This window comes from Equus asinus, chromosome 9 (genome assembly GCF_041296235.1).
Source record: "Equus asinus isolate D_3611 breed Donkey chromosome 9, EquAss-T2T_v2, whole genome shotgun sequence".
NCBI lineage: Eukaryota > Metazoa > Chordata > Mammalia > Perissodactyla > Equidae > Equus > Equus asinus.
Window position 1 is genome coordinate 3,526,098 of NC_091798.1, and position 144,179 is coordinate 3,670,276.

General features: G+C 41.2%; 1 protein-coding gene and 2 pseudogenes across 3 annotated transcripts; 2 read left to right on the top strand and 1 right to left on the bottom strand.

Moving 5' to 3' along the window:
• Positions 1–1,762: 1,762 nt before the first annotated feature.
• On the top strand, positions 1,763–120,328 carry EFCAB2 (EF-hand calcium binding domain 2). 3 transcript variants are annotated; one of them, XM_044777493.2, is made up of 7 exons: positions 1,829–2,054; positions 57,030–57,114; positions 92,732–92,804; positions 114,332–114,411; positions 115,019–115,061; positions 115,168–115,234; positions 119,887–120,328. In XM_044777493.2, exons 1-7 carry the CDS (start codon positions 2,024–2,026, stop codon positions 120,000–120,002), a joined length of 495 nt encoding a protein of 164 aa, XP_044633428.1. In that variant the 5' UTR covers positions 1,829–2,023; the 3' UTR covers positions 120,003–120,328. The 3 variants fall into 3 exon arrangements, with proteins under 3 accessions (XP_044633427.2, XP_044633428.1, XP_044633430.1); XM_044777495.2 differs by having other exon boundaries at positions 1,850–2,054; positions 57,030–57,109; XM_044777492.2 differs by lacking the exons at positions 57,030–57,114; positions 92,732–92,804 and having other exon boundaries at positions 1,763–2,054.
• LOC106825810 (serine/threonine-protein phosphatase 2A 55 kDa regulatory subunit B alpha isoform pseudogene) lies at positions 42,202–43,213 on the bottom strand (annotated as a pseudogene).
• On the top strand, positions 81,512–81,631 carry LOC123289093 (U6 spliceosomal RNA; annotated as a pseudogene).
• Positions 120,329–144,179: the final 23,851 nt, after the last annotated feature.

Genomic DNA, 144,179 nt, shown 5'->3' on the forward strand with positions numbered 1-144,179 from the left:
GCGTGCTCCTTCCTCCGTGGAAGTGCGGTTTATTTCTCTTAAAGAGAGTGGATTTCTTGCACGTTCTTTCAACTTTTCAAAACTCTCAGTTACATCCACTGAGTCTCATGAAAACTCTAAGGTAGGGAGTTTGGACACTGCTATTGCTATTTTTTTGAGTTATCTAAGTTTTGAAGAGATTACATGACTTGCCTAGGATCATGAGGTCTGCATGTGGCAATGGCAAAGGAAAAGCTAGGTTTTGTTTTTCTAATTTTTCCTAGTCCAAGAAGATTTCGATGATCTCCACACTAGGAAAGTAAACATGGTGTGAACATTGTTTTGACTATCATTTTGCATTATTCACACCACTTACCCTTTCCTCTTCACCCACATATTACGTAACTGAATAAATTGCATGCAGAAGAAACAGAAGTTCTGTGTCTCTCATGGGCACGGAACTGATGCCTGTCTCAACAGATTCAACTCACTGTAAATCAAACATGCAAAAGGACATAATGTGCACATATCCACCCGGACCCATTAAATAGTCAAGCATTACGTGTCATTGTCTAAAACGATGCCCTTCTTTTCTGAGTTAGTCCTAAGGTTGTATAATATCCATGAATGGGATCAAAAATTAATTTTCCAATTCTGAATTTCTGAAAAAGTCACTGAAATTCTTAAGTGAAAGAATGATTTAGCAGCATATAATATTACAAAGTTAATCTATAGTTCAGAAACTAAATATCTTCTAAGGAAAAAGAAGTAGTTTGTTTAGTTTGCCATTGTCCAAAGTAAGCTAATAATAGTTTTAAAAGAGTTAAAAGTGTAATATAACCAGAGGTCAGGTTTCCACAACCAAAGAAAAGTGGCAAGTTGGTGAAATACCAGTATAATGCAGATAACCACTCATTGGCATTGTGGTCCCTTATTTTGTCACTTGGGTGACCATTTTTTTCACTTTGTGGAAAGTTTTCCAGAATACCTATACACGTTTATGTCTAATCAGCTAATTAGTCAATTGAAAAGTATGTATTCAGCTTCTAATATGCGTCCCAAATTAGGTTAGGTACTGTAGGTATTTACAGGTAGAAGATTAGGCTCCAGTCAATGCAAATAATCTATAACCAATCTACAAATCAAAATTGGGGTGAGTTGATTATGAGCCAGATTTGAGGACCATATAGTCTGGGAGTGTCCTTCCACAAAGGAACAGAGCTCTCCAAAGAAGTGGGGTGTACAGAGTAGGTATATACCATCAAAGAGTATGTATCACAGGTGATTGAAATGTCCCTTTTACAATAGTCATGAGATCGCCCTGTCGGCACAGCGATTGGCAGACACAGCAGGTAGCTCATCTGTTATCTCCAGCTGGGTGGTCACAGGGTGCACACAGCAATCAATTCCTAGCCTAGGGAGAGACGCTGATCCTTAACGAAATGCCAAGGTGGGGGAAGTTGCACCTTTGTCTTAAGGGCATTTGTTCTTATCTTTGGGACACAGATGCTTACAGCGTATATACAACCATGCTCAACACCCAGTCAGGCCATTTGGAAAAAACAAGGTCAGGCCAAATTAGTTTTACACCAAATGGCTTCCTCATATACTATTTTATATTTATATTTATATATATCTCCTATTGCCTGCCATTTTTATTTGTCAAAGCATATTATTTAAAAACTTTTAAAACAAAACTTTTAAAAACAAAATATTCTAGTATAGTGAATTTTTTTTAATGATTAAAAGTTAACATCGTGTTACAGCTCCAAAGCTTCAGAACAGCGGGATTTAAAGCTCTTCCAGGATAACTCAAACTACAGTTCACGTCGCACGTCCCAGCTAAGAACAATCTGCGGTGCGTAACCATGAGCACAACGCGGGCGCGTCCTGCCGGCCGGACCCTCCGCTCCGCATCAGAGGCCGCTCCGCCGCCCGCACGCGTCTCCGCGGGCGCCGATTCTCCCGGTTCGCGGACTGCAGGGGGCGGGGCGCCGCGACCTTGCCGAACCGCACGGTTGCCAGGCGACGGGCTCCGCGCAAGATGGCGGACGACAGAGAAAGGGAAGGCACAGGTGAGATGCCCGCAGAGGAGGGGCCGCCCTGGGCCTGCAACCTCGCCGCCCGCTCCCCGTGCCCTCCTCGTCCCCGCTCCCCGTCCGCTCCCCCTCCCCCCCCCGTCCCCTCCTCCCCGTCCCCTCCTCATGCCCCTCCCCCCTCCTCCCCGTCCCCTCCTCATCCCCCTGCCCCCTCCTCCCCGTCCCTCCTCATCCCCCTCGCCCCTCCTCCCCGTCCCCTCCTCATGCCCCTCCCCCCTCCTCCCCGTCCTCCTCATCCCCCTCCCCCCTCCTCCCCGTCCCTCCTCATCCCCCTCCCCCCTCCTCCCCGTCCTCCTCATCCCCCTCCCCCCTCCTCCCCGTCCCTCCTCATCCCCCTCCCCCCTCCTCCCCGTCCCCTCCTCATGCCCCTGCCCCCTCCTCCCCGTCCCCTCCTCATCCCCCTCCCCCCTCCTCCCCGTCCCCTCCTCATGCCCCTGCCCCCTCCTCCCCGTCCCCTCCTCATGCCCCTGCCCCCTCCTCCCCGTCCCCTCCTCATCCCCCTCCCCCCTCCTCCCCGTCCCCTCCTCATGCCCCTGCCCCCTCCTCCCCGTCCCCTCCTCATCCCCCTCCCCCCTCCTCCCCGTCCCCTCCTCATGCCCCTGCCCCCTCCTCCCCGTCCCCTCCTCATGCCCCTGCCCCCTCCTCCCCGTCCCCTCCTCATCCCCCTCCCCCCTCCTCCCCGTCCCCTCCTCATGCCCCTGCCCCCTCCTCCCCGTCCCCTCCTCATGCCCCTGCCCCCTCCTCCCCGTCCCTCCTCATCCCCCTCCCCCCTCCTCCCCGTCCCTCCTCATCCCCCTCCCCCCTCCTCCCCGTCCCCTCCTCATCCCCCTCCCCCCTCCTCCCCGTCCCCTCCTCATGCCCCTCCCCCCTCCTCCCCGTCCCCTCCTCATGCCCCTGCCCCCTCCTCCCCGTCCCCTCCTCATCCCCCTCCCCCCTCCTCCCCGTCCCCTCCTCATGCCCCTCCCCCCTCCTCCCCGTCCCCTCCTCATGCCCCTCCCCCCTCCTCCCCGTCCCCTCCTCATGCCCCTGCCCCCTCCTCCCAGTCCCCTCCTCATCCCCCTCCCCCCTCCTCCCCGTCCCCTCCTCATGCCCCTGCCCCCTCCTCCCCGTCCCTCCTCATCCCCCTCCCCCCTCCTCCCCGTCCCCTCCTCATCCCCCTCCCCCCTCCTCCCGTCCTTTCCCTATCCCCCTCCCCCTCCCTTCCCCCTCCCCCTCCCCCTCCCTGTTCCTCTGTCCGTGGACCAAGCCGGGTGTCCGCGCGGCGGCCGAGGCGCCAGCAAGGAGGCAGGGATGGCGTCCTTGTTCTTGGTCGCGGGGACTTGGGGCCGCTGGCGCCGCGCGCGTAGCTGCCAGGCTGTGGGCCAGGGCGGCAGGACGAGCGGGGCGCTGGCCGCCGGAGCCCGGGGGAGCTCGCCGTCCGGCCGCGCCGAAGCCTCGCCCACTTTATAAGATACATCCTAAGATGATTGCTTTTTTAAGATGAATTTTAAAACTTCCCCAGAAAACCAAATGACTAAGTTATTTTTGTTTTATTATATTTTGTTTTGTAAGTTCTTATTTACAAAAAAATGGAAAAATAATTAGGATATAAATTCAGTTAATTATGGATATGTGCATTTTTTTTAAAAAATTTGATTCGGTCAGCGTGAGAAAACGCACTGGATTACGCCGCAAATACAATTTTTTTCTTTTTGAAAAATAGGTTGAGAGCTTTCCTGAGTTTTCAGTTTTCAAAAATACTTTTCTATCTAAAATAAATTCAGAGGAAGAAACGATTGTGTGTGTAACTATAGAAGTAGTGATGGCTGTTAAAAACTGGATGTCATTCATTCAGTTGGCATATATTTAATGTCTATCCATATGAAAGGCATGCTGATTAGGTTAGAACTTTGGAGGATACAAAGATGAAAAAAGCCGTCGTAATTTCTGCCAAAAAAGGCGAGATCATTAAGGGAGATAAGACGTCCACAGAGGAGAGCAAACAGTTCAGTGGGCTGAGCAGCCTGCGCGCCAGGCCTGGGCCCTGCGTTGCGTCCCGTCCTGCTCTGTGGACGCAGCCCGGCGTCACCATCACCGGGAGCTTATCAGAGAGTCTCCGTCCCTGCCGCGGCCGCCTGACTCAGTCTGCGTTTTAACAGATGTGCGGGTGACCCACATGCACGTTAACGTTTGACAGGCGCTGTTATGTGGTATATCTCAGTTATTAACAGTTTTATGCGTTAACTGTAATTGCAGTTTGAAGGGCATGATGAAGTAAAGGTATGTTCTCTGAGGATAAACCAGAGTCATTTGGTGACAGCATCTTTGTCTGGACACACTCAACTCCTGTATCCGATTCTCAGCTCTGACGGTTCAGAAATTACATCTAACCAGTTAATCAGAAGTGAAAGACTTTGGGGATTCACTCAAGCTAACTAAACTCATGAGAGTGATGTGCAAATCTGAAGAATATTTTATTAATTTAAGTAGAAATATGTTGATACATTGACCAGAAAGCTGATCTCTATAGTGTAAGGCATTGTTTTAAGGGTATTAAGCGTTTGGGGACAGCGAATTTATATTTCAAAAGTCAGTTGATGAGCATCGAACCACACAAAAGAAAGGATCATTTTGGAGGATATGTCCATTACCGTATAAGCTCCGAGAGGGTCCGGACCATTTTCTGGTCCGTTATATTCAGCTTCCTGCAGAGCATCCAGTACATGGTAGGATCTCAATATTTTTTTAATTCAGATCATTTGAATTAAAGATGTTTATTTTTACCAAAAGCATTACTTGGTGTTTTCTGAAATTTATTTTACACCTAAAAGTACATAAAACTACTTTTAGGGTTTCCCCTCTCTTCCTTAGAGGTATATTACATGCTTCTATTTCATCTGGCTCAACAGACGTTTTTTTGAGAGCCAGGGGATTCGCTGGCCTGTCTATAGGATAACAACTACAGAAATCCTTGTAGAAACATACATGTGTTTTAAATAGGTCATCTTTTATCTTGAGGTTTTTGAAGTTGCAAAGGAAGATTAAGTTTCTGGTTATCCATCATATCCAGCTCTTCTTCAACATTTAGGGATTAATCTTGATACAAGTATTGAAAATATTGGTAAGAAAAATTAACTAAATCTCTTATAGGGGCTATTATCTTCTATTTATAAAATTTTTCTATAAGATTATGTACATTGAAGTTGTTATGCTTATTTATAGCATTTTTGTGCCTTAACATAGTATAATTTATTTTTTTCCTAGATTAAAAAATGTACATACTTATGTTAGCTAAAACAGAAAGGAATTTATATTTTAGAATTGTTACCAAGCAAGGGCTCGATCTGCTGGCTGTAAGACAAAAGCCAATAGTGCCACTTGAGAGGGCTCGTAGATTGCCTCTGATATTTGTAATATCTGTGGAGCATGTTTAATTCCCTGTCAGCGGCTGGAAGCCCCCTTTCCTTCCAGATAGCTTCGTGGGCATGGACCACCAAAAATGCATTTCGGAAGTCCAAATAGACATCCACCCTTTTCCCTCGCAGTGGGAGTAAGGCTTTCATGAGGGCAATGATCTCAGCCTTCTGGGCTGAAGACCCTGGGGGTAATGCCTTAGCTTCTAGAGTCTTCTCCAAGGTCACAACTGCATACCCAGCCCGCCTCTTACCTTGATCTGTGAAGCTACTACTGTCCATGAAAAGCTCCAGTTTGGGTTCTTCTAATAGCTCGTCTTTTAGATATGGCCAGCTAGAATAAACCATTTCTATGATCTGCAAGCAGTCATACTCTAAAGCTTGAGAGGCCTCATTGGGAAGCAAGGTAGCCGGGTTCAGGTTTAAAGTGACTTGTCACCTGACATTTGGATTGTCCAAAGGGATAGCTTGGTTCTTGCCCATCCTTCCCGAGATGAACTAGTACCTCCCTTTCTGTTCCAATAACTGTGAGGATATGGTAGGGCAAATATACCATGGTAGGTTGGCCTGCAGTAAATTCTTCAGCTTCTTGAAGAATGTCACATGTGGCCGCTACTACCTGAAGGCATGAGGGCCAGCCTTCACCATTTGACCCAGTTACTTAGAGAAATAGACCCCAGGTCTAGAGATTGTTCCCAACTTTGAGACGGTACTTCCAGACTTATGCCTTGTCTCTCAAGTACGTAGAGACTGAAGGATTTGCCCAGGTTCGGCAATCCTAAGGCTGGAGCTGAAGTCAGCTTGGTTTTTTTTAAAGATTGGCACCTAAACTAACATCTGTTGCCAGTCTTCTTTTTTTAATTTTTCCTTCTCCCCAAAGCACCCCAGTACATGGTTGTGTATTCTAGTTGTAGGTCCTTCTAGTTGTGCTATATGGGGGACACTGCCACAGCATGGCTTGCTGAGTGATGCTAGGTCTGCACCCAGGATCTGAACCGGCAAAACGCTGGGCCGCCAAATCGGAGCACACAAACTTAACCCCTCAACCATGGGGCTGGCCCCCATCGTCTTAGTTTTTATCGTATCAAATGCTAACTGGCATTCTTTAGTCCACTCTAGAGGTTCTGAGTTTAAACCCTTTAGGGTCTCATATAGGTGCTTTACTTTGAACCTATAATTAGGAATCCAGATTTGACAGAAGCCTGCCATCCCCAAAAAACCTCATTTGCCAACGAGTTTCGGGAGGACTTAAGCAGTCTATTGCCTTTTCCTAATTGGGCAACAATTCTCTTTGTCCCTTGGATATGGCAAATCCCAAGTATGTGACCTTTTTTTCACAAATCTGAGCTGGCTTTTGAGAGAGCTTATCCACATCCTGCCAAGTAATTTAAAGGCTCAATTGTGCTCATAAGTGGGGCTTGCTATCAGTAGGTCATCTGTATACCACAGTAACAGCTATTCTTTCAGTTTTAGTTGACTCACATCTGTGGCCAGCGCTTCCCCAAATAAAGTGAGAGAGTTCGTAAACCCCTGGGAAGGACAGTCCAACAATATTGTTGTGTCATCTGAGTGCCTGGATCCCTCCATTCAAAGGCAAACAGCTGTTGGGCCTCCTTGCCTAACAGTATGCAGAAAACTGTGTCCTTCAAGTCCCATACTGAGAACCGACCATATTCTCCCAGTATATTTGTTAAGATGGTGTAGGATCTTGAACCATCTTGTTTATGGCACACAGATCTTGAACAAAGTGATATTCATTAGAATTTGGCTTCTTTACCAGGGGTGTTGTATGGAGACTGACAGGATCTTATTAATCCTGCCAGAAGAATTTTTTGAAAATAGGCTGTATGGCCCTCTGAGCGTCCTTTTTGTTTCAGATTAGGCTTTATTTTCTTCTAAGGATATTCATACTGGTAGGGCATTCTTTGCTTTCCCTGGGGTCCCATTTGCCCATACGTTGGGCCTTACCTTCTTGTAGTCTCAGGCAGTAACCATTCTGGTTCTGACCCGAGGATCCCCAGCAAGGCCATCTGCAAACTTGGGGACTGTTCCACGGGAACTCCTATATGGAACTGTCTGGAGTCAAGGTTCCTTGTGCATTTAATTTGCAGAGAAGGTCTCGACTCAGAAGTGGGATGGGGGCATCCTGGTATGTATAGGAAACTGTTTCAGAGTCGGGTCCCCCACCTGACAATCCAGTGGCTGTAGAAATAAACAACTTGGATTTCGCCAGAGGCTCCAGTAACTGGGGTCCACCTTGACGTTTTCTTTGTTAATTTGGCATTTAAGACAGAATAAGTGGCACTGGTATCAACTAAAAAGTTCATTAGTCTGTTCCCCACTGTCAGTTGTACTTGGGGCTCCTGTAGGAGAAATTTGAATGGGGTGCCTCAAATCCAAAGGAGCCCCTGGGCCCCTTCAGTCTTCATCAGAACATTTATCTCTTTCTGCCGTTTGGGAGGTACCCCTCTTTCTCTCATCTGCATTTCCCTTTTCTTTTTTAGGGCATTCTGTCTTCCAGTGTCCTTCCTCCTTGCATTAGGCACATTGATATTCCTCCAGGGGGTGCTTACCTCCTTTCTGTTGACTTGTTTTTCCTTTCCAATGGTCTGGTTTTTGTCTGCCTAGAGCAGCAGCCAGGAAGGCAGCATTTGTTTTAGTGTCCTCCTATCTCATTCCGTGTTCTCTTGTTGTAAACCTTAATGGTGGTGTCTGCAAGCTGAGAGGGATTCATTTCTAAAGCCCCATCCAGTTTTTGTAATTTCTAACATCTGGGGCACTTTATCCTATAAAAGTTATGTTAACCACCCTGAGGTTCTCACAGGCCTCCAGATTTGCATCCTTGTAGCACCTATAGGCTTGGGAAATTCTTTCTAGGAATTCAGAAGGGTCATCATCAGATTTTTGTTGGATTCCCTGAGTTTTATTTAGGCCTTTCAGTTTGGGGACTCCAGTTCTTAGACCTGCTAAGGTGCATCTCTTTAATGTTCTAACCTGAGTTTTCCTCCAGCAGCGTTGGGGTTCCAAGCTGGTTCAGCTATTGGGATGGCCGTATTTGCCGCAGGTGTACACAGGCTCCACCAGATGGAGCCAGTGAGCTTCCTCTTTGGCTTTGTCTATTACCCTTCTTTTATCATCTCCCATTAGGAGCATGTTCATTAAAATATGAACAGCTCTGTCATCTGCAGGGGATCCTCCTGGTAGGGTGGATTATTATTCATCCAATTAAATAAATCGGAGGTAGAGAAGAGATTATGCATCCATATGAATCCAGCAGGCTGTCCTTGAGCATTAACCCCCACAGGATATTGTAGTAATGGGAATTGCTCTGCTCCGAGGGGAGCTCCCTGACCCAATTGGGTTCCCTGTCTAGTGTGGGAGGGTGAAACCCAGCCCACTGTTCCTGGATCCATTTCAGCCTCTCTCTCATAGAGGGCAGAGTGCCTGCCTCAATTAGGGAGGGCACCTCTGGAGGTGGTGGCACCAGGGGCGAGCCACAAGGACTGGTGCCAGTGCAACCAGGGAGGACTAAGGGTTTGTATTAACATTACATCATCATCATTAAAGAGAATGATAAAACAGATCCCTTTTATTCCTTCTCTGCTCTCTGTACCATAAGGAAATCTTTCCTTCCTTTTTCTCATGTTGGTACAACAACATAAAAGCCCATACATAAGGGACTTCATCATCTTTTCCAGCTCTTTTACAACACAATTCTAACTGTAAGATGGTATAGTAATTCAGTGAGCTGGTAAATGGGCAGTGTTTGCTGGATTCCAAGAATATTGTGGCCATGTGACATTATAAGAGAAAATCATCTTCATAGACATTGGCTCATCACTGTAATCAGACAGTCTACTCAGAATCAGCCCCAGTGGGCTCTGCTTGGGGACAGATGGTGTGTTCCCCATTCCGATATACAGAGATGGACAGACACAGATACAGACACAAAAAAACCTGACACCAGTGAGCCAGTTCCCAGATTCTGGGTAAAAGTCCTACAACTATTCCCACTCTGGCAGGGTGCCCTGTCAGCCTGACGGTCCTCCCTCTAAGGGAGGACCCCGGATGGAGGGGAAGGGCGTTCTCAGTTGTGCACACTGAGGGCTTACCCTACTCCAGATTGAGTCTGTTGATTCACCAAAAACAGTTGTTTGTCTTGCCACTGCAGATAGTGTTGAGAGGTAGCTGGTGTTGGTGCGGAACACTGAGAAGGACAAGTCCCCAAGGTGCAGAAGGCCCCGGCAGCTGCTAGGGATTTACCCAAGAGCTTGCCTGCTCAAGGTTAGCTAGCCAGGGGCAGAACTTAATCGTCCCTCCTTGGTCACCAGTTTTGTTACTGAGCAAGGGCTCCATCTGTTCACCGTAGACAAAAGAAAGAACTTTATTAAGCGATGAGCTAGCTCATTGGAAGATGGCAGACTTAAAAAACCATCTTAAGAGGGAACTAACTTAAACACAACTTAGAGAGTGCAAATGGGGTTAAAGAGGGGTTCCAGGAATGTCAGGTGATGGATGGCGCCAGACTGTTGGGTGCCTCCCTGAGTACGAAGAGTTTTCACATCTCCTGACTGATGATGAACGTTTGGTTGTAATCACCTGGTTGTGACTTTCCTGAGGAATCTAAAGAAACATTTGTTATTCTCTTATCAGGGACAGAAGGAAAGGGACAGAAGGTTTCGGGATAGGGGCTATAAATTTTCCACTAACAAGTCATTCTTTCTACTGGTTGTCGATTAGCTTGCCTACGTGCAGTTCTGAGCATTTCTGAAAGGTGTCCTGTGAGAGTAGGCCTGACGTCAGGTAAAGTTCAAACATGGAGCCCCTCATGCTGACTCGGCTTCAGAATCAAGCTAATTTTAAAAATCACTTAATTTTATTTGTTTTACTGAAAAGAGAATGAAATGAGATAGCAAAAATTGTTTTTGAAGTTCTATCATTTCTAAAGTTTCCTCAGCCAGATCATTTTTCTCTTTCTTGTCCTCCTGTTCTCCACTGATTCTCCATTTAATGTTTAATTTAATTGTTGACTTCTAGAGAATTTTATATAGGACTGGAGGGATTTTTTGTTTGTAATTAGAATCATGTCCAGGAAACAAACTGCTTAGGAATAAAATTCTAACTTTTGGCCAGCCAGCTTTGGAAGGTATGTCAGTTTTTTTGGTAAGCCTCAGATACTCAAAGCTTGCTCTGGGATTTACTTTTTTTTTCACTCCAGCCACCCTGAATATACAGCCCTTTCTTTCTTTTTTTTTTTTTTTAAATTGAGGTATCACTGGTTTATAACATTATATAAATTTCAGATGTACATCATTATATTTTGACTTCTGTAGGGACTACATCGTGTTTACCACCAAAAGTCTAGTTTCCATCCATCACAGTAGCAAATGTCCCCCTTTACCCGTTTAGTCCTCCCCTCCCCCCTTCCCACCTGGTAGCCACCAGTCTATTCTCTGTGACTGTGTGTTTGTTGTTGTCTGTCTTCCACTTAGGCATTCCTCTTCACGGAGATTCTCCCAGGTCACCTCTGGTTAAATCTTTAGCAATGGACTGTGTAGGGAGGAGGACATTTCCTCTACCCGCTCTGGGTCCTTCTGGCTGGACAATGAATTGAATTCACATGAGACAGAATAACAGAAGATTAAACAAAGCTTTATAGCATACATACATGGGAGAGGCTCACGCAAACTGAGCAACTCAGCCAAAGCCAACTGGCTGAGGCTGCCTGTTTAAGTATCTTCAGCTACAGACAAGGAGGACATTTGGGGTAGTGGTTTGGGTCTTCGAAAGGGAGGAAGGCAACTCACATGGAAAAGCAAATGTTTGGTAAATAGAACTTTGATAAGAGTGAGCTTAGCAAGGATCCTCCCAGTCTACCAGAACCCAAAGTTATCTATGGTGATGGCCTGTCCTGGGGACAGGCTTTTATTTTAAATTTGTTTTAGGCAGTTAGGGGGGAAAGGTCGAATGTTCTTGCTGAGTCTGAGCCTTTATTGTCTTCAGCTCGAAATAATCCAGAAATAATCAGAAATAATCCGCATACCACAGTGGCACTTGCGACCTTGGGGCAACCTGCCCTGAACCCCATCAACTGCCAGAGAGTATCTGTGTATACCTTTTAGTGTTGAGATAATTGGGTGTTACATTAGCTTCACGTACTTGTATATCCAGTTTCTTCTCCAGGTTTGGGAAGTTCTCAACTATTAGTTCTTTAAATAAGCTTTCTGCTCCTTTCTCTCTGTCTTCTTCTAGAATACCCATTATCTTTATGTTGCCCTTTCTAATGGACTTCTGAAATTCTCATAGAATTGCCACATTTAAAAAAATCTTTGTTCTCTCTCTCCTTCTACCTGCATCATTTCTAGGTTTCTATCTTCGAGCTCACTACTTTTTTCTTACATGGTGCTCTGTTTCCAGTGCTTTCTAATGCATTCTTCATCTCATTTATTGTGTTGTTGTTCTTCAGGATTTCTGTTTGATTTTTTTTTTAGAGTTTCAATCTCTTTGGTAAAGTATTCCTTCTGTTTATTGATTTTATTCCTAAGCTCATTGAACTGCTTTTCTGAGTTTTCTTGTAGCTCATTGAGTTTCTTCGTGACAGCTGTTTTGAATGTTTTATCAGTTAGATCACAATCTCCCATGACTTTTTGTTTGGCTTCTGGAGAACTGTTATTTCCTTTTTGTGATGCTGTGTTACCATGGCTTTTCATGACGCTTCCTGAGTTATGCATCTGCTGGTGCATTTTTCATAGCAAACACTTTTCTGTTTAGGTGTAGCTTTTTTGTTTTGATTCAAACTTTTTAACCAGTTGGAGATTAGAAGGCTTTCTTTTGTTTTTCAGTAGGTGGCACTATAGCACTAGTTTTTGGTTTCTCTTACCTGAGCTGCCTCTGGTTATATTTGAGGATCTGCACATTCCACCCTCCACCTCCTCTCTTCCTGCTGTCAATACTCCTGTTGTCACCACCTGTGTCTCTCAGGGTCACTGATGTGTTGCTGTTGCTGGTGTCGTTGTGGTCAGTTGCTGGCTTTGCTGCTAGGGGTACTAGGATGGCTAACACCTCTGCTGATCCAGGATCACCTGGGTCAGAAGCTTTGCTGCCATGGTGAGGGGCGGCTGTGGGAGAGGAGGGAGCTGGGTTTGTGGGGCACTGCCTCTGCTGTTGTCTGCTACCTTGTGGCCACAGGTGTCACTGTGGTTGGGATGTTTGAGTCGTGTGCCTCTGCTGCTGCTGTCAGGCTCTCAACTATGGCTGGGGGTCCAGGATCACAGCTTTGTCTCTCCCAGTGGCCATAGGTGCCACCGGTGGTTGGCTGGCCGGGGTCACATGTCTGACTCCACTGCTACCTTCCATGTTCTTTGGGGCTGTGGCCAGAGGCCCAGGGTTCTGGGCACCACCTCTGCTCTTTCTCTGTTTCGCCTCCTTTATGTGCTCCAATCCACCCACCTTCATATGTTCCGATATGTGGATCGCTCTGTCATCCTGTAGCTTTTGTTGGGTTATGGAAGTTTTACTCCGTGTAGTTGAAGGAGAGAGACCAAGTGATCTTCTCATGCCACCATGATGATGATGTCTCCCTAGGATTCACTATTGTTGTTTGTACTAAAATATTCTTTGTTACTTTGTGTGCTTTGATAACATTACTTGGTAAAGTGCTTCCAATTCAATTATCAACTCCTAGATGGAAGAGGTTTTACAAGATTTTTGGGTTTTTTTGTTGTTGTTGTTTTGCTGTATTGTGCTATTTCTCTCAAAACCTAACTTTTGGAAATCCAAACTAAAAAACAGAAATTAGAAGTTTAAATTAGTCTTGAAAAAGGAAACTGTTGACAGTCCAGAGTATTGTGTGGAGTAGTGGAAATGGTGAGCTTGGAGTCGGATTTGAATTTGAATTCCAGCTTCTCCCAGCTCTGTCTGATCTTAGCTGAGTCGCTAAACCTAAGGAGGCTCAGGTCCCTCAAATGTGAAATGGGAATAATTATATCCATCACATAATGTTGTTATAATGGGGACAGTGTCTTCTTATTCGTCTTTGTATCTCCAGCATGTATCACAATGCCTGGCATTAGAGGAATGCTGAATAAATAGGAAGGAAAGTGCTTGGTGCATTCTAGGAAATAAATGACTATTAGTATATGGGTGACATGGAACCCAGGATTAAGAAAAACTTAAATCTACGTCTTACAATTGTTGATCACGCATGATGCAATCATGCTTATTTTTGGGGTCATTTAATAAGTTTTCTCCCTGTTTTAGACTGATAAACATCTAGGTAGAAACTAACTGAAGAAGAAAACTAACTTCTTGAAACTGAATTTACTACTTCAAATTCAGAATTAATAAAATTTGGAGAAAAATGGGACTGAAATTTATCTTTGTACAAATCTATAAAAATTTGTCCAGAAAACTTATAATTATTTATTTATTTATTTATTTTAAGGAAGGTTAGCCCTGAGCTAACATCTGCTGCCAATCTTCCTCTTTTTGCTGAGGAAGACCGGCCCTGAGCTAACATCCGTGCCCATCTTCTTCTACTTTATACGTGGGACACCTGCCACAGCATGTTGTGCTAAGCAGTGTCTAAATCCGCATCCGGGATCCGAACCAGCAAACCCCGGGCCTGCAAAGCAGAACATGCACACTTAACTGCTACGCCATGAGGCCGGCCTCAAGAAAACTTACAATTTAAAAAATCTAATGGACAGTGAGATAGCACTTCACACCCATTAGAATGGCTACTATAAAAATAAAACAAAACAAAATAATATGTTGATGAGGATGTGCATGAACTGGAACCCTTATGTACTGTTGATGAGAATGTAAAATGATGCAGCTGCTGTGGAAAATAGTATGGTGGTTCCTCAGAAAATTAAATATTGAATTACAGTGTGATCCAGCAATTCCTTGTCTGAGTTTATACTCCAAATAATTGAAAGCAGGAACTTGAAGAGATATCTGTACACCCATGGTCCTAGCACATTAGCCAAAAGGTAGAAGCAACTCAAGTGTTCATCAACAAGCGAATGGATTAACAAAATGGAGTGTATACTTACAATGGAATCGTACTCAGCTTTAAAAAGGGAGGACATTCTAACGTATGTAACCACAAGGATGAACCTTGAAGACATGATGCTAAGTGAATTTAGCCAGTCACAAAAAGACAAATATTGTATAATTCTAGTTAGATGAGGTCCCTGGAGGAGTGAAATTCATAGGAAAAGAAAGTAGAGTGGTGGTAGCCAGGAGAAGGGGAAAAGGGAAGTTGTTATTTAATGGCTGTTGAGTTTCAGTTTTGCAAGGTGCAAAGAGTTCTGGAGATTGGTTGCACAACAATGTGAATATAGTTAACATTACTAAAATGTACACTTAAAAATAGTTGGGATGGTTAATTTTTATCTGTTTAACCACAATTTAAAAAAAAAAAAGACAAATGGGAATGTTGAGTCTACCCAAAATGAAAAAAAAGGTACATTATTTTTAGGAGGCAATGTGGAAATTCACATTAAAGAAAAAATGATGTCCACATGCTTTGATTCTTTCATATGCCCCTGCGTATTTTTCCCTAGAAGTATATTCTGAAAAAAAGAAAAAAGTGATAAGCACAAAAATGATTATGTTAAAGGTATTTATAAATTTGAAGATATGGGTAAAATCTACTTGGCCAACAAATGGAGATGCAGAGTAATTGTTGTGTATTGACTTGTTGGATTGCAGCCATTTAAAACAATATATAAAAATTGTGTGTGTAAATGGGTAAGGATCATAGGGAAACACAGGAGAAGAGGTATCAGGATTGTCACATTTTCAGGGGCATTGACTTTTAAAAGTCTCATTATTTTAATGTCATTTCTGATGCGGGGTCGGTGAGCCGAGGAGTCGAAAGAAAGATTTCTTGGACTCTCAACGTCTGGCAGTAGTGCTCTTTTATTTAGAGAATAGTATGGAATAGCATGGCAACAGGACCCATGGGCACTCAGAGCCGCTGCGTGGGGACAGGACCCACGGGCAGGAGGAGCTGCTGCCGCTGCTGCCGGCATGGGGACAGGACCCATGGACAGTCAGAGCTGCTGTGTGGGGACAGGACCCATGGGCAGTCAGAGTCTCTGCGTGGGGACAGGACCCACGGGCAAGAGGAGCTGCTGCTGCTGCAAACATGGGTGGACAGTAAGGCTAAATTTAAGGCATAGGTATGTGAGTTATCTCTTTACAAGGCAAAGGAAAGAATATGTAAAAAGAGTTGTTAAAATGGTGTCAGTGCCAGTAGGGTCTGGTTGTTGGGTGGTCCTATAACTTTTAGATAAGAATCAAACCAGATTGAGTAAATGGCAGAAGCCACCACTTAAATATTACCTTCAGCTAAAGACAAAGGAGGATGTTGGGGTGGGGGGGTCAGTTACATGAGGTTGCCAGACACTAAACAACTTAAGCCCTTGCCTTCCCCATTAAGAGTTTCCAGAGATAAGGCCGTCAGGCCTTCCTCCTGGTGCAGAGAGGAAGACACCCCCCACAGATGGAGACTTCCTCCACAAATGCAAATGTCTTTCATCAAAGGGCAAGCAAATTCCAGTCCTCAGAGCCCCCTTTTCATCTGCAGTTTTAAAAGTAACCAGCCTAAAAATCCTCATCAATTTGTACAAAAGTTTTAAAACCTACTTAGTCAACAGCTATTTTTATATTTTAAAATCTGTATGTTAATTATAAATTATTCTTGCCCATTTGTGAAACAAGTTTACCACCTCCTATACTTGACAATGCTTTGTAAACTTCAAGTATGGATTTTATAGATATTAAGAGTGAAATAAAATGATTTATTTTTTAAATGCAGCAATAAATTTGGAGTCTAAAGACCTAGGCGTGAATTTGGATACTGCTGTTTTTTTTCAGATTTTACTTGGACATGTCACTTAATTTCTCTGAACTTCAGATCAGAGGTTTCCAGTCTAATAGTACTTACTCTGACGTTGGCACTGGGCTACATGTTTTACATGAATTATGTCATTTAATCCTTCTAATAAACCTATGTGCTAGAGACCTGTATTACTCTCCTTTCTACAAATGAAGAAACAGGAGCTTACATGGGTAAACAGACTTCTAGATTCAGCTCTAATGGGTAAGAACTTGGAAGTTATCAGTTCTGTCACTATAAAGTGGAAGGAGCACCTGGTAATTCTTGGAAATTGCTGGAGGAAACTTCCTGGGAGCCTGTGGAATTAAGAGGTCCTCACATTTTCTTGGGTTTCTCTTGCAGGAAACCCACCAGGTTATCTAACAGGGGGTTGGGGAAAGTAACTATTTTGAAGTCCCAGAGCATTCTGCATAACAAAGACCTACTCTCCAGGAGGAAAAAACTCCATCAGAGCCTTATTCCACCTATCTATGTTTAGCCAACTTCAGTTCCTTGTAGCATTCCTGTCTCATCTAAGGGGGTGAGAAGCTAAAAAACACTTGTGAAGGTCACAGCCTAGAGACACAGGTCTATTAAAAGGCTGAAATTTAATCATGAGATTATAGAATGCTTCTCTTCAACCACACGTTACCACCACATTACGGAGCTACAATGACAATGACAGTGGATCCAGCTGAAAGATGTGCAAGGTGCAGACTCTATTTAAGGAGGAGTTTTTAGAGGATTCTGGCACCTATAGCTACAGCAAACATTAAACACAGCCCTACTCCTGGCCAAACTGACATTAAAGCCTCACACTAATGACCTTCTATCTCAGTTCCTATTACCTGATTCATCATGTCTGGCTTTCAAGAAAAAGTACAAGACATGCTAAAAGGCAAGAGAAACACATTCTGAAGATAAAGCAGGCATCATAAGTGGACTCAGATAATATATGATTCATGTTTTAGAATTACCAGAGAATTTAAAAGAACCGTGATTAATATGTTAAGGGCTCTAATGAAAAAGTAGACAACATGCAAAAACAGATGGGTAGTGTAAGCAGAGAGATGGAAACTCTAAGAATCAAAAAGAAATGTTAGAAATCAAAGGTACTGTGATGGAGGTGAAGAGTGCGTTCAATGGGACCAATCAGTAGACAGAACATGACTGAGGAAAGAACCATTGAACTTGAAGGTGGTGTCAGTAGAAACTTCCCAAATTGAAATGCAAACAGAAAAAAGAATGAAACGAAAAAGAGCATCTAAGAACTGTGGGACAATTTTAAAAGGTGTAAAATACCCATAGTTGGAATACCCGAAGGTAAAGAATGAAAGAATGGAGCAGAAGAAATATCTGAAGTAATAATGGCGAAGAATTTTCCAAAATTAATGACAGATGCCAAAGCAGATCCAGGAAGCTAAGGAAACGCCAAGCAGGGTAAATACCAAAAAGTCTACCTCCGGGTGTATCATATTCAAACCAACAGCAGCAAGAAAATTTGGAAAGAAGCCAGAGGGAAAAATTACCTTACCTAGATTTCTTGTTAGAAACCATGTAAACCAGGAGAGAGTGGAGTAAAATATTTAGTGTTGAAAGATGGGTAAATCACTTCAACCAAAATTACACAGCTAAGTGGTGAGGCATTCAATCTGTCTGACCCCGAAGCCGGTGTTCTTAGCCTCTGTGGCTCACATGTAGAAGGCAAGTGGAAATATATGTAAGGAAGAAAATATAATTCGCCCATGATCTCGTTATCTAGAGCAGTAGTTCTCAAACTTTAGTGTGTGCATCAGAATCTTCTGGAGGGCTTGTTAAAACATAGGTTGCTGGGTCCCATGCCGAGTTTCTGAACCAGTAAGTCTAGGGAGGGGATCTGAGAATTTGCATTTCTAACAAATTACCATAGGATGAGGATGCTGTTAAAAACCATTGATCTAGACTCTAGAGTAATATTTGCTATTTTAATGCCTTTCCTTCCAAATTTTTTCTAGGCAGATTGGTATTTGTTTTGTTTTGTATACTTCGTATTCTATTGTATATAGTTTTATATCCAGCTTTTTCACTATTATAAGCTTTTTTTGTGTTATAAGTATTTCTCAAAAACATCATTTATAATAGTTGCATTCATTATATTTATGGAATATATTTAAACTTTCCCAGACTGTTGGATGTTCAGATTGTTTCCAAATTTTCTGTGTTATAAATAATGCTGCAATAAATGTTCTTATACAAGGATCTTTTGACCCAGCTTTGATCCCCACCCTCTACCCACTTTGGAAAAATAATTTCATTTAATCTCATCTCTGTTGGTTCTTACTGGTTACTAACAGGATCATCTAGTTTCTAAATTCTGTGAGTACCTTGTTGTGATCCTTTTGTGCTAATTACATTAATTCCTCCCCATTTTTTTTTAAATTAAAGACACGTAATTGCCAATCAGAGTTTATGATCAGTTTAAGATGCATGTGTGCCTACTGTTTGACTGTCCTCTTATTGTGGGAACTCCATGAAGTCAGACTTTGTTTAATTTCCTATGAAATCTCTGGAATTTAGAACAATATGTAGAGTATAGTAGTTTCTCTGTAAATGTTGAATGAATGAATGAACCAGGAGCAACACATTGAGTAAAGAAATTTAATACCCCGCTGCACGGTCTTATTATGGTAATGTATTTTTCTGTTAACCTTTTAAAAATATTGAAAAAGCTCAGAGCTACTCCCGTCACATTTGCAGAGGCACTCAGATTGGAAGTCGCATGTTTAATCCAACCTCATCATTTAAAAAACTAGAATGGCACTTCCACTTCAACGTGGTAATTGAGCACACATGTTTAATTTTACCCTTCTTGAAACCTCACTAAAATGAGAGTAAAAGAATAAAAGAAGGCATGGACCTACAAAGATAAAGAGAATAGAAGAGGAGAGAATAGTGGTTTGTAAAAAGACACTGGGAAAGGAGATAAATTATTAAATGGATGGACGAGTGGCAACTAGCTCAGCATAACCAAAGAATATAAACATAAGCCTGTAGAGGAGGGAGCCAAAAGGAAACAAACCAAGCGGGGCTGTGAAACCCTGGAAAGGCTCAGGATTGGTGGCAGCGGCCATCTCTGAAGGCCTAAGTGTGGAGTGAGGCTAAATATAGGGGGTTGGGATGAAAGTCCAAGGCAAGAGGTTGGATCTCTCATCCCCTGGAGTAGCCAGGCATCACTTCCCTTCCATCCATACAGGAGGCTGGAGGGTTACTTTCTGAAGACTTTAAATCAGAGAGACTTAGGGTTTAGGGATGCTAAGGGAGTGATGTGCCATAATTACCTTTTTTGATATAGTAGCTGAAATATTTAAATTTGTATGAAATTCAATATTATAGACTAGATATTCTGAGTAGGACCCAAGATAATAAACCTGAAAAGTGGTAGTATGTCTAATCTAAGAAATGGGGGTTTGAAATATCCTTATTTAAGATCTTCATTAGTAATGAGGAAGAGGAGCTATGTGCCTCTTTAACTGGTTAGTAGATTCACATGGTAACTAATTATACAATAGTATAAGCACTAAAAGCTACAAAACAAAAGTGAAACTGAATTCAGAGATTAAAAAACATCAAGTGAAATCAGTAAATAAAATGAGATTTCAGGGGCCAGCCCCATAGCCAAGTGGTTACGTTCCCACGCTGTGCTTTGGCAGCCCAGGTTTTCGGATCCTGTTCGAATCCTGGGCGCGGACATGGCACTGCTCATCAGGCCACGTTGAGGCAGCGTCCCACATGCCACAACTAGAGGGACCCACAACTAGAATATACAACTATGTACTGGGGGGATTGGGGGAGAAAAAAGCAGAAAAAGACAAAAAAGAGATTGGCAACGGTTGTTAACTCAGGTGCCAATCTTTAAAAAAAAAATGAGATCTGATATGAAACTATGCAATATAATGAAATAAGAGGGAAACTCCCTCAAATGTGACCTCAATGTCAGTGACTCTCTGATACATTTCAGCCACCCACTTCCATGGCCAAAGTAAATGTTGCCATCATCTAGAGCTGTGCCACCTCTGAAATCTTAAATTCAGATATTTCATGCTTGGGCTATACCTTATTCAACACTGATTATTTAAAAAATAATTTTGTTAAATAATTCAAACTTTGTGAAAAATTTCTAATTTACAGAAAAATTGTAAGAATAGTACAGAGAATTCCCACACTTCCTTTACCCAAATTCTCTAATTTCAACATTTTGCCACATTTTAATCATTTTTTCTCTCTCATATGTAAATACATATTGTATTATATAATATATATCTCATATATCATATAATTTTAACATTTTATATATATACGTGTTTCACTTGAAACATTAGAGAGTATGTTATATGCAATTGTGCCACTTTATCCCTTAACACTTTGGTGTATATTTCGTAGGAACAAAGATAGTCTTATGTAAAATCTCGGGGAAGTTTATCTAATATTGTTATCTAATTCTACAGTCTGTCTTCCGGTTTGGCCGGTTGTCCCAGCAATAATGCCTATATAGCATTTGCCACCTCGCACAGGTTTCAGTCCAGGGTCACATGCTGCATTTAGTTGTCATGTCTCTTTAGTGTCCTTTAATCTAGAGCAGTACCTTAGTCTTTCTGTGTCTATCATGGCGTTGCTAAACATGGATTCAAAAAGGATCTGGGTCATCTGCACAAATTCTCTAATCGTCTCACCTCCCTATTCACTCTGCAAACTTTTTTACTTCTTATATGGCAGAGAAAATAAAACCATAAAATAGAAACCCCTTCAATTTCTGGTCACATACACATTTATCTGTATCTACTGGGCTATTGTACAAGCTTCTTAAGTGGTTTACTAGTTTGCATTTACCACGCTGAAAATCTGGTTATCTGGTCATGAATTCTCTACCTAAAAGCCTTTAATGTTTTCCCGTTGCCTTAGGACAGTCTAAACTCTCTAACGGAGCAGACTAGCATGTTTTGTTTCTCCAGGCTTTTTCTGATCACACGGCTGGTACCAGGCTCCGTGCATTCTACACTTCATCATAATGACAATTTATTCTTTGTTCCCGTGATGAAAGTGCTAGGCCTGTGCACGTAGTTTCCTCATCACGGGTTTCATTTAATAAATTGTGTTGCTTAGTGGTTAAGAACATGAAATCTGTAGTAGATCCTTATGGACTCACATTCCAGCTCTGCCACTTAAGAGCTGGGTAGATTTAGGCTAGGTACCTAATTATTCTAGTTTCTCCAAGTGTCAGGAGTAGAGTGGAATCTACCTCCTGTGGTGGTGGAGCATGTAGCAGAGAGCTTCATCTGTGGCAAGAGCTCGAGAAATGTCTCAGCCATTGCTTATGGTGGCAGGCACTGTGGCAGACGTTGAAGACAAACCAGGTTGGGCCTTGCCCTCTTAGAGATTATATTAGTGCAGAGGAGAGAACCACAATTACCTAAGTGTTTAACTGCATTGGGGAAAAGTAGTACAAAAAAGTTCAGTGTTCCAGAGAAGGGACACCTGATTTCATTTTTTCTCTCTTCAGAGTCTTTGAATGTGGCATTTCCTCTGCTGAGAACTGCAGTTCAAAAGCCTGAAGCAGTGGTGGGGGGCTCCTGAGAGGCTGAAGGAGGCTGCGTGGCTGCAGGGGAGGTGGGGGGAAGAGTGGTGTGGAATGGGGTTTATAAAGTGGGTAGGTGATCAGGTCGGGGGGCTGACCTGCTATCCAAGAGCAAGAGGAAGCCCTTGAAGCTTTCTACTCAGAGAGACAATACAATTCAGTTGTTTTTAGAGGGTCACTTGCCTGCACTGTGGCAGATTGGAGCAGGGCAGGAGCCTGTAGCAGTGGTGACACTAGGCATTATTGGATGACGTGGCAGCAGAGGATGTGGCTGCGAAGGTTTTAGAGTCCAGAGATTTAAATTTGTACTAGATGTTTGGATTTGGAGGAGAGGGTTAATTTCTCCATTTCAGCTTCTGCCTCTTCCTCCTGGTCTCTACCTAAGTCCCACCCTACGCTGAGGTGGATGCTGCTCCCGTGCTTCCATAGTGCTGTCTGCACACCGTGCTGAGGTCTAGCACAGGTCCTGTTAGGGTCTACTGTAGCTGGTTTGTTTTCCTTTTAAATTAGAATATATTTGTAGCACATGATGATAAAGGAAAGCACATATTAACATAAAGCTAGATGAGGAGTGGATACAGTATTGCAGTGTTAAGCCAGGTACTTTGGTGGCACATTGTCTTTGGATCAAGTTGTTTATAAAATAAAGATTCATTAAGAACAGCTCCCTCCCTCTCTCACCCCCCAAAAAAGACCAGAATTGGGTTCTTGACTGTTTGTTTTTTTTATTCTTCTTTTTTCTCCCCAAAGCCCCCTGTACATAGTTGTATATTCTTCGTTGTGGGTCCTTCCAGTTGTGGCATGTGGGATGCCGCCTCAGCGAGGTTTGATGAGCAGTGCCATGTCCGCGCCCAGGATTCAAACCAACGAAACACTGGGCTGCCTGCAGCGGAGCACGAGAACTTAACCACTCGGCCACGGGGCCAGCCCCTCTTGACTGTTTTTTTAACAGCATATCTCTAGATTAGGTATTGCTATTACTTGGGGCAAACAGAACAATAGCATTATTTGCTCTTCCAATTAATTAACCTGGAGGGCGTTTCTTTACCTTTTTCTATGTTTTAAACAGTTCTCATGGTAAAGATTCCTCCTGGGGCTTATTATTTTATTTTAATTTCTGTAGGTGGGATTTTAGCAGCTAGTTAAATATTTAAATATGTATATGGACATTTTAGCTTTAGAAAAAACTCAGCTGCACTATTTGTTTAAAAACCTCTCTATAACCTTAGGTGATCTGGCTTTATTTTGGTTGTGACAGCTCCCTCTGTATTTATTATCATTAATTCCTTCTTTTGAAATTAAATGTACCCTTTTTTTTTGTTTTTTTCTTTCTATGGTTTGATTTTAACTTGGTATAACAGCTAGCTTTTGGCCTTAGCATTTCCATTGCCAAAAAAAACAAGTATAATGTTGAACTGTTGAAAAACAAATATAACGTCAAATTGTTGGCTTTGGTAGTGACTAATATGGAATCAAAGAGAAAAAGGAATTACTATATAATGATATAACTTGCCTCTAACTGAGATTTCACCAATTAAAAGGTATTTTATTATTATAGTGATATATTAATTTAGTTATATTTATTTTATAATTGTCGACGAAAATAATCCATAACCAATCTATAAATGAAAATTTGGGTGAGTTTATTCTGAGCTTAAATCTGAGGATTATAACCCGGGAGAGTCTTTCCACAAAGGAACAGAGCACTCCAAAGAAGTCGGGGTATAAGGGTGGTTATATACCCTCAAAGAGGATGTTTCACATAGGATTGAAATGTCCCTTTTACAATAGTCGAGAGACTGCTCTGTTGGCACAGCGATTGATGGAAATAGCAGGTAGGTCTGCTGTCTCGGTGAACACAGCAGGGTGGCAGTCTGTTGTCTCCAGCTGGGTGGTCACAGGTGAGCTGGGAGGTGAGTGCAGCAATCAGTTCCTAGCCTAAGGAAAAATGCTTATCCCTAAGGAAATGCTAATGTGGGGGAAAGTTGCACCTTTATCTCAAGGGCCTTTGTTCTGGCCATAGGAAATGTCTAAGTAGATATGCAATGCGTGCTCAATAGCCACAGTCAGGCCCTTTTGAAAAAAAAGTCAGGCCGAATTAGGTTTATACCAAATGGCTTCCTCATATACTCCAATATATCCTATTGCTTGCCATTTTTATTTGTCATAATAAACTCTGCTGTATGTTTTTATAGCCTAATAGAGTAGGAACAACTAAAAATAATGTAAAGAATATATTTTAAAAGGAGTATGAAATATAAAGTTTTATTTAATATTTTAAGAAAGATGATTTATATATCTAACCAGTGTAAGAATTATAGTTATTACCAGTTCTAAAAATATTATTAGTGAAATAGCAACAGATTGCAGTAAGTTTTGTGACTTCATGAAAACTAATGCTAATAATCCTGAGTGTAAAATTAGATTTTTGCCTATTTTCTTTATATATGTTTCATATGATTGAGTAATAGAAATTTAATTACTCTCAATTGAATTTATATAACTTCCTTTTCTGGTATACTAAGCAACTTTCCCAAATCAGCAAAACTTATGAATGATACGGAGTTACTTTTATTGAATATTATTACAGTTCAGGTAGTACCTTTCAAAACAACCTGGTGAGATAGATATTCTTGATATTGATATTGTCCGGAAGGTCACCGAGCTGCTAGTGGTGCGGCTGACCCGCAGCCAAGGTGGTCTGGCCTAGAGCCTCTGGTTTGAACCATGACACTGTGCCGCAGCCTAGAGATGCTGGCAAAATTTGTGCAAAGTAAGAGGTTAACAAAGTAATTTTTTTTTTTTGCTAACGAAAGCCCATACCTTATTCAGATTTCCTTAGTTTTTACCTAATGTCCTTTTCTGTCCCGGGACCCATCCAGGACCCCACATGACATTCAGCCATAGCATCTCTTAGGCTCCTGCTGGCCGCGCAAGTTCTCAGACTTGCCTCGTTTTTGATGACCACCGTGACGGTTTTGAGGACTACTGTCAGCTATTTGGTAGAATGCTCCTCTATTGGAATTTGTAGGATGTTTTTCTCATGATTAGACTGGGGTTATGGGATGTGGGAAGAAGACCACAGAGGGAAAGTGCCGCTTCATCACATCATCTCGAGGTACCTACTATCAGTATAACCCATGTTACTGTTGACGTGCACCTCGCTCACCTGGCGGAGGCAGTGTTTGTCAACTTTCTCCGCTGTAAAGTTACTCTTTTTCACCCCCTTTCCCTACTATACTCTTTGGAAGGAAGTCCCGATGCGGAGGAAGCAGTTGTGCTTTGCCTCCTTGAGGGCAGAGAATCTACATAAATTATTTAGAATTCTTCTGCACAAGAAATTTCTCTTCTATTTTTTTGCTTCCTCATTCACTGATGTGAGTATGGACTCCTGGATATTTATTTTATACTTTGGGTTATAATCCAATCTACTGTATTAATGTTGTTGCTCAAATTGCTCCAGCTTTGGCCACTGGGAGCTCTTTTACTTGGCTCCTGTGTCCCTTTGATACAGCCCCACCAATGTCAGTACTTTTTTTTCCTTTTTTTTTTAAAGCAATTCCTTACTTTCTGGCAACAAGATACTCTGGGCACATCCTTTATATTTCTTGCCCCAGTCCTAGAACCATCCATTTCTCCAAAGAGCCCTGGTTCCTTTTATTGGAGAATGGTATTACAAACCAAGGTCTATGCTCACTGCTACCGGGGTGTTGTTGCTCCTGGGCGCTCCCAGCCGACAGAGCAAGGGGATATGTGAGTTCACACTAACCTCTGTATATGCACATGTCTATAAAGATTTATATATGTAAACATCAGAATCTATTAAGCTGAGCATGAGTTCATATTGATATCTCCAACTCTAATCGTTATTACATGGATCATTCTAACCCGCTACCATTGCTTATCAGTAAATTTCCACTCTGACAGTGAGAAACCTGGCCCCCACCATACACTGCCCATTTACTTTATTGTTCAGTCCACTGTACACATACAGAATGTCAGAACTGTTCACTCGTACCCCTGTGGGAAACAACTTTATCAACTAGATCACAGTGCTTACGTGCAGTGCCTTTTGTCTTCAGTCTTACAGATCTCTTATTTCTAAAGTTACTTAGGTCAGCATCTTTCCTCCTGCATTTCCTTCAGTGAGATTGTTTCATACATTTGTAATACAGTTTCTTTTGTCACAATCTGTATCCCATCCTGGGATTGCCTCAACCTCCTAAATGATTTTCTTTTTATTTGGCATTTATTAAGGTTCACTCTTTGTGTTATGTAAAGTTTTATGGGTTTTGACAAGTGCAGTGTCATGTATCCATTGTTATAGTATCATACAGAATGGTTTCACCACCCTAAAAAATCCCATCACATGTTCAACCATCTCCCCTCCCTTTAAACCCCTGACAACTACTGATCTTTTCCCTGCCTTTATAGTTTTGATTTTCCGGAATGTCATATTATGAGAATCATATGGTATATAGCCTTTTCAGATTGGCTTCTTAGCAATATGCAGGTCCTACATGTCTTTTTGTGGTTTGATAGCTCATTTCTTTTTTATCACTGAATAATAGTCCAGTGTATGGATGTACCACAGTTTATCTATCTGTTCACCTGTTGAAAGACATTTTGCTTGCTTCCAGGTTTTGGCAGTTATGAGTAAAGCTTCTCTAAACATTCAAGTGCAGGTTTTCATGAGGACATAAGTTTTCAGCTCATTTGGGTAAATATCAAGGATGTGATTGATGGATCATGTATAGTAAGACTGTTTACCTTTTTAAGAAACTGCCAAACTGTCTTCCAAATTGGCTGTGCCGTTTTGCTTTCTCACTAGCAGTGAATGAGATTTCCTATTGCTCCAAATCTTCACTAGCATTTGGTGTTGTCAGTTTTTTGGACTTTAGCCATTCTAATAGATGAGTAGTGGTATCTCATTATTTTTAATTTTCAATTCTCTAATAACATGATGTTTAGCGTCTTTCCTTATGCTTATTTGCCATCAGTATATCCTCTTTGGTGAAGTTTCTGTTCAGAATTTTTGCCTGCTTTCTTCTCAGCTTTATTGAAGTATAATTGACAAATAAAATTATGATATTTAAAGTATACACTGGGATGATTTGATATATGTATACATTGTGAAAGGATTTCTCCTCTCTAGTCAATTAACATATCTATCACCTGACATATTTTATATATTTTTTATATATATTATATGTGTGTGTGTGTCAGAATGCCCATTTTTAAACTTGGGTTGTTCTTGTTGAGTTAATAAAATAATCTTTTATGGACAATTTTTTTGGATATTAGTCTTTCTGATCATTATTCCAATTACATTTACTGAGAGCTTGTTTACTATGAGCCAACTTTATGCTAATCTCTTTATATATGTTATTATATTTAATCTTGATAACAACTCGTTGAGGTATTATTCTCACTTAAAGATGAAGAAATAGGCTAGTAGGAGGCAGGGTCTGTTTCATCAAGTATAGGGTTAGTCATAGGCAGGGCGTGTTACACTATTACCTGCGATTTTAAATTTTTATATGAATGCTTCAAATTTCTGGAAAATCATGCAAACACCTTAACATTTATTTAAAATCAGTAAATAAGTATCCATAAGGGAACTTATTCTTGTCATTCAATACCTTCAAATCATTTTCATGTAGTTTGAGAAGAAAAGGAGCTTTTTTTCAGTTTTTCATAGTGCAGACAGTAAAGAAAGCTGTTAAAATTGACTTTGTGGACTGATTAATTCAAGAAAAGATCAGTTAGTTTTTGTAAACAGCCGTTTACATTTCGTGACTATGTGTGTTTTAGACCAGACCAAACAACAGAGACAGGAGTAGCTGGTGGGGAGCTGAAAACTGCAAGAAGCTTTCTTCTAAACCATAAAATACAGTTGACAGACATCTTTTTATAGACATGTCTGTGATTGAACAATGCTTTTGGGCTAGAAAATTTTTTCATCAAGGAAAACCTTTCCTTAAAATTTATGAAAGCTGTTTACAGTAAAATAGCAAACTATGACAAGACAGAAACCTACCCAGCTTATTTTAAAGCTAAGTTGGACCATATTTCCCTTAAAGTGTAGACAACAGCTGGAGTGGAACACATTAAGTATATGTTTAGTGAGGAAAAGTTTTTTTTGAGGAAGATTAGCCCTGAGCTAACTGCTGCCAATCCTCCTCTTTTCGCTGAGGAAGACTGGCCCGGAGCTAACATCCATGCCCATCTCTCTCTACTTTATATGTGGGATGCCTACCACAGCATGGCTTGCCAAGTGGTGCCATGTCCGCACCTGGGATCCAAACCAGCAAACCCCGGGCCGCCGAAGCGGAACGTGCGCTCTTAACCACTGTGCCGCCAGGCCGGCCCCAAGGAAAAACTTTTTTAATACTGCTTCCAAATAATTTTTCAGTTCATGAATTCCTTATAAAATTGAGAAAGTGACAAATCCAGATAAGAGAGGGAAGGGAAAGGAAAACTAATCTGATTTAGCAAAATTTGTTAAGCAACTGGGATTACAGAAATGAAGGAATGAAACTGACATAGTTCCTGTATTAGTTAACTATTGCTATGCAACCAATTAGCCCCAAACCTAGCAGCTTAAAGCAACCAACACCTATTGTCTCACACAATTTCCAGATGTAGCTTTACTGTGTGATTTTGGCTCAGAGTCTCTCACAAGTCCGTGGCTCACTTACATGGCTGTTGGCAGGAGGCCAGAGGCCTCTGTTTCTTGATACATGGGACTCTCCATAGGCCATTTGAATGTCCTTACAATGTGGCATCTGGCATCCCCCACAGTGAGTCATTGAAGAATCAGAGAGACAAAGATCAAGACAGAAGCCACAATATCTCATATAACCTAATCTCAGAAGTGACATACTGTTATTTTTGCCATATTCTATTGGTGACGTAAACTAACACTGGTATAATATTGGAGGCAACTACACCATGGTGTGAGTACCAAGAGGTGGGGATCATTGGGGATCATCTTGGAGGCTGGCTGCCATATTCTTCCCTTGGGCCCTCGATGATTCACATCCCTCCCATGTAGAGAATTTATGCACCCTCTTCCAAGGCCCACCAAAGTCTCATCCCATTATGGCATCACCTAAAAGTTCAGAATGTCACAGCTAAATCAAGCCTAAGTATGAATGATGTTCCTTGACTGTAGTTATGGACAGCTCCTTGAGTACAGCTTCTCTTGATCCGTAGACCTATAAACTAAAGAGACAAGTTTTTTGCCACTCACTGTCCAACATGCAATGGTGGAATAGGTAAAGGATAACCTCCAGAGACATATCTGTTCAAAGAGAGTAAAAAGTAGGAGACACACAGGATCAGTGGTCCATAAAATCCAGCTGGGGAAATGTTGGAAGGTTCTTGATTAGGACTTGGTCCTACTGTTAAGAAATGATTCCAGGTGGCTTTTTGCTCAGCTGTCTGGGCTCTTGGTTCTACCCTCTGTGTCATCCTCCCTTTTATGAGAGAGAGTAAATGTTTTCAGCAAGCACTTTTCTGAAGCTGTTCCCTGCCAACAGAAGTTTTGGTCTTTCAGAGGTCTTAACGAAGGGTTTTACAGCCATGTACTTGGTTTCATGTTTAGACTGTTTTCCTGGCAGTGCCCCAAATTTAATCTTTTCCCAGAAGCCATTTTTTATCTTAGCATCTGTTGCCATTTGGAGAGGCAGGGAATTTTCACAACTGGCAATTCCTGGCTCCTTTTTAATTAACCGTCTTTTCTTTAGTTTATCTTTTTCCTCTTACATTTTGTATATACACTCAAAGGGGGCCAGGGAGCACCTTCAGTACTTTTCCTAGAATGCCCTTTATCAAGACCACCTGGTTCATTAGGCATGTGTTCTGCTTTTCATGTTGATAGCAATTTTTCTGCTATTCGTAAAAAGGATCTGCTTTTGCAGTTTCCAGTGTCATTTTCCTCACTTTGCTTTAAGCTCTAACCTACAGCCTACTCAAAGGCTAGCACTGCCTGACTCAAAATCCTCTCCCACATTTTTAGACATTTTTGATGGCAGCATCTCACTTTCAGGCACCAAAATTCTGTATAATCTATTACTGTTATCTACTAGTTATCTATTTTATGGTAACAAATTACCCCAAAACTTAATGGCTTAAAGCAACATTTATTCTCTCATACAATTTCTGAGAAACAAGCATCTGGAAGCAGTTTAGCCAGGTGGTTCTGGTTCCGAGTCTCTTATTAGGTTGTAGTCAAGATGTTGTCTTGGGCTGGAGGATCTGCTTCCAAGCCCATCCACTTGGCCATTGGTCATTCAGTTCCTCACTGGCTGTAGGCCTCACTTGCTTACTACATGGGGCTCTCCAGAGGCTGCTTGAGTACCTCACAACGTCCAGCTGGCTTCCCCGAGAACTAGTGATGAAAGGGAAGGAAGGAGGAGGGAGGGAGAGCGAGAGAGAGAGAGAGAGGGAGAAAGAGAAAGAGAGACACTAAGATAAAAGCCTAATGTTGGAAGTGACATACCATTACTTCTGCCATATTCTATTGGTCACACCCTCAGCCCGGGTATACTGTGAAAGGAGACTGTACATATGTGTGAAAACCAAGAGGCAGGAATCATTGGGAGCCATCTGGAGGTTGTTTGCCATGTTTCTGCCTTTAAGAATTTCGTACTCTAGTGAACATTTATTAGTGCCTACAGGTTCTAAGCACTGAGTTAGATAGCCACATGCTCATTTGGTATTCACAATCCTGAAAGGAAATGCTACCCCCAATTGAAGCTTAAAGAGATCAAGTATCTTCTTCAAGAACTCACCAGAGAACATAGGTTTGAACCTAAGTCTGGGAAGAAAGACTTGGGAGCCTAGGCCTTAGGAAAAAAAGAGAGGACAAATATTCCATGGAATTATTGTCTTTGCATTTAAATATGAATTTTCTTCAATGTACTTATGTTCAGCAGTATCTGTTTGACTTCTGTTTCATATGTGGACATCTCTGGTCAATTGTCTTTTCTTGTATCCCCCTCTTTATATAGCTCTGACCTTCTTTATCCTTTCTCATCTTCCTGCTGACTTTCTTCTCACGACTTTCCGTGGAGTCCTTTGGAATGTCAGACTTAATGTAATGTAAATAAACTTGTTTACAAATACTCTTTTGGTAGAACATCCCTCTCCTCTCTTTTTCTTAACTTAATCATGGATTTCCTTCTGGAATACCATTTCTTTTGGGGCCATCTTGAGTAAGTGCTATTCATTCTCTCATGTCTTTTTGTGTTCAAGTAGTAAGTGAGTCAGCCCACTTCTAACTCCAGAGTATTGCTTTTTCATTCTTATATAAAAATATAAAAATTCTTCTACCTTTGAAATTTGTCACATCTTATTCACCTTCTCTCTTTGTCACTGTCATTTATCAGTCTCCCTGTAGCTTTACTCTTTTTTTTTAATTTATGAAGTATGAAGTTTTGTTGTTGTTGTTGTTTTTTGAGGAAGATTAGCCCTGAGCTAACATCTGCCACTAATCCTCCTCTTTTTGCTGAGGAAGACTGGCCCTCAGCTAACATTCATGCCCATTCTTCCCCTACTTTATATGTGGGACGCGTGCCACAGCATGGCTTGACAAGTGGTGCGTAGGTCAGCACCCAGGATCTGAACCTGGAACCCCAGGCACCTAAGCGAAACGTGCGACTTAACCACTGCAACACCTGGCCAGCCCTAGCTACCTCTTTGTTGACTGAAGCCTTTGGAACTCCTTTATCAGTTTTCTGTCCATCCCAAATTTCACCATCATTCTAGGTGACCATTCAGTGACCATGTGGACCACCCATCCAACAGACTAGTTTTGTAATTTCTTGCTCTTTTCAATTTCAGTGACCTTCACTTCCATTCCTTTTCAACATCCTACTCGCGTGGCTAGACCCTGTGAGACATGTTGAAATCTTTACTCTTTCATTCTGTCGTCTACCCACAATCTCCTAGACTTCCAGTGGTGCTCTGCTTCCTTACATATATATAAAATACTCGCTATTGGATCTCATCTAGACCTCTAGTTTCCTTGATCCTTCTCTCCCCTCCTCCTTCCCAGTTTATCAGTCAAACAAAACCAATTCTGGCTAATGTAAGTAGAAAGGGACTTTATTAGAAGATAGCAGGGAGCGCAGAAAATCAACGGGGAAGTTGGGGAACCAGCTTGGACAACAGGCAAGAAAACCAAGGAGGTTCAGCAGCCTGTACCACAGCTAAGGTAATGCCGCAAGGACAATCTGGTTAACATGCCACTGCTGATACCACTGCCCCTGGACCGCTGCCACTAAATTCTTGCTGTTACTGCTTCCACCATCCCCATAGGTAATTTAAAAATTGTCCCTACATTTTTGTATTACCTCCTTAAGATTCGAAATCTGTACAAGACCATCTGATTGACTGAGTTTAGGTCACATGCCTGTTTCTTTGCCACCAGAAGACTGGGGGAGGGAAGGTCTGTCCTCTTTGGCTCACTTAATGAGAGAGAGGACACTGTGTTCTGCTAATATACACAACAGGGCTTCCCTCCAAATAGGAAGAGTATTTGGATCTTGGGTGCCAGAAAACAAAGGAGAGGAAGAAGAGGAGAAAAGAGGAGGAGGAGGAGGAGGTGAAAGTGGAGGAGGAGGAGGTGAAAGTGGAGGTGGAGGAGGAAGAGGCATCCATGAATATCTTGCTAACTCTGCTGGCTTGGGTGGTGATGGGGGAAGTCTGCCTAAAGCCGCCTGATCCAACTCCCACCTCCTCATTCTCGGTAGATCTGCTTTGTAGCTCAGAAATGGTAGCCATCAGGCCTGAACTCCCTCAACTTGTCTCTACCTGTAAACGTATCTTCATCGATACTCTCCTTTCCTACATTCCTTTAGTTATTTTAGTAGAAGAGCTGTCCCTTCTCTTGTTCAAGGTTAATTTTCTCTTAACCTTCTTAATTAATTCTTAATTAGTTCTTAATTAATATTCATGATCTCATCCACTCTTGTCTTCTCCAGGACTTTCCTTCATTAAATAGCCTTCCTTCTCTTTAGTTAAGTTTTTTTTATTAATAGCTCTTTTATGCCAAACATTGTTGAATGCTGGAGATACAGAGATGAATTTGACATAGCTTTGAAGGACTTAGTATTTAGTGGGAAAAGACAGACACAAATCATTTATTGCAGTGTAATGATTTAATCACAATCATGATTATTTGTGTAATTTGTTTAATATCTGATTTTCCATTAGAATGTCAGCACATCTGTTTGGTTCTCCAATATGTCTTCAGTGTTTGGTATATAGTAGGTGCTTAATAAGTATTACTGCATTCATGAGGAGAGGTGAGCAGAGGGTTCTGTGGAATCACAGAGGACAGGTTCTTGGCCCAGCCTGGAGAACGAGAGAAGGCAGATTGGGGGTGTGGGTGGAGGCTTGGTGGGGGAGATTGAGGAACAACATCTTCCAGGTTTAGAAGTCAGCAGGAAGAAAATGAGGGGAGAGTACCAGGCAGAGGGAGGAGCATGAGCCAAGGTAGGGAATGGGGAGGAGCTGGATGGTGCAGAGGGAGGAGCATGAGCCAAGGTAGGGAATGGGGAGGAGCTGGATGGTGCAGAGGGAGGAGCATGAGCCAAGGTAGGGAATGGGGAGGAGCTGGATGGTACAGAGGGAGGAGCATAAGCAAAGGTAGGGAATGGGGAGGAGCTGAATGGTGCAGAGGGAGGAGCATGAGCCAAGGTAGGGAATGGGGAGGAGCTGGATGGTGCAGAGGGAGGAGCATGAGCAAAGGTAGGGAATGGGGAGGAGCTCAATGGTTTAAATAGAGTTATTAGCATCTATTAAGTGTTTACATACATACTTAGCTTATATTTATATACATATTCTAAGTATTTTGTATACATTTTCTTATTTAATACTTAATAATGTCCTGTGAGTAAGGTATTATTCCCATTTTAGCAAAGAAAAATATCTTCAGTCCTTAGGGAAACTAAATAACTTGCCCAAGGCCACTTAGCCCATAAAGGTTAGATCAGGGATTTGTTTGGGATTCTTTCTGGTGCAAAGCCTGGTGTTCTTTAAAACTACCCTCTTATACTAAGGTCGTTGTTCCCAAACCACTGCTCATCAAATCCCCTGGGGTACTTTGTGAAAATACAGATTCCTGGCCCTCCCCAGGATACTGAATCAGAGTTTCCAGGGGCAGAGCTCATAGACACATATTTTTAACAAGCTCTTGGGTGATTCTCATACAACTGGCCTAGTATTGGTGCGCTCACCCTTGAGAATCACTGCACATGATTTCAAGAGCAAGGCAGAAGTAGCTGACCAGATCAGGGAGATTTTCCTCTGGACTGCTAAGGATCTTTGACTTTATCCTGCAGATGATGGGGAGTTTCTGGAGGGTTGGAAGCTGGAAAGTGATGTGATCAGATATGGGTTTTATGCACTCTGCTTTGACAACAATGTGAAGAGTGAAGTTGAAGGTGCGAGACTGCAGGCAATAAGAACTTCTATCTTCAGATTTCTGTCTGGGCTGATTTCTTCCCTTTTGCCCACAGACATTCTCAAATCTCTAAACACTTTTTCTCGTAGTCCTACCAACCTTTCAATTGTATTAGTCTCCTCTTTCTCCTTGCTAAATTCTTAAAAGAAAGCTATACATAATGCCAGGTTTCAATCAGTTCAAAATATTACTTCTCATTTTCTTCATTACTGTCTCACCCTTAACAATCCAGCTTTCCTACCCCATTACTGTGTCTTTGCCGGGGTCATCTTTCATTCAATAAGTATTTATTTAATGTTATTTGCAAGGATGGTCCTTCCCAAGATTTTGGTTTGAAATAATAATACCTGCAATGTAAGAAATAGATCTAAAGGCATCGAGAGAATTGGCCAGTGGAGAAAATGGTCAACAAAGTATTAATGGACTAGCCTGTTTAGAGCTGGTGGCATGAGCGGAGGACTTACAGGCAATTAGACTTCAGAGGCCCCTCCATCTGAAGCTGGATGAAGGGTCTGATGGAAAATTAGTTTGATTTGGGATAAGTTGAGTTTGAGAAGGTGAGATACGCAGTAGAAATATAGGACTGTCACTTGGGCGAGGAAGGGCGTAAAGCTAGACAAATAGACTTGGTAGTCCACAACGTGAAGTGTAAGACTCTGGGAGTGCATAATTAATGCATTAAATTCATGAAATGTTTTTGGAATAATTTGTGTATTTGTAGTTGTTTATATCTTGAAAACAAATTTTTCTGCTAAAGGAATCACAAGTATGTCATGAGAAGTTTAGCTTATCATGACCTATTAGAATTCAAAATCACACGAGGATTCAATCTGACCTTTGGGTTTCGGTCATAATCATATGAGAGCCTCTCCTATGGTTGCATGTTACTAAAATAAAAAAGCACTCAGTCTTTTTTATGTATTTTATGTACTCCCTTCCTCCATTTTCTGTATGTGTTCTATTCAAGCTATGCTTTCCTCATTTTAGTTTGTCTGTTCATTCTATTTTTCTCACTATTGCTTTATCCCCCACTAAGTTGTCTCTATAAAGAATGAAAGTCAACCTAATTCTGTTCTTAATGTTTTGGGTCACGTTTCTACTGTTTTTTGTTTGTTTGTTTTCTTTTTGTTGTTGTTATGAAATGTTCCCTGAAGCAAGATAAGCAGAAATATAATAAAATAAGACTCACTTGCAAACCGTCATGTCTGGTTAGAACCCCTACTATAGTATCATTGCTTGACCTCTAATTTTTAAGACCCTGTGGTGGGAACATATTAAAAATAGGCTATAAAACTGGCCATAATTGGAGCAGTTATCTTCAATAGGAAACAAAAACTTAGGACCCCTGAGTCCTACTTCATTGTGTGCCATATATTTATTAAAATTATACAATTCTTTGTGTCTTTTTTACAACTATATACAAGTATTATAAAATTCGTAAATTCAAAGCTTATTATGAAGAATTATAGATATATCATCAATCTTAAGTGCCAACTCTATTATATGATAATATTTATTTATCTAAGCAGCTTTTTGTTTTGGTGAGGAAGATTGTGAGCTAACATCAGTGCCAATCTTTTTCTATTTTATATGTGGGATGCCACCACAGCATGGCTAGATGAGCAGTGTGTAGGTCTGTGCCCAGGATCCGAACCTGCAAACCCTTGACCACCAAAGTGGAGCACACAAACTTAACTACTATGCAACCAGGCCAGCCCTAAGCAACTTTCCAAAAGCATTGAGAAGCAGAGTAATGTAGCTAAAAGAATAGAATCTTTGGAGCAATACAGTCTTGGGCTTGAATCTTTAATTTTCCAATTTTACTAGATATTTGTCCTCAAATCACTCATTTAACTTTTTAAGCCTCAATAACCTCGTCTGTTAGATAAGGATATTAGTGCCTACTCCAGATGACCTTGTGGGAGATAATAGCAGCTCACGTCTGATGAGCACTGCTGTGAGCCAGGGTCTCTACAGACACTGCTGCCTTTAATCCTCACAGCAACCTTGCAAGGCAGCTGTTATTATCGTTATCATTATTATCGTCATCCATCATCATCATGCCCCCTTTATAGATGAGGAAACTGAGCCTTGGGGAGATTTGGCAATTTGATGAAGCTGGTCAGAGCTTGGGGATTCAAGCCAGTTTTGTTTGACTCCAGAACTCTATCTTCTAAATAAAATCATGTATGTAAAACACTTAATCTTGTGTCTGGCATATAGTACATGTGTAAAATTTGTTTGTTCAAACCTCTTCCCCACACCCATCCTAGGAATGAGGCTAATATGCCTGTCCTTCACATTTTAGGATACAAAGTAAAGGTAATCCCCAAGTTACAAATTCCCCATTTAGCACAGTAAAAATAGCTTATGTTTTTGAGTGTTCACTATGTGCCAAGCACTTTACATATAGCATTTAATGCCCACAACGGCCCTATGGGATAGGTACTATCATTAGCTCCATTTTACAGACTGAGGACGAGGGCACAGAGTCCCGAAGTAACTTGCACAAGATCACACACCGCCTGGCAAAGCTGGGCTCTGAACAGTGAGTCCAGAGCATAGGGACCACGTTGTTTACAGAGGTTTGAGGAACACAGTGCCTAATGTATAGTGGGTGCTCAACCAATGTTTGTTAGTCGAGTAAATGAATGAATGAACTAATGAATGAAACAAACCTGGCCTCTCCTCCACCCTTCACATTCCAAGCCTCCAGTTAGTAACTAACTCATTCTGGTAACACCATCTGAAATTATCTGAACTACTATTTCTTACGCATCATCTTCTTCATTTTTTCCACTCCAGAATTATGTAATTGCTGTATTTACGTTCCCAAATGTGGCTGAATATGGTGGTGTGTGTCCGCAGTTGCAGGTGCTTGGGAGAGCAAGGCTGGGAGCTTGCCTGAGCTATAGAGTGCGATGCTTATTGGGTATTTGCATTAAGTTTAGCATCTGTGTGGTTTATTCATTTATTTTCTTATCATTTAATCATTCATATAATAAATTGTATTGAGCTAGTGCTGTGTATCATTTTGTGATACAACAGTGATGGGAACACATGAGGCCTCTCACTTTACTGGATGTACAGTCTAATGCAGGTGGGGAGGCTAACAGCCAAGCAATCACAGTGCCATAGGGAAGCATAGGGTGCAGGGGGATCATTAACCACCTCTTGTCTGGGTCACTCTGTGAACCCCCTAATGGCCTCTGCGCCTCCAGTTGAGTTATCCTCAGAGCCACAAGAGTGACCTTCCTTGATTGTAAATTTGGCCACACACTCCCTGCATTGTAAATCTTCTCTTGATATCTATTGCCCTTAGGATAAAATCCACAGTCCTTTAATGTGTCTTACAAAAAAGACCCTGAATGGCATGGAGCCTATTCCCACCTGGCACGCTCTCTTCCAGGTACGTTTCATCATAAGGAAGTTAAGGAGCAAAAACTTGAACTTTTCCACATACTTTTTGGTTTCTTTTCTGAAACTACATTGTAGTACAATTTTGCTTTTTATTATTTTGAATTATTTTTTAAGGAAGAGAAAAAAATTGACCAAGTTAATATAAATATAATTTTAAAAGCACACTTGAGAAACAGTAGCTAGTAAACACTCATAAGAACATGCAGGGAATGGCGGGCACACAATGATTGAAGAGTTCCTGTTTGTTAACCCTCTTAAAAGATTACTTCGAAGATTCTTATTCTATCAAAATAAGTCAGTATACAATATATTTTAGTATACTTTAAATATATATTCTAAATATTTAATATTAATATTTTTCAACATTTAAAATGTATATTACAATTTAAAATATACATTTTTAAATGTACAAGATAGTCTGAAATGAGGCATATATTATAGTGTTTCTGTTCTAAAAATGTATTTCTGGTATTACTTCACCATCTGACCATCTTGTAAAAGTTCTTATTTCCACATGTGGTCATTCCATTTTTTACTAAATGGGCACACTATAAAAAGTAACATTTTCTATAACACCTGCTGTATATGACATTTCTGTGAAATTAAATATATTGTTGCTAATATTTTCCCCAAAGCTTGGCAAAATTGCTTATACCTTAGTGAAAATTTACATATTCATTTTAGCTTCATTTAATTTTTGAGATAACATTTCTGATGTTGAGTTAGATGTAACCATGAAATAAATAGAGTTATTTTGATTATCAACCATCAAAATGTGTTTGATTAACAAACACATTTTCTCTCATGTGTTAAGGTTATAGTTTAGACATGTTCTGTAGCAAGAAATTGATTATTTTGGGAGCACATTTATGAATTATGACTATTTAAATTTGTATTGGCATGACTAATAACGAGTTAAGTTTAAATAAGACTGTACCTTGTGAAGGGGGACCAAGTATGGATCTTTGCTCTTTGTGAGACCCCAGGAAGCACATTTTTCATTAGTGATGGCCACAGTCAATGCAGTGCTTCTTAAAAACAAACACAAAACAAAGCCAGTGATTAGTCTTTGCATAGAGAACAATAAACCAGACCCTGATCCATGACACATGAGCGTGTTTCAGAGGGGGTCCTTCTGTTAGGCGAGAGGGCTAACTGACGTCACATTCGTTTTCCACTCTAGATTCTGTGGTTTTAATTATTTTTCTTTCTTTACTGACTTAAATATGTCATCACCCAAACACTACATGGAAGTTTCTCAAAATTTATATAAATTCTTAATCTGTGGTATCTTAATAACTAATGAAGACATAATGGACTACAGTTAGTACCAACTTACAGTAATATTACATATACACAATTATATAAAGAGAAGCAGTTTGATTACCAAAATACTTTTAAAACTTAGTGATAACACATTCAATCACATTCCATTTCATTCTAACAAACGTATAGATAAAAAATTTATTTCTTCTTTTCTTTTTTTGCTGAGGAAGATTCACCCTGAGCTAACATTGCCAGTCTTGTTGCCAGTCTTCCTCTATTTTGTATGTGGGTCGCCACCCCAGCATGGCTGCCACTCATGAGTGGTGTAGGTCCACACCCAGGAACTGAACCTGGGACGCTGAAGCATGGAGTATGCCTAACTTAACCACTAGGCCACAGGTCAAACCCCAAAATATGTTTCTTAAAATATCATTTCCTCAAGTATCTCATTTGTTATGTTCTAATAATCCTCAAGATTTTTTTCTAGATAATTTTTAATGAAATATTGTAAAATCAGAGGCGTTATTGTTTAGAAATGTTGATTTGAGCAGTGTAAGTTGCCAAATATGTTTTGCAAACATTTACAACCATTATTGCAAACACATTGTTACACTTTCATTTAATTTGAATAGCTTACTTTTTCCTTACAATGGTAAAACTTTCTAAAGCTTTCATTAAGCTGTTAACAGGTTACAATAGCAGTCAGACATGTTACCATGGTATTTTAGCCAAAAATGATGACACCACGTCTTATATTTTGGCAAGAATATACACAGCCAGTCTGGCTTTTTTATTTTTAAGATGAAAAATCTAGTTAAATGAAAGAAGTCAGGGAAATTAAAAGAAATCACCAAACAGAAAAGGACAAGAAGGGGAAAGCGGTGCTTCGGTTTGGGTGGCCTGCTGTCAGCTTAAGCAGCCAGGCCATGGGTCATCGTGCCCAGGAGGAGAGTTAGGATCCTGTCGGCTTAAGCAGCCAGGCCGTGGGTCATCGTGCTCAGCAAGAGTGTTAGGATCATTCAGCCTGTTTTATTGTCTGAGATGCCTGTGCCCTTTAATTCTGTGACCAACAATACATCTGAATTAGGATGAAGTGCATTTATTTACTGTGGTGTCTTCTCTCTTCAAGATCTTCTGTTCTTTCTGCTTCTGGTAGGTGACAGGCCAGCCTGTCCTGTAGGTGCAAACTATCGTCTTGAGCTGGGTCTTACTCTCAGGTGGCATTGTCAGCTACGAGATGACCTGGAGTCTGTCAGAGCGATGGCATTTTTAGAAAAAGTCAACCTTGTCTTCTTTTAATCTATTTAAACAATAGGTTATTTGAAGATTTTAAATAAATTGTTTTTATCCATAAGAGTTCATTCGAGTCTAGGCTCATGTGTTTGAGCAGCCTTGATCCTGTGAAACAGAACCTCCTTTATGCCCAGATTCAGCCATAATAATTAGTATCTAATACTTTAATATGGATCAAACATTAATCTAAATTCTTTACATATTTTAACTAACATAATCATTAATCAAACTTATGAGCAAGATACTATTTATGTTTTTATTGTGGTAAAATATGCATAGTATGAAATTTTCCATTTTATCCTTTTTTCTTTTTTGTGAGGAGAGATTGGCCCTGAGCTGACATCTGTTGCCAATCTTCCTCTTTTTTTTTTTTCTCCCCAAAGCCCCGGGACATAGTTGTGTATCCTAGTTGAATTCATTCTAGTTGTTTATTGTGGGATGCCACCACAGCATGACTTGATGGGCACCTGAAGTGGAGCTTGCGAACCCAACCACTCAGCCACAGGGCCAGACCCTATTTTAACCATTTTTTAGTGTATAGTTCAGTGATAGGAAATACATTCATATTGTTGTGCAACCATCACCACCACGCATCTCCAGAACTTTTTTATCATCCCAAACAGAAACTTAGTACACATTAGACAATATTCCACTGTATGTATATATCACATTTTGTTTATCCATTCATCCATCAATGGACATTTGGGTTGTTTCCACCTTTTGGCTGTTGTGAATAATGCTGCTGTGAACACTGGTGTGCAAATATCTGCTCGAGTCCCTGCTTTGGGTTCTTTTGGGTATATACGTGGAAGTGGAATTGCTGGGTCCTGTGATAATTCTATCTTGAGCTTTTAGAGAAATCCCCATACTGTTTGCTAAGGAAAATACTGTCATTATCACCATTTTGCAGATGAAGAAACTTGGGCACAGAGAGGCCACGTAACTTGCCCACGGTCTCAGCTAGTATGTAGAAGAGTCAAGGTTTGAACCCAGAGGGTCTGGCTCAGGGTCAGTGCTCTTACCCAGTGCATTATTCTTATTGTCTCTATTCTATCAGTCTTAGCCATAATGGAACAGTTTGTTTCCTAACTTGGGAAGACTGACATCATTTGGAGTTTTGGGAATTGGGCTATATAAACCAATATTTTTATTCTTAAGAATATTTGTTTTCTTGGGTTGATTTTTTTTTACATGACTAAGTTTTTCTTTCCCATTCTTTGTCACTTTTATTCAGTAGTAGGTTTCCCCCCCTTATTTTCAGTGCCAGACACAGCAAGGAGTGATTACAGCCAACTGTTATTAAAACATTTGTTTGCAACATATATTGCCTTTACTGCTGACCCTAAACTGACTCAGTTTTGTGTGCCTTCATTCTTTCTTTTTTAAATATGCCACTACCAAGTCTGAGTGGAGGGGGCAAGGGTAAGATAAAGACAGACAAAAGGGAAGGAGTCCAGGAGGCCCAAAGAGGAGGAATGCTACAGGCCACAGTAAAAATGAGCTGTATGTAATTTAAAAAGGGGGGATGATACACAAATGATACAGTAATGAGGATACACAACTAAATCCCATAGGCATGACTGAAGGCTTTCACTGTGTCTGATGTCATCCCAAAGGAAGGCATAAGAAGTGGAGTAAATCAGTGTTGATACAGACCAAGCTAGTCCATTAGGGAAGATGGTGCAAGAAGTCATTTAACTTAAAAGTGCCCTAGCCTTCCCTAAATGGCTGGCAGACATGGAGAACACCACAGTGATGAAGCTCAGAGCTTTCTCCATGTGGCTATAAAAACGTGTTGTCAAATGGCACATTGTCAGACACTGGACGGGGCGCCACAGTGCACCTTCTCTTTTTTAGGTGTGAATGCTAGATTCAACTATCTCACCTAAGCAGGAAGTGGGCTCCTCTGTAAGAACGCCAACCCTAATTCACCTTGTCTTGAAATATATCCAGATCGTTTGTAGTAGCTACAGCAGTGATATTTTCCTTGGGCTGCCAGGCCGTATGAAGTATTTTCTTGCTGAAGTCTAGGCTGTCGACACTTATTTCATCCTTCCTTCCCTTGCCACTTGCACAGACTTTGTGTGGCTTCAGAACCGTGCGGGGTTTGTTGTTTTTCCGTGATGCCTCTAGGGTTATGTCTCGCTTTGTGTTCCTGTCGAACATTCTGACAAAATTATTGCAAGACCCAGTCATGACAACACTGTCAGATCCATTCCAACAACATTCAAATTTGTCAAATAGGCAGTCATTTTCATACAGTGAACAAAGTTTACTTCTGACGTATTCGTGCACCTTGTAAGCGCCCAACGGCCTGTTTTCCATATTTAAGTCCCAAGTTTTGACTGAGAAATAGTCTCTAGTCATCACATATTGACCACAATGGCTGAATTTTACATCAGAAATAGAGGAGATGATTTCAGGAAAAAAAGACCTGTTACTGGGATCTTCAGGTTCTTCAAACAGTTTAGACTGCCTGTCACAGAGGGCAGATGCCCTCATGTCACATAACCGAATAGTTCCTTCACTGCTGCTGTGTACTGATGTGTTACAGCTGTTTGCGTGGAATTCTGCTGCTGCAGTCACCTCTCTTAGCTCTTCCATATTGGCAGGCTCCATGTCCACAACATTAGAACTCCTGCCTGTAATTTCCAGATGCCAAAAATTAATCCGCAAATCATCTGCAGATAAATAGATTTCGTAATCACTATTAATAGAAGTTGAGTTGATATGATATGTGTGAGCATTGGCAAGTATTATTCATGCACTGGCCTCAGCCATTAGATCCATGGGCCTCAAGACTGGCGTTCATAGTACAGTGACTGTGGTAGGGTCTCTATCTTCTGCCTTCCTCTTTCAACTTACGCACTTCTGGTCTTTTGTCCCTTTCACTGATTTTCCATACTTTGATTGTTTTATCATTGGTAAAAACGGAACAGCATTTTTCTGGAGTAACCACTTAATTTTGTTGATCTTTTCTTCTATTTCTGTACTTTTCAAGTAGTCAGACTCTGGCTCATGGCTCTGAAAGGGGCTGTAAACATCATATTCTCCTCTGCTATAAGACTGGACTGTTCTCCTGCTCCTCTTGAAAGATGACGACGACTCTACCTCCTTTGTCTCCTGTTGCTAGTAATTCTCCAGAATGATCGAATTCTGCTGTAGAAATTGTATCTGCTGCTTCTACATCATCATCTACTGCTCCTTTCACCTGAGGAAAACACCGCTGAATAGCCCCGTCTTCCAGCTCTGGCCATGTTGTGCTGCAAGCAGTGGCTCTGCAGGGCTCCCTGGGGCCCCTGCTTCCTCTCAGTTGTTTTCATTCCTGATCTTAAATCTATTTCAGAACAGTCGTAGATGATTATACAGGAAACTCTTCAGCATCATTCTACAAAACCAAAACAACAATAAAAAAAGGACACTCACACAGTAGCAATAACAATAAGCCTGACTTGAAGTACTCTCATTGCAAAACTTAGAAACATACCCTTTAAAACGAGAGTCTATACATGGGCTGTTTCTCTAGTATTCTCCGATGCTGCATACTTTCGGCATCTATGTAAAAGTTCCTCTGATGCTATAAACTTAGACCAAAATAGCCTTAGAAATATAGTAGAAGAGCCCTTAGTATCTCCCCTTAACTTTTGCGCCACGTTAACGTGAAATAGCCATTTCCTTTCTAAAACATACTGATTCTCATGGCATGCAGAATACCTTTCCCCATTAAGTATGATGTTAGTTGTGGGTTCTTCATAAATGCCCTTGATCATGTTGAGGAAGTTCCCTTCCCTTTCCAGTTTTCTGAGTGTTTTTATCATGAAAGGACGTTGAGTTTTGTCAGACTTTTTCTGTGTCGATTGTTATGATCCTGTGGTTTTTTTCCCTTCATTCTATTAATGTAGTATATTACATTGATTTATTTTCATATGTTGAACCGACCTTGCATTCCTGAGGTTAATCCCATTTGGTCATAATGTATAATCCCTTTTATATGTGACTGGATTTGGTTTGCTAGTTTTGTTGAGGACTTTTGTGTTTATATTTGTAAGGCATATTGGTCTGTAGTTTTCTTTTCTTCTGATGTCTTTGTTTTTTGTGTAAGGGTAATGCTGGCCTCATAAAATGGATTGAGAAGTGTTTCTTCCATTTAGATTTTTTGTAAGAGTTTGTAAAAGAGTCATGTTAATTCTTCTCTAATCTGTGCACTTTAGATGTGGCACCATATATATGTTTGCATCTTATATTTATGATTTGGAGCATATGGCACAAAAATATATTCTACATGATGAGTAGCACAATAGAGACATGGTCTAAAATATGGTAAGGAACTTTCTCTTTCAATATTGGAAAGGTAGAATAATAGGCATTTAAAGAATTCTGATAAGACTACTTCTCTCAATTTACTGATTAATTACAGAGGTAAGAACTTCTTGTTAAGCCATTTTATAGCAATTTTTACTCAGAGTTAATACTCTTTGGCTGCAGGTATATTAACAAATGATGGAACAGCATGAAATAAGGGCAACATATTTATCAGGTAGCATTTTGGAAATTTTTACTCTCTCTCTCCTATACTGAGGCTTTTGACAATGTTTCTACCACTAAATTACTGTAATCCACACAAATATTCTGGTCAATAGTTAAATCGCCTGGTTTTGGAAAGGTAAGATTGGGAAATAAAATTATCATAGATAAGGTCAAGAAACTTTTGGCTACTAATACTTTAAAACAAACATTTTCCTACAAAATTTTCAGCAAACATTTTCCTATTGGATCATTTGGCAGGGAAATGAATGTCTGGAAATGTGCCCTCGAGCTGTGAGATGCTGCCAAATGAAGTGTTATTTTACAGGGATGCACCTGATTTCATGCCAGTGCGTATAGTGCTGTAATTACATGATCGCCTTGGCCACTGGGTTCTAACAACAAGTGAAAAGCTAAACAGACTGGAAAACCAGCAGCTCTTCTTGGATCTGTAAGAGACAGGAGGACAGGGAGCAAACTCCTGCCCCCAAGAGACATTCGAGTGAACGCGGGGAGTCAGCATTTAGCAGAGCCGAGACTCACAAGCACAAACCACCATGGGAACCGGTGCCTCGGTAGGAAAACCTGAACTACAATTGATGGATTCCTGGAGGCTCGATGTGGACAAGTCTGAGAGTTAAAAACTCCAGGGGACCCAGTCATAGCCCCTCCCCATTTTGTGAGTTTTACCTCCAGGAGCTTGACTAGGTTCCCATAGTAAATATTGGAGAAAAATCCCCGTGTGCTTCCAGTAAGAGGAGGGGGAAAGGAACCATTTTGAACTACTCCAGAGCTTTCTGTTCTTAGCGGGGCTTACCCTCAGGAGAAACTAGTTAATCAGAACCTAACCTACTGGGGTGTTATCAGAGCTTTACTGACCTGGGGGAAGGGAAATGTCCAGCTCCATTCACCTCTAGCCTTCCGTGTGGGAGAAGGGATATACCCAACTTCAGCCCATTCTAGCCATCCTGTCCCACTTAATGGGAGAGAAAAAAAAAGGAGAAACACTTGTGATGTTCATAGTCTAGAGTCATGTGTTCATCCAGATACTGAGACCTAATCCTAGGACTGTAGAACACCTCCCTGCCACCATCCCCACACCTCACCACCACATTACGAAAGGCCCATTTACAGCAGTTCCGTTTATCTGGTATGTCATGTCTGGTTATCAAGAGTAAAGTATAAGGCATACCAAAAGGTCAAAAACAATTTGAAGATATGGAGCAGACATCAGAACCAGACGTAGCAGGGATGTTGAAATTATCAGGGAATTTAGAAAGCTATGATTAATATGCTAAGGGCTCTAATGGATAAAGTAGAGAGCATGCAAGAACAGATGGGCAATGTAAACCAAGGCATGTAATTCTAGGAAAGAATTAAAAAGAAATGCTAGAGACCAAAAACACTGTAACAGAAATGAAGAATAATTTTAATGGGCTTACTAGAAGACAGGGTACAGCTGAGGAAAGAATCTCTGAGCTTGAGGATGTATCAATAAGAACTTTGAAAACTGAAAAGCAGAGAGAACAATGACTGAAAAAAAAAAAAGCAGAACAAACTATCCAAGGATTGTGGGAAAATTACAAAAGGTGTAGCTTACATGTAATGGGAATACCAAAAGGAAAAGAGAGAAAGGAACAGAAGAAATATGTGAAACAGTATGACTAAGAACTTCGCTAAATTAATGTCAGCCATCAAACCACAGATCCTGGGGGGTTGGCCCTGTGGCCAAGTGGTTAAGTTCCCACGCTCTGCTGCAGGTGGCCCAGTGTTTTGTTGGTTTGAATCCTGGGCACGGACATGGCACTGCTCATCAAACCACGCTGAGGCAGCGTCCCACATGCCACAACTAGAAGGACCCACAATGAAGAATATACAACTATGTACCGGGGGCTTTGGGGAGAAAAAGGAAAAAATAAAAAATAAAAAAAACTTTAAAAAACAAAAACAAAAAATACCCCACAGATCCTGGAAGCTCAAAGAACACCAAGCAGGATAAATTCCAAAAAAACTACATGTAGGAATATGATTTTCAAACTATGAAAAATCAAAGATAAAAAAAAAATCCTAAAAGAAGCCAGAGAGGAAAAACACCTCACCTATAGAGGAACAAAGATAATTACATCTGGCTTCTCCTCAGAAACCATGCAAGCAAGAAGAGGATGGGCTGTAGTGTTTAAAGTGTTCAGAGAAAAAAACGCACCAACCTAGAATTTTTTATCCTGGGAAATTATCCTTCAAATAAATGAAGGAGAAATAAAGGCTTTCTCAGACAAAAAGTTGAAAGAATTTGTTTCCAGCAGAGATCTGCCCTGCAAAAAATGTTAAAAGAAGTTCTTTAGAGGCAAGGAAAATGGTGTAGGTCAGAAACTAGGATCTACTTAAAGAAAGAAAGAGCATCAAAGAAAGAACAAGTGAAGGCAAAATAAAAATTTTATTTATTTATTTATTTATTTTGGTGAGGAAGATTCTCCCTGAGCTAACATCTGTGCCAATCTTCCTCTTTTTTTTCTTTTCTGTATGTGGGTCACCACCACAGCATGGCTAATGAGTGGAGTAGGTCTAGACCCAGGATCCGAACCTGCAAACCTGGACCACTGACATGGAATATGCGGAACTCCAACCACTCAGCCACAGGGCCAGCCCCCAAAATTTTATTTTATTTTATTTATTCTTAACTGATCTAACAGATACAGTTTGTTCAAACCGATAATAGCAACAATGTATTCAATTATGTATGCTTATTATATATCTTATGTGTATATATATGTATGCTTATATGTAAATGAAATGAATGATAGCAGTGATACAGGGATGGGAGGGAGGAATTAGGGTTATTTTGTTATTATAAGGTATTTATAGTACTTGTGAAATGGTATAGTATTATTTGAAAGTGAACTTAGATTAGTTGTAAATGTATATTGCAAACTCTGAGGCAACTAGTGAAAAAAGAAGTATAACCAACTGGTAAGAAAGGAGAGAACATGGAATCATACAAAATGCTCAACTGAAACAACAAAAGGCAGAAAAAGAGTGGAAGACAAAAATAAGAACAAAGAACAAGGGCAACTAATAGAAAATAGTAACCAATATGGTAGATATTAATCCAGCCATATGAATAATCACTTGAAGCAATGGTCTAAATTCACCAGTTAAAAGACAGAGATTGTCAGAGTGGATCAAAAAACAAGACCAAAGTATATGTTGTCTCTAAGAGACCCACTTTAAATATAAAGACACATATAGATTAAAAGTAAATGGATGGAGAAAAAATGTACATTTGGTAACACTAATCAAAAGAAATTGAGAGTAGCCATGTTAATGTCAGACAGAGCAGACTTCAGAACAATGAAAGTTATCAGGAATAAAGAAGGCCAGTACATTAATTATAAAGGGATCGGTTCTCCAAGAAGACATAACCATGCTTAACAGGTATGTGCCTAAAAACAGAGCATCAAACTACATGAGGTAAAAACTAGTAGAACTGCAAGGAGAAATAGATGAATCCACTATTCATCACCCCTAAACACCAATCTATCAGAAATGAACAGATCCAGTAGGCAGATAATTGGTAAGGATATATTTGAACGCACAACACCATTAATCAACTGGGTGCAGTCAACATCTGTAAACTATATCATTCAACAACAGCAGAATACACACTCGTCTCAAGCTCACACTGAACATACACCAAGATAGACCATTCTGGGCTATAAAACACACCTTAAATTTAAAAGAACAGAAATCAAAAAATGTCTGCTCAGACCACGATGGAATTAAACTAGAAGTCAATAACAGAAACGTAAGTGGGAAATCCCTAAATACTTGGAGATTGAACAACACACTTTTAAATAACACATGGATCAAAAAAGGAATCTCAAGACAAATTTAAAATTATTTTGAACTAAATGAAAATAAATACACAGTTTATCAAAATTTGTGAGATGCAGTGAAAACAGTACTTAGAGGAAAACATACAGCATTGAATGCATATATTAGAAAAGAAGGAAGATCTAAAAATCAATCATCTAAGTTTCTACGTTAGGAAACTAGAAAAAGAAGAGCAAATTAAATCCAAAGTAAGAAGAGGAGAAGAAATAGTAAGAATTAAAGCAGAAATCAATGAAATAAAAAACAGGAAATCAATAGAGAAAATCAGTGAAACCAAATACTATTTCTTTGAAAAGATCAATAAAATAAATAAGCCTCTAGTCAGGCTAATTTTTTTAAAAAGAGAGGACACAAATTACTAATATCAGAAATGAAAGAGGAGACATCACTACAGATCCCATGGAAATTAAAAAGATCATAAAGGAATACTGTGAACAAATTTATGCCTACAAATTTGATAACTTAGATGAAATGGACCAATTCCTTGAAAGACCCAAGCTGCCAAAACTCACACAAGAAGAAATAGACATTCTGAATGAGCCTATCTCTATTAAAGAAATAGAATCAATAATAACCTTCCAAAACAGAAAACACCAGGCCTAGATGGGTTCACTGGTGAATTCTACCAAACATTTAAGTAAGAAATACCAATTCTTTACAATCTCTTTTAAAGAATAGAAGCAAAGGGAATACTTCCTAACTCATTTTAGAAGGCCAGCATTACCCTAATACAAAAACTAGACAAGAACAGAAGAGAAGAAAATTACAGACCAATAATCTCTCATGAACATAAACGCAGAAATCCTCAACAAAATATTAGAAAATTGAATCCAGCAGTGTATAAAAAGAATTATATACCACAATCAAGTGGGATTTATCCCAGGTATGCAAGACTGGTTGAACATTTGGAAATCAATTAGTGTAATTCATCACATCAATAGGATAAAAATAAAAATGAAATGATTATATCAATAGATGCAGAAAAGACATTGGACAAAATCCAACACATATTTGTGATAAAAACTCTCAGTAAACTAGGAATAGAAGGGAACTTCCTCCACTTGATAAAAAATATCTACAAAATCCTACCACTAATGTCATACTTAATGGTGAGAAACTCAAAGCTTTCCCATGAAGATCAGGAACAAGGCAAGGATGTCCCCTCTTACCACTTCTTTTCAACAAGGTACAGTAAGTACTGATTGCTATGGTCTGAATGTTTGTGTCCCCCCAACATTCATATGTTGAAATCCTAACCCCCAAAGATGATGATATTGGGACATGGGGCCTTTGGCAAGTGATTAGGTCATGAGGGTGGAGCTCTCATGAATGGGATTAGTGCTCTTGTAAAAGAGATCCCACAGAGGTCCCTCACCCCTTCTACCATGTGAAGATGCAATGAAAAGTCTGTAACTTGGAGGAAAGCTCTCACCAGACTGTGCTGGCACCCTGATCTCAGACTTGTAGCCTCCAGAACTGTGAGAAATAAATTTCTGTTGTTCATAAACTACCCAATCTGTGGTATTATGTTATTGCAGCCTGAACAGACTAAGACAACTAGCTAGTGCAATAAGACAAGAAAAGGAAATAAAAGGTCTACAGATTGTGAAGGAAGAAATAAAATGAATTGCCTTTACAAAAATGTTAATGTATTATTGAGATTCTTCTGAAAGATTATTTGCAGTAAGCAATTGGCATATTTTTATTTTTAATTTTTCAATAACTTTTTTGTTTGTTTAAAACATACTATTTATTAGAATAAGAAACATTTACTTACATATATCTTCCCTATGAGTGTAAGAATTATAATATCTTGCCTTTCTTTTTTTATAACAGCCTTATTGAGATATAATTCACATACCTACAGTTCACTCTTTTGAAGTGTACAATTCAGTCGTTTTTAGTATATTCACAGATATATGCAGCCATCACTATTGTAAATTTTAGAACAATTTTATTAGAATGATTCTTTATCTTTTAACTTTCTTTTCATTCTTAGAATTTTTTAAAATAATTTTAACCATTTTTGAGCGTACAATTCAGTGACATTAAGTACAGTAAGTGCAATCATACAATATTTGTCCTTCTGTATGTGGCTTATTTCCCTTAGCATAATGTGTGCAAGGTTGATCATGTTGTAGCATGTGTCAGAATTTCATTCCTATTTAAGGCTGAATAATATTCCACTGTGTGTATATTCCACATTTTGTTTATGCATCCATCGATGTATTGGCATTTGGGTTGTTTCCACCTTTCAGCTATTGTGAATAATGCTGCTGTGAACATTGATCTAGAAATATCTGCTTGAGTCCCTGTTTTAAATTCTCTTAGGTGAATACCTAGAAGTGGAATTACTGGGTTGTATGGTAATTCAATTTTTAATTTTTTTAGGAACTGCCATGATGTTTTCCACAGTGGCTCTACCATATTTCATTTCCACTAGCAATGCACAAGGGTTCCAGTTTTTTCACATCCTCACCAACACTTGTTTTTTTTCCATTTTTATAATAATATCCTAATGGGTGTGAGGTGATATCTCATTGTGGTTTGGATTTGCATTTCCCTAGTGACACTGAGTATCTTTTCATGTGCTTAGTAGCCATTTGTATAACTTCTTTCCAGAAATGTCTATTCAAGTCCTTTGCATATTTTTAAATTGGTTTTTTTGTTGTTGTTCAGTTCTAAGTGTTCTCTATATTCTGGATATTAATCCCTTATCAGATAAATGCTTTGCAAATATTTTCTCCCATTCTGTTGTTGTCTTTTCACTCTCTTGATGACATCCTTTGATTCACAAAAGTTTTAATTTTGATGATACCCAGTATATGTATTTTTTTGCTTGTTGCCTATGCTTTTGCTAACAGATCCAAGAAATCATTGCCAAATTTGGTGCCATAAAGATTTTTTTCCTATGTTTTCTTCTAAAAGTTTTATAGTTTTAGCTCTTTTATTTAGGTCTTTGATCATTTTGAGTTGATTTTTGTATATGGTGTGAGGCAAGGTTTCAACTTCATTCTTTTATATGTGGATATCCAGTTTTTCCCAGCATTATTTATTGAAAAGATTGTCTTTTCCCCATTCAGTTTTCTTGGTATCCTTGTCAAAAATCAACTGACCGTGTATGTGAGGGTTTATTTCTGTGCTTTCTCTTCTATTCCATCAGTCATTACTTCTGTCTTTATGCCAGTACAACAGTGTTTTGATTACTGTAGCTTTGTAGTAAGTTTTGAAGCCAGGAAATGTGAGTTCTTCAACTTTGCTCTCTTTCAAGATTGTTTTGGCTATTCTGGATCCTTTGAGATTCCATATGAATTTTAGGGTGGATCTCCTATTTCTGCAAAAAACACATTGGGAATCCTGATAATGATTGCATTGAATCTCTAGCTTGCTTTAGGTAGTGTATTAGTTTGCCAAGACTGCTGTAACAAAGTACCATAAACCACATGGCTTAAACAACAGGAATTTATTGTCTCATATTCTGGAGGCTGGAAGTTTGACATCAAAGTGTTGGCAGGATTGGTTCCTTCCTGAGGGCTGTGAAGGAGAATCTGTTCCATGCTCCTCTCCTAGCTTACGCTGAGTCGCTGGCCATTTGTGGTGTTCCTTGGCTTCCACTGCATCGCTCTGATCTCTGCATTCGTCTCCACGTGGTGTGTATCTGTCTTTCTGTCCAAATTTCCCCTTTTTATCAGGACACTAGTCATATAGGGTAAGGGGCCCAGCCTACTCCAGTATGATCCCGTCTTAACCTATTAATTACAACTGCAAAGATCCTATTCCAAATAAGGTCACATTCTGAGGTTAGGACTTCAACATATGGATTTGGGAGGAGGCACAACTCAAACTATGGTAGCTAGTACTGTCATTCTAACAAAATTAAGTCTTCCAGTCCATGAATATGGGACATCTTTCCACTTATTTGTGTCCTCTTTAATTTTTTTAAATTTTTTTCAGCAATGTTTTGTAGTTTTTAGTTCACAGGTTTTTTGCCTCATTGGTTAAGTTTATTCCTAAGTGTTTTATTCTTCTTGATGCTATCATAAATGGATTTTTTTTAATTTCCTTTTCAGACTTTTCATTGTTATTGTATAGCAATGCAATTTTTCTGATTTTTTTGTGTTGATTTTGTATCCTGTAGCTTTGCTGAATTTGTTTATTAGCTCTAACAGGTTTTTTGTGGAATGTTATGGTTTTCTACACATATGATGTCATCTGTGAACAGAGATTATTTTACTTCTTCCTTTCCTATTTGGATGTATTTAACCTCTTTTTCTTGCCCACATCCTCTGGCTAGACCATTGAGTACTAGGTTGAATAGAAGTGGCAAAAGAAGTCATCCTTGTCTTGTTCCTGATCTTAAGGGAAAAGCTTTGTCTTTCACTATTGAATATGATGTTAGCTGTGGGTTTTTCAAATATGGACCTTATCATGTTGAGGAAGTTTCCTTCTATTCCTAATTTTCTGAATATTATTATCATGAAAGGGCGTTGGATTTTGTCAAATACTTTTTCTACATCAGTTGTGATACCCTGGTGTTTTTTTCCCTTTATTCTGTTAATATGGTGTATAACTTTGATTTTTGTATGTTGAACCAATCTTGAATTCCTGGAATAGATCCCACTTGGTCATGATGTGTAATCATTGTAATATGTTACTGAATGTTAACCAATATATTTTGCGGTCTCTCATTTTGTTATACTACCTTAATTCTTCTCTTGCCAATTTCTTACTGAACAGATAATTCTCTTGTTATACAGATTGTTCTATAACATAAAAAAATAAGCACCGTCTAGTTTCATTATATGACAGAAATAACAATAACTCTGATAATAATCTCCAACAAAACATCAAAGAGGGACATTACGGATTGTCCCTATCCATATGAGATATGGATTATCTCATATCCAATCGTTAACTATTTAGTAAGAATTTATCGAGTTTTTAGTATGTTTCAGGCACTGTCAAAGTTATTCTCAAGGTGTTTGCAAGTACAGAAGGGGAGATAAATAAGTAAACTGCTTACTATAATACAGTTTGATATAAATTATGATAGAGACGTCCATGGATGTTCCATGATTACATAGGAGGGTACTTACCTCAAAAAGATGATGAGGGTATCTTTCAAAAGATCTGTTACTCTTAAACTGCCTTGAATGATGAGTAGGAGTTAGCCAGGAAAAAGGAGAGGAGTACTCCATACAGAAGGACTATCAGTCACAGTGACACTGAAAAAGCATAATAATTGGGAAACTACAAAGATTTCCAAGTTGGAGGATCTGTATAGGGTGAGTGTTGAGAAATGATATTTTTGAGATAGGTAGGAGCCCAGTTCATAGAGGGGTTTGTTTTGTAATGTTAAGAAATCTGAATTTTTTTAAGACCTTGAGAACCATTGAAGGATTTTAAAAACTGGAGTGTCACATGATCAAGTTTTCATTTTAGAAAGATTATCCAAGCAAAGTGTGGACTGTGTTTGGAAGGGTGGAATGGGAAGGGAATGAAAGGAGACCAGAGGCCCAAAGACAGGAAGTGACAATATTAATTCAGGCCAAAAATGATGAGGGTCTAAAATTAACAGTGACGATGGAAATAGAAGGAAAGAGACAGATTTGAGAAGTCTTTAATAAGTAGAATCAGAAGGTGTTGATGATCAAATAGAACTGTGAGGATGAGTTGTTGGAAACTGAATTAGTTGGGATGATAAATTTGGAGGAAGTGATCAGAGAATCAGTAGAATACAGCAATGAAAAAGAATAGTAGGCATATATCCTGAAGGAACGAAGCTTAATGGAGTAATGGTTTTTAACATGAGAGTGAAACAAGGAAGCTATCAGACAAATCTGGACTGTAGGACTCTTTCTAAGACATCACGTAGTGTTGTCCGTTCAAAAAGCTAATTTCATGGGGGGAGAGGAGGTTAGGGAAGGATGGAGGACTGTTTTAGTTTAAAAGAGACCAAAAAGTGTAAACACCAAATGTAGTACATAAACTTTGGTTAGCGTCAAGGTTGAAAACATAACTAGAAAAGACATTATGATCACATCTATGGTCACAGTTGGAGAAATTTGAATATTGATATTAGATGATCTAATTAGGTCAATTTTGTTAAGTTTTAAGGATGTCATAATTATATTTGGGTCATGTAAGAGAATGTCTTTATTTTTAGGAGATGCCTGCTGAACAATAGTTCAACAATAGGGATGAAGTTTCATAATGTCTGCAATTTACTTAGAGACAGAGACAGAGGGAGGAAGCAAAAAATGGTGATATTATTGGGGCCAGGTTAAGTTCACATTCTCTGCTTCAAACTGGGGTTTGCAGGTTCAGATCACAGCGTGAACCTAGCACCGCTCATCAGGCCACTGTGTGGCGGCGTCCCACATAAAACAGAGGAAGATCGGCACAGACGTTAGCTTAGGGCCAATCTTCCTCACACACACACTCCTTGATCTTGGGCCAGTTGCTTAATTTCACTGAGCTTCAATTTCTTTTTTTCTAAAAATAGGATTCTTACCCCTCTGGTTTCAATGTAGATACAGTACCCGACACAGAACCTGGTACATGGTGTTCATTCAGTAAGCTTTTGTTGAGTAAATGAATGGTAGTTATTAAATGCTATACATAAAAGGTTGTGTATGAAGAAAATTTGGAGGAAAATACAGCAAAATGATTATTGGTTCTATTAGGGTAAAGGGAATGTGAGTAGTTAAAATTTTTCCCATTTTCTACAATTTGATGGTATTATATTTATAATTAAAATAATTATCTAAACTCATCTTTACTTTCCCTTTCTGAGTGTCCTGTTTTACTTACTATTTGAAAAACAAATTTTGAGACTTGATTGCATTTTTTTCCTTTATTCTTCCACTCAGCCGAATACCTTGGACTCAACCTCACTCCCTTTCTTTCTCTCTACACCTAACATCAAACCTATCAGCAAAGGCTCTGCCCCTTAGAATACATGCAGACTCCTGTTGTTTCTCCCCACCCCACCACTGCCATCCAGTCTGAGACACCATCAGTCTCTCACCCAGAATACTGTGCAGCCTCCCAGCTGGGCTGTCTGCCTCCACCCTGGCCCTTTCCAGGTATTGCTAACATAACAACAGCCAAAGAGAATATAAGGCAGACCACATCCCTTCACTGCTTAGAATCTTCCAGTGGTTTCTCAGTTCCTTCAAAGTAAAAGACAACATGCTTCAAGCAGCTACAGAGGCCTTAGAGAATCCAATCTCCACCCCAAACACACCTTTCTGACCTTATTTCCTACGTTCTGCTGTTGCAGTTCTCTCTGCCTAAACCCTCTCTGCAGATATTCACCAGGCTGGCGCTGCCCTCCTTCAGGTCTGTGCAGGCATCACCGTGTCACTGAGGCAGACCTTCCCAGACCGCCATGGCTTCCCGTTCTCCCCACCCACACCCCCAGCACCTCCTCCTGTCCCTTCCGTGATCTATTTTTTCCAGCACCGTTTGACTTACCATATATTTTATCAGCATGTATAAGCTTATACATCTCCTCCGATAAAAACAGCTCCATAGAGGCAGAGATTTTTGTCTATTTCATTCCTTCCAATAACCTCAGCACCTAGAAGTGCATCTAGCTCAGAGTACGTACACAGTAAATACTTACTGAATAAATGACTTTAATTGTTTGATATAATTAGGTCTTAGTTTGAAAGCTCTTTGAGGGAGTGTCACACGGTACTTTTGTATGCCTCTGGCCACCGTCAGTCCCCCTCAAGCGCAGAGGCCCTTCCGCAGCAGCGGGCACACTAGTGAGCTGCAGTCAGCGTCTGTGGCACTGGATTCCCTCTGCCTCTCAGGCCCTGGCTCCACCCAAACTGCTTGGAGGGAAGGAGGCCCACGCTGGCAATGTTCTTGACCTTGATCTGGTGGTGGCTCCAGGCCTATATGCATATGTAAAAACTCATGGAGCTGTGTACTTCAGATTGGTGCACCTTTGGTACTATATTGGATGTGCATTATGCCCCAGTAAAAAAGGTAAGGAAAATGAGTCTGTTCCACTTTCGATATTGCCAGAGGAAGTTCAAATGCTGTCTGATACATTAAGGAGTTAGGAGAGAGTGCTGCATGTTCTTCCTTATTAAGAATTTCCAGCTGAGTTATTGAAATTTTTCTTTTGAATTAGAAATTGAAGTAAAATAATTTTTATTTACTTTGTCTTTTGCAGAGATAGCAGTAGCAGAATTTCACAAAAAAATCAAAGAGGCTTTTGAAGTTTTTGACCATGAGTCGAATAATACAGTGGATGTGAGGTTTGGAAATGTTTTCTTTGTTCTAATTCTAAATTACTGATATAACTCATAAAATAGAAGAGGGCTCTTTTCTTTTTATATTCCTTGGGTTTATTATGCTATTTAAAGTATTTCTTTTCCTGTGCCCCGTAAAAGGTCTTTGCTAACTATTGCCTCATATCAATACTATTTCTTCTTTTTTTTTTAAAGATTGGCACCTGAGCAAACAATTGTTGCCAATCTTTCTTTTTTCTTCTTCTCCCCAAAGGCCCCCAGTACATAGTTGTATATTCTAGTTGTGGGTCCTTCTAGTTATGGCATGTGGGACGCCACCTCAGCGTGGCCTGACTCACGGTGCCATGTCCGCGCCCAGGATCCAAACTGGCCAAACCCCAGGCTGCTGAAGCGGAGCGCCAAACTTAACCACTCAGCCATGGGGCCAGCCCCAAGTTTCTTAATCTTTGTAGTCTGGTGAAGCGAATATATCCACATTGCCTTTTCCAACCTATGACTGTAAATTCTGTGAGTGAGATGAACTCTACTGTAGCTTGAGTACTAGACACAGAGTTGGCACTCAGTAAGTATCTGTCGAGTGGATGAATAGAATTTGCCTTTAAAATAAATAGGTATGTATTGTCAAGCTGTGAATGGGATATTCAAAGAAAGATTAATAATGCTTAAACAGTGATACACTCCCCAAGTAAAATAACAAAAAAAGAACCAAAACAAAAGAACATAAAAAGATGAAAGAAAGACATGGATACTGGTAGATCTAGTATAGGAGACAAGGAATAGTTTGAGCCTGGAAAAAAAAAAAAGGCAAAAGGTAGAGGAGACTATACGAGTGTTGTTGAAGAACAAAAATGCAGCTGAGTAAATATAAAGACCTAATTGGCTTTGTTCAGTGATTCATTAGTTGGGCAGCATCCCTTGCAGCAAATAGGTAGGAGCGCCAAGGAGCTGTACAAAATGGAAGGTGTTTATAGGCAGAAAAAGAGGGTGGGACAAAGAAGTAGAAAGAGGGCTTATTTCAGGCAAGGTTACCTTCCCTGAGGAGAAGGGAGGGGTCTATGAGGCAGATCACCTCTCTAGCGTTGACCAGGAAATTCAAGACCAGTGGTTTAAAATTTCTCTCCTGGGAGCGGCTGAAACCGCAGTTTGGTTAACTATTAAGTCTTAGTGGGCCTTAGCACCAGGGACTCCATTTTGGGCCTGTTATTTCAGTATAATAGAAGTTGTGGGGTCCATGCCACGTACCTCAAAGAAAGGCAGTACAACCATTCTTCCAGGAGGCCAAGCTAATGAAAATTTGATGGGATCACAATCTCAAGACAAAGAACCTAGTACACAGAGGCCAGCAAAGCAGTGGGAAGTGATTTAAAAATGGTCCTGGGAAGGAGCTGTCGATGCTGTTACACCAGCACCATCACTTCCAGTGCCAGTCGAGGGACTGAGTGCTTTAAACCTGAGCTAAACTGGGTGAACAATATGGGGCTTTGTTTTATTTATTTATGACAAATTGTAACCATATGTATTCTTTAGTTTCTCACACCTGAAGGTACAAGATGTGATTGCAGGAAAGAAGGCTGATAAGTGCAATCAGTTTCATTAAGTAATACCTGAAGAAGTTTTTTGTTTTTTGGGTTTTTTTCATGAGGAAGATTAGCCCTGGGCTAACATCTGTTGCCAGTCTTCTTCTATTTTTTATGTGGGACACTGCCACAGCATGGCTTGATGAGCAGTGTGTAGGTCCACGCCTGGGATCTCAACCCCTGAACCCTGGGCCACTGAAGTAGAGCGCGTGAACTTAACCACTGTGCCACCAGGCCAGCCCTGAAGTTTTATTTTATACCTTGACTATGTTTATGGGCCTTCCTGCAGCAGATAAGGTGGAGAATGGAGCTGAGTCCCAGCAGTGCAACTGTAGTTGGCCTAGTGGGAGCCTTGGCTTAGCCACTGCCAAGGAAGTGTGAGCGTGCTGTGTGGGGCTGTAGCACTCTGCCGCCCCATGTGCCTCTGGCTGCAGCACATGCTTTGTGAACGGGACCCCATGGAGCACCACACCTTAGTGTGAGTGTCCTAGCAGAAAGTGACTGGGTGGGACTGTGGGGCTGGGAGAGGGTTCAGGAGGGGAAGGCAGCATGAGGCTCTTCCTGGAATCTGAATGACTAAACAACGTGTGAACTACCTCAGACCTCTCCCTGAAGCTGAAGGGCTCTCCCGGGCAGGGGAGAGGGATTGTTAGAGAAGTCAGGCAGGCAGAGGAAAGCCCGGGATAGCTTCCTGCGCGAGAAGGGGGCGGACAGTTACTCAAGCATGCTGTCTGACAAGCTCCCTGTGGAGGGGGCTGGGGGCTTCACGTAAGTTGCCTCGTTTTCGTCTTTTTATTTGTGTGGTCAGGGTTGGCATCTCCGGTTTTGGAGACAAGGAGAAGGCAGACAGTTTGCTCAAGGTCGCATCAGGGTCTTTCTAATTCCAGGACTTGCCTTTTGCTGTGCAGTGTCGCCCCTCCACCCTCCCTCCACCCCAGCCCTTCACGGGACGTCATGGCCTGCCTCCTGCCTTTAGGCCTCCTGACAGTAGCAGTGAAAAGAAAATCTCCTAAATCCTTTAGAGCAGTGAGGGCAGGCCTTTTTTTGGTTAAAGGGCTAATTCAGGAAACATAAACATGTTTATGAGATGTATCTTTTTCAAAATTAAAATAATTTTACTGAATCCCTGAGGGAAAGTGTATATTCTTACAACTTAAATTGTCTACTTTATTAAATAAAGAGGGTTACTAAGAAAATGGGCATTGTTTTTATCACTAAATTATTAATGCTAAGTTTATTTGAGTAGTAGTGACGTGGATGAATGCAGCTCTCTAATGTTTACTCCTTCCGTTGATTTGTATAGCATTTTAAAGTTTATGATGAGTGTTCTCATGCTCTGGGTATCTTTACCATCCCCTCTTTATCGGACGGAGAAGCAGAATGACTTGCCCAAGATCACACAGTGGGCAACAGAGAGGGAACTTGATTAGTCTCTTCTGTCTGGGGCAGCCATGCAGCAGCCCGGAGGAGGCTCTGGGGACGCAGTGATGAGCAAGGGCTGGTCCTGCCTCTCCTGGCCTCTGCAGGCTCTCTGTTTGTAAAACAGTTAATCCAGCTGGAATTTATTTTGGCATGTGATTAAAAGTGGAGGTCCAAACAGACGTTTTTCCCCAAAATTATTAAACTGTTGTCACTGAAAATAACCCATAACCAATCTATAAATGAAAATTTGGGAGAGTTTATTCTGAGCTAAAATCTGAGGACCATGGCCCGGGCCTTTCTTCCTGAAGGAAGAAAGGGCACCGAAGAAGTGGGGTGCATAGAGTGGTTATATACCCCCAAACAGGATGTTTCACATATGATTGAAATATCCCTTTTACAATAGTCATGAGACTGCTCTGTCGGCACAGCGATTGATGGAAACAGCACATAGGTCTGCTGTCTCGGTGGACACAGCAGGGTGGCAGATTTGTTGTCTTGAGCCGGGTGGTCACAGGTGAGCTGGGTGGTCAAAGGTGAGCACAGCAATCAGTTCCTAGCCTAAGGAAAGATGCTTATCCCTAAGGAAATGCAAATGGAGGGGGAAGTTGCACCTTTATCTTAAGGGCATTTGTTCTTGCCATAGTAAATGTTTAAAGCTGATATACAATGTGTGCTCAATGGCCACGGTCAAGCCCTTTTTGGAAAAAAACAAAGTCAGGTTGAATTAGGTTTATACCAAATGGCTTCCTCATATACTCCAATATATCCTATTGCTTGCCATTTCTATTTGTCACTGTTTATTGTATTTACTTCTTGAATTGTTAGACCTACTTTATAATATACTGCATTTTTGATAATTGGGTCTAATTTGGGCTATATAGTCTGATATATTGCTTTGCCTCTTAATCTTATACTAGGTCAACATATATTAATTGCTATCAGTTTAAAATATGCTTTAATATCTGATAGAACTAGTCTCTTTACTACTCCTCTTCTTAAACTTTTAAATTAAGAATTGAAAAAAATAGACGTGGAAAAAACCTAAGTGTCCATTGATGGAAGAATGCATAAAGAAGTTGTGGTGCATGATGAGGATTTTAGGATGGTTACTTTTAAAAACTGCAGATGAGAAGAGGCTCCAAGGAGTGGAATTTGCTTGCCCTTTGATGAGAGACGTTTGCATTTGTGAAGGAAGTCTCCATCTGTGGGGAGAGTCTCCCTCTCTGCACCAGGAGGAAAGTGGGATGGCCTTATCTCTGGAAACTCTTAAGGAGGAAGGCAAGGACTTAAGTTGTTTGCTGTCTGGCAACCTCATGTAACTGACCCCTCCCCAACATCCTCCTTTGTCTTTAGCTGAAGATAATATTTAAGCGGTGGCTTCTGCCATTTACTTAATCCGGTTTGATTCTTATCTAAAAGTTATAGGACCACCCAATAACCAGACCCTACTGGCACTGATACCATTTTAACAACTCTTTTTACATATTCTTTCCTTTGTCTCGTAAAGAGATAACTCACATACCTATGCCTTAAATTTAGCCCTACTCTCAACTCATGTTTGCAGCAGCAGCAGCTCCTCCTGCCCGTGGGTCCTGTCCCCATGCTATTCCACACTATTCTCTGAATAAAAGAGCACTACTGCCAGACCTTGAGAGTCCAAGAAATCTTTATTTCAACTCCTGGGCTCACCGCAACCCTGCATCAGTACATATATATACAACGGAATATCCTTCAGCCATAAAAATGAGGAAATCCCACCATTTACAACAACATGGATGACATTATTCTAAGTGAAATAAGTCAGACAAAGACGAATACTATATGATCTTACTTATATGTGGAATCTAAAAAAAAGCGAAAAACCAAAACTCATAGAAAAAGAGATCAGATGTCTGGTTACCAGAAGCAGAGGGTGGGGGGAGGGGGAATTTGAGGCAGGAGGTCAAAAGGCACAAACTTCCAGCTCTAAGGTAGATAAGTCCTGGGGATGCGATGCACAATGTGATGACTCTGGCAACACTGCCAGATGCTATATCGGAAACTGGTTAGGAGAGTGAATCCTAAGAGTTCTCATCACAAGGAGAATTTTTTTTTTCTTCTTTCTTTTCTTTTTATTATATCCATATGAGATGATGGATGTTAGCTGAACCTACTGTGGTAATCATTTCACAGTATATGTAAATCAAACCATCATGCTATACCCCTTAAACTCATACAGTGATGTATGTCAATTATTTCTCAGTAACACTGGAAAAAGAAAGAATTGAAGGCAGTGTTCTGTATAAAGAGTGGTGTAAAAGAGGGTCTGAATGGAGGGAGAGCTCCGGAGACACATACGATGGATGGCTCGGTTGGGCAAGGAGGAGCTGTTCCTGGAGAGGCGTCCAGGGCATCTGGCTCTTCCTTCTCCGATGTGCTTTCCTCCTCAGCAGGGATGTGGCGCCGTCTCCCTGGAGGGCAGACCTGGGCCCCCTTAGAGGTGAGTGCTGGCTACTCGCCCTTCCCCTGACCTTTGCTTTGCACGGCTTGAAAGGCTTAATTTGAGATTTTATCACACGAGATAGAGGTGGGTTGAGTGTTGTGACTGCCAGGCAGCCAGCAGGTTTTCATCACTCTGTAAAACACTGTGAAATGGGCCCCTGCCGCCTGCCCTGCCGAGGGGCAGCCCCGGGGTCTGGAATCAGACTTGCTGGGCTCCATCCCTCGCTTTGTGACTATGAGTAACTTAGTTATTCTCTCTGTGCCTCCGTGGTCACATTCGCCCCCTAGGATTGGTGTAAGTAGTTCTCCCGGTGGTTTGGAGACCCCTGTGTGTCCCAGGACCCTTTCAGGCGTTTGGGAGGTCAAAACTATTTCCATAATAAATCTAAGACAGTATTTGCTCTTTGCATGCTCATTTTTCCACAGGTGTATATAGGAGTTTTCAGAAGCAACGTGGCAAGTGCTACTGCAGCAGACTGAGCGCAGAGCCAGCTGTGAGGGTCCGGCTGTCTTCTGTTTAGCCAGACACTAAAGAGATCTGTCAACATGTGAAACAGTGCCATTCTTCTAATTAAATTTGTTTTTTATTTTAGAAAATATTTTTCATAAAAATTGTTATTTATGTAAACATATAATGGACTTTATTGTTACTTCTAAGTGAATTAAGAAATAAGTATTTTTTAAATTTGAGGTTTAATTTCTAATATGGTAAATATAAATAGATATAACTCACATAAACAAAAGCTCTTTGAGGGGGCTCAATAATTTTTAAGAGTGTGAAAGGGGTTCTAAGACCAAAAAGTTTGGGAACCACTGTTGTCAGTGGACATTTTTAAAGCTCTTAGAACAATATCATCTCAGAACAAATTAACTTGGGATTTAAAGCTTAGAATAACATTAGGTATTATTATTATTCCACTTTATATTTTTGAAGTAAATAATTTAGACTTGTTTTTCCTCTATTAAATCTGGATTAACAGTATTACATTATACATAACAAAACTCTCATAAGAACTTTTTATTTATTTCTGTGCATTCTATTTTGATCTTTTAAGTTCTGAAGCAGTTCATTTTCCTTGTTAAATAGTTTTTGAAAGTTGGCACCTTGAAAAACATTGAGGTAGGTTTTCAATATCATTAATTAGGGGCATTTTTATTTTGCCTCACACAAAACATAGAACATAACACATTTTGACTTATATACATTTTCCTGCTCTGTGTTCAGATTTCAATCAATAAGATTGATTGAAAACTAAGTTCTGAATAGATAATATACACACATGGGATAAAATTCTAAAGGTACAAAGAATATACAGTGACAGGTAAATCTGTTCACCTCTGACTCTGGCTGTCCAGTTCCCTTTTCTAAAGGCAAGATTTGTTTCTCTAGTTCTTCCAGAGGTCGTCCATGAAAATACAAGTGTGTGTGTATTTTTTATTGTGATAAATCTTTATAACATAAAATTTAATATCTTAACCATTTCTAAGTATTTATTTGCCTCAGTCGCATTAAGTACATGCATATCATGGCCATCCATTCCAGAACTCTTCATCTTCCTAAACTGAAACCCTGTACCGTTTAAACGATAACTCTCCATTCCTCCTCCCCCTGACTCCTGGCAACCACCGTTCTACTTTCTACCTCCCTGAGTTTGACTACTCTAGGTACCTCATATAAGTGGAATCATACAATATTTGTCCTTTTGGGTCTGGCTTATTTCACTTAGAATAATGTCTTCAAGGTTCATCCTGTTGTAGCATGGATCAGGATTTCATTCCTTTTTAAGGCTGAATAATATTCCATGGTGTGTGTGTATATACCACATTTTGTTTTTCCGTCCGTCTGTCCATGAGCATTTGGGTTGTGTCCACCTTTTGGCTATTTGAATAATGGTGCTGTGAACATTGATGTATAGATATCTGTTTAAGTCCCTGCTTTTAGTTCTTTTGGGTGTATACCCAGAAGTGGAATTGCTAGATGATGTGGTAGTTCTGTGTTTAATTTTTTGAGAAATCACTGTACTGTTTTCCACAGCAGCTGCACCGTTTTACATTATGACCAGCAAAGACGTGTTCCAATTTCTCCACATCCTTGCCAACACTTGTTATTTTCTATTTTTTTAAATACTCATCCTAATGGGTGTAACGTGGTTTAATTTGCATTACCCTAACGACTAATGGTGTTCAGCATATTTTCCTGTGCTTATTTGCCATTTGTATATCTTCTTTGGTGAAGTGTCTATTCATATCCTTTGCCCATTTTTTATTTTTAAAGATTGGCACCTGAGCTAACATCTGTTGCCAATCTTCTCTCTCTTTTTCCTTCTTCTTCCCCCCAAAGCCCCCCAGTACATAGTTGTATATTCTAGTTGTAGGTCCTTCTGGTTGTGCTATGTGGAATGCCACCTCAGCATGGCCTGATGAGTGGTGCCATGTCTGTGCCCAGGATCTGAACCGGCAAAACCCTGGGCCACTGAAGTGAAGCACGCGAACTCAACCACTCAGGCATGGGGCCGGCCCCTCATTTGCCCACTTTTTAATTGGATTGTTTATTTTTTTGATGTTGAGCTGTAGGATGTATGTGTATTTTTAACGTAAGTGAGAGACTCTATCAATCATTCTGCACTTTTGCTTTTTTCACTTATCAATACATCTTTGTGATAATTCTTTATTAGTACGTAAAGAGCTTCCTCATTTCATTTTGTGAATGAACCATAGTATATTGAATTAATCTCCCATCAATAGATATTTAGGTTATTTCCAGGATTTTGCTGTAATAGTCTATGTTGCAGAGAATATTTTAATATTCATGTTATTTTGCAAAAGTAAGAATTTTTCTCTAGAATAAATTCTTGGAAATAGGTGAAAGTGCATGAATATTTTTGGTAAGTATTGCTATCTTGACAATATATTCTCTCAATTATATGAACATGCCTGTTTCCCTACTTTCTCTTAAACAAAGTTTAATTATCAAACGTTAGGATTTTTGCCAATCTGATGTGTAAAAATAGAGTGTTAATTTTCTTTTTTTTTTTTAAAGATTGGCACTTGAGCTAACAACTGTTGCCAATCTTCTTTTCCTTTTTTTGTTTTTCTTTTCCTGCTTTTTTTTCCTCCCCAAATCCGCCCAGCACATAGTTGTGTATTTTTAGTTGTAAGTCCCTCTAGTTGTGGCATGTGGGACGCTGTCTCAACATGGCCTGATGAGCAGTGCCATGTCCGCGCCCAGGATCCGAACCAGCAAAACCCTGGGCTGCAGGAAGCGGAGTGCGCAAACTCAACCACTCGGCCACGGGGCTGGCCCCTGAGTGTTAATTTTCATTTCTCTAATTGTGGCTGTCTTTTTACATGTCTAAAAGTGATTTGTATTTCCTTCTGTTTGAACTGACAGTTCATGACCTTTCCCTATTTTTTCCATTGAATTATGTATCTTTTATGTATTAAAGATCTTAGCCTTAGTCTGTGAAATGTATGCCTTCTGTCTTTTTACTATTTTTACTTTCTGTCATTCAGACATTTAAAAAAAAATTAGTCAAATTACACACCTTCTGAGTATGGACTTAATTTTTGGAAACAAACAAAAGTGATTAGAGTAGTTCTAATAGAATAAATTTAAGTTACCCCAAATAAAGCTAGTTTGGTAAAAAATAAAGATCACATCCCACAAGGAATGCCTCTAAAGTAAAGAAGCTAATTTTTCCATGTAGCTGATAAATTTAATTTGAAAGTCACTCAAATCTCATTCACAAAAAAATCTACCTTTTGTAATCAGTGTTTCATTTTTGACCCTAACAGAATAAAAGGACACTCAAAGTCAGTGGCATCAGTTGCTGGCTCTCTCGTTGATTTTTTATGTGCCACCCTCTTTTCATTTTCCTTGTTTATTAAGTTGAAATAACAATACCTACACCACTTAAGCCACACAAGTATTAAGAGTATCAAATGAAAACATATGAACGAATTTTAAAAAGTATATAAGGTCAGATCAACATATATTTTTAAACACTCCATTTTAATCAATTCCAGAACAGATTGCTACTCAAGGATTTGGTGATCTAGGATGCTGTAGGGTCCAGCCCCAGAATGAAGGTGCTGGTCTTTCCCCTTTCCCTGACCACCCCTGTCTGTGCCGGTCCCAGGCTTCAGTGCCTCTGCGGAGTGACCTGATCGTTGGTGTTCCAGACTATTCCGTGCCTGCTTTGTGTTCACCTCACCTCCAGGGGATTCTCCCTCACATTTCCCTGTTGTCTCTAGTCTCCAGGCGAACGTTCGGCGCTGCAGCGGCCCAGGCGTCGTCTTGCTGGGCGGGGAGTCGCTCTCACCGCTTCCGCCCACTCAGCATGAGTCCCCAGGGCACGCCCAGCGTTCATCTGTTCACGGATCAGGAGACTTGAGTTTCTTAAGCAATTGGCAGGAACCTTGAGTGTATTCGGTCTTGTCTAAACTTCAGTAAAAGTTAGGCAAGAAGAACCTTTTTGTAATGGATTAGAGGTAACTCTTCCTAAGAGGACTTCAGGTGCCAGAAATGTTACATCTACTTCACATTTAATACTATTTTAAGGAGAAGTTCATACAACATTTTACAGTTCATCTGTATCAGGTAGTAAAAGTGTGAGTGCTGTGGAGAAATTGCACGCACAGGTTCCCCCAACAATGATTATCTGAGAAAGCTTGAAGCCACTCAGAGAGCTTTTGACGAACCACATAAGCAAATGGGTCTGCATTTGTGGATGGAAAAACAGAAAAGAGGCGTGGGATTGTTGGATCCACAGAGCCCGTGATAGGGCGCGATCCATAAAAACTGGAGTTTATTCATACAATGATAGTTCACACATATGAATGAAATAAATAATGAACTAAAGACTGTGTGTAACTTGGATAAATTTCAAAAACAATATGGAGTTTAAAAAATTACAAAAAAGCAAACTATGATACCACATATGTAACTTTTAAGCATACAAAATGATAGTGTTTATTGTTTATGATAAAAAGACATGCATGGGAACAATGAATGCTGTCCTCAGAACAGTGGCTGCCTCTGAAGACAAGGGAGAAGGGGTGGAGCGTGGGGCTTTAGCTGGTGCTGACGTGTTTCATTATTAGGAAAAAAGTCTGAAGCAAATGTGGCAAAATGTTAACATCTGTTAAATCTTGGTATTGAATATATGGCTATCTGTTACATTTTTTTCTATACTTTTCTCTGAAATCTTTCACAATTACACATAAAAACAAATATTTTTTAAAGAGTGGTTTATACCTTTTTTCACCATGTCACTTTCTAGTTGCTTTGTAAAAAATTGGTTTTCTTGTAATAGCCCTTTTAATAATTAAAGAATCACTTAAATAAAGTTTTGAAAAGTCATCCCAAATCCTTCCTCCTGAAATAACAGCTGTTGCTGTTAGAGAACTATCATTCTGGAGCTCTTTGTATCCATGTGCAATAGCATAAATGGATAGAAGGAGGGGGAGTTAACGAGAAAGGAAGAAGGAGGAAAAGGAAGGAGGAAAAGGAAGGAAGGAAAAGGAAAGAAACGATGGAAGCAAAGTCTCTAACCTGCCCTCTCCGGGGCAGGGGCCTGTTTTGCTCACGGCTGCATTTCAGCACCTGGACCTGTGCTCAGCACCAGGCAGGTGCCCAGTAAATATTTATTAAATGAATGAAAGAAGAGACTATCCTATCAAGATAACATCACAATAACCATGCTTTTTATAAATAAAAAGTATTAATTTTAGTTTTACTTGAATGTAACAAAAGAAAAAGATTAATTTAAATTGAAGACGTTGTGGAATCTCAAACGTTTGTTGGCCATGAGAGACATTATTTATTTTAAATTCAGAAAAGATGAGAAAAACATTGAGTGGTTGTAGTTATTGTGTGTGGTTTTTAAAATGCCTATTTCAAAAATAGAGTGTCAGCTGTCTCCTTGCTGTAGAAGAAGAGGACATGAGTGCTTTTAAAATTCCTTCCACTTTTTCTCCTTCAATCCCCTAATTTATCTTAGGTATATTATTTTTACACTGACAGGGTAGAATGTTTATACTTTGTTTAGCATTCATGCAACTTTTTAGTATATTTTTCCTATATTTGAATGCAATTACTGTTAACCACCATTTCTCCCTCCATCCTTAAATTCTTTATTTTGATTTATTTCTGTTGTCTGGATTCTCTTGTCAATTTTATTTTCATTAAGTGCTCATGGATATTTTTCCCTGAGTTCTTTTATATTTAAAATGTTTGCTTTGTATTTGAATACTTTGTACTTGAATAACATCTTACAAATTTTTACCATCATTTTTAATGGCTGCAAGTTATTCCAGTGTATGACCATACCATAATTTAACATATCTCCTAATTTTGGCAATTTGAGGGGTTTATAATATGATGCTACTATTGTGTCAGGGCTAAAATTATTAATGTGGAATTGTTGAAAGGCTTTATCCCTTTCCTTGACTGCCAAAAAATTCAATCCTATAGTCCCAAGTTCTTTTCTCTTACCTTTTCCTAAAGAGGAAGATTTTTTTTCGTTGTTGGGAGATAGAGTACCTCAAGCTACATGATTAAATTCTGAGAGTAGGTTGGTGGGGGGATAAATAAGAAACTGTGATGGTCTGAATGTATGTGTCACCCCCCACATTTCCTATGTTGAAACCCTAACTCCCGTATGATGGTATTAGGAGGGTGGGGTCTTTCGGGGGTGGTTAGGTCATGAGGGTAGAGCCCTCGTGGTTGGGATTAGTGCCCATATAAAAGAGACCAGAGAGCTAGCTCGTCCCTTCTGCCATGTGAGGTTATGATGAAAAGATGGCTTCTAGGAAGTCGGTTCTCACCAGACACCAAGTCTGCCAGCACCATAGTCTTGATCTTCCAGCCTCCAAAACTGTGAGAAATAAATATTTGTTGTTTATAAACACTCAGTTCATGACAGTTTATTATAGCAGGTTGAAGAGACTGAGACAGAAACCCACTCTGACTGAGATTGGAAGAAGATTTGTTAAAGATGTTAAAGGGGAAGTAAGATTTGAGAGAAAGCAGTGGATCTTAGTTACAGGATCTGAAGGGAGTATTCAGGAAAGGTGATTAAAACTTTTAAAAAAATAGTTTTTGAATAGATAATACATTCACATGGTTAAAAATGCAAAGAGAACAAAGTACAGAGGAAAGTCCCTCTAACTCCCTTCTACCAGCCATCCTGAACCCCTCCAAAGTACTAGTAACCAAAGTAATAATTTCTAAGGATCACTCCAAAAGTAGTCTATGCATATACAAGAAAAGGCATATATATTATTTTGTTACCTCCTTTTTTTACTCAAATGGTTGCTTACTTTCATAGTATGGTTCTGTTCCCATGGGGTGGGATCAAACCCGTGATGAAGTTCATTTTTATGGCTTCTCAGTAGCATTCAGGAGTCTGGAATGGAGGTACCTTTCCAGTTCAGTCTTACTCTAAAAATATAAATGTCCTAAGTTTGAGTGCATTGGAGGGCATCCCAAAGGGTGTGGGGCCCTAGATAACCCGGTAAACTCTGTCCCAGGCTTTGTAGTTGGGAGTTGATTAATAGGATGGCATTGTGGCAGAAGAATGACACTTGGATTCAGGCCACCCTGTTCAGCACTTAATTGGCTGTTGTGATAAAGAAAACCCTTTCTGTATTCCGTATCTTTGGAGGCCAGCTTTGGTTGACTCGATTATAGCTGTCTCTCTGTAGTTCTTATTCTGTTGTCTACATGAGGTATAAATTTTGCTGTATAGCTACAAAAATTGGGTGCTCGAGGCTGAGGATTGGTGATCTTAGGGAGTGTACTTTCTGGGCCTCTGGGCATATAATTACTGTGGCCTCTGCTTGTGTACCCTCTGTGGCTTCCAGGTTCATACCCCTGCGGCCTCAACCTGTTCTCCTTAACATAGAAAATAGCATATTGGACTCACTTGAAAAGTGGCAGCCCTATTCAGTGTGGAAGACTTCATGCAAATGCCTAACAGAGAACAGCTTATGGCAGTGTCTTCATTAGCTTTGAAAGATAGAGGGGACAAAAACCAAAAGGTATTACTGTGTGCTCAGACGGCTGCAGGCATGTTTGGAAATCTAGCTCCCTTTCCTTATTCTGCTGTGGTCCTGCTCTTCCAGGTTGCATGGGACTAAATAATCTTTACATTTTCTGCAAGTGTATTGTAAGGATATATTTGGAAATAAGTGATTTAAGGAGTAATTATTCCTTATATGCATAAGGAATAAGTGAAAAACTTACCACAGTGGCATTCAAGCCTCTTAGCACACTGGAATGACATTTGTTGTCAGTGAGGGGATACCAGGCTCTTGTATTTCGATGGTCATTCTGTGACTCTGTGACCCAACTCTACTAGTCTAACATGCTGATGACTCTACTCATCTATTTGTATTCTCTCCCTTCCAGATTCTTCTTCCTACTTTGCTACCAACTAATTTAATCTTGACTGTGTGACTTCTACCCCTTTGCTTCTACTTGCTTGTGGCTTCTGATAATTTATGATTCTGCTTACTGCTTTCTCTTTCTTTCTCTCAAATTGTTATTGCCCTTCCATCTCTCTTTCCTCTACATCTCTCTCTCTCTCTGTATGTCTTCCTTTAAAACTCCCAAGGAAGAAAGAAGGAAAGTCTCTTTGCTCATTTGTCAATATTGGGTAGAGAGCATTTTTGTTGAGCAGAGCTCGTATGAGAGACAACTTCCTGGGCCTTTCTCTTGTAGACCTATAGATGTCATTTTTTGGTTATGTAGCCATCTCTGGTTAAAGAAGCTATGCCTAGGGAGGCAGATCAAATGATATAAAGCATAACAACTTAGACATTAAGAAACTCTCAGAAGGACTGTGGATTTGGCAGCTACCTTAATACCTATCTAGTACAATTATCCCCAAGTCCTGAAGAGGTTGTATAAGCCTAATAGGTCATTCCAAGCCAATTTTCTAGGCCAGCAGTTGGCACTCTGTGATAAGCTCACTGGTTTCTGACCACTCACCTCCCTCCCTGGTCATGCTAGTGATTCATGTCATGCTGGTGGACTGTGGTCAAGATTGGGTAGTCTAATTCTATTTCCTCTCTTGAGCACATAGCTAAACTATAATTTCATGGAATGTAGGTGGAAGTGATGTGTGCCACTCCTAGGCCTGACCCATAAAACCCCCTGATCTGTGGCCCTTCAGGCTTTTTCCCTTATGCCTTGATGCATACAGGCAGAGTGATATTGGAAGCCATGTGTTGAAAATGATGGAATCACAAGATGGAAGGAGCTGGGTCCGCGAATGATTTTTTGGAAGAAAGGCACCTATTGATCAGGAAAACTCATTCTGGATGAATATAAGCCCTCTCCATTACTGTAATATTGAGCCACTGGGTATTGGAGTTTGTTATAGCGGTAGCCATTGTCCTCACAGAGTGACATTATTGAATTTTCTCCACAGGAACCTGAAGAAGGGTTTGGGGCCCCTAGATATCTTGGTGAGCTATGTACTAGGTTGAAGTTGGTTGAGAGGGTGGCCTGTTCAGAGAGGGCTGATGGAGTATAGAAGAGGAGCTATCATTGTTTTGCTACTCCTCTCAAGCATGACATGAAGAATGCTTAAGACTTCCTCCATGAATGACAAGCTATGGATATCAGATACATTTCTGACTTGAGGGAGAGTGAGAAGGGCAATAGGGGTTAGTAACTAGTGGTTCCACCTTGCACACCGAGCAAGTAACTCCACCTTCGCTGTAGTCAACCGTAGCAATGGAATTCAGTGTTCTATATATTCTAGATAGAGGGAGTGACAGAAACTTCATCCATTTCATCTACACAGATAGTAAGGCAAGATGTCTGAATCTGTTCTTTCCCTGGGGACGATGAGAAGGACAGGACTGGTATAAGTGCTATTCAAGTGGCTATGAAAGGGAGAGATTTGGTTACATTAGCAGGGTCCCAAGGAGCATAGGAATTCATTATTTTCATCTTTGAAGGACTCAAACAAGTGTTGAGAGGTGCCGCTGTATAATGCAGTAATGAAACCAGGCCAGAAGCCAGGCTGTTCGTGCTGTGATTCAAGTAAACTTTTGGTTAATTTAAAGGCATCGTAGCTACACCAGCTCCGAACCCATGGCCTTCTCTATTTCACTTTTTGAATTGCAGAGAAGTGACACTCAAATGTCTATTTTTTCTGAGAACTACTGAGGCATTTTGTAATAGTTTCCAACCTTCCACTAAGAGGCCATTTTACGCCATCTTTTCTTTGCTCACCTTGCTCTGAGTCTTTATGTCTTTAACGGAAAGCTTATATTTTTTGTCCCTCCTAAGTTATAAACTTATGAAAGACCAGAGGTATCTAATGTCTGGGTTCTGTAATGCATACCACATGGTCTTTTGTCCATATACAGTGTCAATAATACTAGCAGAGGGCATGTAGCTAGTTGTGCGGATTAGGAAATGACTGTGTAAAGGTGGGTTAGGGGCCATTCAGTGAATGATCTTGTTTCCTTCCCTAAGGATTTTGTTGTATAGGCAATACAAATCCATAAATGAAGAGACGGGATAAGACTAGATTTGGATTTTTTTAAAGAAAACTCTTAGCTACAGCATGGTAGGTAGGTTGCACGTGGACTAGAGCAGTGGTCCCCTAGGTCTGGATGCACATTAAAATCACCTGGGGAGCTCCTAGAAAATGTGTACACACTGGGGCCGGCCCCGTGGCTGAGTGAGTGGATAAACAAAATGTGGTATATTCAGGTAATGGAAAATTATTCAGTCATAAAAAGGAATGAAGTTTTGATACATGCTACAACATGGATGAAGCTTGAAAACATTATTCTAAGTGAAAGAAGCCAGACACAAAAGGCCATATATTGTATGACATTTACATGAAATATCCATAATAGGCAAATCCATAGAGACAGAAAGTAGATTAGTGGCTGTGAGGAAGTAAGGGGAGAGGAGAATGAGAAGTGACTGCTAACAGGTATGGGGATTTGGGGGAGAGTGATAAAAATGTTCTAGGATTAGATAGTGGTAATGCTTGCTCAAAATTGTCAATATACTAAAAATTACTGAATTATACACTCAAAAAAAATCAACCAATTAAAAAAAAGCAAAACAAAACCAGAGAAAACTGATCTCAGTAAAGATAAAAAATCTAAATATACTAAGTTCCATAGAATCAATAGGCAAGTTTTCAAAGAGCTCTCTCACCAAAAGGCTTCAATCCGGATGGTTTCATAGGAGAATTCTATTAGACTTTAAAAAATTTTGGTCCCAATGATACTTAATCTCTTCCAGAAAATGAGAAAAGAAGGAAAACTTCCAAATTCTTTTTCTGAAGTGAATATAATGTTGATACCAAAAGTAATAAAAATTGCATAAAAACACTACAAAACAGTATTATTTGTGAATAGCTATACAAAAATTGTAAATAAAATACTAGCAACAAAATGCAATAACACATTAAAGTAAAATAAGATTTATTCCAGAGTGAAAGAATGAGTTCTGTGTTGGGGAGTGTGTTAATATATTTCATCATATTAATAGATCTGAGAAAGAAAAATCATAGGGATCATTTCTATAGATATTTAAGAGGCATTTGACAGAATTCAACACACATTCATAATTTTAAAGACTCAATGTATTAGTCAGAGTCCTCCAGAGAAACAGAACCAACAGGAGATAGCTAGCCAGCTAGCTAGATATGATGGCTATAGATAAAGATAAGAGATCTATGGGGCCAGCCGATGGCCCAGTGGTTAAGTTCACACGTTCCACTTCGGCCGCCCAGGATTCACCATTTCAGGTCCTGGGTCCGGACATTGCACTGCTTGGCACACCATGCTGTGGCAGGCATCCCACATATAAAGTAGAGGAAGATGGGCAAGGGTGCTAGCTCAGGGCCAGTCTTCCTCAGCGAAAAGAGGAGGATTGGCAGCAATTGGCTCAGGGCTAATCTTCCTCAAAAAAAAAAAAGATTTATTATAGAAATTGGTTCATGTAATTATACAGGCCACAAAGACCACAATCTGCCACCTACAACCTGGAGACCCAGAAACGCCAGTGGTATAATTTAGTCTGAGTCTGAAGGCCTGAGAACTAGGGGAGCCAGTGGTGTGAGCCTGAGTCCAAAGGCCCAAGAATCAGGTAGCTGATGGTCTAAGTTCTGGTCTGATGCCTAAGCCCTGAGAACCAGGAGCACCCACCTCCGAGGGCAGGGGAAGACAGATGTCTCCGCTCAAGCAAAGAGAGCGAATTTGCCCTTCCCCTGCCTTTTTGTTCTTCTCAGGCCTCCAACAGATTGGGTGATGTCCACCTGCATTGGTGAGGACACTCTTCTTTACTCAGTCTCCCGATTCAAATGCTAATCCCTTCTGCAGACACCCTCACAGATGCACCCAGAAATCATGTTTTACCAGCTGTCTGGCCATCCCTTAGATCAGTCAAGTTGACAGATAAAATTAACTATCACACTCAATAAAGTAGAACTTGAGGAAAAACTTCCTTACCATGAAATACGTATGTCTCAGCCTAAAATCCAGTTTCTTACTTATTGAGGAAGCACTAGCAGCATTTCCATCAAAGTCAGGAACGAGATAGCATAACTACATTCACCACTAATATTTAGTATTAACTAGAGGTTTTAGCCAATGCAATTAGACAAGTAATAATAGAGGCATAAATATTGGACAAGAAATCATAGAAGGTAGAAAAGATAAAAGACAAAAGAAAACTATCTCTATTTGTAGATATGATATCATGAAATATCTGAAAAATCCAAGAGAATCAGTGGAAAAACTACTACAAAGAAAAAGAAAACTTAGGGACTGGCCTCGTGGCATAGTGGTTCAAGTTCTTCACACACTGCTTCGGCGGCCCGGATTTGCAGATTTGGATCTGAGGTGCAGACCTGCTCCACTCATCAGCCATGCTGTGGAGGCATCCCACATATAAAGTAGACGAGGATTGGCATAGATGTTAGCTCAAGGCTAATCTTCCTCAGGCAAAAAAGAGGAGGATTACCAACAGCTGTTAGGTCAGGGCAAATCTTCCTCACAAAAAAAAGAAAAAACTTAATAAAGTAGTAGGAAATAAAATTAATATACAGAAATCAAGAGCCTCAACTATACAAACCATGACCAGTTAGATGATACAATGGGAGAGAAGACTCAACCACAATAACCAAAAAAAAACACGGAAATTTATAGACTTAAATATAACCAAAAAAATACAAACACTACGTTAGGAAAACCTGAAAGATATAAAAATAGACTTGAACAAGGCAGTACACTCTTTGACATCAGTATTAAAAGGATCTTTTTGGACACCATGCCTTCTCAGAGAAGGGAAACAATAGAAAGAATAAACAAATGGGACCTCATCAGATTAAAGAGCTTCTTCAAGGCAAATGAAAACAGGATTGAAACAAAAAAACAACCCACTAACTGGGAAAAAATATTTGCAAGTCATATATCTGACAAAGGCTTAATATCCTTAATATATAAAGAACTCTCGCAACTCAACAACAAAACATCAAACAACCCAATCAAAAAATGGGCTGGAGACATGAACAGACATTTCTCCAAAGAAGATATACTGATGGCCAATAGGCACATGAAAAGATGCTCATCATCGCTGATCATCAGGGAAATGCAAATCAAAACTGCACTAAGATATCACCTTACACCCGTTAGAATGACAAAAATATCTAAAACAAATAGCAACAAATGTTGGAGAGGTTGCGGAGAAAAAGGAACCCTCATACACTGCTGGTGGGAATGCAAACTGGTGCAGCCACTATGGAAAACAGTATGGAGATTCCTCAAAAAACTAAAAATAGAACTACCATACGATCCAGCCATCCCACTACTGGGTATTTATCCAAAGAGCCTGAAGTCAGCAATCCCAAAAGTCCTGTGCACCCCAATGTTTATTGCAGCACTGTTTACAGTAGCCAAGACGTGGAAGCAACCTAAGTGCCCATCAACAGACGAATGGATAAAGAAGATGTGGTACATATATACAATGGAATACTACTCAGCTGCAAAACAGAACAAAATCATTCCATTTGCAATAACATGGATGGACCTTGAGAGAATTATGTTAAGTGAAATAAGCCAGCGAGAGAAAGATAATCTGTGTATGACTCCACTCATATGAGGAATTTAAAACTATGGACCAAGAACAGTTTAGTGGATACCAGGGGAAAGGTGGGGTGGGGGGTGGGCACAAAGGGTGAAGTGGTGCACCTACAACATGACTGACAAACATTAATGTACAATTGAAATTTCACAAGATTGTTACCTATCAATAACTCAATAAAAAAAATAACAATAAAAAAATAGACTTGAACAAATGGAAACACATACCATGCTTTTGGATAGGAAGGCTTGAAATCATAAAGATGTCAAGTAATCCTAAATTAATTTATAAACTTAACACAATCCCAGTTAAAATACCAACAGATCCTTTCTAGAGCTAGACAAGTGAATTTAATGTTCATATGAAAAAATAAGGAAGAATAGCCAAGAAATCTCTGATAAAGAAGCGCAAGGAGGTCAGATAAGCTTTATTTGATATTAAAACAAATTATAAATCCTTTACAATTAAAAGAGTGTGGCATAACAGACCAATGAAATAGAACAGAAAATCCAGAAATAGTCCCAATACATATGAGAGTTAATAAATGATATGGGTGACATCTCCAATAAGTAGGGAAGAGAGAGACTTAACTGGATAGTCATTTAAAAAATTATGAAATTAGTTCTGTACTTCAAGTTGTATACTAAGATAAAGTCTTTTTGCAACAAAAATTTAAGTCTAAAACATAAAATTTCCTAAGTATTAAAAAATCTATGGGTGAATTTCTTTATGAACTTGGAGTGGGGCAAATGACTCAAAACAAAATCCAGAAGTAAAAAGGCAGACACATTGAGCCACATTAAAAAAAAAAATTCAAGTTAAAAAAAACCTTAAAAGTTCAAGAGATAAATAACTTGAGAAAATCTTATATTGCAAATAGCTAATATCCCTAATATATAAAAGATGTAACTCCTTAAAAATATCTGATTAACCAGAAATCTTCATTCTTTGACCATGGAGAAAAAAGGAATTTATTATGCCATTATTTTAACATTTAATCTTTTCAGTGTTTTTAAAAACATTTTATTTTGAAATTAATTTTAGAGTTATAGAAATGCAAAAAATAGTACAGTGTTCATGTGTGTCCCTCAGCGAGCTTCCCCTCATGGTCGTGCTTATATAATCATAGCACAGCTATCAAAACTGGGAAATTAACACTGGTTTGAAACCATGAACTAAACTAAGGATCTTACTGCACTTTCACCAGCTGTGCCTGGATCTCCCTTCTCTCTTCCGAGGTCCAGTGCAGAATCCCTTCTTGCCTTTAATTGTCTGGTCTCTTTATAAAGTCCTCCAATCTGAGACAGTTCCTCAGTCTTTCTTTCCTGAGTGTGATGCTTTTGAAAAGTCCTGCTCAGTGACTTTGTGGAATGTCCTCCGTTTGAGTTTGTCAGACATTTTCTCACGCATTGGTTGTGGTGATGCATTTGTCTAGAATGCCATAGACGTGATTTCGTGTTCTTCTCAGAGCATCGTGTCGGGGGCACTTGTTGTCGAAATGTCTTATTACTGATGATGTTCCCTGATCACTTGGTTCAGAGAGTGTCTGCCAGCTTTCCCCACTATGTTATTACTTTTCCCCTTGTAATTAGTAAATATCTTTGGAAAGATACTTCAAGACCATGGAAATATGCTCTATCTCCTCAAACTTTGCCCACTGATTTTAGCATCCATTGGTTGCTCTTGCTCATAACAATGACTGCTGTAGTGTTTACCAAATGGTGTTTTGGTGTTATTCTTAAAAAGAAAGCCCAGGACAGGGAGCTTTGTGTTTGTTTGTTCTGTTTAGGCACTGAGCAGCCATTTGGCAATGTTGAATTTGGAATTATTTAGAACTTTCACAACAATGAAAAATGTTTTAGTCAATTAATTTAGTAAACATTGATTAATCCATTGTTATAACCAAAACATCTCAGCGAAGTCTACAGAAGGCAGGGTGGTTCTGGTTTGTATCTGAGTCGTCTTCTCTGCCTCTACTTTCCACCTCAAGTCCCACTCACCACCATGATTGTTCTAGAAGAAGTTCTTGCAAAGAGGCCGAGAGACAGATGCTCAGGACCAGCTTCCACTTTTGCTCCATACGGGTTATGTCCCTAGAGGGTGAGTCAAATAGCTTCTCCAAGTTCTCGTTTCCTTCTTTTTAAAATGGGGATTCTAATACAGATTGATGTGAGAATTAAATGAATGAATGTATATGAAAGTATTGTTTAATCAAAAGGCACTTTTCAAGCTATAAAGTGGTCTGCAAATTCATTTATTACTCAACAGAGACTTACTAAGTCCTGCTAAGCGTGAGCTCCTTCCAGGTGTTGGAATAGAGCAGTGAAAGGCCTCTGTCCTCGTGGAGCTTATATTTTAGAGGGAAGGGGCGGACAATATACAAGGAAACAGATAAATAAAGATAATTTCAGAGAGTAATAAGTGCTGCAAAGTAAACAAAACAGGGTGATGTAATAAAATGTGCTATAAGGAAGATAAAATAGGATGACGTATTAGAGAGTGAGGGTGGTTGGGTGGGAGGAGACATTAGGTGTTCTGGTCAGGGACGTTTTCTCTGGAGGTGGCTTTTGAGTTAAGATCTTTCAGATGAGAAGGAGGTGGGCCTGTGAAGAGCTGGGGGAGAGCACACAGGAAGGCCGTGTGCTGGGGAATAGCAGGAGGACAGGTCCCTGTGCTGTAGTCAGCCCTGTGAGGTCCAGCCCAGAAGGCTGCAGGGCCAAAGCACGGAGCGCGTGTGGGCCCTGAAGAGGAGTTTAGGTTATCAGCGCAGTGGGAAGCCGCTGGAGGGCCTGAAGCAGGGGAATCACGTGATAGGATTTCCATTTTGAAAGATTGTTCTGGATGCTGGAGCAGAATGGATTGAGGAGGTTGGTGAGAACAGGAGAAGACTCCCTGAGCGTACTGCAGTGGTCCAGGCAGCAGAGAGTCGGGCCACAAGAGGGTATAATTATTGTGATTGTTATTGTTATGGGCTGAATGGTGTCCCCCCAAAGTCATGTCCCTGATGCCACTACCTCAGAATATAACCTTATTTGGAGATAAAGGCTTTAAAGAGGTGCTTAAGTTACAATGAGTGCATCAGGGTGGGCGCTAACGCAATCTGACTGGTGTCCATGTAAGAAGAAGAAATTTGGACACAGACACCAGGGATGTGCACACAGAGGAAAGACAACGTGAGGACACAGTGAGAACACAGCCGTCTGCAAAGCCAAGGAGAGAGACCTCAGAAGAACCCACCCTGCCAGCACCTCATCCTGGCTTCCAGCCTCCAGAACTGTGAGAAAATACATTTCTGATGTTCAGGCGCGCAGTCTGTGGTACTTTGTCACGGCAGCCCAAGCAGCCCCCTACTGCTAGGACAGTGATGCTGGCGGGGCAACCTCAGCGCACCGCTCATCGTCACTGAAGTTGGGGCGGGGAGGCAAAGACGGCATTAAACGATGTGCTACCCCCCAGGAGTGTCCGAGAGGGTGTAAGGCTTTTTCTGTGACACACAGCTGATCCGGAGTTCTCCCTTCGGGAGCTGCCGCCTCTGGCACACGGGACTGTATGGGAAATAACACTGTAACAAGTCAGGACCGGAAGCTCTCTGGAAAGCAGATTTTAGTGGTGGAAAAATGATCCTCACTCGAGAGGGACCTGTGGGAAGACAGGCCTTTTTCTGAACAGAATAATTCTGCTGAATAAGGAGGTTGAGGCATTATTTCGGTTTCATTTCATGGTTTTGCCACAATAAGGTTAATCTGTGAAAAACGCCTTCCACAAGGACAAGGCCTTCATTTTGTTGTCTGCTGTGCTGTAAATGGTACAGGGCACATAGTAGTGTTTGATAAATATTTATTAAATAAATGAAAATCGTGTTAAATCCTGCTTTTGTGCCTTCTTAGAAATTTTTGAATTACTTTTAATATTCTCCTACGCTTAGGGAACATCCGCTGTGCCACAGAGGAGGTAAAACCTTTGCGCTGCCCTCCCTTAGCCTGCGCCAACGCCCTGGATCACGGCTTCCCGCCGCCGCTGCACCTTACACTGCCCTAGGTGGGAGGACGCGCGGCCAGCTCGAGGGCACTGGCTCCGCCTTGTGTCAGGAGCCCGGTACTGCACCCGCGGGCACCGGACCTTCCCCCCGCCTCCACCAGCCGGCTGCCTGGCCAAAGGTTCGAGGAGGTGCAGATGCCGCGTGCAAACCGAATGACGGCGCCGCTGTGGGGTAACCTTACTGGGACTCACTTTGCGCCCCCCTTTACTGCTCTCTCCATATGGTGCAGGTACAGAGGCAGAGTCTTAGTATTTAACCATAAAGCTTTGCAGTTAGTTTGCAGGTCTTATATAAGACAACAGTTGCCCTGACAAAGGAAGTGAAATGTCTCTGCAGATTTCAAAGACTATATGAAACAGTTGATTTTCATTTTCTCTGAAATCCTAGCAAAATCAAGGGTAGTTAGAAAATCCCATAAAATCCACTTAAAAGGGAGAAAACCTTTTTCAAAAGGAAAAGAGACTTTTTTACAAGTCATACATTCGATTTTTGTTTTGTATACGTGGTGGAACACCGGGCGAGTTGGTCCTCAGCCCGCTAGCTCGGGAGGTGGCCCTGTGCAGAGCCGGCAGGGCGCGCGCCGCTGGAGGGCTGCGAGCGCAGAGCATCGGTGGTGCGCTGGGCCCACATCCTGCCGGCTGTACAGGCTCCCAAGAGCTGGGGGTTAGTTTCCAGGAATTCTGCAAGCCACTGTTAAAAACTAATTTATCTAAAAAAGAAATTATATGAACATACAAGTAAATCACATTAAAAACAAAGGTGCTCACTTCGGCAGCACTTACGCTAAAATTGGAAGAGTACGGACGTTAGCCTGGGACGAGGTCAGCACGGCCGCTGCACAAGGGGGACACGGAAACTCAGGAAGCCGTCTATACTTTTTCAGGGCGTTCTGTATAAAATTCAAAACAAATGTTTTTATTAACAATGAAAACATAGGGGCTGGCCCATGGCCCAGTGGTTAAGTTTGCCCGCTCTGCTTCTGTGGCCCAGGGTTTCCCTGGTGCGGATCCTGGGCGCGGACATGGCACCGCTTGTCAGGCCACGCTGGGGCGGCGTCCCACATGCCACAACTAGAAGGACCTACAACTAAAATATACAACTATGTACCGGGGGGATTTGGGGAGAAAAAGCAGGGAAAAAAAACATAGCAAAGTTAATAAGTGATGCGGGGTCGGTGAGCCGAGGAGTCGAAAGAAAGATTTCTTGGACTTTCAAGGTCTGGCAGTGGTGCTCTTTTATTTAGAGAATAGTACAGAATAGCATGGGGACAGGACCCATGGGCAGTGAAGAGCTGCTGCCGCTGCTGCATGGGGACAGGACCCATGGGCAGACAGGACCCAGCAGTCAGAGCTCCTGCTGCTGCCCTGAGTTGAGGGTTAGGGCTAAATTTATAAGGCATGGGTACGTGACTTATTTTTACTGGAAAAAGAAAAGATGATGTAAAAAGTCATTAAATGATTTCAGTGCAGATGGGGTCTGGTTATTGTGTGGTCATATAACTTTAGATACGAATCTGGCCATATAGATCGGCATGTAGGTGAGGATGCCCTGGGCTTCTCTCCCTGGGGCGGTCCTAATTCATACCATAAAAATCCACCAGATCATATAGTTTGGCATGTAGGCCAGGTCACCTTGGCTTCTCTAGCTGGGGCAGCCTTAATCCACATCAATAAGTACTCGTGTACCACTTCCTACTCACTGTGCTGCATTTTGCTCTCGTCGGTGCTCTGGAGATGCTCGGGTCTGGTGTGTGTGTGTGGTGGAGATGCCACCAATGGGAGGCTGCTGGCTTCTCTCTCCAGCCCCTCCTTGAGTGACTTCAGATTGGTAGCTTGAAATTGGCCACGGTGGTGTGCTTATACAATGAAAACACAGATGCTATTCAGCAGGGCTGCTTCCTTTTGAGGAGCTGGTTGATGACCCACACCCGTGGTGTGCAGATGAGTTTATTCAGCCTTTTCTCTCTGCTCTCTTCCCAGAACCTGGCAAAAAGACCTTAGACGAAAGTGTTACAATTTAAAAACTATTTTAATTTTATTTTACTACATTGACTTCAGTAAATTTTTAAATAGTTGTTTTAAAATGTTACTTTAATAATTTTAAATACTTTAACAACTTTAATATTAAAATGGTTTTAAAAGTGACTTTAAAATAATTTTTAATCATTTCACTTGATTCAAAAATCCCATCTAGTAGAAGTAAAATAGGTTAATCAGCCTTAATATTACATATAATTGTATCAATTTATTTCATATTTTTGTTTAATTTTCTAGTTCTTATCTAATATCCTGTTATTTCTATTTCCGAACTTCTTTGTTTTATTTTCATCATTAAACTTTGGAATGTCTATGCCTTGTCTCCTCCTAAAACTATATTTCCACCTCTTTCAGCGATTTTCCTTTCCAGTCCTCTTCCTTTCTAGGGCACTCCCTTGCTCACAGTAGTGGCCTGTCTTTGCTGGCTCTGTCTTCTCACCTGTCTCCTTTCTCTCAGCTCGCCTTTGGGAGCCGCCCTGCTCCTGTGGTGGGAGGTGGGAGTGTCGGCTGCACGGCTTCCGCCAGGTCGCCACGGCCCGGCTCTGGCCAGCAGCCGCGGGAGTCCTTCAGGCCCCTGACCCCTCCTGCTGCGTTCCCACGTCCCGGGTGCCAGGATTGTAATGTGAGGAGCTCAGGGGTCGGGTCGTTTGGTCTTCTGTGCCTCCGGCCTTGTATTTCAGCACCTGGGAGAACTAGAGAGGCTCTGGGTCACCTTGCTTCTGCTGTAATTTCCCTCCCATCTCCTCCCCTCCCCCTCTTTAGGAAGTTGGGAGGCCTGATGAAGTAAACTCATCTCATTCCGTTAAGATTTGGGAAGAAGAGACTAATTGTATTTAAACATCACCTCCCTTCCCCTCCCTCATTTTCCCTCCAGTTCTTTTCTTCTCAGTTTCTCTCTCTGTGGCCCTTGATGGGCGATGCCGTCTACCGATGGCTGCGGGCAGGCGCCTGCCTGGGGAGACGCCTTCGTGGCAGAGGTCCATCTGAGCGCTCCACGGGACCTGCCGCTCATCTTTGGAGCTGGAGCTCAGTGCTCACTAAGAGTCAGTCCTGAAAACCAGCTCTGACCCCCCCCAGCCGGGAACCGTCCATGGTGCTGCCCCCCTCAGGTCTGGTGAGGATGAAAGGGGCTGCTTCTTTCCCATGCACTTTTCTTTCACCCCGAGGAATGGCAGACTGATATCCAGCCTCATCTCAGCTTGTACTTCATGAAACAGAATATTTTAGATCTCTCCTGGTTGCCAAGCTTTCAATTTTAAATGCTAAAGTACTGAGGGAAAAATAGTTGTAACTAATATATTTTATTGTGAAACGGAGGGTTAAGACATCTTAAAAATCAACTTTTCAAGGCAAAATGACAAAAAATAGGATAACACAAAAGAGAAAATTGCTTTTCGTTTGTTGTTGTTGAGGAAGATTGGCCCCTGAGCCAACATCTGTGCCAGTCTTCCTCTGTTTTGTATGTGGAATGCCACCACAGCATGGCTTGATGAGTGGTGTATAGGTCTGCGCCCAGGGTCTGAACCCGCCAACCCTAGGCTGCTGAAGCGGAGCCTGCGAACTTAACCACTACGCCACCAGGCCAGCCCCAAGAGCAAATTGTTTTATAAATAGTTTATATGAGGCAGGATTTCTGTTATCATTTCTTATTACTTTGGTTTTGATTGCTGAGAATGAAACATGCCTATTTTTTTAATAAAAGCTTTTGATTTAAAAAACTTCAAACTTATAGACAAGCAGTGAGCAGCATGCTGGACTTGTGTGTTTCCCTGGGAGCCGCCAGTTATTCATGTCTGGCCACATTTGCTTTTGCTCACACGCTGCTCTCTCCAGGTTTTCCCATATATATACACATTTATGCATTTTATTATTATTTTCATTTTGCTGGAGTATTTGAGAGTACATTGTAGACATTGCGAACTTTTCTCTGAAATACTCCAGTGTGTTTCTTCTGAGAACGAGAACGTGCTCTGACATAAACCAGTTTTATATGTATGTGTTTTTAAAAATCCTCTGAGAATCAGAGCACTTGGAGAGAACTTTAAGAAGTCATTTGGGGGCCGGCCCCGGGGCCGAGTGGTTAAGTTCGCACACTCCGTTTCGGTGGCCCAGTGTTTCACTGGTTCGGATCCTGGGCTGGGACATGGCACCACTCATCAGGCCATGTTGAGGTGGCGTCCCTCATAGCACAACTAGAGGGACCTACAACTAGAATACACAACTATGTCCTGGGGGGCTTTGGGGAGAAAAAGAAGAAAGAAAAAAAGAAAAGGAGATTGGCAACAGTTGTTAGTTCAGGTGCCAATGTTTGGAGGAAAAAAAGTCATTTGGCTCATTCCTCTGACTCTTGAGAGTAAATTCCTCAACAGTACAAAATTGATGTTTTCCGGAGTGATACACAGACACCCCCATGGGCCAGGCCTGTAACATAAATGTGTGAATCAGGAGTATAGGACAGGGTAGGGGAGGAAGACATTTCCTCTACCCACTCTGGGTCCTTCTGGCCGGAGAATGAATTAAATTCACATGAGACAGAATAACAGGAGAAAATTAAACAAAGCTTTATAACATGTACACATGGGAGAGGCTCAGGCAAACTGAGCAACTCGCCAAAATGGCCGAAGCCACCACCTTAAACATCGTCTTCGGCTAAACACAAAGGAAGATGTTGGGGGTGAGGGGGAGTCAGTTACGGGAGATTACCAGACAAGTACAGTAAACAAAAGATTATTATGCAGATTTAAGTCCTTGCCTTCTGCATTGATTAAGAGTTTCTAGAGATAAGGTCATCTTCCTTCTTCCTGGTACAGAGAGGGAGACACCTTTACAGATGGAGATTTCCTTTACAATGTAAATGTTTCTTAACAAAGGGTAAGTAAACTCTGCTTTTCAGAGTGTCTTTCCTGCCTGCAGTTTTTTTAAAAGTAACCAGCCCAAAATAATCCTCATGCCAAAGAGACATATCTTGGGATGGCCAATTCCACTGCCCCACAACAGTTTCATGACGTGTATGTATGCCCCATCTAAACAGATAAACCAACACCGTGCTGAACAAAACTTTATCTGAGGGCCACTTTTGCCCCTTGGGTCATCAGCTTATGACCCCAGGATCTATCTTCAGGGTTCCCGTGGGGCAGGATATCCATAGCTTTCTTTAGAAGCACCTTGTGATAGTCAGGAAGTTCTCCTTTAAGTCTAACTAAATAGTCAATTGAGATTTATGAGAGGAAGCCATGTGCAGTGGTTAAGAGTATGGACTCTGGCCTATGTGTGTTGGAATCTGTTTCCACTATTTACTAGGATCTTGGGAAATTACCTAACCTGTCTGTGGTTCAGTTTTCCTCATCTGTAAAATCATGGTACCTACCTCGCAGAGCTGTTGTGAGCAGTCAGTGGATAAGGATAATTAAAGCACTTTAAAGTAGAGCCTGGCACACAAAAGAAAACTCTGCATGCCTGCGTTCTGTCGGTGCTAGCCTGACAGCCTGGAGATATTTCTTCTCACATCCCTACAGATCGTGATCGTGGCGTAAGGGATGCGAGCACTATTCTTTCTAGAAGGCTTAGAGGAGATGTCCATTCCTAAGCCTGAAAGCTGACTGGTCTACTTTTCTCATCTTGTGACAGGCTCTGTTCCTGTCCTCATGCCCTTTTTCTCCTTATCCCTCTTGTCAGACCTCCACAGCTCCTGAGATTTCCCTGGTCCGGAGGGAGTCATTGCTTGAACGTCTTGGCCATATGTGACCCTAGGCAAGTTAATTAACATCTTGGGATTTAGTTTCCTCATCTGTAAAATGGAGGTAATAGCAGTACCCACCTCCCAGGGCTGTCGTGCAACTTGAATGAGTTGATACACGTGCTGTTCTATAAGGTGCCTGGCACACAGTGAGTGCCGTCTAATTGTGAGCCATTAGGTCTGATGTGCCTTCTCTGTGGTAGGCATATTCCTCAATTGTGCATTCTGTACTTGTGCTCCAAACTTTCTTACCACCGGCACTCTTTGGGGGGTTTCTCTTCCCCCTGCCCTGCAAGTGCCGTAATTAAGATGCCCAGTGGTCTTCTTTTTGTCCAAATCTAAGATCTTCTTGTTCTCTTAGCCTTTCTGTAATATTTTTAACAGTAGAGATCATCTTGCAATGAGGGGTTAGGGCAGGGGGCAGTTACCCGGGTTATGGGAGGAAGAGAGGGAGACGGAGACCAGGAGGGAGGAGGGGGCGAGGAAGAGAGGGAGATGGAGACCAGGAGGGAGGAGGGGGCGAGGAAGAGAGGGACATGGAGACCAGGAGGGAGGAGGGGGCGAGGAAGAGAGGGAGATGGAGACCAGGAGGGAGGAGGGGGCAAGAAGGCAGCATGGACTGATCCATGGGTTAGTAGAGAGCTAGTCATGGCAGGATTTTGCAGAGGGATGGAGGGGGTGAGTGGGAAATGGGTTGGCAGTTAACCAGATAAGTAATTTAGAAGAAGTCTTGTGATAACAAAAGGCAGCTGAGAGATAGAATGGTTGGAGGTGGTAAGGCAGCTGTCAGAAACTTTTTCAAGATAAGGAAGATATCTGAATATTTTAAGGCAAAAGAAGAAGCAACTAATAAAGGAAAGAATGAAGATGCTGAGAGGGAGAGGCAAGTCGGTGGAGAACAAGAGCCAAGACCGGAACGAGGAAAAGCTTTCTTAGGGAAGCGCACTTTTTACTCCTCCAAGGCTGAGAGGTTAAGGAAGGAGGCATGTATGTTCTTCTAAAGTGGTATACAGGGAGTGACTGCAAGGGTGGGGCTCTGGAGTGAATGTTGAGCCCCCAAATACATATTGAAGCCTCAACCCTCAATGTGATGGCATTTGGAGGTGGGGCCTTTGGGAGGTGATTAGGTTTAGATGAGGTGGTAAGGGTAGAGCCCCCATGATGGGATTAGGGTCCCTAAAAGAAGAGGGAGACCAGTCTCTCTCCCCTTCCACCATGAGGGATATAGCAAGAAGGTGGTCATCTGTAAGCAGGAAGGGCTCTCACGAGACACCAAATCTCCTGGTGCCTTGAGCTCAGGCGTTAAGCCTTCAGAACCGTGAGAAGTCCAGGTCTGTGGTTTAAGCCTGTGGTACGTTGTTACAGCAGCCTCAGCTGACTAAGCAGGCAGTATGAGGGTTAGTGATGGTGTGCAACCTAAGCGGTTTCATCTGCTCAGTGAAGTAGGTAATCAGGTCTTTGGGGTCTTCTGCTGAGATTAAGGGGGTCAGTGCTTTGGAGCTTGAGGCAAGAGATGATTCAGAATAACTGTTTTGGGAAGTTTGCTAGGGAATCAAAGGAGATGAATGAAAGGATTCGTTCTGCAACGTCCAGGACACTTGATGCTGGATGGTGTGAATTTGTATTGGGCCGTGGTTTTTTTGCTGTTTTCTTCCCGCAGTGCTTTGCAGGAACAAAGAAAGTGAAAATTAGAGATATTCAGGCTTAAGGACTAATAGAGCAGGCAGGATGAGAGGTTAAGGGGCGCAGAACCCAGGATGATGACAATGGCAATTTCGAGTGTTGACTGCAGAATATTGAGCAACCATGTGTCAATTCATTAACTGCTAAACACAGCTGCGTGAGTGAGTCCAGGTGAAACCAGCAGAGGGACCATCCATCCAGCCCACAGAATTGTGAAAAATACGAAATCATTGTTGTTTAAGCCCCTAGTTTGGGGCAGCTTGTTAAGCAGCAATAGAAAACTGCAGTGCTCTGCCGCGTGTTGACTAACTGCAACAGGAAGCCCGAGGGAAGGGGACTGGGCAGCAGCAGAGGTCAGTCCCTGGGGGAGATGGAGCAGAGTAGAGAAGAAAGGAGAGGGATTCTGGGGCACACAGAAAGTATCCAGTACATTAGGTAAAGTGCGGGTTTTAGAACGTGAGAGCAGATAGGGCTTCCTGTCTTGAAATATGGGTGCCTGGAGAGGCCAGTTGTGGTGGTAGTGACTGGTAGGTAGAGCCCAGAAGCAGTTAAGGTGGTCTTTGTCTTCCTTCCCATTCACTCTCAGCACAGGGCCTTGCCTCGTACTACACAGAGGAAAGAGAAGTCTTCATGTGGGAACTTCTTCATCACCCATTCCCAAACCACAAGCTAGGGTCACAGATAGGAATTGCACGATAAGACTTGAGGTAAAAGATGTGTCACATTTCTTTATTTTCCTAAATCCAGTCAAGTTCCGTTTCCCTCTTTGCCGAGACCACTGAAAAGTGGCTCCCTCTCTTCCTCTGTTGTTTTATGCTGGGTCCCCAAGTCTACTGCAGCCTTTAGGAAAAACAGGCACGAGGAAACCACGGTGCTGATGAGACGTCTGGGCCTGAAAGCAGGGGCAGCATCCCCTCCCTCAGTGCCAGGCTCACCACAGGGCCCCAACCACAGCATCCAGAGCACAGGGGAAGAATGGCGTCAATGGGAGGGGATGGGTGAGTTAGCAGGCTAGTTTCAAGGTGCACAGGGTGATTGCTTGAGTTACTGTATTATTCTTTAGGCCACTGTGGATTCATCAGCAAAGAATCTTTACCTTTTTCTTATATCAGTCAGGCCTTTGTGTTTCAGGACTAGAGAGAAAGGTTCCCTGAGCTTGGAAGATGTCTCTCAGGCTTTGTTTTCTGTGGTCCACTCAGGCAAAGGGAGACAGTCTAGCTCCATTCACTCAGAGGAGAAGAGCACAGTGAGGGTTTTTCAGAGGGACGTGGAGAGAGGCATTGGGTAAAATTTCCTGAGACTGCAAGGAAGAACCTGAACCTCTCACAAGCAGCAGCTTCCAGCTGCGGGACCTCAGATGGGATGGCTGTGTGGCCGCTGAGCACAAAGCACCTGGCCCAGCCCTTCCCACCTCCTCAGGAAACCCCGCGCTCGGTTAACCATGCCCTCATCAGCCTTCTTTGCACTGGCTCATTCCATTAGCATCAAAGCATGCTCACATCTTTCTGGTCTTACATTTTTCAAATCTTCGTGACAGCATGACCCCTTCCGGACAGCCCTTCCTTTCCTTCACTTCAAAGATCGTCCTCTTCCACCCATGCAGTTGAATTTCTCCACCACCTTCAACTGAAACTCCCCTTGTCAAACATCATAACTGATTTCCTTCTTTACCAAATCCAGTGGACATTTCTCAGAACTGAGTGACTTGAGCTCTCAGCAGCATCTGACACCAAGGGTGACTCCCGCTGTTTTCCAACCCTTTTCCTTGGCTTCCACGACACCACCCTCTCCTGGATTTTCACTTACCCTCCAGCTCCTCTTCTCTGTGTCTAATGCAGGTTCCTCTTCCTTAGACCATTGCTTCACTGCGGCTACTCCTCAGAGTTCTTCCTGGATCCTTGTCTCTTCCAACCAGTACACTTCTTGGAGGAGCTCTTCTGCTCCCATGTCTTCTGCTCCCAGACCTGTGTCTCTATCCAGAGCTTTCTCCTGTGCTTCACACCCTTACACGTGTCCAGTCTGCAGTTTGACGTTACCCAACTTACAAGTTAGTAAGTTAGCCTGTGACTGTTTCATGGGTGTTGGCAGAAGACATGAGACTCCTGGGTCAGTGACAAAGGACTTCATTTAAATAGTTTAAAGTTTTGCGGAGAGTCAGAAGGGGGATTGATTATGTTGCTGACACAACGCAATGTAGTTCTAATTTTTTCTTTATGCACCTCTCTTCTCAAAGTCTTGACTCATGATGGCTATTCCCTAGAAAAGCACTGTCCAAAAGGAGCATTATGTACATAATTTTATATTTTCTGGTAGCCACCTTAAAAGAAAGTAAAAGAGAAACAGGTAAAATTAATTTTAACAATATGTTTTATTTAACCCAATATGTCTAAAATATTATGATTTCAACATGTGATCAATTTAAATATTATTAATGAGATATTTCACTTTTTTCATACTAAGTTTTTGAAATCCATGTGTATTTTACCGTTACAGCCATTTCAATTCAGATCAGTGCCATTTCACATGCTCCACAGCCAGGTGGCAGTAGCGGCTACCATATTGCACAGCACGGGCCTCGAGCTTCTCTTTTCCCCAGGGTGCCTCCCTGAAATTCCAGCCTGTAAGGGCCTCCAGGCCTCCCTGTCCTCCTTTCCTGCCCTCCCTTCCGTATGGAAGTTAATGCAGCCTTTGTTTTTGCCCTCTGATTCTGGAGTTTAAGTGGTTCTCTGACCCCCATAACAGAAGGCCTGGAAGGTTATGGAGGGGATGAATCTGTGAATACTTTTCAAGTCATATTTTGTGTCCCTGCCTCGTTTACTATTTATTCTAACATATACAATAGCCACTCTGATGTCACGACAGCATATTTACCTCATTGGTGTTAACCAGTCTCATGGGACATCTTTAGGGACGTCTTCAGAGAAAGTATAATCTTATAAAATGTTTTTAGTTTCTAGTAACACCATAAAGTTCAGATCCTGCCTAGATGAGGGATATGGGCATGGAAAACAATGCAGGAGCCTTGAGACTCAGGTGCTCAAGGAGATACGAAATATGACTGACGTGAAGACATGGCATGTGTAGTTGGCTCTCATTTATTATGAAGGAAAATCAATAAGTGAAAATTAAGAATCTTCCACAGTTACTGATTTTAGGTTTTTCTCTCATTTGATATTCATCCTACAACCTTCTTATATAAAGAACTTAAAAGTTCTTGTTTAAAATGTTTTCTCAGGGGCCGGCCCCGTGGCCGAGTGGTTGAATTCATGCGCTGTGCTTCAATGGCCCAGGGTTTGGCTGGTTCGGATCCTGGGCACAGACCTGGCACAGCTCATTGGGCCACGCTGAGGTGGCGTCCCACATAGCATAACTAGAAGGACCTGCAGCTAGAATACACAACTATGTACTGGGGGGCTTTGTGGAGAAGAAGAAAAAAAATTTTTTTTCTCAGTAAAATAGGGAGTAAATATAATACTACTACTATTATCCAGAATGGTAGAGAAATTAAATATTCTAGTTAAGTGAATATTTGTGAAATTAAATTAACATTCAAATATTACAACTTTAATTTTAATAATTTCAAGTGGAAATATTTAATAATCTATTACAAATCCCCTGTTTTAGCATCAGAGAGTCCTGAATATAATTTATCCTTTTCATAGGTTATTTGTTGAATTAAGTTACATTATTATGGGGGAGGGGGAGGATAGGATATTTATTAAGTGGCTACTCTGCCAAGAGCTGTGCTTTAGGCTATGATAGCTTATATTGTTTGATCCTTAGAGTCTTCCCAGCCCACTTCTGAGTATTTTAGGGGACGCTAGGTTTTGCCTGCCTGGTGGGCTTGTGCACCCAGAGACGAGCCTGAGCATCCAGCAAGTTGCAGAGCTGATTTGAACCCTAGTGGCTGACACCAGAGGCCATGCTTTTAAATCTCTGCTGTGATGTGAACTTCACCACAAACCATCCCCATCTTACAGATGTGGAAACTGAGGCTCAAAAGAGTTAACTATGGGGCCAGCCCCGTGGCTGGTTAAAGTTCTGTGTGTTCTACTTCAGCGGCGCAGGTTCATGGCTTCAGATCCTGGGTGAGGGCTTATTCCACTCATCAGCCATGCTGCGGAGGCATCCCACATACAAAGTAGAGGAGGATTGGCACAGATGTTAGCTCAGGACAAATCTTCCTCACACACACACAAAAGTTAACTAACACTCAAGATCAGCTAGTAAGTAGCTGGCATTTCTTTTTCTTACTCCCCCCTCCTTTCTTCTCCTTTTCTAGAACTTTTTGATTTTACCCAAGCAGGGCTTGCCTTTGCCACTCAGTGAAAACACTTCTTTCTTCTCTCTTTGGTTCACTTGTCTGCCTTTGCCTTTCCCCGGAAAGTAGCTTTTATCCTCACGAGGCAGCATGTACTGAGTGGCTTTGTTTGCTGTGCTGTGTCTGCTCTGCAGTACTTTGAGGAACATAGCCCTTGCCTTTTCAGAGTTTACATTCTGAAACTATTGACTCCTTTTTCCCAGGGAGATCGGAACAATCATCAGGTCATTAGGATGTTGCCCTAGCGAAGGAGAGCTGCATGATCTGATTGCAGAGGTAAGTGGGGCTGAGAGAGCTTCAGTCAGCAGACTGTGTGTGACTCCAGCTCCTTGGAATTAAGAAAAAAATCCTTACCTGACACTAAAAATGCCCTAAACTATGTGCTCAGTGAAAACATCAGGACAACTATGCGAATTAGCCAACCAACAGGACTTGAAAGAGCTGATACCAGATCTTGAAGAAATGGCCATGACCAAGTAATGCGAAGGGTCGAGTGAGGACCCTGCTTTAGATATTACGCTTTTTAAAACTAAGTGAGGAAAGGCCAGTAGGCACAGGGGACTGACTCTCTGCGGAAACAATATGGACAGGAGAAAGGAATATCGTAGGTAATGTCAGTTCAAAGGGGAGGAAAGCAGAGGTAGAGATGGTAAGGAATTTATATTTATTTGGAGATATAAAACTAAATTTTAGAGCAAGTAGTAAACATAATAAAATAATAAGAACTAACTTAACATTGATCAAACAGTCTAAGAATTTAAAAACATCATTATTTGTAATAGTGTCGATGAGTCCCTGGAGAGAATTAATCCTATAAAGCAGGGCTGAGCTGCCCAAGACTGGAGAGCTTCATGCCCTATTTGGTTTTCCAGAAAATTATGTGATATCATTTCAAGTGCAGCTTTCAGTTCAACCAAGCAGAGGCCTGAAGGGGAAAAAGCCGCCTGGGCAACCACGAACGAGGAGGATCTTCTCAGAATTGCTTCTGTGGGGCTGTGGGTCTCGGTGGAGGCCGGGGATCAACAAGGAGGATGAGGGAGGACGGCCGGGAGGCGGGATCGGGTCTGTTCCTTGTTCCTGGCCCCCAGCACAGTGCATGCTTGTTGAGCGTTACACGGAAGAGAAGAAGCCATGATGCACGGGTTTGGGAGTTAGCCACAGTAGATACTCAGGCCCCAACATTTTCTTTTGTCTTCACCCTTTTCTTAGGTACATTGATCAACCTTTGAAAACTACAGATACTTAGAATCGTTACAGACCAACAGGGATCACTGAGCTGTCTAAGCTTTGTAAATGTTTTTCTGTACTTGCACAGCACAATTTATTCAAAATAAATTCTAGCAAGATGCTTAAAAAGCTTTGGGTGTGACTACCCTTTTTGAAGTTTCCCAAATAATTAAGGGGAAAAAGCACACAGATATTTGTGTATATCCAATACATTTAGAGACTCCAAGCTCCGTAATAGTCCACATCTGGGGCGAATATCATGTTGCTAAAGGCTCTGTAATAGTTTCAGAAATGAAACCATTTCTTTCATTTGCTTTAAAATCACATGATGCGACTATGCTTTAAAATTCTTCTATAAAAAGTGGAAGCCTGTGTGCAGTTCTCTAGTTGTCATTGACTTGAATTTTAGTGTAGATACATACTAACTTTCAGCCCTTTGCTTCCTGAAGATCAGTTTGAAATCTGATGTTTCTCCTGAAATAGATTATTTAAAAAATCACTCGGCATTCATCTCTCCAGTTAATGTTCTATAATTAGCAACTTTCCCCCAACAATCTCTGCCTGTTTGGAATATCACAAAACCCAGCAACTGTGGGAAAGGGTAATGAAAATTGTACTGACATACAGGTCACCAGATGATCCTTCCTTTAATATCTACATGCTTTGAAGTTCAAACCTAAGTGGAATTATGGAGAATTTGAAGTAGTTACAAAGGAGAACTCAAAGATGTTTGGAAAATAGGCCCTGTATTGGTAAGACTATTACATTACACAGTGATTTTTTTAAAAAGGGGGTCAGCTCATCAGGAAAGTATAAAAATCCTGAATGTTTATGTACCTAATAACACAACTTCAATAAACTTGAAGCAAAAATGGAGAGATTAGAAGGAGAAACAGACAGTTCCACAATAAGAGATGGAGATTATAATAACCCTCTCTAAGTAATTGATAGAACGATTACATAAAGTATCAGCAAAACTGCAAAAGACCCAGCACCACCATCACCCACTCTGCCCTAATTAATATTTATTGAACATCATACCCAGAACTGCAGAATACTCGTTCTCTCCCAGTGCATAAGGAATGTTCAGTAAGGTAGAGTGCTAGGCCACCAACCAAATCTCAATACATTTTCAAAAACTGAAATCATACAGGATATATTCTCCAATTTTAAAAAACGGAATTAAATTAGAGATCAGTTGAGAATAAGATAACTAGGAAATCCTCAAATATTTGGAATTAAGCAACATACTTCCAAACGATTCATGAATCAAAGAAGAAATCACAAGGGGAATTAGAAAATATTTTTCCCTGAATGTTCATGAACGTACAACATGGCAAACGCCTTGGGATGCCATAACGCAGCTCTCAGGGGACAGTTGATTATAAAGAAATGTTCATGATAATAGCCCTAATCATAATAGCCAAAAAACTGAAAAGAACCCAAATGTCCATCAACTGGGGAATAGATGAGTAAATAAATACTATGGACTACCTCTCTACTCAGCAACAAAAAGGAACAAACTAGTGATACACACACAACATGGATGAATCTCAGCAAGAATATGTTAAGTGAAGTCAAACACGAAAGACTCTACTGTAGGACTTCACGTATGAAAGCAGATTAGTGGCTGCCTGGGGCCAGACATTAGAGGCTGGGATCAAAGGCAGAGGAGCAGGAGTCAACTTTTTATATTGGAGGAAATCTTCTATATCTTGGTTGTGGTGGTGGTTACCTGACTATAAAATTAATTCAAACCAACACTTTGAAATGAGTAAACTTTATTGCATGTGAATTATGCCTCAGTAACACCGTGAGAAAACATAGACAAGGATTGTCATGAACAACTTTATGCTTCTTCAGTCAGTGGGTTCCAGATGGAAAATTGACTCAGGTTTAGGAACTAAGAAGGGATCACAACTCTTTTGGGGTAGCCATCCTCAGCCTTCTGCTCCTCCATTCTTGCCCTGTTTTGGTTGTAGATGTTGAACAGAATCCTCCTTAGTTACCTGGCTGTTTTGCCTGTAAGCGTACCACGCTCTATTAACCATCTCCAGAGTTTCCTTTGGCTCCCTCTTCAACCTTACTGGTCATTATATGTGAGCTCTTAGCTTGTCTGGTTGACAACTCTGCCTGGCTTCTGTTACTTGGGGGCATGGGGTGGGAGGCTGGCAAATCATGTTAACAAGCCAGGTCTGTGACTGCCTGTTCTAGTCTGCTGTGGCCCGCAGAGGAGACCCATTTCAGAACTCTCAGTGATGCCAGCCTTTCTCACCAGCACATTCCTGATGTCCTTGGTGAGTGGAGCATCCTCTGAGCCCTCCCATGGAACATCATCCTCTGTGAGTTTTCTGACTCATAATATGTCCATTCCAGCCAGCCCCCTTTTATCAGCTTGGCTTTTCTCCTTCACTAAGTGCTGACAATCGCTTATCACAGGGGTCTAAGAACCACCCTAGCAGCGAGTTTGCCCCATCTTCTGTCATCCTTATCAGGGTGTCAGGTCCTGTGTCCTGAGAAACTGCCCAAAGTCAATGAATTCTTGCTCACTCAGTCTTACATTCTAGCTCTGGGTCAAGCGCTCTCAACCAGTCTCAGGGGCACTCCCCCTGCTCCTTCTAGTTCCTGCTAGCTAATTCCTCCTGCTATTTCAGTGTGCAGTCTCTTTCCTCCTTTATCCGCCCCAGCACTTCCCCAGCCAGGTTTTCTAGGATTTAACCCAAGTGTTCAGTCTCCCTGCTAGGAGAGGAGATGGGGGCAGTTCCTGAGGGGGCCCTGTTCCCTTGTCAGGGAGAGTCTTCTGCAGCACAGAAGTGTCACCTCCTATGAGGTAAGGGTGGGTGAAAGCCCAGAGTGTCCAGGGCGTCACCCAGACAACACCCTCAGGGGCCTCCACCCAAGGGTCTCCATCCTATGTTTCGGTGTGCCAGTCTTTGCAACCAGCACCCTGACTTGGCTGTGCAATTCTAACTTTCATATCTTCTGTGTGAAGGGTGTCAAACTACGGCCCACAGGCCAAATCCTTCCCACAGCCTGTTTTATACAGCCTGTGAGCTAAGAATGGCTTTTACATTTTTAAAGGCTTATAAAAATAAAGAAGACTATGTGATGAAGACCTTATATGCCTTGCAAAGCCTGAACTGTTTACCATCTCCCCTTTCTGGAGGTTTACCATCCCTGTTTTCGATGATGCCTACTGGAGTCTGCTCTTTCCTCGCAGTTGATAAGGGCTTATTCATGAGCTACAAAGAGGCCCTCTGGCTTTCACAGCTAGTCTTTACCTGCTTGACAGTGGCCCTCATTTCTCATGATTCTTCTGCAGGGCATCAGCGTAACTTACAGCCAACTCTGCTGCTTTGTGGGCCTTGTTCCCCCATGTCTTTCAGATGCTTGAATCATGGTACCTGCAAGGGCATTCCTCTTTTATTTTATTTTTTTTATTGAAGTAACATTGGCTTATAACATTATACAAATTTCAGGTGTGCATCATTATATTTCAATTTCTATGTAGATTACCTCATGTTCACTACCCGTAAACTAATTGCCATCCATCACCACACACATGTGCCTTTTACTCCTTTCACTCTCCCCGCCCCACCCCCCCCCCCGCCACTTCCCCTCTGGTAACCACCACTCTAATCTCTATGTTTATGTATTTATTTGTTGTTGTTTTGATCTTCGACTTAGGCATTCCTGTTCACTGAGATTCTCCCAGGTCACATCTGGTTGAATCTTTAGCAATGGACTACCAGAAACTGTGTGTCCCAAATACCACTTGGGACAGCATCCTTTATGCCTACTTTGTAGTGAATGAACCTGTCTCAGAAATCCATCTTACCACCTGTTTTCTCAGGCCACTCCTGGCACTGCCTGTGATGCTCTGGGTACTCTGAGAAGCAAGCACTAAGCATTAGATGTTCGAGAGATTTATTGTGAGAGGAAAATCAGAGCCCGGGGAGGCTGGGAGAGCATCAGGATGCAGTGCAGGTCTGAGCCTGTGAAGGAGCAGGGTGGGGAGGGAAGGTTGGGGAGGAACAGCCTTGGACTGCAGCAGTTCCTGAAAACGAGGTGATGGGGAGTTGTCAGTTCACGTTTGCCCGGCAGAGGAGCCCCCTTCTTGCAGGAAGGGGACCTATTTTAGTATCCCCGCCACACTCAGTTATTGGCTGGGATCAGCCCATGAGAAGTGTGGCCTTAGCCCAAACATGATGGCTAGGGACATCATTTAATTATGGTTCTGCAGTTGGAGATCTAAGAGGTGCAATTTCACGGCTGCCATTGTGTTATCTGGAAGAGCTATAATATGCTATGCACCAGGTGTTGAATGTCCAAAAGAATATGATCAAAGAGAGTTGGCAGCTCTGTGTTTTCTACCTCTAAGCTCACCATGGCCTAACTCTGGCTTTCAGGATTAGATCAAAGCAGAAAACAACTTAGGGATGAAATGAAGGTCCTCATTGGGTCCGAGCAGCAGGTCGTGGAAGAGTGAGCAGAAACTTTACCAGCAAGATACGTCAGTGATGGATCAGAGCTGGGCCAGGCTTCTCCTGGAATTCTGTCCTTGGGTGAAAAAGTGACACAGGGGAAGTTGTGCTAATGTAGTCCTCAACACATCTATCTCTTTGGTCAGACAACTTTGATGTGGAACAGTGGCCTCTCTGTCTGTGCACAGCAGTCTTTCTGGGATCTCTATGACACTCCTGGGAATCTCAGTCTTTCCTCTTCTCAGTTAGCTTTTTTTTCTATCCCAAGTTTTCCTCTTTCTAGTTCCTCTAGCATTTTGGCACGTTCTTCAGTAGCTTCTTGAAAGAGTGCCTTGAAGGTAAAATTTTTGAGACTTTGTATGTTTGAAAATGGCTGTGCTAGTGTTTGTTTAGCTAGGTATAGAATTCTCCACTCAGGGTCTTCATTAAGAATTTTGAAAGCATTTCTCCTTGTCTTCATGCTTCTGGCAATGCTATTGAGAGAATGCAATCCCATGCTGATTTCCAGTCATTTGTATGTAAATTTTTATCCCCCTTTCTGGAAGCCTGAGCAATATTATTTTGTCGCCAGTGTTTGAATTCTCACAATGATTTACCTTGGTGTGGATACATTTTCATCAAATGTGTTAGGTAACTGGTGGGCCTTTCAAACTGGCAGCTTAGATCCTTTGGTTCCAGGAAATTTTCTTGCAGTTATTTTGTTGATGATCTCTAACTATCCACCTTTTTCCTTTGTTCTCTCTTCTGGAACTCCTCTTACTCATTTGTGTGCCTCTGGACTAGTCTAGTTCGCTTATTTTTCACTATTCTATTTTCCATCTCCATCTTTTTGTTCTGCTCTCTGGCAGATTTCTTGAACTTTCTCTTCTAATGTATTTATCGTCATCTTCATTTCTGTTGTGTTTTTAATTTCCAGTAGCTTGTTTTTGTTCTCTGAATGTTTCTTTCTAAGTAGCATCCTGTTCTTGTTTCATACCTCTGAAGATATTAGTGGTAGTTTATTTGAAGTTTTCTTCTCTTTACATAATCTCTTTTCTCCAAGTTGATCATTTGTGTTTATTTTGGTCTCTTTCTTTTTGTTAGTAGCTTTCCTTGGATGTTGAAGAAACTTTGTCAGCTCACAATAAACACATATGTGGAGCTTGTCAGCTTTAAACTTCAGCTTTGATAATCTGGGAATCACCAACATCAGAATTGATGGGAATTTTCCTCTTGCACAGGTTCGATTCCTGAGGAAAGAGTCTTTCCATCTGCCTGGGAGACAAAGCATCTGGCTGTCAGTTTAGACACCTTCTGTTTTATGCTTTCTAGAATATGAATCTCTAGACTCCTGCTGGGATGGACAGGGGCAGTCACCCAGTAGGAAAAACTGAGAGGGGATTTAGGGCTCTAGTTTTCAAACAGATTTTACACTAGTGCTCCTTATTTTACTCCCTACTCCTTTCATCCCAAGTTCTAGAAGGAGCTGATGCTTTTTGAGAATTCTTTACCCACTGCTGGCTTGGGTTCAGTTTTCTGGGTCTGCTAGATCATTGTCATTCTCCCATCTGCCATCAAGCCTCCAAAATTTTATTGCTGTTGTATTCTTTCCTATTCTGCCTAAGTAGATTTATGATTATTTAAAGAAATATTCCTTTACCACACTTTTAGTGAGGTTTGAGAGACAGTGAAGTTAGATGCATATATGCAATTTGCCGTCTTAACCCAGCATTCCACTTGATATTGGATTAATTAGTTGCTCAACAGAAAATAGCAGCAATAATCCAGAGAAAAGTGATATAAATCTAAAGGAGGTATTGTTAATCTTTTTAAAGAGAGCATTACTACACGTTAGAACTAGAATACTGGACAACTATAGCATGTATGAGGTAATATAAACTTTGGATTGTATTAAGAAAGCATGTTTAAATATTAAGGATATACAAACAAAAAGAATAGAAATTGAATGTATAACTTCCAAATTGATACAGAGGATAAAAGAATTAAAGAGCATTCAGTCAGTCCAAACAAGGCAGAAAAAAAACTATAAAAAAGAAGCACAGAAAAATCAGGGTATATAGAAAACACAAGATAAGGATACTAATAATCATAATAAATGCAACTGGACTAAACTCACAAGTTAAAAAACAGAGATTGTAAAATTGGACTTTAAAAAGATGCAAAAAATGATACACCAGCAAATTCTGCCTTCAAATTATAAATCGACCCCTTCTCACCACTTCAACATGCATCACCTTCACCCAAGCCATTGTCATTTCTCCCTGAACTTCCACAGTGGCCTCTGAACTCTCCTTGTTGCCCTCTTGGCCCCTACAGACTACTCATGCTGCAGGAGAGGGATCCTTTAACAGTGTTAAGTCAGGGCATGCCACTCCTCTGCCCAAAACCCTCCTTCTCAGGGTCACCACTCACTTATAAAGGAACCCAGAGCACAGTGCTGTAACTTACTGCAGCTTACAAGGGCCTAGGTCATCGGGCCTGTCACTTCCCACCATCATCCTTGCGCATCTTGGCTTCCTTGCTGTTTTACACCATGTCAAACAGGCCTATATTCAAAGTCCTTCTTCCTGCTCTTGCCCCTACTCTGTGATGCTCTTCCTCCAAGTTCCCACAGCACTTAGAGACTTTATGTGTTATATCTGGGCCAGAGTGAGTCCTAATGTAGCAAGGAAGGCTGTCAGAGATGATCTGAGCTGCCCCATGTTTCACCTGTGCCTTGTGAGTCTGCATCCTTGAAGGCTGTACTGGGTAGGATCTCTGATTCGACGGTCCAGCCCTCTGTATTTCTTCAGGAGTATTCAACACAATCTGAAGTTACCTAGTATTTATGTGTTTCTCCCTTGCCTCTGTCATATAAGCTCCTTGAAGGCAGAAAGTTCATCTGTCTTGTCCGTAGTTGCATCCTTGGTGCCTAGGACAAAGCCTGACACATACTGGTTCAAGAACCTGCTCTACTGTTTCCTGTAGGCCAGAGCAATGTTCTGGTTGTAATTATGTTTCTTACACTTTCTCTTCTGCCCCTAATACTTAACATGGTTTAACACAGTCCTTAGACTCTACTTGCAAGACCTGGTACCAGAATTGCCACAAATGTGGAAACACAGGCTTGCCAAGCACTACAGAGCTGCTTGAGGGAGGAGTTTCTAGTAGGTCTGATTCTTGTCTCAAAAACTCCACATTTAGGGGCCCGTCCTGTGGCCGAGTGGTTAAGTCCATGCACTCTGCTTTGGCAGCCGGAGGTTCACCAGTTTGGATCCTGGGCATGGACCTGGCACCACTCGTCAGGCCATGCTGAGGTGGCGTCCCACATAGCACAACCAGAAGGACCTACAACTAGAATATACAGCTGTGGACTGGGGGCTTTGGGGAGAAGAAGAAGAGAAAAGAACCCTCCAAGTTTACAGTCAGTAAAAGTAATTAAAAACTATTGTAAGCTGATAATCATGCACTGTGTGAAATATGCTCAACACGAAAAAGACATATACTTCAGGATTCCACTCACGTGAGGGATCTAAAGTAGTCAAACTCTTAGAAACAAAAAGTTCTGTTGTTGAAGATGCATTGAGAGTTTGAATAAAATTGCTTTATAAACTATAAAAATATATAAAATGTAAAAGTAAACAGTGATATTTTAAAATCAATGTGTTGTTATATATGTGATTTTAAATATATATTTGGACCTAATAAAATTTATATATTCAACTTGACCAAGTTGTTTTAGGGAATTTTCTCCTTAGGGAGAAAGAGGATCACTTTTATTCATCACTATATTCAGATGGTTACTGTGTTAACCACTGCCCTTTGCTTAAATCAACTTTCAGCCCAGGAGAGAGCTTTTCCTCCAGTCTGAGTGCAACACTGTTTCCAGCAGTTGCTTTGGTGGAAATGGCTGGAAGAGCACCTTAGTGGAGACAGTCGCTCCAAGACTTGCTGCCTCTGTCAGTAGGAGAGGACTCTGCTGGGGCGGGCATTTGTGCCCAGGTGGAGAGAAACCAAAACTGAGGGCGGGAAACGGTTTGTGTAGCTGGAGCCCCGTGAGGTCCCTCCACCCAGAGGATAAAATGGGGAAATTAATGGCTTGACGGCCACTGATCCCTATTGCCTCCAACTATAGAAACTCACAGTGGGAAGGGACCTTATCAATCACCTGGTTTAGCCACCTGTTGATTCTTAATATCTCTGACGGTCCAACCAGGAGCTGATTCATTCTTTTTTTGGTACTTCCACTAATAAGGGAGAGACATGACCCAATTTTTGCACAATAGCCTCTGGAGTATTTGGAATAAATAGTTTTTCTAAAGTAGGCAGCTTTCAGATTTTTCATTTGTAAAGATAATATTTTTGGCAAATGCCAATGAATTTTTGCTATTTTGTTCTATCTAAGGTAGAATTCTAAATTGTATTTGTGTTTTGATTTTGAAACATAATTTATGTGAAAGCTTGTGTGTGTGGTATTTAGAGTCCAACTTGAAATATCTCATGTTTTTTATATTTTTTACTACAAGTAATTGAAAAAATTCATATGTGGGGCCGGCCCAGTGGCGCAGCAGTTAAGTGCACATGTTCCGCTTTGGCGGCCCGAGGTTCACCAGTTCAGATCTCAGGTGCAGACATGGCACCACTTGGCATGCCATGCTGTGGTAGGCGTCCCACACATAAAGCAGAGGAGGATGGGCACGGATGTTAGCTCAGGGCCAGTCTTCCTCAGCAAAAAGAAGATTGGCAGTAGTTAGCTCAGGGCTAATCTTCTCAAAAAAAAAATCACATGTATATCTTCTTTGCTGACATGGAACTAGTTGAAATGTAAGTGCCTTATAAAGCATCTTAACTGCTGATATTATCATGGTTTTGTGAAGCATGAAATATTCAGTTTATTGACTGTTTTGTCACTGGGGAGAAATGAAGTCTCACTGTGTGTTTTATTGCACCTAGTCAGTGAGTTCAGCAATAAAGTAAACAATACTTGAATGAGAAGAGACGGCCTGATGATTTGCCTGTGGGAACAGGAGTAAAGAACTCTGGGCTGTGATCCCATCCAAACACCGGACTGGCTCTAAGGACCAAGATAGGCTCTTTACCTCCCTGCGCCCGAATTTCTTCACATGCAAATAGATCAAGAGAATGACTTTAACCAAAGTAGAATGAGAAATGGCGTTTGCCTCCTGCTTTGAGACTTAGGTAAATGCTGCTATATTAAAAATCCCACAGTATTTACATATTTATTGAGACTTTTCCATGTTGGGGAGCGGATGCAGAGACTGTGGGATGTCGGAAGGCTTGGGGTAGCCTCGCAGAGGTGGCCCAGCGTGGCAGTGGAAGCCGCGTGTTTTCTACAGGTCGCCTGCTCCACCACAGTGCTTGGCAGGAGAAGGAGCCGGATGTCTCAGGGCCTTGGTCTCCCAGGCGCACATCTTCTGGCACCCTGTGCAGGTGCACTCACTATAAATGGTCCTTGAAGGCTAAGCTGGTGGATCTTCCTGCAGAGAGGAGGTTCGAAATGTTCAGAAATGCTGTCTAGGGTTAAGTTCGCATGTTCCACTTTGGTGGCCCGGGGTTCGCTAGTTTGGATCCGGTTGCGGACATGGCACCTCTTGGCAAGCCATGCTGTGGTAGGCATCCCACATATAAAGTAGAGGAAGATGGGCACGGATGTTAGCTCAGGGCCGGTCTTCCTCAGCAAAAAGAGGAGGATTGGCAGCAGTTAGCTCAGGGCTAATCTTCCTCAAAAAAAAAAAATGCTGCCTAGGTTACTTTCCAGTTATGACCTCCTTTTCAGCACATTAGCCCTCCTCTTAGATGACACAAACTAGACGATAACTTACTTTGCCTCATTCATGTTTGCAGAGCAAGATAGATGTATTTTCGCCTTTTAGGAGGAAGGACGCATTTGGTGACTGTCTGTCACGCTCTCTCTCCTGTCAGTCCGAAGAGGCACGTACGTAGGAAGATAGCAGAGATGGAGGCGTCACTGCTAATCCGCATAGCCTGTCCTCCAGGCAGAGTCCGGGGCGAGGGACAAGGTGTTGGATAAGCCTAGCAATTTAATACCTTCTGTCCACATTCCACGTGTCATTTTACAGAAAGGAGACAGGACCAAACTTCTGTATTAACAGTTAGATCCATATGGAGGAGGAGGATGTGCCTGAAATCTTCACACCAGAGAGTGATTCTTTTTTTTTTTGGTGAGGAAGATTAGCCATGAGCTAACATCCATGGCCAATCTTCCTCTTTTTTTTTTTGCTTCAGGAAAATTAGCCCTGACCTAACATCTGTGCCAGTCCTCCTCTGTTTCTTGTATGTGGGCTGCCTCCACAGTGTGGCTGATGAGTAGAGTAGGTCCATGCCTGGGATCCAAACCCCTGAACCCAGGCTGCCGGAGGGGAGCACACAGAACTTTAACCACTCGGCCATGGGGCCCGGCCCTGGAGAGTGATTCTTTTAGGAGGTGTCATTGCATAATATAGAATCAGAGGTTTGTATCCTATTGATATTAATAATAATGATCATATAGACTCTCAAGTTCACAAAGCACCTTCATGTCATGCATGTAATCTTCACAACAGACAGGTAAGAAGATATTACTGTTCACCCATATGACACATGAGGATACTAGGGGGTGAATTTTAAACAGAACATTTTAAACTATCCTTGGTCTAACATGGTGAATATATTCTGTTTTTTCTATGAGAAAGACATCTATTTTTTTAAGGAACTTGATCAATACAGAAGTCAAGTGGATTTTCCCAGTATGACTTTGGTGTATGTGAGGAAACAGCAATGAATTCCTAGTGTTTTCACACGTCTGCTGTAATTTATGGAATCTTTCTTGAATTCATCTTATTCGAGGTTGGTTAATGTAATTTTCTCCTCAAGAAAGTAAGTCTGAGCTGCACCATTTTCTCTGTATCTCCTCTGTGAAATTGGTTCTAAACGGGAAGACCCACTTCGCTAACCTCCAGTGAGAAGTGTGTGGGGACTGCTGCTTGATGGTGGGGATGCACAGTCTTCGGGTTCAGATGTGCCACGTGTGTGTGTCAGTTTGCTAGAGCTGCTGTAAGAAAGTACCACCAACAGTGGCTTCAACAACGGAAATTTACCTCCCAGTTCTGGGGGCAGAAGTACAAAGTCAAGGTGTTGGCAGTGCTGGTTCATTCTGGGGCTGTGGGGGAAGCATCTGTCCCAGGCCTTTCTTGTTGGTTTGTAGGTGGCTGTCTTCACATTCACATGGTGGTGTCCCTGTGTGCATGTCTCTGTGTCCACATTTCCCCTTTTATAAGGACACCAGTCATATTGGATTAGGGCCCACCTAATGACCTCATTTTACCTCTGTAAATACCCTCTCTCCAAATAAGTTACATTCTGAGGTACTGGGGTTAAGACTCATGGATTTTGAGAGAACACAACTCAAGTCATAACACTCACTCATTCTCTCTCTCTCTTTCTATATATATAAATCTATCTCTGCGTATCAGTATATATGCATTCTATGTATATAGAGTATAGTTCAGTATTTGATTTCGATTAAAGGCATTTTAATACATAGATTATTGAATCATTGAGACAGCATTGCATAACATTTCTAGAAAGTAGTGTTTTTATCCTGTTTTACTTATGGTCTCATAAAGGTAAGTAGCTTGTCCTGCACCAGAAATAATAGAACCACCTGTTATCCTCCACTCTCCCCACTCCTGTTCCCAGATTTGCAGAACTGGAATTCTGCCATGCTCTTCTTGTTTCACTTGTTAATGGAGTCCAAATAAAGCACGGAGTTTAGTGAACAATAATGTATCAATATTAGTCTAACCCATTCTAGTTGTACCATTGTCATGTAACAACAGGGGAAACCTGATAGGGGTATATGGGAACTCTGTACTGTCTTTGCAACTTTTCTGTAAATATCAAACTATTCTAAAATAAAAACTTTATTTAAATATTAAAAACCTTTCATAATATAAAATAGTGTCTTCTTATATTAACCATTCATTAGAATTACCATATAATTGTACTGTTTTTATGCTGTTGCTTAGACATCTTTTTGTACAGAAGGACAGATTTGATGTAGCCTCTAGAGGACAGTGTTGGGTCATAGGAAGATTTTCACAATCTGCCCAAGTTGAAGATGAACTTACTTATTTTTCTTCTTAATTTTTAACCACAAGGCTTCTGTTTATTCATTATCCCTCTTTAAAAGTAAATCAAAGAAAATTCATGCCTCTTCTGCTATTCTGATTCGTTGGAGATCTCCTTTAACTCACTGTTTTTGTGCAGTTTTGGCTCCGCACAGATCTAACAGGACAGAATGATCTGCAGTTTTCACTCTAGCGTTCAGAGCATTGAGGGTTCGTGGAAGTTGTGTGGGAGCCGGGGGAGCATCACGGGGCACACACTGTGTGTTCGTGAATTCTCACATGATGGAGAGAGTGCTGTAGAGTTGAACTCCCTGTGGAAAAACTAAAAAAACTTTGTAGATTGGTGAGGATGCTCATGAAATAAAGAGGGGTTTTGATCTTCAAGGTTGAGACTTTGCTCTAGAGTGGTTTGTTGGCAGTGGTGGGAAGGGAAGCAAACCATTGTTCTAGCTTCTGGAGCAGATTTCTGGAGTAGTCAGACTAGAACCTCAATGCTTGAGTTTAAGAATTATCCTTCCAAAGTAGTCTCCTGAGATTGGCGTTTGACTTTGAGGAGGCTCCTGGGGTTGGGAGTTACAGAGTGCTACCCAAGCACGCCAGAGCCATATGAACATTAATTTGCAAAATGCTCGCCTTGGACCTAGAGGCAGCTGAAGATAATTGTTCCTGTATTGATGGGCTCAGAAATTCTGAAACACATCATTCTGTCATTAGATGGATGACATTTTCTGCTGATGGTGGAGTCCGAGGGCTCCACTCATACTAGGTGAGAATCTCGTATAAACATTAAAAAAATAGTTGTCATTTGGATGACAGTGTGTTCCACTTAGGAGCAACCTGTAGATTTCTTATTTTTGCTCAAAGATAAATCTGTTAAGTGGTCCTCTGTTGAATTGGGATCTATGAGCCTTTTAATAGGATTTTTGAAGGGGAGTGGAAAATTTACAGCTGCTGGTAAATAGCCTGACATGAAGTTAAGATCAAAGGTGTTTTGTTCAGCCACACCATCAAAGTTGAACCTGTGGACAGGAGTCTTTCTTATTCTCATCTAACAGTGCTAGGAACCAAAATTCTCCTTCTCAGCTGTAATGTTCTCTTAATTAATGGTGGTATAACACAGTTCCATCAGCCATCTAGGTATTTAATAAATAATTTGATATGTACTTTGGTCCCTGAGAGAATGATTGGTCCCCTAACCTGGTCCCTTATCCAGTGGTCCTGATCGCAGGGAGAAGCATCACTCCATCCCATTTGTGAAGTCACAATCCTTTCGGTTGTCCAGGACTCCTCTCTTTGTTCTCATCTTTGACCATAATAGAGGCAGCACCAAGTCCTATTGATTTTACTTCTTAACTGTTTCTTGAAACCATCCACTTCTCTCCATGGCCACCACTCTAACCTATGGTTTATCTGCTTGGGCCACTATAGAAGCTGCCTCACCCACAGCCAGTGTGATCTTTCAGTCACACATCTATGAGACCTCCAGTGATTTCCCACTGGTGTTAGGATAATGACCAAAGGCACTTGATGGACGATATGGCCCTGCAAGTTCTGGTCCCTGTCTCTGTCTCTCTAGCCTCATCTGGAGACATTCTGCTCCTTGTTCCACATGTTCCAGCCTCCTGGCCTGCACTGCATCACACAGGGTCTTAGTGCCTGTAATTTCCTCTACCTGGGAGTCTCTCCCCTGCTTTTTCTAATTATCTTCTCCTCATCCTTTATACATCAGCTCAGCGTGATGTCCTCATGACTGCCTTTCCTGATCTCCTGGCCTAGATAAGTCTCCTTTCTTCTCTGCTGTGTAGACCCATGATCCACTCCTTCGTTAGGCTTTCATAGACATCATAGACACTCAGCTTTGTTGTTTTTTGATCAGTATATGTATCCACTACAGAATATAAACGCTGTGAGCAGGAACCCTGCCCACATATGCTCATCATCAGCTCCCCAGCACTCAGGGCAGTGCTTGGAAAAAGTAGCTGCTCAGGCCGGGGTGGAGCAAAATGGCAGGGTGAGCTGACCCGGGATTCTCTCACCTCCAAAATACAACAAAAGATTGGAAGAACTGAATTTCAGAGAATAAACATAATGCCAGCTCGTTAGAGACCTACAATACCAAGAAGGTGGAGATTATAAACCTTGCTTACACCTTCAGAGGCGCTGGAACGGTAGGAGAGAACATCGTTCCCTCCCCTAGAGTCTGCGATCGCTGCGGCATGGGTGGGGAGGGAGCGGGGGAGGGGCCGTGCGACCGGGGGATCATCCAGGACTCCTGCCGCTGATTCAGTGGAGACCCGCTGACGGGGGGAAAGCTTCCGTCCACGGGGACCCCATAAATCAAGGGCCTTGGGAGACCAGAGAAGAGAACTGATCTGAACCCAGATGGCGCATGTGAGTAACAGCCCCTCCCTCCCGGCAAAGCCAGTGGGCGCAGCCATCTTGCCCCAAGGCAGAGAGCTCATAACACGTGGCTCTTGACCCCCATCTAGTGGCGACAGGCTGTAACTGAAACTGAATTCTACCACCATGAGAAAAAACCGCTCCTCTACCATCCAGCAATTTATAAAAGCCCCAGACCAGAAGGAAAACAATAAAAACACAGAATTAAGTCCTGAGGACTTGGAATTAGGTAAACTAAGTGATAATGAGTTCAGAGCAGCTATAATCAAAAAACTCAATGAGGTAGAGAGAAAGATAGAGAAACAAGCCGAGTTCTGGAATTACTTCACAAAAGAGATTGAAATCATAAAGAAGAATCAAACAGAATTACTTGATATGAAAAACACAATGGACCAGATAAAACAGAATACGGATTCCCTGAATGCCTGTGTAGACAGCGTAGAGGAGAAAATTAGCATAATCGAAGATAGACAGGCTGAATGGCGCCAGACAGAGGAAGAAAGAGAACTAAGAATTTAAAAAAATGAGGAAAATCTCCAAGAGATAATGGATTCAATGAGGAGTAAGAACATAAGGATCATAGGAATTCCCGAGAATATGGAAAAGGAAAATGGAGCAGAAAGTGTGCTTAACGAAATTATTGAAGAGAACTTTCCAAATCTAGGGATCGATGGAGAAATGTGTGTAGAGGAGGGTTTTAGATCTCCTAGATTTGTCAATGTAAAAAGAGCTACCCCACGGCACATAGTAGTAAAGTTGGCAAAAAGGAAAGATAAGGAAAGAATACTCAGGGAAGTAAGAAAAAAAAAAAAGAGAATAACCTATAAAGGAGCCCCTATCAGACTGTCAGCGGATTTCTCTACAGAAACCTTACAAGCTAGGAGAGAATGGAGTGACATATTCAAAGCTTTAAAGGATAAAAATCTTCAGCCAAGAATACTCTATCTAGCAAGAATTTCCTTCAGATATGAGGGAGAAATTAAATCTTTTCCAGACAGACAAAAGTTAAGGGAATTTGTAACTAAAAGCCCTCCATTACAAGAAATCCTCAAGAAGGCTCTCATACCAGAAAAAAGAAAAAAGGGAGAAAGGAGACACAATGCACAGACTAGGGAGACCGATGGATAGAACCAGAACAGGATAGCAAATATTCAATTATATCATTAGGGTAAAGGTAAGGAAACTACCAAAACAAGGACAATCTTAGCACTCTAACTACCGATTAATAAGACCAGTTGGAATAAAAAATGAAAATAATTATTTAGGAGGGGAAGAGCAAAGGGTCTAAATCAGTATTGGTCAAGTAAGTAAGAGACCACCAGAGAATAGACTATATTATACACGAGATTCTAAATACAAACTTCAAGGTAGACACTAAAATAAAGTACAGAACAGAGTCACAAATCATAAATAAGGAAAAATCTAAGAAACCCAGCATAAGAAATTGCAGTATTAAATGGGTAGTCTAAAGCAAACAGGAAAAGAAATGCAGGAAAACAAGATAATGAGCGACAGATTAACAGCATTAAGTCCACATGCATCAATAATCACCCTCAATGTGAACGGATTGAACTCTCCAATAAAAAGACACAGAGTGGCAAAATGGATTAAAGAACACGATCCAACAATGTGTTGCCTCCAGGAAACACACCTCAGCCCCAAGGACAAACACACACTCAGGGTGAAGGGGTGGAGGACAATACTTCAAGCAAATAGCAAGGAAAAAAGGCAGGTGTTGCAATTCTCATGTCAGACCAAGTGGATTTCAAAATAAGACAGGTAAAGAGAGACACAGAGGGACAATATATACTGATCAAAGGGACACTTCATCAAGAAGAAATAACGCTTATAAATATCTATGCACCCAACACAGGAGCACCAAGATTCATAAAGCAACTATTAACAGACCTAAAGGAAGATGTTAAAAACAACACAATAATAGTAGGGGACCTCAACACCCCACTCACATCAATGGACAGATCATCCAGACAGAAAATCAACAAGGAAATAGTGGAGCTAAATGAAAAACCAAAGCAATTGGACTTAATAGACATATATAGATCACTCCACCCTGAAGGAGCTGAATACACATTCTTCTCAAGGGCACATGGAACATTCTCTAGGATAGACCATATGTTGGGAAACAAGGCAAGCCTCTACAAATTTAAAAAAAATGAAATAATAACAAGCATCTTCTCAGATCATAGTGCTATAAGGCTAGAAATTAATTACAAGAAAAAAGCTGAGAAAGGCACAAAGATGTGGAGACTAAACAACACACTACTGAACAAGCAATGGATCATTGAAGAAACTAAAGAAGAAATAAAAAAATACCTGGAAACAAATGAAAATGATAGCATGCCATACCAACTCATATGGGATACAGCAAAAGCTGTATTAAGAGGAAAATTCATCGCAATACAGGCACATCTTAACAAACAAGAAAAATCCCAAATAAGCAACCTTAAAGCACACCTAACTGAACTAGAGAAAAAAGAACAAATGAAGCCCAAAGTCAGCAGAAGGAGAGAAATAATAAAAATCAGAGCAGAAATAAATACTATTGAAATGAAAAAGGCAGTAGAAAGGATCAATGAGACAAAGAGCTGGTTTTTTGAGAAGATAAATAAAATTGACAAACCACTAGCCAGACTTACAAAGAAAAAAGGGAGAAAGCTCAAATAAACAAAATCAGAAATGAGCGAGGAGAAATAACAACAGACTCTTCAGAAATACAACAGATTATAAGAGAATACTACAAAAAACTATATGCCAACAGAATGGATAACCTAGAGGAAATGGATAAATTCTTGGACTCCTACAATCTCCCAAAGCTCACTCAAGAAGAGGCAGACAATTTGAACAGACCAATCACAAGGAAATAGATTGAAACAGCAATCAAAAACATCCCAAAGAATAAAACCCCAGGACCAGGTGGCTTTCCTGGGGAATTCTACCAAACTTTCAGAGAGGATTTAATACCTATACTTTTCAAGCTATTCCAAAAAATTAGGGAAGATGGAACACTTCCTAACACATTCTACGAGGCCAACATCACGCTGATACCAAAACCTGACAAGGACACCACGAAAAAAGAGAACTACAGGCCAATATCACTGATGAACATAGATGCAAAAATTCTAAACAAAATTTTGGCAACCAGAATTCAACAATTCATCAAAAGAATCATACATCATGATCAGGTGGGATTCATACCAGGGACACAGGGATGGTTCAACATCTGCAAATCAATCAACGTGATACACCACATCAACAAACTGAGGAATAAAAACCACATGATCATCTCAATAGATGCAGAGAAGGCATTTGACAAGATCCAACAGCCATTTATGATAAAAACTCTGAACAAAATGGGCATAGAAGGAAACTACCTCAACATAATAAAGGCCATATACAACAAACCCATAGCCAACATCATACTCAATGGGCAAAAACTGAACGCCATCCCCCTGAAAACAGGAACGAGACTAGGATGCCCTCTATCACCACTCTTATTTAACATAGTACTGGAGGTCCTGGCCAGAGCAATCAGGCAAGAAAAAGGAATAAAAGGAATCCAAATAGGGAGGGAAGAAGTGAAACTCTCGCTGTTTGCAGATGACATGATCTTATATATAGAAAACCCCAAAGAATCCATTGGAAAACTGTTAGAAGTAATCAACAACTACAGCAAAGTTGCAGGGTATAAAATCAATTTGCATAAATCAGTAGCATTTCTATACTCCAGTAATGAACCAACAGAAAAAGAACTCAAGAACACAATACCATTCACAATCGCAACAAAAAGAATAAAATACCTTGGAGTAAATTTAACTAAGGAAGAGAAGGACCTATATAATGAAAATTACAAGGCCTTTCTGAGAGAATTGGATGACAACATAAGGAGATGGAAAGACATTCCATGTACATGGATTGGAAGAATAAACATAGTTAAAATGTCCGTTCTACCTAAAGCAATCTACAGATTCAATGCCATCCCAATCAGAATCCCAATGACATTCTTTACAGAATTAGAACAAAGAATCCTGAAATTCATATGGGGCAACAAAAGACCCCGAATTTCTAAAGCAATCCTGAGAAAAAAGAGAAAAACGGGAGGCATCACAATCCCTGACTTCAAAACATACTACAAAGCTACAGTAATCAAAACAGCATGGTACTGGTACAAAAACAGGTGCACAGATCAATGGAACAGAATTGAAAGCCCAGAAATAAAACCACACATCTATGGATAGCTTATCTTTGACAAAGGAGCTGAGGGCATACAATGGAGAAAAGAAAGTCTTTTCAACAAATGGTGCTGGGAAAACTGGAAAGCCACATGTAAAAGAATGAAAATTGACCATTCTTTTTCACCATTCACCAAAATAAACTCAAAATGGATCAAAGACCTAAAGGTGAGACCTGAAACCATGAGGCTTCTGGAAGAAAACGTAGGCAGTACACTCTTTGACATCAGTATTAAAAGGATCTTTTCAGACACCATGCCTTCTCAGAGAAGGGAAACAATAGAAAGAATAAACAAATGGGACTTCATCAGATTAAAGAGCTTCTTCAAGGCAAATGAAAACAGAATTGAAACAAAAAAACAGCCCACTAACTGGGAAAAAATATTTGCAAGTCATATATCTGACAAAGGCTTAATATCCATAATATATAAAGAACTCTCGCAACTCAACAACAAAACATCAAACAACCCAATCAAAAAATGGGCTGGAGACATGAACAGACATTTCTCCAAAGAAGATATACTGATGGCCAATAGGCACATGAAAAGATGCTCATCATCGCTGATCATCAGGGAAATGCAAATCAAAACTACACTAAGATATCACCTTACACCCATTAGAATGACAAAAATATCTAAAACTAATAGCAACAAATGTTGGAGAGGTTGCAGAGAAAAAGGAACCCTCATACACTGCTGGTGGGAATGCAAACTGGTGCAGCCACTATGGAAAACAGTATGGAGATTCCTCAAAAAATTAAATATAGAACTACCATACGATCCAGCCATCCCACTACTGGGTATTTATCCAAAGAGCTTGAAGTCAGCAATCCCAAAAGTCCTATGCACCCCAATGTTTATTGCAGCACTGTTTACAATAGCCAAGACGTGGAAGCAACCTAAGTGTCCAGCAACAGACGAATGGACAAAGAAGATGTGGTACATATATACAATGGAATACTACTCAGCTGCAAAACAGAACAAAATCATTCCATTTGCAATAACATGGATGGACCTTGAGGGAATTATGTTAAGTGAAATAAGCCAGCGAGAGAAAGATAATCTGTGTATGACTCCACTCATATGAGGAATTTAAAATTATGGACTAAGAACAGTTTAATGGATACCAGGGGAAAGGTGGGGTGGGGGGTGGGCGCAAAGGGTGAAGTGGTGCACCTACAACATGACTGACAAACATTAATGTACAACTGAAATTTCACAAGATTGTAACCTATCATTAACTCAATAAAAAAAAAGTAACTGCTCAATACATTTGTTGAATGAATAAGTGGCTATTTTTTATTGAATGTTTAGGTAGAGGAAGAAGAACCCACTGGATACATTCGATATGAAAAATTTCTTCCAGTGATGACCCAAGTACTGCTGGAGAGAAGGTAAGAAAGTCAACACGATTGTTAAGGTAAAGTAATGATTAGAATTATATTAATTTCAAATACTTGGTGTTTTCACTTTGTATATTATACCCACTTTGTCTACTTACCCTAGAGTAGCTTCCTTCTAACTTCTCACTTCACTTCTGAACTGCCAGTTGGTATGTGCTTAGAAATATCAACCACTTTAGAATTAATCTAATAAGCAAAGTAATTAAATGGCAAATAAGCTACAAAAATCATAAATCAACAATATTCTTATTTTATTTTGAATTATCAATGATAAGTAAGAATTATCCCTAATTATTTTTCTAGAGGAAGTGTAGCATCAGCTTAACATAGTTTATTGTAGAAGTTTTGTTCCCATAAATTCATTTCCATGATGATGAAAAAAGCTAACAGATAACATCAAACATGCCAGTGATTTTAAACTATATATTTCCCGTGGACGTGGAGTGCTTTCAACTTTCATATCTAGAAATCCAAAAAGATTCCAATGAGGGAAGTGTTATTATGCTAGTGTGTTAGCAGCTTTTGTTTTATGTGATCATTTATTATGTAGAGACTGAGCTAAATACTGTGGCATTTACACCTTTCATTGCATAATTAGATACAGACCAATTCCAGAAGATATCCTTCTTCGAGCTTTTGAGGTATGTAAGCTCCAGATTTTATACATATATATATATGCAAAATTCATCATGTAGAATTTATTCACCAAACTAAAAAATATAGTATCTATCTTTTCCTTTCCCTTAGGTCTTAGATCCAGCTAAACGTGGGTTTCTTTCTAAGGAAGAACTGATCAAGTATATGACTGAAGAAGGTGAGAGCAATTTATTACTTATGACAGTGACATATTTAAGTGATTGATAATTTAATAGTTATGGAAAAATTCTAGGGGGTGGGGCTGGCCCCGTGGCCGAGTGGTTAAGTTCGCGCACTCTGCTGTAGGCAGCCCAGTGTTTCGTTGGTTCGAGTCCTGGGCGCGGACATGGCACTGCTCATCAAACCACGCTGAGGCAGCGTCCCACATGCCACAACTAGAAGGACCCACAACAAAGAATATACAACTATGCACTGGAGGGTTGGGGGAGAAAAAGGAAAAAAATTTAAAAAATTTAAAAAAAATTCTAGGGGATACTTTGAAGGCAATCATTCTGGTCAAAATGAGCTATTTACTATTCCTATCATTTTGGTTTTGGGGTGGTTTCTGTTTTGTGGGGGCTAAGAGGACAGAGGGTAGTTTAGGGGAGATGGACGTTGCCTTATAGAATTTTGTAAAGTGTAATGATACTTCTGTAAACTGAAGTCATCCCATTCACTTAGAGTATTTCCAGAATAAAAGGTCTGCCACCTGGAAACTGAACTATCAATCACCATAAATTAATGCCTGTTCCTAGATTGAAGATTTGAACTGTATATAAAAGTTCTTTTTGAAGAGCTTTTCAGTTGGTGAAGTTACAGATAACACAGCCTCAACTGAATATGAATTCACACAAGAATTTTTAGTCCTTTATGCTAGTGGAACCATATGTATTTGCTTTGAACTTGAGCTACACACACACACACATAATACCTGCAAACCTACATATGCCAACATATCTCCTTTAGGAATTCTCTCTGGGGGGCTGATGTGTACGTTTGGTTTCCGTGAACGGCAGGAGCCTAGTGGACATTCTCTTGAAACCATTCTCTTACTGGTCACCTCCACTCCTCGCACACAGTTAGAGTTCTGTCTCCTTTGTTCAGTTCGCTGGTTCACAGACTGAGTCCTGAATGATTCAGTTGCTCATCACTTGGGACAGAGTCAAAGTGCAAGTGATTTTCAGTAGGGAAGACTAAGCCTGCATTTCCATGCCCGACTGGTTTGACCATTTGGACTGATCCACCATTGGGTGAGAATACAGGGAATGAGAGTAAGGTGACATGACAGTCACAGCTGCCACCCAAGAACTTATGACATTGTTAAATTCTCTTAGGATTAACTTTGACGGAAAGGTTAGGACTTTCAAAGCATCAGCCTCTTAATCTGAAGGATTAATTTCTGAGAAGTAGATCCTAGATTATATTAGGTAATGTGAATTTAGTCAAAATGGCCAGAACAGTTGAATGGCATTAGTGTGGTGTGCCTACTGTGTGTAGGCGAGGGGTGCTGAGTGCAGGGAGAGGTAGTGGTGCGAGAATCTCTCTTTCTCAAAGATATTGTAGCCTCATTGTGGGAAATAAAACTAAATTATAAAATAATTTAAAATATAAGACAAGAGAAGAAAGTGAATATCAGATGATCAGTGTGGGCCAGACCAGCCTGGAAAGATGGTCTGGGAAGATGTAAAGAGAAAATCAGTTTCTTAAGATGGTAGAACTTCTACAGATGAGCTGTTGAGACCAGGGGTAAAATTTAATGCACTGTAGCACCCCCACACATGGTAAGTCTCGACAGATGTTTGTTGGATTAATGAAAGGATGAGTAGATGAATGAAGAATGGGGAAGGGCCCATGAGAGGGAGATGCAGACTGATAAAACAGTGGAGGTAGGAGGGAGCATGCTGTTTCCAGGGCCTGTGAGCAGGCTGGGCCCAGAGGGTCTTGGGGCAAACGGTAGGAAGTGACTCCAGATAGAGGTCCTGAGACGAGATCGTGGAGGCCTGGGCTCAGGAGTTGCGAATTCATCCTGCGGGCAGTGGAGAAGCATGGTGGGGTTTTGAGCAGATGAGTCACCCGGTACAAGAGGGACTGTGGGAAGGTTGGTGTGGTGCTGGTGGGTTTGCTGGATGAGTGAGAAAGAGGTTAGACCAGGGAGACCAGTTGGGAGGCTGTGTCGGCATTTTGAGGTCCCCTAATAAGGGCCTGATCGGGCAGTGGCAATGGGAATGGAGAGAAGAGCTTGATCCAACAGGATCCTGTACACAGCAGGATCCTCGGGTCATGATGAGTAACAGAGAGCAGGGGACAGAGATGGGAGCTGAGCCCAGTCAGCAGGCTTTGACCGGGATGATGGCTGTGACGGTAATGCTACCGACTGAAATAGGGAAATCGGGGACAGGGTGCGGTGGATGCGGAGACGGTGCAGCTGTTCACACCATCCCCAGTGTGTTCATCAGTTTGAGACTATGCATTCTAAATGCCCAGGATGTCGTACGATGGACATAATACCTCACACGGAATCACGTTCCTACGCGATGGAGTCCACGTGTGTCCAGGCCTGTGAATTGTGTCAGACAGTATTTAGCAGCAGGCAATTTCTCAAAAAACTTTTTTTCTTTTTGAGGACAGTTAGCCCTGAGCTAACATCCACCACCAATCCTCTTTTTGCTGAGGAAGACTGGCCCTGAGCTCACATCCGTGCCCATCTTCCTCTACTTTATATGTGGGACGCCTGCCACAGCATGGCTTGCCAAGTGGTGCCATGTCTGCACCCGGGATCCAAACTGGCGAACCCTAGGCTGCCAAAGCAGAGCGCACGGACTTAACCACTACACCACCAGGCTGGCCCCTCAAAAAACATTTTTTAAACAAACACATATTGCTGCCTATGTGCCAAGCAGTGTTCTAAGTGCTATTTAAATAATAACACTTTAATCCTCATAACAACCCTATGAGATAGGTAGTATTTACTATCATCTCCATTTATAAAACAGGGAAACTGAGGCACAGAGAGGTTAAGTGACTTGCCCAGGATCTTCAAGCTAATGAGACAGCTTGACATTGGAACCCAGGCAGTCTGACTCCCAAGCTTGTGCTTTAATCATTAAGCTGTTTTCCTCCCGTCCTTAATCAAACACTGCATGTCTCTTCCTTGCCCAAGGAAGCAGTGGGACCGCCTCCTGTATTGTATGGTGAGCAAGGCCTTCTGAGCAGTAGTGTAATCGTTGAGTTCATGGACCTTGAGCTGGATGCTGGCGTTCAGATCTGGCTCTTCCACTCCCTGGCTGGGGCAGGCTGCCTTGTCTCTTCGTGTACTGGTGTCCTCAGCTGTAAGTGGCGGTGGCAGTGCTCACCCCTCTCAAGGTGGCTGGGAGGTTCCCTTGGTTAACACGTGTGAGGCACTAGATCGGTGCCTGGCACCCAGTAGTTCTCGTCAGTGTTTGGTATCAGTGTTCTTTGAAGGACTTCCATGGTGCCGTAAGAGTTCATTGGCAGCGGATTTAGTGATTAACCATCAGGTATCAGAAAGATTCAGAATTTGTCTGGGCATTTTTGGCAGTCTTTCTTTTCTTAGGCTGTAAGCACCATTTCAGAAGAACATGGCATATTCCCCTTATTTGATAATAATCATCATTGTCATCAAAATCCCCACTTGAATGATTTCTGTATTATTAACTGAATTCCACCTCAGAAAGCGTTGTTTGGGGGCTAGCTCCATGGCCGAGTGGTTAAGTTCACGCGCTCCGCTGCGGCGGCCCAGGGTTTGGATCCTGGGCGCGGACATGGCACCGCTCCTCAGGCCACGGTGAGGCGGTGTCCCACATCCCACAACTAGAAGGAACTGCAACTAAGATATACAGCTGTGTACAGGGGGGTTTGGGGAGATAAAGCTGGGGAAAAAAAAAAAAGATTGGCAATAGTTGTTAGCCCAGGTGCCAATCTTTAGGAAAAAAAAAAAAGAAAGCGTTGTTTGTAGAGTGACTTCAGCTCAGAAGGGCGGTGTCCTCAGGCCTTAGTAGCTTACTTGCTGGGATAAAGCTGTTTCAGGGGAAGGGGGCGATGTGGATATCTCTGTATTTTTATTTAATCAGGACAAAGTTTTACTTCAATAGGTGATGTAAACACTTCCTCAGTTTGCTTTTCATCTTGGTGAACCCAATATCCAAGAGGCCTTCAGCTGTTATATGAATCCAACTAAAGCCCACAGCTTTTCTATCCAACTTTTGGTTTCATTTGACAGCAACACAGGGCCAAACTATAACAAAGAGAACTGTTTTGAAACGGTTGATGACTGGCACCCGTCACTGTGTGCAGCTGGCATCACTAAGCTGGCCAGACCTGGTTAGGGGATATTCAGAGAGGTAATCGATATAGTGTCAAGTCTCTGTTGTCTGCTCTTCGGCAATTTTGCAGAGCAACCATTTAATCCGGTCTTCATAGCCTTATGAAATAAATGATGAGGCTCCCTAGAAAACTGGGACCTCAGGTTAATCCCTTGACAATTTCAATGGTTTTAATTTAAATAAATAAACAACCTTATTCGTGATGTCTTTACGTCTTCTAGCTGTTTGGGCTGAAATGATCGATTCTCTAGGTTGCTTGGGCTCTGATATCTGCAAGGTAGAGTAAGTGCAGGATCTGCCAGGGCACAGCAGCGTGCTCCTTGCCGCTCTGGGCGGTCAGGACATACTGGCTCTGCAGCTCAGGGAGAGTAACTGGCAACACAGTGGGGGCGTGTGGGGCTCCACGGCGATTAAGCGGGCTAGTGGAAGGAGAAAGGAAAAAATCAGAAGATCGCAAATGATGAAGCTCCCTTTTTGTCCCTCCTAGGTGAGCCTTTTTCTCAGGAAGAGATGGAAGAAATGTTGTCTGCTGCAATTGATCCAGAATCGAATTCAATTCATTACAAGGACTACATAACAATGATGGTGATTGATGAAAACTAAACTCTCTACGGACTTCAGTTCTAACTGAAAGGATAATTTTAAAAATTGCTTGTCCTTGTTAATTTCACATTTTAGCTTATAATTGCTGCATATGAGAATTAATGCCATGTAATAACTATTTCAATGTTTTTTGTTTTTTAAAGATGATCATAACAATTTAAAACACAAATTTATTTAGTATATCCAGCCTCATGAAATGACAAATTGCTAAATTATTTTGAAACTATTCTTAAAACATTTTAACATTATCCATGGATTGTTGTTAATTTTCTATAATAAAACCCAGGTTCCCTTCAAATTAATTAAACTGACAAAATGAAGAATGACTCGAATGACCCAAGGTTTGACACAATGACCACAAATTGAAAATGAGTAGCAATGAAATGAAAGCTTCTTTGTTAAACATCAGACACTTCAGCAATCTGAATGTGGGAGAAGAGTTATTGAAATGAATATTAATAATTAATTCCCTATGAATGCCAGTTACAAATCTCAGTTGTGTAACGTAGTGTAAACATTTAAATGTGCTGGCCCAGCATGTTACCATGATGGAACAGATCAAGAAGTTGAGATGATTGAATCTAGAGAAGAGAAAACTGAATGGAAACTGATAATGTGAGGAAGTGGCATTCTTTGCTGGTCTTTAGAGTTCTTACCTGTTCAGAATACTTGTCATGGGAATATTGTCCTGAATACCAAGTAACAGTTTTGCGAAATATTATGGAATGCGGGAGGTGCAGCTGCTCAAAAGAGCAGAATAAAGTTGTCTGAGCACAAGGAATCCCAATGGCAAAAGACACAGGAATTTACAAGCAAAGGGGAAAGTAAGGTAAAGGAAGACCCTGCCGTCACCTGTGTGTTCTTTCACACACAGGTGCGTGCACAGACACACACACACACAGACTGATCTCTATTTAAAGATGCTTCCCCACTACATGTGTGTACATACACACATTTCATAAAACATTTCATGTTGCTTGTGAGTCTTCTTCCTAGGCATGCAGTCTTGACCCCCAAGGCGGGATGCTGTTCCTCAAGAGACTCCTTGTCACTGTTCATTCCTTCATGAAACATGTACTGAGTGTCATTAGATAATGTGCGAGGAACTGGAGTTGCGACGTGAATCCGTCCTAACTAATTGAGGTCACAGTTCAGTGAGGGAAGACTTACGATCAGTCAGCAGCCGCAGTTCAGGCAGGGACACATCCGGGTCTATGGAAGTGCATAGGAGGGGCAGCTGACTCAGCCCAGGGGGAGTTTTCTGGAAGGCAAAAGAGTCTAGTGAGTAGAGAAGTCTTCCCAGAACAGATGACGCCTGACTTAAAGACAAGCGGTTTACTAAGTGGGCAGCAGGACACGCTATTCCAGCAGGGGAGCAGCAAGTACGAAAAGCCCAGAGGGGTCATGAAGCATGGAGCAATCTGGGGATTTAGAGGAGTTCAGGATGTTTGGTGTGTAGGAGGTTTGGGGGACATGGTGAGAGATGGAATTGGAGGAGCAGAAAGGGGCCGTGTCATTAAGGATATTGGGTTAGGTGTACAGTTCAGGTTTTAATGTTAGGGTTTGGGCTTCTGAAGATCATAGAGAAAGAAAGGTCATTTGTAAATAGCACAGAAAATAGACTGGAAGAGTCCAGACTGGAAGGAGGGAGACCAGGTGGTAGGCCAATTCGTTGGTGGGAGGAGATAGGTTGGGAAAAGTCAAGCTGAGTCCCAGGTTTCTGGCTTGGACAGTGGGTGACTTATAGTTCCATGCATTCAGATAAGAGATCCAAGAAGCCAGTGGGGTAGCGTTAGAGCGTGTGCTGGTGTCTAGTGCATAATCCCAGGCAGGACTTGATTGGGGCACCCGAGACAGCTCTGGGCGATCTTCGAGAAGCCCCTTACCCTGCATAACCCTGGTCATGCCAGAGAAATGCCATCTGGTGAATTAGCCCCAGTGTCTTCTGAATCAAATGGTGACGTCATGTTCTCTTTCTGCAGAGAGGCTCCCCTCACAGAAGGATGCCTCAGGGTTGGGCCCCCCCAAGTCTCAGCTTCTAGAATTCTTTCAAAAGTCCCGGCTGATGTCAAACTTCCCACCCTGTCTCAAGGAAGGTCTATCTCTTTGGTAGTCATAACAGTTAGTTTAATGGAATATGATTAATTTTTTATCTTTAGCACAAATTTGTCTGTTTAAGGCCACCAAAAAGTGCAACACAGGCTTGCCACAGAAATCTCATTTTATCTCCTAGTTGCAGAGTAAACGTAGCATATTTACAAAGGGAACACTTCTTTACAGTCAAACCATTCGGTTCCTATTTTCCCTCTGTCACTCACCTGCTTGGCGCTCAACATGCAACGTAAGTCACAGTGGCATTCTCCCAGCGAGAAGAGGGCTTGCTCTCTTGTGCAGGAAGTGTGCTTGTTCTTGGGACTCCGGCTCCTGCAGAGCCTGCCATCCCCACCAGCCCTGCCGGGCCCTGTGAAAGGCAGCTCCTGCTCCCGCTCTGGGCTGGGGAAGCCACATGACTCAGGGCCCAGGGCGCAGGCCTGGGAGTCTGGAGATCCTTCACTTGGAGCCTGGCTTTGCCTGTGGCTCGTTCCCGGCCAGGCACATCCCTCCCGTGCACCCCTGTCTGAACATAGAGAGCCCCACTCCAGTCCTTCTCCCACCTTCCAGAAGCAGTGCGGATTCAGTCCCCTTTGCATGCACCCAATGCCCATGTGCCAAATGCTAAGAGACGAGAATGTCCAAGCGAGCGGGCTGGTGGGGTACTCTCTGGCAGCTGTACTCTCTGTGGAATGGACGGCACGGAGACCTTCCCCTCCGACCTTCCAGCTTTCCTTCCTTGCCTTTTTCTGCCTGCTTCCAAAGAAGAAGGTCTCTGCTTGTACAGCCAGCTACTGTAGAAGATCAGTGTCACTGCGTTGCCCCTTCCGGGCAGGGTAAGTGAGCAGAGAGCCTGGGGCACATGCCCCTACTTGTGCCAGGAAGGCAGCTGTCTCCTAGGCCTGCCTGCTTCTCAAAGTGTGGCCACGAGTCCCCTGCTGCAGGAGCACCTGGAGGGGAGCTCGTCGGAGATGCAGACTCCCGGCTCCCATTCCAGACCCCTAACCAAACCACTGGAGGTGGGGCCCAGGAACCCACATTCTTAACAGACATTGAACACTCAGGGGAGTGTTATGCTCACACTACAGTGTGAACCACTGTCAGGGGCAGAATTTACTGTGAAAGTGTGGGGTTTGGAGCTGGGCTCTGTCGCTTACTGATGAGGTGATTGGCATAGACATTTAATATTGCTGAGTTTCTGCGTCTTGATTTGTAAAGTGGAAATAAGACCTACCTCACAGGGCTGGTGTGAAAACTAAATGATGTAGTAAAAGTAAAAACGCTTTGAAGATTATAAGGGATGACACCAATTATTATTTATAGGAAACAATAATATTTCCTTCCAGCTAGGGAGAGAAGGAAGGAGGAAGGGGGGGAGGAGGGAAAGGGGAAGAGGGAGAGAGGCCGAGAGAGGAAGCCCTCTGGCCTGGATGTGCACTGTCAGAGTGGAAAGGAGGCAGGGAAGCATTTAGTCTGTGGGATGCGGGTGCCAAGCGGCCGAGGTGCTGGTGGAGAAGCACCAGGAGATTTGCCATCACCATGCTATTCAGTACAAGCTGTAAGTTTATTTCTAGAATGTGAAATCAGGAGGTTTTAGGAGGTGGTTTGTCTCTCTTTTTAAAAAAACTATGGTAAAAAACAGCATAAAATTTACCATCTTAACCATTTTTCAGCGTGCAATTCAATAGTGTTAGTATATTCACGTGGTTGTGAAATAGATCTCCAGAACTTTTTCATCTTGCTACTCTAAAATGCTATACCCATTAGACGACTCCCTTTCCCCTGCCCCCAGCTGCTGACAACCACCATTCTACCTTGTCTCTATGAGTTTGACTCCTCTAGAGACCTCGTATCAGTGGAATCATACAGTATTTGTCTTTTTGTGACTGGCTTATTTCACTTGGCATAATGTCCTCAAGCTTAATCCACATTGCAGCATATGACAGGATTTCCTTCCTTCTAAAGCCTGAATAATATTCCATTGTACGTACAACCACATTTTGTTTATCCATTCATCCATCAGTGGACACTTGGGTTGCTTCCATCCCCTGCCTATTGTGAATAATGCTGCTAGCAACATGGGTGTGCAATATCTCTTTGAGACCCTGCTTCCAGTTATATACCCGGAAGTGGGATTGCTGGGTCTTTCTTCTGTTTTAAAAATTTGCTATCAGTCATGGTCCTTTTAGAGCAGCATGAAATTACTCATCTCACCTACTGGAGAGAACTCTCTTACTCATTTGAGGAAATGGTGTTTTGTTTTTCTTTAAAAATCGCAAAGTTGACCACTTCAGGCCAACACCTGTTCTTTGGAGAAGGAGGTAAGATACAATAGCACATCCTGAAATTCAGGACATAGTTGTGTATGGTGGCTGCACGAAGTGCCACATCTCTCTTGTAATTCCCTCTTACATCTTCAGCTACGCAGGAAGAAATTGCAAAAGGGGCGTCTAACCATTTATCACTGAGTTTATGACATTTGTTAAAGTATGGATTGAGTATCACCTGATTTTAGCTAAAAAATGTCAGGGTGTGTTTTAGTGTGCTGACGCTTAGTTTTTAAATGTCTTGCTGGCCGTGCTGGCTCATTCTAGGCCTGGTTACCAGCTCCAGGCAGGGTATTCATTGAGGCAAAGTTCATTGTCAGTGACAGTTAAGGTAAATCTATTTTCCAACTAGTCGTCTTGATCATTTGCGGTATTTTTTAGTTACTTCTCATCAAATCAGGTAAGACTGTCATTGCTTTTACCTTGTAACGTGGCTGACAAAGAGCTCGTGTCGGGGTAGAATTGTCAGCGCCTCCACTCTCTGGACGCCCACTTCTACTCAGTGTGAGGATTGTCTGCAATTCAAGGTTACTTTGTAGGAAGATTTTTAAGCCTCTAGTCAGTTTATGAGGGCTGGTTTTGTTAAAACTAGGCAACGTCTGTGAATCCTCCACTTAACTGGGCCCCATAAATTTAGTAATGACCCTGCATGGAGCAAGGGGAAAGTGTGTAAGGAGGAAGCACCCCCAGGCTGCCCTTGGCACCTGCCTACCTTCCTGACACATGACTGTGTGACACACGGAGCCAGTGAAGATACTGGTGTCCATCCATATTGCATATTGGTAAGATCTAATTCTAGTTTTGAAGATAACATATAAATTAAAATACAAATTCTGATTTTTTTCCTGCACCCTAAGGAATGACCTTGCGTATGCAGCAGGGCACACATCTCACATTCAGGATGAGGAAACGGTGTTTTGGAAAGACAATGTAAGACACAAAATACTCTAAAAATCGTTACAGTACTTTTAAAGCAATACACAGCTATTAAAGATAAATTAGAAAATACCAGTATGCAAAAAAGAAGAGAAAGCCCAAGAATATGTACCTCTATGTAACTTCTTCAGAGTATCACTATGGAATCCATCGGTTGGGGTTCTTGACCGTAAGGACAGAAACAGCCCGTTTAACTGAAGCAGAAGGGGATTCACTCGAAGTCATCTCGTCTGAGGACAGGCTATGCACAGAGCCCACAGGAGCCAGGGGCCAGGCTCGGGGCAGACAGGAGCCAAGCGGGCTCCCAGGGCACAGAAGTAGGGAACAGGACACAGCAGCCATCTCGTGACTGGCCCAGCCTGTCAAGGGTGCGGCTGCAGGGGCTGCCTCGCACTGCTCAGGGCAGAGTCCTGGGAGAGACAGCCGGAGCTGGGGAGGCCTGGCTCCGAGGCATCCGCCTGGAAGGCAGGAATCATCCAACCAGCTGCACCCTCCCCTACACCCAACTCTGGGGAGAAGACGCTCCAGGACTTCTGTCAGGTGCTATTGGGGGGGAGAGAAAGAACCACAACAAATACTCATCAGATAGAGGCTCATACACACATGCTGTTATGTACAGTGCACTTTAATCCATCACGAACCCTCTTTCCGTGTTAATGTATTTCACCTAAAATACAAGTTTAAATCAGTGAATAGTATCTACTTGTTGAAATGTACCTAATTTATTTAACTAATTCCTTATTCCTGATATTTTAAATGATTTTCAGTTTTTGTCTATTGTAATAAATGATAGTTATCATCCAGGGAGTTAAATCTTAATTTAATTTTTTTCTTAGAATGCATTCCTCGAAATGGAACTATTGGGTCAACTTTAAAGAGCTGGGGACCTATTTTTAAGCTTATTGTTAATGTGTTTTAAGGTATTGCAGACTGCTCTCAGATCCTAAGACTTCATCAGCATGTTTTTGTTTTTGATTTTGGAAATTTGATAGGCAAAAAATAGTATCTCATTGGGGCCAGCCCAGTGATATAGTGAGTAAGTTTATGCGCTCTGCTTCCTGGGGTTCGCTGGTTCGGATCCCAGGCATGGACCTACGTACCGCTTGACCTATGTCAAGCCATGCTGTGGCAGGCATCCCACATATAAAATAGAGGAAGATGGGCACAGATGTTAGCTCAGGGCCAGTCTTCCTCAGCAAAAAGAGGAGGATTGGCAGCAGGTGTTAGCTTAGGGCTGATCTTCCTTTAAAAAAAATAAATAAAATAAAATAAATAAATAAATAGTATCTCTGATTTTTTTTAAATATTTATTTATTTTTTGTGGTAACATTGGTTTATAAATCATATAAATTTCAGGTGTAGATTACATCATGTTCACCACCCACGTGTGTGGTTGAGGATTTTTACCTCAATGTTCATTAGTGATATTGTCTTGTAATTTTCTTTTTTTGTGTTGTCCTTGTCTGGTTTTTGTATAAGGGTAATGTTGGCTTCGTAGGATGTTAGGAAGCTTCCCCTCCTCTTCAATTTTTTGGAAGAGTTTGAGAAGGATAGGCATTAAGTCTTCTTTGAATGTTTGGTAGAGTTCACCACGGAAGTTGTCTGGTCCTGGACTTTTATTTTTTAGGAGGTTTTGGATTACTGTTTCAATCTCATTACTGATGATTGGTCTATTCACATTCTCTATTTCTTCTTGATTCAGTTTTGGAAGGTTGTATGATTCTAAGAACTTACCCATTTCTTCTAGATTATACCATTGTTGATGTATAGCTTTCCATAGTATTCTCTTACAGTCTTTTGTATTTCTGAGGTGTCCATTGTAATTTCTCCTCTTTCATTTCTGATTTTATTTATTTAAGACTTCTTTCTTTTTTTCTTGGTAAGTCTACCTAAAGGTTTTCAATTTTGTTTATCTTTTCAAACAACCAGCTCTTGGTTTCATTGATTTTTTTCTATTGTTTTTTAGTCTCTATTTCATTTATTTCTGCTCTGTTATTATTTGCTTCTTTCTGCTGATTTTGGGCTTTGTTTGTTCTTCTTTTTCCAGTTCCTTTAGTTGCACTGTTAGATTATATATTTGGAATTTTTCTTATTTGTTGAGGTAGGCCTGAATTGCTATAAATTTCTCTCTTAGAACAGCCTTTGCTGTATCCCATAGATTTTGGCATGTCATATTTTCATTTTCATTTGTCTCCAGGTATTTTTTGACTTCTCCTTTGATTTCTTCATTGACCTAATGTTGAACCCAATTGTTGTTCAGTAGCATTTTGCTTAATCTCCACCTATTTATGGGTTTTCTGACTTTCTTCCTGTTGTTGATTTCTAGTTTCATACCTTTGTGGTCAGAAAAGATGCTTGGTATTATTTTGATCTTCTTAAATTCATTGAGACGTGTTTTGTGGCCTAATATGTGATCAGTCCTGGAGAATGTTCCATGGGCATTTGAAAAGAATGTGTATTCTGCAGTTTTTGGATGGAATGTTCTGTATACATTTACTGTGTCCATCTTGTCTAATGTGTTACTAAAGGACAGTGTTTCTTTATTGATCTTCTATTTGGATGATCTATCCATTGGTGTAAGTGGAGTGTTAAAGTCCCCTACTGTTATTGTGTTACTGTCTATTTCTCCTTTTATGTCTATTAATAATTGCTTTATATATTTAGGTGCTTGTGTGTTGGGTGCTTAGATTTACAAGTGTCATATCCTCTTGTTGGATTGTTCCTTTATCATTATGTACTGCCCTTCTTTGTCTCTTGTTACAGTTTTTGTTTTAAAGTCTATTTTGTCTGATGCAAGTATGGCTACCTCAGCTTTCTTTTCATTGCCATTGATATGGAGTATCTTTTTACATTCCTTCACTTTCAGTTTGTGTGTGTCTTTAGATCTCATGTGTGTCTCTTGTATGCAGCGTATATATGGGTCTTGGTTTGTTATCCAATCTGCCACCCTATGCCTTTTGATTGGAGCATTTAGTCCACTGACATTTAAAGTAGCTAGTGATAAATATGTATTAATTGACATTTAGTTACTTTTTTCTGGGTGTTTTAGTAGTCCTCTGTTCCTTTCTTCTTCTCTTGCTCTCTTCCCTTGTGGTTTGATGGCTTTCTTTAGTAATATATTTGACTTCCTTTCTCTTACTTATTTGTGTAGTTATTATAGGTTTCTGGTTTGTGATTACCATAAGATTCATATATAATAATCTATACATATAGCAATCTATAATGAGTTGATTGTCTCTTTAGTTTGACCTCTTTCTAAAACCTCTACTCTTTTACTCCTCCCCTCCCACATTTTATGTTTTTGACATCATATCTAGCCTCTTATTTTGTGTGTGTATATCCATTACCCTCTTATCATTGAAATAGGTAGTTTTAGTACTTTTGTCTTTTAACCTTCATAATATTTTCATAGGTGGTTGATCTGCTATCTTTACTACATTTTTGCCTTTACTAGTAATTTTATTGCCTTTTTAAAAAAATAATTTTCTTATTCCTATTTGTGATCTTCTCTTTACCATTTAAATAAGTTCCTTTAGCATTTCTTGTAGAACTGGTTTCTTGGTGATAAACTCCTTTAGTTTTTCTTGTCTGGAAAACTCTTTCTCTCCTTCCATTCTGAATGATAACCTTGCTGGGTAGAGTATTTTTGGCTGTAGGTTTTTTCCGTTCAGCCCTTTAAGTAAACATATCATGCCACTCCCTTCTAGCCTGTAAGGTTTCAGCTGAGAAGTCAGCTGATAACCTTATTGGGTTTCCTTTGTATGTTACTTGTTACCTTTCTCTTGCAGCTTTTAGGATTCTCTATCGTTAATTTTGGACATTTTAATTATAATGTGTCTTGGTGTGGGCTTCTTTGGGTTCATCTTGTTTGGAGTTCTCTGTTCTTCCTGTACTTGGATGTCTGGTTCCTTCTTAGGTTAGGAAGGTTTTCAGCTACTATTTCTTCAAATAGATTCTATGCCCCTTTGTCTCTCTCTTCTTCTTCCAGGACACCTACAATATGAATGTTAGTGAAGTTGATATTGTCCCAGACTTCCCTTAGACTGTTCTCCTTCTTTTTAATTCTTTTTTCTGTTCAGCTTGGGTGATTTCCTCTAGTCTTTCGTCCAGCTTGCTTATCTGTTCTTCTGTAATGTGTAGTCTGCTATTGAGACCCTATAGTGAATTGTTTCCAGTACTGTATTCTTCAGTTCTGATTGGTTCTTTTTTATATTTTTCAGTTTTTTGTTACATTCTCACTGTGTTCATCCAGTCTTCTCCCAAGATCAGTGAGCATCCTTATGACTTTTTGCTTAAATTCTTTGTCAGGTAGATTGCTTATTCTGTTTCATTTAGTACTTTTCTGGAGTTTTGCCCTGTTCCCTTTCTTGGAGTGTATCCTTTTGTCTCCTCATTTTGCCTCTTTTCTGTACTTATATCTATGTATTAGGTGGATCAGCTACATATCCTGATCTTGGGGAACTGGCCTTATGTAGGAGATACCTTTTGAGGCCCAGCAGTGTGCTTCCCTCTCATCACAAGTCCAAATGTTCCAGGAGTGTCACCTGTGTGGGCTACATGTGCCCTCCTTCTTTGGCAGGGTTGCTCTTGCTGTAGGTACCCAAGGAGTCTAGGCCTACCCCCCAGTTGGCTGTTTGTAAATCAGGTTTGGGGAGCCCCAGCACAATTGTCTGCAAGGTCTAATAGCACACTCCTGTTGCAGTTTTTTTGGTGAGTAGGCCACCAGTGTGGCTGGTTGCTAGGCTCAGGGGCTTACAATTTCTGTGGGCCACTGGCCTGCAAAGCTGTTGTCAGTTCTCTCAGGATTGCGGCTGAGTGGGGCTGGCCCCAAGGCATGGGAGTACCCAGTTTTTTCAGGCTTTGGAAGGCAGGGCCAATCCCCTATGTGTCTGTTTGAGAAGCATAGGTCTTCTGCCGCTGATAAGCCCCACCCTCAACAGGTCCACACCACTGTTAACACAGTCTTGGCCCATGCACATGTCCCGACACCTGAGAGCATACCCATTCACCCCACTGCAGAGGCCCCCACACACTCCACCGATGCCCCACCCACTCCACCTGCTCCTCATGCCCACCCTGCCCCACAGAGGTGGACACAGTCTCCTGCCTGAAGAGGATCCATGTACCCAGGCTATGTAGGCCAACAAGCAGCCTGAGGGCTTGCTGTTGCATGGGACAAGTCCCTAGGGTGGCCTACCTGCCCTGGCTGAGCTGGATTAAATCTGTGCTATAGTGGGTGTGGCAGACCCCTGGGCTAATAGGCCAGGGGAAGAAAACTCCAGTGGCAACTGCCAATGTCTGTCACATGCCTATACTAGGTTACAGTAATGGCTGCTGCCAATGTCTCAGTCTCCAAAGAGGTCTTCCCTCTCACCAAGATGCACCCAGAGCCTACCAGATGAGTCTCTTTTCATCTATGGACTATGCACCTTTCTGGTGATTTTAGATTGCTTCCTGAGGTAGGTGAATTTGTGTGTGGGCCCTTTAACAGCTGGGTTTTTCTGCTTATGTTGATAGTTTTTCTAGGGGTATTCCCTGCCATAGTTAATAGCCAGCAAAGCCAGATACCATGAGACTCATCTTGGTTATGCTAAGTCTGAAGGATGCTTATAGCAATAATGCTTCTCCACTCCTCCAGGGAAGGCTGCATACCTTATGGTGGCTCCTGGCTGACTGTGAAGCTCTGTGACTCATGAAGGTGGCTTTTTTCTCTCCAGACAGGAATTTCTGCCTCTTCTGCCTCAGTTAGGACTGTCCCTTGTTCTAGGGGTTCTTTTTATCCAGTTTTCAGTTCTCTTTCAGGGATAATTTTTCCAAGAATTGCTATAACCTGGTTGTGTTCATGGGAGAAGGTGAGTTCAGAGTCTGTCTACACTGCCATCTTGACAAGATCTTCAATGAGTTTTTAAAAAGTTGCATTCCATTGATTACTTGAGCTTTCTAAAGGCCCATGAAAACGCATACTGAAGGATTCGATTGGATGAGCTCCAGGAGGCACCATATTTTAGCTTCATAGATTATTTCTTGTCAGAGAGAGACAGGAACCCCTCTGGCTACTGTGAAATGGAGCCCACAAAGCACAACATGACAGACAGAATCTGAATTCAAGAGGTACACTTTCATTCTGAACAATTCTCACTTGGAGGAGGCTACTGGTGAGAATGAGCCACTGTCACACAGAATAGTTAGGAGGAAATGTTGCAAATATTCCAGCAAAGAAGTAGGAACTTGGGAAATAAATATGCAAATAATAAGTGAAGAATGCTCACCAAAGCCATACCGAGGGGCCAACTGGCCATCTGCTCCACTGTCACCTTCTTGGGATGTGAATGTGTTTCTTAATGCAGTTCACTTGCTCATTCAGTCAATGTTTATTGAATCCTCACTATGTACCAGAAACTGTTCTGGGCCTTGGAGATGCCAACAGGAATATGAGACACAGTCCTTGTCCTTGAGAGATTTCAGTCTTCTGGCATGAGAGACAAGGAGACAAGTACACCAAGTGATAGCTGTCCAGCAATGTTAACAACGTGCTTTGGGGTCATTGCAGAGAACACCCTGCTCTTCCTGTGGGGTTCACAGAGGACTTCATAGAGGAGGTGACAGGATGAACCACATATGGTTTTTGTGCCCATATTGGCAGTATGGCTGCCAATACTGGGAGGGAGGGAATGTTCCAGAATGAGATGGCTTGAGACTCATGCTAAAATAGCTTTCTAGCATGGACCCGATTTTGGATTCCAGCTGTTCCAGGTACAGGATATGTGACCTGAGAAAAGTCATCTGATGTGTCAGTACCTCTGTTGTCCAGCTATTAAATGACAGGAATCATATCTACCTTATAGGGTCACTCTCAGCATTAAGGGCACCTGCCCAGGATTGATAAGTGGTATCTCTCATTACAAAGATCTCAGTAAAATCTGCTGAATGATGAATATAAGTATTTTCTCTATATAGTAAATCTTTTTAAGTTACATAATGTGGTTGGGTCCGGATATTTGTAGAATTTATGGGGATAAGCAAGGCTGCTTTCCTAAACTAGTGACCTCAAGGACTCCATGGAAGCTGTGTACATGTCATTTTAACTTCATTCATTCAATAAATTCTGTGCTGGGAACTGCTCTAGTGATGGCAGAAGTGGTTTTCTAGGTCCAGGCACCACTGGCTACCCGTTTTCATGACGGAACCACAGTGCCAGATCCCCATAGCTCATCTCTTCATCTTGGTTTTGCCACAGAAGGAGCAAGTGTACTTGGCATACTGGGTGATTTCAATTTCTTCACCATCTTCCTCAGGGAGGCACCACTAAAGGTTCCAAATTTACTGATGATTCTGACATTCTTGTTGTGTTTAGCCATGTTGCCACAAACTAGTTCCCATTCCAGAGCTAAAATAAAGCTAGTATTGATTTTAGTGGGTTCCAGTTCTTGGGTTTCATCCTAATGATCATACTTTAATTTCTACACATCTGATATCTTTTATTTGGATTCAGGGATATGGAAAATACACTTTCTTAAGGATATTGAAGCACTACACTGAAGAAGTGTCAATTAAAAACTTGGCCATTGATGCCACTTCTGTATAATTTTTAAGATCTTACAAACATAGAGAAAATCCTGTGGTAGGGCTTTTCAGAGTGTCATAATTTCATGAAATTATTTTTTTCTTTCACCAATTGAGAAGACAAAGTCCTTACTTAATCAATTTCAATCCTTCTTTTCTTTCTAAAATAATAATTTTCATTTGGAAAGAGACCTAAGTCAGTGTTTTCATGAAGGGAAGGAAAGGTAGTGCAAAGAAAAGTACTAAATGGGATTGTCAGGAAGGAAAGAAGAAAGCCAGAGTGATGGGGCCTGAAGAAGTAAAGGCAGGGAAAAGTGAAACAATGAAAGGAAAGAGAAATATTAAAAAAAAATCAGAATAAATAGCACAAAGAAAAATGCCTATATATGTTAGAGGAATGTAAAACCATTATTATAGGAAAGAAGCACATAAAAAAGGAGATTAAAAACATCTCAGTGTCACCTTTGAAATGGAAATATACAAAATTAAACTAAGTGCCTTCAAATTTTCCATGTGGAACCAGAAAAAATCTATTTGTTATGAATGTATCTGACTTAGGAAAAGCAACCACTGTCTCGGCTCTTAAATATTATGGCGATTTAAGTCCCATAGATATTTCATCTTAGAAGGTCTTAAGAATCATGCAATAGTTTGTAATAAAAAAATCAGCATCATGTTTTGATCTTCTAAACCTGATTCGTGAATTTTGCTTACTGCAATCATATAACAAATTAGGAAGTTCCTTTGATTCATTTATATTTTTAACAAATCAATTCACAGAAAGGTCCAGAAAATAAAATTTTAGCAAAGCTGAAAGTAATTTAAAAATTTGTGTTTATCACCAGATCATGAGGAAATGTCAAACATAGTGATAATCTCATTTGAAAATGAGATTAGCTAAAAAGCACATATTAAAATATGATTGGTAAGTTAGGTTTTTCTAAAGCCAGAAAAGTTAAAATACAACAAATTCTGGGTTTAGTATAAATAAAATATTAGAACTTAAAATAGTGTTGTGAATTTTATTTATTTATTTTTGAGGAAGATTAGCCCTGAGCGAACTACTGCCAATCCTCTTTTTGCTGAGGAAGACTGGCCCTGAGCTAACAAGAGTACCCATCTTCCTCTACTTTATATGTGTGACACCTACCACAGCCTGGCTTTGCCAAGCAGTGCCATGTCAGCACCTGGGATCTGAACCAGCAAACCCCAGGCCACTGAAGTGGAACATGTGCACTTAACCACTGCACCACTGGGCCAGCCCCCAATGTTGTGAGTTTTAATACACAAACTTTCACTTTTCAATATTTTTCGATTACTTTAAAGTTGTGGAATAATTAATAATACAAATGAGTGAAATCATATATTGGGAGGCAGCCTTGTTTCCTTTGCTGTGGACTACAGTATGGCTTCATGGAATACTAGCCAATCTCAAACATTTTTATATTAGTTTTATGAATGTGTATGTTTCCCTCTGTCTGAAACTGAATCAGGATTTCTCCCCAGAAACAATCCTGAATGAAAATAATACAGGATGCTATGAATTTGATCCTTGAAAACCCTCAGTGAATGGATAACTTTACAAATTAATTCCTGTTGAAATATTGTGAGAAAGTAAAGGATAAAGCAAGTGAGAACATTGAAAATGAAAGGTTCTATACTCGCTGTTTAGAAAAGTGTCCAGGAGAAACTGCAGCAAAGCCCTGTCCTCAGCAGTCAGGGCCAAGGCCAGGAAGTTTTTTCCTCCTGGTGGACTTGGCCCCAAGTTGTCCCAAAGCTGCAGTGCCACCTCCTGGACACAGTGCTGACGTCCACAGGTGGACCACTCCTGCACTCTCAGCAGACAGAACTGACAGATTCGGGTGCTGCGTGGGGCCAGGGGGTGCAGCCCAGGAAGCTCAAACCTAGCTATCAGTGGTGGCTGTGGCCTCGGCAGTTCTTGTGAATGGCTGAAATTCAGGACTCAGATTATTCAATGCCATGATTTGGGAAGTTCAAACAGAAATGGAGTCCATTGTTCTGTTCCCAGATGGGAATTTATAGAGATAGCACAAAACTAAGTTCAAAGTCAATATACAAAATTCAGTTGATTTTCTATATACCAGTAACAAATAATTGGAATATGAAACAATACCATTTACAATATGCATACACACAAAGAAATCCTCAAGTGTAAATCCAATAAAATATTTACAGATCTCTGTGGAAAAAATATGAGACATTCTTAAAAGCAATGAAGAAAACATAAATCAAGATATAATCCTTGTTCATGATCAAAAGTCACAATATTATTAAGATGTCAATTCTTCTTAAATTGATCTAAAGATCCAGTGAAATTCCAATAAAAATCTCACCAAGCTATTTTGTAGATATTGACAAACTCATTTTAAACCTTGAGTAGTCTAGACAATCCTGATGGAGAACAAGTTGATGAACTCATACTTCTCAATTTCAAGATTAATTACAAAGCTACAATAATCAAGAGACTGTGATATTTTAAAATGAATAGACACATATGTAAATGAAAAAGCATGGAAAGTCCACAAGTAGACCTACACAAATACAGACAACTTAATCTTAGTCAAAGGAATAAATGCACTTCAACACAAGAAAAGACAGCCTTTTAGTCTTTTAGTCTCTAGTCATCATCAACTAGTGATGATGATACAAAAGGATGACCATATGGAAATAAGTGAACAAGACACAAACTTTCCACTTTAGACATAAATTTACTCAAAATCATTCATCAATTTAAATGTAAAGTGCAAAACTATAAAAATTACAGTGGGAAACTTAGAAGAAAATCTTCACGATATATAATTTGGTGATTAGTTTTCATATAAAACACAAAAAGCACAATCCATGAAGAAAAAAACTGTTAATGTGGACTTGATTAAATTTAAATCGTCCACTCTGTGAAAGACAGTGTTCAACAAACGGAAAGACAAGCTCCTAACTAGGAGAAAATGCTTGTAAAACACATATCTGAGGAAAGACTTGCATGAAAAATATTCAAAGAACTAGTCAAACTCCACAATAAGGAAACGAACACTCCAAATTAAAATAAAGAGACAAAAATGTGAATAGACAACTTACAAAATATATATATACATGGGAAATAAGCATATATAAATTGATCAACAATATGGAATTATTGAAAAATAAAATGCATTGTGCATTAAGAAAAAGCAAATTAAAACACCAATGAGAGGACGTCAGCATCATGGCAGAGTGAGCTCTTCCCTAGGAATCTCCCTTCTAAAATACAACCAAAAGGACATTCAAACACCAACAGAGGACACACACACAACACAGGAGATGTCTGGGAGACCCACACAGCCATATGCCTGAAGGTGGTGGTGGGGCTGGATCCTTCAGAGGAAGTTGAAGCTGCTTGGCAGGGGCTCTGTGGAGAGAGAGGGGCCATGGCTGGGAGAGGGACACAGCTGGGGAGAGGTGCTCCGTTCCTGCCTGGTGCTCCAGCCCTGTGCTCCAGCCCCACATTCACTGGGAGAATGGTACAGTGAGAGAGGGGCCAGCTAGGGGAGGGGCACAGCTGAGGAGAGGCACTCTGTTCCTGCCTGGCACTCCAGCTCCGCATTCCAGCCCTATGTTCACCAGGAGAGTGGCACAGTGAGACAGTAGTCGGCTAGGGGAGAGGCACAGCTGGGGAAAGGCAGTCTGGTCCTGCCTGGTGATCCAGCGCTGTGCTCCAGCCCTGTGCTCCAGTCACACAATTGCTGGGAACACCAGACAGAGAGAGACACAGTGGCAGGTGGAGCCCTGTGAGCGCCCAGAGCACCACACAGAGAGAGAGGCAGTGGTTGGGGGAGGCATGCAGGTGTAAGAAAGTGCTCCTTATCCCACCTGTTACTCCAGCCCTGGTATCACCCAGAGCACTGCACAGAGTTAGAAGCAGAGGCTGGAGGAAGCACAGGGGAAGGAGAGCACCCCTTCTCCTGCCCAGTGATCCAGATCTGCCACCGGCCAGAGCAGGGGAGCCGCAGATCGTGCTGGGCCCAGAATACACAGTGCCTGATCCTCACCCAGTGGAGGCACGTGGCAGTAGCAACCAGATAATAATGCCATGCAGAGGCAAAAATCCACACCATCAAGCAGTATGAGAAAATATATCACATCTCCAGACCAGAAGGAAAATGACAAGTACCCAGAAACCAACCCCGATGACACAGAAATCCATAACCTAAATGACAAAGAATTCAAAATAGCTATCATTAAAAAACTCAGTGAGTTACAAGGAAACACAGAAAGTCAAATTAATGAATTCACAAGCTTCTGCACAAAAGAGATTGAAACTTTAAAGAAGAACCAATCAGAAATGTTGGAGATGAAAAACACAATGGATGAGATTTTAAAAAATACGGACTCCCTAAACAACAAAACTGACAAAATGGAAGACTGAATTAACAATTTAGAAAACAATACTATAGAAATGCTTCACAGGGAGGAGTAGAGAAAAGTAAAACTAAAAAGAAATGGAGAGGCTCTCAGAGAAATATTTGACTCAATTAGAAAATGCAACATAAGGATTATAGGTATACCAGAGGGGGAAGAGAAGGAGAATGGAGCAGAAAGCTTGTTCAAAGAAATAGTAGCAGAGAATTTCCCAAACCTGGGGAAGGAGATGGAAATCCATGTGAAAGAGGCTACCAGAACTCCCAACTATGTTAATGTAAAAAGACCTACTGCAAGACATATAGTAGTAAACCTGGCAAAAGTCAATGACAAATAAAAAATGTTAAGGGCAGCAAGGAAGAAGAAAATAACTTACAAAGGAACCCCTATCAGGCTTTCAGTGGATTTCTCAGCAGAAATCTTACAGGCTAGGAGAGAGTGGAATGATATATTCAAAATCCTGAAAGACAAAAATTTCTAGCCAACAATACTCAATCAGCAAAAATCTCCTTCAGATATGACAGAGAAATAAAAACTTTCCCAGATAAACAAAAGCTAACGGAGTTCATTGCCACAAGACCCCCACAAAAAGAAATCCTGGAGAAGGCTCTCATACCTGAAAAAAAAAAAAAAAACAACAGAAAAAGGGCTACAAAGCCCTGAGCAAGGAGATGAATAGGTATGCAACAATCAGAAATCAGCAGCCCTCTATCAGATCAGGTTGGTAAACACTTAACTCTTACATCAAGGATAAAGAAAAGGGAAGCACCAAAATAAAAATATCATCACCTTGACCACAAACTCAAAACACAAGATGGAGTAAGATATGACAAAAATAACTTAGAAGGGGAAGATGAGAGGGATGGCACTGGTATAGTCTAAAGAAATAAGAGGCCATCATAAAACAGACTATCTCATCTTTGAGAATTTTTACATGAACCTAATGGTAACCACTAAGCAAATAATTAGAACAGAAACATATACAATAAACAAGGAGAAAATGAAGAAAACCAACATAGAAAACTACCTAATCAAATCAGTAGCCTGATATACATGGGACAAGAAACAAAGGAAATGCAGAAGAACTGGAAAATGTGCAATAAGATTGCAGTATTAAGCCCTCATATATCAATAATCATCTAAATGTAAATGGACTGAATTCTCCCCTCAAAAGACACAGAGCGGCAGGATGGATTAAAGAACAAGACTCAACAAGATGCTGCCTCCAGGAAACACATCTCAGCTCTAAAGACAAACATAGGCTCAGAGTGAAGGGGTGGAAGATGATACTCCAAGCTAATGGCAAACAAAAGAAAGCAGGCAAAAGTAGACTTCAAGATAAAACAGTTAAAGAGAGACTTAGAGTGGCAGTATATAATGATAAAAGGGACTCTCCACCAAGGAGACATAACACTTATAAACATATATACACCCAACACAGGAGCACGAAAGTACATAAAGCAACTACTAACAAACCTAAAAAGAGATATTACCAACAACACAATAACAGTAGGGGACCTCGAAACCCCACTTACTTCAATGGATAGATCATCCAGACAAAAAGTCAACAAGGAGATAGTGGAATTAAACAAAAAGCTAGACCAGATGAACTTAATAGATGTATAGAGCACTCCATCCAAAAACAGCAGAGTATACCATCTTCTCAAGAGTGCATGGAACATTCTCAAGGATAGACCATATATTGGGAAACAAGGCAAACCTCAATAAACTTAAGAAGATTGAACTGATATCTACTATCTTCTCTGACCATAATGCTATGAAACTAGAAATCAACTACAAGAAAAAAGCAGGGAAAGGAACAAAAATGTGGAGACTAAACAAGATGCTACTGAACAACCAATGGGTCATTGAAGAAATAAAAGGAGAAATCAAAAAATGTTTGGAGGAGTCTGGCCCCACGGCCGAGTGGTTAAGTTTGTGTGCTCTACTTCAGTGGCCCAGGGTTTAACCAGTTTGGATCCAGGGTGCAGACATGGCACTGCTCGTCAAGCCATGCTGAGGTGGCATCCCACATGCCACAACTAGAAGGACCCACAACTAAAAATATACAACTATGTACCAGGGGGCTTTGGGAAGAAAAGGGAAAAATAAAATCTTAAAAAAAAAATTAGAGACAAATGAAAACAAAAAAACACCATACCTACTCATATGGGATGCAGCAAAAGCAGTCCTAAGAAGGCAATTTATAGCACTACAGGCTCACGTTAACAAATAAGAAAAAGCTCAAATAAACAATCTTAAATTACACCTAACAGAATTAGGAAAAGAAGAACAAATAAGGTTCAAACTCAGTAGAAGGAATAAAATAATAAAAATTAGAGCAGAAATAAACAAAATTGAAACAAAAAAAGACTGTAAAAAGGATCAATGAAACAAGGAGCTGGTTCTTTGAGAAGACAAACAAAATTGACAAACCCTTAGCCAGACTCACTAAGAAAAAAAGAAAATTAGAAATGAAAGAGGAGAAATTACAATGGATACCACAGAAATACAAAAGATTATAAGAGAATATTATGAAAAACTGTATGCCAACAAACTGGACAATCTAGAAGAAATGGATAAATTCTTAGACTCTTACAACCTCCCAAGATTGAGTCAAGAAGAAATAGAGAATCTGAATAGACCAATCACAAGTAAAGAGATTGAAACAGTTATCAAAAACCTCCCCCAAAATAAAAAGCCAGGGCTAGACGGCTTCTCAGGAGAACTCTACCAAATATTCAAAGAAGATTTATTACCTATTCTTCTCAAACTATTCCAAAAAATTGAGGAAGATGGAAATGTTCCTAACACATTCTACGAGGCCAACATCATTCTGATATCAAAGCTAAAGACAACATAAAGAATGAAAATTACAGGCCAATATCACTGATGAACATAAATGCAAAAATCCTGAACAAAATATTGGCAAACTGAGTACAGAAATAAATTAAAAAGATCACACACCATGATCAAGTGGGATCCATACCAGGGACACAGGTATGGTTCAACATCTGCAAATCAATCAATGTGATACACCACATCAACAAAATGAGGAACAAAAACCACATGATAATCTCCATAGATGCAGAGAAAGTATTTGACAAGATCCAACATCCATTCATGATAAAAACTCTCAATAAAATGGGTATACAAGGAAATTACCTCAACATAATAAAGGCCATATATGACAAAACCACGGCCAACATCATACTCAGTGGGCAAAAACTGAATACCATCCCTCTGAGAACAGGAACAAGACAAGTGTGCCCACTCTCACCACTCTTATTCAACATAGTACTGGAGGTTTTGGCCAGAGCAATTAGGCAAGAAAAAGAAATCAAAGGAATCCAAATAGGCACTGAAGAAGTGAAACTCTTGCTGTTTGCAGATGACATGATTTTATATATAGAAAACCCTAAAGAATCCATCGGAAAACTATTAGAAATAATCAACTACTATAGCAAAGTTGCAGGGTACAAAGTCAACTTACAAAAATAAGCATTTCTCTACTCAAATAACAAACTAACAGAACAAGAACTCAAGAATACAATCCCATTTACAATCGCAACAAAAAGAATAAAATATCTAGGAATAAATGTAACCAAGGAGGTGAAAGACTTATACAATGAAAACTATAAGTCATTATTGAAAGAAATCAGTGATGACATAAACAAAGGGAAAGATATTCCATGCTCATGGATTGGAAGAATAAACATAGTTAAAATGTCCATATTACCTAAAGCAATCTAAAACTTAAATGCAATCCCAGTCAGAATCCCAATGCCACCCTTCATGGAAATAGAACAAAGAATCCTAAAATTCATATGGAACAACAAAAGACCCCAAATACCCAAAGAAATCCTGGAAAAAAAAGAACAAAAATGGAGGCATAGCAATCCCTGACTTCAAAATGTATTACAAAGCTATGGTAATCAAAACAGCATGGTACTGGTACAAGAACAGACACACAAATCAACGGAACAGAATTGAAAGCCCAGAAATAAAACCACACATCTATGGACAGCTAATCTTCGACAAGGGAGCTAAGAACATACACTGGAGAAAGGAAAGCCTCTTCAGTAAACGGTGATGGTAAAACTGGATAGCTACATGCAAAAGAATGAAAGTAGACCATTATCTTTCCCTATGCACAAAAATAGACTCAAAATGGACCAAAGACTTGAAGGTAAGACCTGAAACCATAAAACTTCTGGAAGAGAACATAAGCAGTACACTCTGTGACATTAGACTTTAAAGGATCTTTTCAAACACCATATCTACTCAGACAAGGGAAACAAACGAAAAAACAAACAAGTGGGACTTCATCAGACTAAAGAGCTTCTGGAAGGCAAAGAAAACCAAAATCAAAATGAAAAAACAACCCACCAACTGGGAGAAAATATTTGCAAATCATATATCTGATAAGGGATTAATCTCCATAATATACAAAGCACTCACATAAATGAACTACAAAAAACAAATACAATCAAAAAGTGGGCAGAGGGGGCTGGCCCAGTGGCGCAGCAGTTAAGTGCGCATGTTCCACTTCAGCAGCCTGCAGTTTGCAGGTTCGAATCCTGGGTGTGGACATGGCACCGCTTGGCAAGCCATGCTGTGGTAGGCGTCCCACATACAAAGAGGAGGATTGGCAGCAGATGTTAGCACAGGGCTAATCTTCCTTAAAAAAAAAAAAGTGTGCAGAGGATACGAACAGATATTTTTCCAAAGAAGATATGCAGATGGCCAATAGGGACATGAAAAGATGCTCAACATCACTAATCATCAGAGAAATGCAAATAAAAACTACACTTAGATATCATCTGACACCCATTAGAATGGCTACAATTACCAAGACAAAAAACAACAAATGTTGGCTAGGTTGTGGAGAAAAGGGAACCCTCATACACTGCTGGTGGGAATGCAAACTGGTAAAGCCACTATAGAAAACAGTATGGAGATTTGTCAAAAAATTAAAAATAGAAATACCATATGACCCAGCTATCCCACTACTGGGTATTTACCCAAAGAACTTGAAATCAACAATTCAAAGAGACTTACGTACCTCTATGTTCATTGCAGCATTATTCACAATAGCCAAGATGTGGAAGCAACCCAAGTGCCCATCAACTGAGGATTGGATAAAGAAGATGCAGTGTATATATACAATGGAATACTACTCAGCCATAAAAAAAGACAAAATCGTCCCATTTGCAACAACATGGATGAACCTTGAGGGCATCACATTAAGCAAAATAAGCCAGAGAAAGACAAACACCATATGATTTCACGCATATGTGGAATATAAACAAACTTATAGACAGAGAGAATAAAGTAGTGGTTACGGGGGAAAAGGGAGTGGAGGCTGGGCACAAGGGGTGAAATGCCGGGGTCCAGCCTCGGCAGAGTCCAGGTTCCCGCGGGAGAGACGGCATCGGCGAAAGTGTAAGTGCTAGACATGAGACTCGATGCAGTTGCAAGCAAGTCCAATTTATTTCGGGGACAGGGTACACTTATATAGGGAAAAATCACACGAGGTGGTCTAACTATTGTTGTCATGGGAACAATAGATGAGGGGCAGTGGGTGACTAAAGGTAATAAGCAAAGGTGGTTATCTACATACCAGATGTGCAGCATACATATCGATTGTTTAGGAAGAGGTTACATAGCTTCAGGGTCTTCAAAGAAGTTAGGAGGACAGCGAGTATATAATTAACGGAATATAGACCCCCTCATCCTTGGGGGCTGCTGCTTGTTCTTTGAGGTATGTTTATTGCTAGTTCTGCCTGTTTTTACAAGGCTTCCAGGACAGAGGGAAGACATTAATCAGTAATAGGCTTTAGAAAGGAGGACAAAGGATTCTGCTTAAAGAATTATGTTCCCTGGAGAAGTGCCTTGCACGATTCTCCTTCCATTGCCAGACCTTGTTACAATACAATGGCAGCTAGATTGGGGGAATGCTTCCCACAGTGAAGGAGCATACTTAAATGGTGTATGACAAACAATAATGTCCAATTGAAATCTCACTATGTTGTAAGCTATTATGACCACAATAAAAAAAATACCAATGAGATACCCTACTCTTCTAGTAGAATAGCTAAAACCCAAAAACTGACAATACCAATTACTGGTGAGGATGTGGGACAACAGGAAAGCTCACTCATTGCTGATGAGAATACAAACAGCACAACCTCTTGAGAAGACATCTTGCCAATTCTTGTGAAGCTAAGCATAGTGTCACCATATGGTACACCAATTGTGCCCCACTGTATTTACCCAACTGCTGTGAAAACATACATCCACATACAAGCCACTAAGAACACATATAAAGCAGCTTTATTCACAATGGCCAAAACCTGGAAGGAACCAAGATGTCCTTTAACAGGTGAATGACACCTAAGTGTGAAACAGTGGGTGAAGACACTGGAGGTACACATGGGCTACAGGCACAGGATAAGGAGATACGAGTTCAGACAGGGGCTAGAGGAACAGTAAAGGAAAACACTGGTTGTCTAGATGGACTGGAGACACAGAGAATGTAGACAAATGAGCTGGTATGGGCTGAAGCACAGGAGACAGGCACACTCAGGGGTGGAATGGGATACAGACACATGGAGTGAGAGAGACATGTGAGGCCTGGTATCGAATGTGGGCACAGGAGATAGAGACAGTCGAGGAAAGATATGTGCTGCAGGTACAGGGGAGAAGGACGTTAGTTGTCTGACACGGGTTTTAGAGACAGGGGATGGAGACTCATATGGGTTGGCATGAGCTGCAGGAACAAGGAATGGAGACTTTTGAGAGCTGGTATGGGCAGAGGGGAGAGAAAACCTTGACAACACAA

Coding starts and splice junctions, on each gene's coding strand:
- EFCAB2 (XM_044777492.2), top strand. CDS start 1,848: ATGAGCACAACGCGGGCGCGTCCTGCCGGCCGGACCCTCCGCTCCGCA. Junction 2,055..114,331: donor CAGAGAAAGGGAAGGCACAG/GTGAGATGCCCG, acceptor TTGAATGTTTAG/GTAGAGGAAGAAGAACCCAC. Junction 114,412..115,018: donor CAAGTACTGCTGGAGAGAAG/GTAAGAAAGTCA, acceptor TTGCATAATTAG/ATACAGACCAATTCCAGAAG.